The sequence below is a fragment of the Bufo gargarizans genome, chromosome 9 (assembly GCF_014858855.1).
Source record: "Bufo gargarizans isolate SCDJY-AF-19 chromosome 9, ASM1485885v1, whole genome shotgun sequence".
In the NCBI taxonomy this organism is placed as follows: domain Eukaryota; kingdom Metazoa; phylum Chordata; class Amphibia; order Anura; family Bufonidae; genus Bufo; species Bufo gargarizans.
Window position 1 is genome coordinate 147,222,662 of NC_058088.1, and position 144,179 is coordinate 147,366,840.

A 144,179-nucleotide genomic window follows, 5' to 3' on the forward strand; every position below is an offset into this window, starting at 1 on the left:
GTCAGATTTGTAAATTTTGACCTGGACACTGGGGCATCAATGACCCTTGGTCATGAAAGGGTTAATCTGGTTGTAAAGAGGTTCCTGAAGTCTTCCACCCATCTGCAAGACATCCTGAAAATGGCCAGGGAACTGTGCATACACTTCAGCCACTCTTCCACTAGAAAGCACACCCTTCTTGAGCTGCAAAGGCAGAATGGCGTTCCCCAACATTGCCTCATATGCAACAGTTCCACATTAGCAAGTGGCAGCTCATGTGTGACACCTGTCATTTGCACTCAGGCCCTTTAAGGAGGCCACTTTGTCAGTTGCCAGGACTACTGAATGAACAATGTCATTCCACTGCTTCATGTCCTGGAACAGATGCTGCTAAATCTGGCTGGCCAAGGGACAGGAGACGTGGAGCCTATATCTCACGACCACCTGAGCCCTGCGGTGGCTGAACTGCAGGAGGAGGAGGATGATATTCACGCATAAGCAATGTATACAGAAATGGGTGGTTTTTCTGCACAAGTGACAGGAGAAGAGGAGCAGGAGGAGCTAGAGGGCGATGAGACAACACACAGTGGCAGTATGCGGTGGAGATAGAGGCAGGGAGTCCCTTCAAGTCCCTTGCGCATATGGCCTGATGCATGCTAAGTTTCTTCCGTAGTGACAGCCGAATTGTCACAATTCGGCAAAGGGATGACTATTGGCTCTCCACCATGTTAGACCCTCGCTACCAGTCCAAATTAGGGGCCTGGTTTACACCCACTGAGAGGGAAGATAAACTGAACTACTATTGAGACATCCTATGTAGTCAGTTGGCCGCTGCCTATGTGCGCTATAACCCATCCCGCTATAACCCATAACCCGCTATAACCCATCCCCACAAAGGTCTGACCAGGGGGGCCCTCTGCGCTCACGTTCCACTGCTGGGGGTGGGGGATAGGAGCAGTACCAGCTTTATCAGCAGCCAGTCTAGAGTTTCTGATGAGCACTTTTCTTCACCCATCTACTGAAGAAACCACCCACCAGCAGTAGCAGCAGCAAAACATGGAGCAGAACTTGAACCAGCAAATGGTGGCATACTTGTATTGCACCCTGCCATCCCACATAGAAGATCTCCTGGACTAATGGCAGCCAAACTGGATTTGTGGCTGTAACTGTCAGAGTTTGCCATGGACAAGCCTTTATGCCTGGCCAGTAGCTGGCAAATGAGCGGATGTTTAGTGCGGCGGGGGGCATAGTTACACCAGTGCCTGATGCATTAGACTAGATCATTCAGGGTGCCACACCCAAACTTTGTCAAAAGAGACCCATTTCTTCTGGCCACCTACTTCAGCCACTATTTGGATGCTGCCACCTGCCTTATTCCACACGCCTGCTGCCATCCATCATTTTGTGCTGTTACTGCCACTGCTTTTGCCCCCCACCTCCCCATCATGTGACTGGGCCACTGTGTTGACTCGTCATGCTGTTGCCACCTTCACCACTTTGTGACTGGGACACTGTGTTGACTCCTCATGCTGTTGCCACCTTCCCACTATGTCGCTGCGCCACTGAGTTGACTCCTCATGCTGTTGCCATCTACCCACTTCTTCTGATCATGGAAAAAAGATAAATACAACGGATCCTGTCTTTGGAGCATCCATAAGGCCTGTATCACACCATCCCTATTTTGCAACAGGATTTGCTCATGATTTGGAAGCTAAAAGCAGAAGTGGGTACAAAACACAGAAGACATACTGTACAAACTTTCCAATCCCATGTCATCTCTGTTTTGGATCCACTCCTGTTTTTTTTTTGGGACTTAGCAACACTGATGGATTACTACTGATCAAATGCTGACCATGTGAAGGCGGATGCTCAAAAGACAGGATCCTTTTTTTGGGGGTTGTTCTTATGACGGATCAGAAGAAAGGCGAAATAAACAGTGATGTCAACAGAGCGGGGGCACTACTTGTATCAGCGTGTAACAGTTCTGTAGAAATCTACGTGAAATCAGCTGACGACAGTGTAAAAGGAGTGCGCTCTTTCACTTTACAGTAGAATCTTGGGCTACTGCATGGTTCTTTATACCTGGCGCTAACATTGACCTGTAAGGATGAGTTCATACTTGAGTTATTTGGTCAGTTTTGGCCCCGTAATTGACCAAATAAGTGAAGTGATTCTAAGAGTAACGGCTGTCATCTGTGTGTCATACTGACTCCCACTACTGTTTCACTACCACAGCAGACTATGCAGGTTTCTGCAATGCACAGTGTTCTACAGCAATATACACGCTCTCTGCAGCCAGGAATTAGCTGTTTTTAACGCGGTTCATCACAAATAAATTCGGATTGTATCAAATCTTTTTGGGAAATTCGGTGAACCAACCAAATCAAATTTTGTAGAAATTCGCTCATCTCTAGTGCTGACCAATGAATAAACAGGAGGGGTGGCCAGTATTGAAGCCGTGTCTCCAGGAAGCCAATAGGCCTCCTTGGATATAAAATGGGCGTGCATGGTAACGCGTGTCCCTGTGACAATATGCCAATTAATACAGGGCTCTATTAACCATAGCAAAACGCAGTATTGGGCGCCTCCACACACTAATATAAAGAACAATGTAAAGTATAATTTAAGTAATGTGTGTGTATATATATATATATATATGTATATACAGTACAGACCAAAGGTTTGGACACACCTTCTCATTCAAAGAGTTTTCTTTATTTTCATGACTATGAAAATTGGAGATTCACACTGAAGGCATCAAAACTATGAATTACCACATGTGGAATTATATACATAACAAAAAAGTGTGAAACAACTGAAAATATGTCATATTCTAGGTTCTTCAAAGTAGCCACCTTTTGCTTTGATTACTGCTTTGCACACTCTTGGCATTCTCTTGATGAGCTTCAAGAGGTAGTCACCTGAAATGGTCTTCCAACAGTCTTGAAGGAGTTCCCAGGGATGCTTAGCACTTGTTGGCCCTTTTGCCTTCACTCTGTGGTCCAGCTCACCCCAAACCATCTCGATTGGGTTCAGGACCGGTGACTGTGGAGGCCAGGTCATCTGGCGCAGCACCCTATCACTCTCCATCATGGTCAAATAGCCCTTACACAGCCTGGAGGTGTGTTTGGGGTCATTGTCCTGTTGAAAAATAAATGATGGTCCAACTAAACACAAACCGATGTCGCTGCAAGATGCTGTGGTAGCCATGCTGGTTCAGTATGCCTTCAATTTTGAATAAATCCCCAACAGTGTCACCAGCAAAGCACCCCCACACCATCACACCTCCTCCTCCATGCTTCACGGTGGGAACCAGGCATGTAGAGTCCATCCGTTCACCTTTTCTGCATCGCACAAAGACACGGTGGTTGGAACCAAAGATCTCAAATTTGGACTCATCAGACCAAAGCACAGATTTCCACTGGTCTAATGTCCATTCCCTGTGTTCTTTAGCCCAAACAAGTCTCTTCTGCTTGTTGCCTGTCCTTAGCAGTGGTTTCCTAGAAGATATTCTACCATGAAGTCTCCTCTTAACAGTTGTTCTAGAGATGCGTCTGCTGCTAGAACTCTGTGTGGCATTGACCTGGTCTCTAATCTGAGCTGCTGTTAACCTGCGATTTCTGAGGCTGGTGACTCGGATGAACTTATCCTCCGCAGCAGAGGTGACTCTTGTTCTTCCTTTCCTGGTGTGGTCCGCATGTGAGCCAGTTTCTTTGTAGTTTTTGTGACTGCACTTGGGGACACTTTCAAAGTTTTCCCAATTTTTTGGACTGACTGACCTTCATTTCTTAAAGTAATGATGGCCACTCGTTTTTCTTTACTTTTTTCTTGCCATAATACAAATTCTAATAGTCTATTCAGTAGGACTATCAGCTGTGTATCCACCTGACTTCTCCACAACGCAACTGATGGTCCCAACCCCATTTATAAGGCAAGAAATCCCACATATTAAACCTGACAGGGCACACCTGTAAAGTGAAAACCATTTCAGGTGACTACCTCTTGAAGCTCATCAAGAGAATGCCAAGAGTGTGCAAAGCAGTAATCAAAGTAAAAGGTGGCTACTTTGAAGAACCTAGAATATGACATATTTTCAGTTGTTTCACACTTTTTTGTTATGTATATAATTCCACATGTGTTAATTCATAGTTTTGATGCCTTCAGTGTGAATCTACAATTTTCATAGTCATGAAAATAAAGAAAACTCTTTGAATGAGAAGGTGTGTCCAAACGTTTGGTCTGTACTGTATATATATATATATATATATATATATATATATACACACATTACTGATTATGCTTATATTGAGGACAGTGTATGCCCCAACCAGACACCCCCCCCCCCCCCACACACACACACACACACACACCATGCTTCTGATGCTTAGTGTGCCCCAGGCAAAGTTCATAGGGAGGGGGTGCTGCCATAGCAAACATTGGGACATAGCAAAGAGAATGCACAAAGAGCGCTGCAGTAAAACAATGGCTTTGTGCGGCTGGTATACTTCTCTACTCTGCCAATATAAGACATAATAATCTTGAGCTTGGAGGCAGAGGTCCCAGTGGAGGAGGAGGTGGACGTGGCCAGTGCAGACGGAGGAGGCAGATATGGCGGTGCAGGAGGTAGAGATGGAGGGAAATAGCAAAGAGAACTAACAAACTGCACTGGAGTAATACAATGGCTAGGTGCGTGCAGGGGCGTAACTACCATAGTGGCAGACCATGCGACTGCTATGGGGCCCAGGACAAGAGGGGGCCCGGTCTTAGTTCAGATTATCTCCTCTTCTACTGGAGGTGAAAACTTGGTCAGGACTCTACCCTCTAAAGCAGGCATGCTCAACCTGCGGCCCTCCAGCTGTTGAAAAAAACTACAACTCCCAGCATGCCCAAACAGCCTACAGCTATCAGCCTACAGCAGGGCATTGTGGGAGTTGTAGTTTTACAACAGCTGGAGGGCCGCAAGTTGGGCATGCCTGCTCTAAAGGAACAACTTTTAGTAAATGAGGCAGTGAAAAAATGGCCCAAACGTAATTTAAAAGGGTTTAGACAGAAACCCTTCAGTCCTGTGGGGGGCCTGATTTGATCCTTGCTATGGGGCCCTTACTTCTTTATGTACGCCACTGTGTGCGCCTGGTATACTTCTCTACTCTTCCAATATAAGACATAATAATCTTGAACCAGAATTCGGAGGTCGAAGTGGAGGAGAAGGAGGCAGACGTGGCAGTTCAGGCGGCGGCGGTGGACGTGGGTGTGCAGGCGGACGTGAAGCTGCTCTCTACTCTGGCCAAGGTAGGGACAAGTCCTGTGGGATCCATTCCTGGTTGATTTTAATGAATGTGAACTTGTCCACATTGGCTGTGGACAGGTGGATGCACCTGTCCGTGATCATCCCCCCTGCCGTTCTAGACACACGTTCGGCCAGCACCTCCAAGGAGTAAAGGGCAAGCTCAGGCCATTTGTCCAATTTGGAGACCCAGAAGTTAAGTACGTGTCAGTCAGTACGTGCAACAGTTCCCAAATAAGACCGCTCACAACCTTTTCAATGCCTGCACGGGAAAGAAGCGATCCCCATATGATGCATACGAAATGATCCCAGCAGACGTGCTTGCTCTTCAGAATGTATTTATTAAACTGTTCACAGACTGTGAACCATTTAATAAATACATTCTGAAGAGCAAGCACGTCTGCTGGGATCATTTCGTATGCAGACAGTACGTGCAGACATGTGGACATATACTGTTCCACCATGTTGCTGAAACGCTGTCTCCTGCTAAGACGGTCTGTATCATATGGTCCCTTCTAAGCTGCTGACAGTGCCTCTGCTGCGTTGACAACTTCCTCCTCCTCTGCCGCCTCGGCCTTGTGCTTCCATGGAGCCCCCGCTACCAGGTCGGAAAGCCATTAGTAGAGCCTCTACCAGCGTTCCCTTGTACTCATGCAACTTCAGTTCATGCTTCAGTGTAGGAGGTAAGGACAGCACCTTTTTGTAGCGGGGATCCAGCAGGGTGGCTACCCAGTAATCAGCACTGGTTCGACTGTGGGCAACTCAGCGGTTGTTGCACAGGCACTGCAGAATGTAGTTGCTTATGTGAGTGCCACCCTGCTGCAAACTGGGATCCTCCTCCTCATCTTCCAAAATTGTGCCCTGGCTGGACAGTTGAGTACCTGGCCACTGTTGAAGCATTTTTTCAAGGAGACATAGAAGTGGGATAGTAAGGCTGATGACGGCGTCATCACCGCTGGCCATGTTGGTAGAGTACTCGAAACAGCACGACACAGCACGCAAGTCCTGCATGGAGACCCACTTGTTGGTGGTAAAGTGTTGCTGTTCTGCAGTGACTCACCCGTGCATGCTGCAGCTGAAACTCCACTATCGCCTGATGCTGCTCGCAGTCTCTCCAGCATGTGCAAGGTGGAGTTCCATCTTGTGGGTACGTTGCATAGGAGACGGTGATCGGGAAGGCCGAATTTACGCTGCAGTGCAGACAGGTGAACAGCAGCAGGTTTAGAACGCCAAAAGCGCACACAGACGACCCTCACTTTCTGCAGAAGCTCTGACATATCAGGGTAATTCTTAGGGAACCTTTGCACCACTAAGTTCAGCACATGCGCCAGGCAAGGGATGTAAGTCAAAACAGCTAGCCCCAGAGCTTCTACGAGATTCCGTCCATTGTCGCACACCACCAGGCCTAGCTTGAGGCTCAGCGACACCAACCACTCATTGGTCTGTTCTTCCATGTCTGTCTTTCCCCCGAACATATGAGTTTCAGACCAGCCTGTCATTTCCCCCTGGCTGTGCTGAAGTTGGTGCTGCAGGTGTTGCGCTGACTTGATAGGGAGGCAGTAGAGGAAGTAGCGGAGAAGGAGGCAACAGGAGACACCGAGAGTCAGGACATGCGCCAAACCCCTGTCTGCCTCAGGCCCAGCCGCGACTACATTTACCCAGTGGGCATTAAGCGCACACCTGAATTTTTCCGCCACTTGTTTGTGCAGGGCAGAGATAGCCTGCCTTGAAAAGTAGTAGCGGCTGGGAACCACATACTGTGGTACATATTTTTAAAACTGTCCGTCTCCACCAGACGGAATGGCAGCATTTCAAAGGCCAGCAGTTTTGAAATGCTGGCATTCAGGGCCAGGGCTGGGGGTGGCTAGGGGGGTACTTCCTCTTACTCTCTTGTGTTTGTAGAAATTATGGCAAGAGAGAAAAGGGAGAGGCGCTCATAGGGTAGTAAGCGATGATAAGCAGATAAACCTGATGGATTGAATGTGCTCATCTTTGGGTTAGACACACCAAAGGTTGGGAGGGTGAGGGAGGTCCGTGCTGCCGGTACCCGTTCAGTCCCTTTGGATGGAGTTGCCAAAAACTCCTAGGGAATGTTAGGTGCGAGAAGAGTGATTTGTGTCCGAAAACACACGATAAGGTACCTCTTTGGCGCACAGGGACGACCACAGTATCAAGGTTTTTGGTATAAATACTATTTATTGTTCGGTTGACAACGCGTTTCGGAGTTTATAACTCCTTTTTCAAGTCTGATGTGTGCTGCTGCTGTGTCTGGCGTCTGACGCCAGACACAGCAGCAGCACACATCAGACTTGAAAAAGGAGTTATAAACTCTGAAACGCGTTGTCAACCGAACAATAAATAGTATTTATACCAAAAAACCTTGATACTGTGGTCGTCCCTGTGCGCCTAAGAGGTACCTTATCGTGTGTTTTCGGACACAAATCACTCTTCTCTCTTGTGTTTGTGGGATGGACAGCTGAACACTTCCATGGGACAGTACATGCGGAGTGACGGTGGTCGTTGTGTGCCACATCATCTGTTTGTGTTTGTGGGGTGGTAGGTTCCACTGTCGTTCCAAAGGGGGAGGAAGAGACCAAGACTGCAGCAGAATGAGGAGCAGGAGGAGCCTCTGATCTTTTGTGGTTCTTGAAGTGTCTATTTCACTGCAGCCTGTGCTTTGCGGTAAGATGCCGAATCATGCAGGTGGTGCTCAGGTTGAGAACCTTTATGCCTCGCTTCAGGCTCTGACTGCACAGCATGCAAACCACCCATGTCCTGTCATTAGCACACTGCCTGAAGAACTGCCACCCCAGGGAACTCCTTTGCGCCAGCATTGGTGTGCTATGTCTCTTGGCGCGCTGGGCAGTAGCAGGCGTACTGGCTGAGGGAAGGCCGCTATGCTTTTGCACCCTGATCCCTCTTTTGCTGTACAGCTGGTGCTGCATGCCCCATCACCGAGCGCTGTGTATACAGAGCAGGAAGAGCTATGCGCTTCCTGTTCCGGCCCGGCGGTCATGTGACCACCAGGGCCGAGGAGTGGAGGAGCTGTCGGGTCTTTCACAGACCTCGATCAGCCCTGCATTGAGGCTGTACAGCATTGTATAGTGCTGTACAGCCTCTCTGAGGGGTGTATTTCCCCTTTAACTGGGGCTACTATGTTAGCCCCAGTTACAGGAGAAATCAATAGTGAAAGAAAAAAAAAAAAGTGAAGTTAAATGTCCCCCAGAGGTCTTGTATGACCTTATGGGGGACGAAAAGTGTAAAAAAAAAATGTTTCACATGTAAAAAATAAAATAAAAAATCCCCAAGTTAAGGAGTTACAAAGAAATGTTAAAAATAGAAAAAAAAAAAAAAAAAAAAGGACATATTTGGTATTGCCGTGTCAGTGACGGTCGGCTCTATAAAAAGTTAAAAAAAAAGCCATTTTTGTCACCTTACATCACAAGTGCAACACCAAAATCGCTCAAAAAATAAAAAAAACTATAGCGCTCAGAACATGGACATTTTAAAACATCTTTTTTTTTGTTTCAAAAATGCTATTATTGTGTAAAACTTTAACAAATAAGAAAAAGTATGCATATTAGGTATCGCCACGTCCGTAACGATCTGCTCTATAAAACTGTCACATGACCTAACCTCTCAGATGAACGCTGTAAAAATAAATGAATAAAAACTGTGCTAAAACAACCAATTTTTTTGGTCACCTTGCCCCAAAAAGTGTTATAATGAATGATCAAAAAATCATATGTACCCAAAAATAATACCAATAAAATGGGCACCTTAATCCTTAGTTTCTAAAATGGGATCACTTTTTGGGAGTTTCTACTTGTAGGCATCAGGGGAGCTTCAAATGGAACATGGCATCTAAAAACCAGTTCAGCAAAATCTGCCTTCCAAAAACCATGTGGCGCTCCTTTTCTTCTGCGCCCTGCCGTGTACCCATACAGAAGTTTACGGCCACATATGGGGTGTTTCTGTAAACCGCACAATCAGGGTAATAAATAGAGTTTTGTTTGGCTGTTAACCCTCGATGTGTTAAATAAAAAAATGGGTTAAAATGGAAAATCTGCCAAAAAGTGAAGTTAAAAAATTTGATCTCCATTTTCCTTTAATTCTTGTAGAACACCTAAAGGGTTAACAAAGTTTGTAAAATCAGTTTTAAGTAACTTGAGGGGTGTAGTTTCTACAATGGGGTCATTTATCAGGATAGACACTATCTAAGCCCCGCAAAGTGACTTCAGACCTGAATTGGTCCTTAAAAAGTGGGTTTTGGCAATTTTCTTAAAAATTTTAAGAATTGCTTCAAAAATTCGAAGCCTTCTAACGTCCTAAATAAATAAAATGACATTTCCAAAATGATGCCAATATGAAGTAGACATATGGGGAATGTTAAGTAATAAATATTTATGAGGTATCACTTTCTGTTTTAAAAGCAGAGAAATAGAAATTTAGAAAATTGCGAATTTTTCAAACTTTTTGGCAAATTTGGGACTTGGCGCCAAAATCTGGATTCGGGTTCGGTACACGGACACCCAAATGTCCGGTACGGTTCCGAACATTGCAGTCCGGGTTCGCTCATCCCTAGTTATAAGTGAACAAAGGCTATTCTCCATACAAGCCAATATTAAGTACAATTACTCCAGGGGAGGTGGCTTACCGGGCTGAGGCTTCTGGGTGGGTCTGCAATCTTACGTGCTGTCTCCGGTTCTGGTCCCAAAATCCTGAGTGCTAGGAAAGCAGGAGAAAGCCAACCACAAAGTTGGCACTTCTCTACTGCTGAAAGCCTCAGCATTTCCAGGTCCTTCTCTCTTTCTTATGCTAGTTGTCTAGGGCAGGGATGGGCAAACTGCGGCTCTCCCACTATTGTAAAACTACAACTCCCAGTATGCCCAGTCTGCCTACAGCTATCAGCCTATAGCAGAGCATGATGGGATTTGTAGTTTTACAACATCTTGAGAGCCTCAGGTCGCCCATCCCTGGTCTAGGGGAAGAAAGCACACCAGAAGTGATGTAATGGCTTTGAGAAACCACATTTCTCGAGATCTTGCCTGCATCATCAAACAGACTCCGCCGATTTTCTAGCGTGTGCTGTCCGACCTAGCCCGGGGCAGCCTCCATCGGGGGACTTATGCCTATAGACGGAAAGAACTGCTGACAGCAGCCCTGCGCATTCCCTCTCTGCCACAGCTCTCCTGTATCATCAAAGAAGCCACCCAGAGATTATGGAACTCTCTGCCTAAGGAGACTGTGATGGTGAACAAAAAGAGGGGTCATGGTGTATTTTTGGAGTGTAATAATATTACAGGTTACCATTAATAGAATTCTGTAGAATGGTGGTTAATCCATGGAGTTATTCCGAATGCCTGATTATAGTCAGAAAGAAATTTTGTTCCGCTAAAATTTGGAAAATTGGCTTCTACCTAATGAGGGTTTTTACCTTCCTCTGGATCAACTTTATGGGATAAAAGATTTTTTCTAAGAGACGCTATCTTGGAATACCTCAATGAAAATAAGCTAATACGCCATATCAGCATGGCTTCATGAGGGATCGGTCACGTCAAACTAATTTAATCAGTTTCTACGAGAAGGTAAGTTCTAGACTTGACCAATAAATCAATGGATGTCGTATATCTCGACTTCCCCAAAGCATTTGACACTGTACCACAAAAAAGGTTAGTATGTAAAACTAGAACAGCTACAATTTATGGGGAAATTGTGTGGAGTGTTCTTGCCTCCACCAGTAATCTACAACTGGAGTAAGCGGAGTAACTGGGTTGAGTGGCTTGAATAACTGTTGTGTGGTTGGAGTGGCTGGAGTAACTGTGGAAAGGCTGGACTGGGGAGAGTAACTGTGTGGAGTGTTTGGAGTGAGTAAAGATAGTAAATAGTCATTACACTAACCAATTGATTGATCAAATTAAAAAGTGCACATGGCAAGCTTGATAGAGTGAGAAATGCATTTAATTGCAATGTTGTTGCTCAAAGTGCTTCACAGTTACATTAAAACATACATTTATAAAAACATTAGCAGCATTATCAAGCCTAACAGATGAAGGTATGACCACACGCATTTGGGGGGTCTCAGCATCTTGACGTAGAATGGAGGTGAAGGTATGCTATCTGTTTGATGATAATCAGTGTTCACAACCACTGTTTCCTGGCAACGCTCATGCCCGTTTATGCAGGCTCTAAGCGTGTGACACCACATCACTATGTGCCTCCTGGGCACATTCACTGTCACAAACCTCCATTTCCACTATGCTGCTGTGGGGCTTCAGATCCCGAATGTCACAAACCTCCATTTCCACTATGCTGCTGTGGGGCTTCGGATCCCGAAAGTATGGGTATAAAAGGTCCAGTTTAGTCCAGCGTATCTTTGCAGCTCTTTCCTGTAGATGGCATGATGATATTCACACAGCTGTAATTTCTTTTAGTAAATGTAGCTAGTTGAAATACCTTAAATACTCTCTACTGTATAAGACTTATTTCCAAACTTTTAAAGGGGTTGGCCACCCTAAGTATCAAAAATCCAAAGTGCCCCAGACAATAGCCCAAACGATGAAGTATTTATATTATGCTAAATGTGCTGGCTATATGTTCTAATCTGTTCACCATGACATGTTCCCCTGAGGAGCTTCCTCAGACCGGCTGTGTGGGCGGAGCAGCTGGAAAGTGATAGTAAATATCCCAGTATGCACTGCAGCAAAGGAGCAGTCACATGACATCCCCACGCACCTGTGTTCCCATGGAGACAAAAGCCCCTCAGACTTCTGTACAGACACAGCAATAGAAAGCACGCCCCGTCCCAGCAGTAAAGAGAGGTCACTTCACTGGCGGTTGCCATCTTCAAACTGTTGTAGTTTAAAAATTATAAACCCTACAGCAAAGAGCTTTATATTGGGAGAATCACAAGACCCAGACCTACCTATTTTGATACATAATATGTCTCTAAAGTATTAAAAATGAAGTCACAGTCGCAGTTTAAAAATTGCCCTTCAAATTTGAGGTGGCTAGAGTGGAGTTTCAATAAATGTCAATGGGCGGCGTGAGTTGCAAACAAATGGTCATATTGTGAAAACTATCAGGACTATGGCTTAGCCGTGGACATATTTAGTGGCAGCAGGGATAGCTGAACGTTTTGATATAAGTTGTGTAGGTGGGCTTGAAAATGAGGGAGTGGTGGCAGTTTAGAAATCGGGTCCTGATTTTTCAGCTCCCACTATAGCTTTTGTCAGCTAACACTCTAGTTTCGAACATTCCGCCATTCATTCCTATGGGACCAATTTCGCCATAAAAACTTCGATATTTCGTGAACCATTCGGCAAAAACGTTCCACAAAGTAATAGCACACCAATTGGGAACAATCTACATCTAACAATCTTGATTTAAATCTTTTTATTTCCATTTCGTACAATAAATACTTCCGTAACACAACATTATCCCAACAATACATATGAAAAAGTTATTAACAAATGGTGGTTACTGTTCATCTTTCATTTCTATTCTTTTTCTTTCTTTCACCCCATTCCCGACCACCTCCCGGCACCCACCCTCCCATTACCCCCCGCGTGGAGAGAGAGAAAGAGAAAAAAAAAAAAAAAAACTAGAGTACCCAGTTTTTCCAGACCTGGTCGAGATTTGAAAACTTTTTAATATAATTCTTCATCCCACGTTCTTCTTTAATTAACTTGTCTATTGTTTTCCTCCACTGTTCCACCGTCGGTGGATCTACCTTTATCCATTTTCTAAGTATCAGGATTCTAGCCTGGAATAATACTTTATTTAAGACCAATCGTATATTTTTATTTAATTTCAAGTGTTCAGTTGCCCCTAAAATACAAATTACTGGGTCATTTGGTACTCGGACCTTCAGTAACAAAAACACAGTTTCCATAATTTCTGTCCAGTATCTATGAAGCTTGGGACACCTCCAAAAACAGTGTATCAAATCAGCTCTCTCTTCCCGACATTTTAAACATTTATCTGTTGGTCTCACCCCCATTCTTTTTAACATCCATGGAGACCGATGCAGTCTGTGTATTATAAAAAATTGTGAGATCTTATGCGAACCCCTATCCGAAATTGTCGCGTAATTTCTAAGGGCATCGCTCCATTTTTCCTCTGTAAAGGATACTAAGTCTTTCTGCCATTTCTTCGCGGCAAGCATTGTAATTGTTTTTCTTTTTTCCTCCATCAAGATCTTATATCTTCTTGCAGTTATTCCAGCTCCTTCCCCTGCTGCAATAAACTTATCTAACGTATCTGATGTTTCCCTTCGGTATCTATCCCCCTGTACCGCTATCCGCAATGCATTCCTAAGCTGGAAATATTTATACAAGTCCCTATGGGGGATCCCAAATTCCAACACCATTATATTAAAGTCCTTCAGCTTATCTCCCACAAAAATCAGTTCTAGGTATTTCACTCCTTTTTTTCCCCAATCTATATAATCCCTTATTGTTTCCAATTCCTTTAAATTAAGATTTTTCCATATCGGTGTATATTTCAAAAACCCTTTAATCTCCAATAGTCTCTTAATTTCCCCCCATACATATTCTAAGTGGTTGAATATCCTATTACTAGTATTTTTTTTCCCAAAAAAACCTGACTCCAACACCTCTAAGTGATTAAATTTTTCTTTCCAACCCCATCTATTTATTTCTTGTCTACCCACCTCACTATCTAAGCTATCCTTTATATTCCCGTATTGTGTTATTAAATAGTAGAAAAATAGATTAGGAAGCGCTAATCCTCCTTCTTTCACTGGGAGCTGAAGGACTTCCTTCTTTATCCGAGGGACCGCACCCTTCCACATAAAATCCCCCATTAATCTATCAAATAGTTTAAAAATATTCTGTGATATTCTTACTGGGGCATTTTGCAATACATAAAGTATCTTTGGGAGGAAGACCATTTTTATTAAATTTACCCTGCCCTGCATTGACAGTGGTAATCTTTTCCATATGTGTATTTTAGTTCTTAATTCTTTTATTAGAGGGAGAAAATTTAATTTTTCATATTCTTCTATGTTCCCGGAGATTTGTATACCGAGATATTTGAAATTTTCGTGTCTTTTTAAAACCTGCACCCGTGTGTCTCTCTGTAATTGCCCCTCTCCTAATAATAACATGTGTGATTTACCCCAATTAATATTTAAACCGGAGTAGAACCCAAACTTATCTATTATCTCTACTATTTTATTGAACTGTTCCCCAGTGTTTTGCAAAAAAAGTAAAATATCATCTGCATACATCAACAATTTTTCTTCTCCACCCACATATGTAAAACTTTTAATCTCCCTGTCATTTCTTATTATATTTGCCAGGGGTTCAATTGCAATTGCAAATAGCAATGGGGAGAGAGGGCATCCCTGCCTTGTACCACGTGATAGGACAAACGAAGGGGATAGGCTCCCATCCACAACCACTCTAGCCCTGGGGTTACGATAAATTAGCTGAATCCAGCCTATAAATCCTTCCCCTATGCCAAATCTCCTTAATACTGCCCATAGATACTCCCATTCGATGCAATCAAACGCCTTTTGAGCATCCAATGAGAGTATCGCTTTTTCCCCTGCATCTGATCTATTAGCTTCAATATTAAGGAATAGTCTTCTTATATTGGAGTATATTGTTCTTCCCGGTATAAAACCTGTTTGATCTTTATTTATTATTTCTTTAATAACCTTAGAGAGCCTGTCTGCTAGAACTTTTGCCAAAATTTTTGCATCTGTATTCAAGAGGGATATAGGCCTATATGAGCCAGGGTCTGTTTGTTCCTTCCCCTTTTTTAGAATTAATGTAATAATTGCTTCCTTCATAGAGCTCGGTAGATCACTTAATTTTCGGGCCTCATCCAATGTTATTTTTAATTCTGGAACTAATACCTGTGCAAAGGTTTTATATATTTCAAAGGGCAATCCATCTCCACCTGGTGCTTTCTCGGATTTAACCTTGCCCAGAACTGAATTTATATCTGCCACAGTTATTTCTTTTTCCAGAAATTCTTTTTGAACCTCAGAAATCCTATTAAAAGCAATCTTATCTAAATAGGAATATAACTCTTGTTTTGAGTATTGTACCCTGGACTTATATAACTCTTGGAAGTAGTCCCCAAACACTTTTTTTTATATCTTCAGGTACCGTGAGTAATTTTCCCATTTTATCTTTAATCACTCCAATCCATGATTTCCCTTTTTGGTTTCTGACTATATTTGCTAATATTTTTCCGACCTTTTCACCCTCCGAGGCCAACTTAATCCCCTGAAGGAGCAATTCTTTCCTACTTTTTTCTAATTGATATAGCCTCAACTTTTCTTGTTCTTCCTCCCAAACTCTCTTATTAAGTACAGTAGGGTGTCTCATACATACCATTCCAGCCTCTTGTAATTTTTTTTCCAATGCCTTCCCATTCTCTCTAGTATTTTTTTTCCAATAGTTTACTTTTTTAAACAATAATCCCCTCAAAAAAGCCTTAAAGGTGTCCCAAACCACAAGTCTACCGGCAGAACCATTATTTTCCATAAAAAAGAATTTCAACTCTTCTATTATACTCTCTTTATCTGAGATTAATAATAACCAATGGGGATTGAACTTAAACAACGGCAAAATATTATTTTTATTCAGATCCAGCTCCATTACCATTGCACTATGGTCCGATAAAGCCATGGGTATATACTTTATCCTAATCCTATTTTGAGATATTACATTTTTATTTCCCAGAATCATATCTATTCTCGACCAGGTTTGGTGTGTTTTTGAGTAGCAAGAATAATTAATTTCATCCGGGTTCTGCACCCGCCAGACATCTACCCAATTAAATTCGTACACTAGTTTGCGTAACTCTACATTTTGTGCTCCTCCCCTTCCACTAGACATCCTATCCTTGAGTGGATCCATAACCGCATTATAATCTCCGACCGCAATCAGCATACATTCCTGTTTATTCAACATAAATCTATACAGTTGGTACAAAACATCTGACTTATAAGGTGGTGGAATATATATATTTGCAAGTACAGTTTTTTTCCCCTCTACATAGCAATATAAAAAGAGGTACCTGCCGTGATCATCAGCCTCACATGCCAGGGCCTCAAACTTAATTTTATTATGTATCAAAATCGAGACCCCTCTAGAGTAGGTAGTATATACCGAATGATATCCCGCCACCATCCATCTCCTCTCCAACCACCTGACTGATTCTTTGTCTAAATGTGTCTCCTGGAGGCAGATGACGGCTGGCAGGAACCTCTTGATCCACTCAAGGATAGCAAACCTTTTAACCCTCTCGCGGAGCCCTCTCACATTCAATGAAAGAACCCTAACCATCTATCCAGATAGACAGAGAAAAAATAAAAAATAAAAATTAAATATTGCTTCTCTCCACGCCCCACCCCCCCAACCCCTCCATAATAGTCCCCCCTTCTGCTGGTCGGCAGTCCGGGTGACTCATATCTTAGCATATTAGCGCCTATCGCCTCCTCCCCCCCAACCTCAGAGACCCTCCCCGTCTGCCCACTCGCTAACTTCCTCCGGAGTCTGAAAAAAAAATAAACTTGCCATTGTGTTCCACCCTTAATTTTGCTGGAAAAAAAAGGCTATACTTTTTACCTGCTTCCCTTAATCTTTTTTTTACCGATATAAACTCTCTTCTTTGTGCATTAGTACTGAATGAGTAATCTGGAAAAAATTTAATCTTTACCCCCTGTATGTGATATCTTTCCGAGGTTCTAGCGTCGGCTAATATTCCATCTCGGTCCTTAGATAGTAGACATTTCACTAATATCGGTCTGGGAAAATCTCCTGGTACCCTATTTTTTGTGGGGATCCTATGTGCTCTTTCGATGGAGAACAGGGGAGAGAGGGTACCTTCTCTACTGTTTTCCCTTAACCATCCCTCCATAAAATCGGTACAGTTATCTCCCTCCGCTCGCTCTGGAATCCCCACACATCTTATATTTGACCTTCTTGATCTATCCTCCTGGTCTACCAGTTTTTGTTCCATCTTAGCGTTTGTCTGTTTTAAAGCAATCACTTCCTTCTCTAATTTCTGAACAGATTTCTCAAGGGGGGGGATCTTTTTTTCCATCTCCTGCAACCGCTGTCGAACTTTTTCCATCTCCGCTCGTATAACCATAACATCTGTCTGTACTGCCCCAAGCTGGGTTACTAGATTGCCCATTAAATTTTCCATCCGTGAGACAGTACAGAGTATATCCTGCACCATTTTTACATCCGTTTCTGTATATGTCACTGGGGGTCCCCTCTCTGCCTCTCCCCCTTCGACTGACGTCTCGTGCGTTAAGCCCTGCGGTCTCAAGTCTACAATTTTTTCTTTTTCAACACCTATATAGCTCAAAGAGCAGCCACACAAAGAGTAATTCTAATTAAATATTCTTTATTGGATATCCAACACACAAGATGGTATATCAATTAAAAAAACATATAGAAAGCAGTGCATACTGAGAACACAACAGTGTTACAATAATTGTATAAAAACAGAGTAGGCTCCAAACCGCTAAGGGACTAGTATCCCCCCATACACAATAAAGCAGTATCAGCTAGGTGGGGCACATATGGCAATAAAGGCATCCAGAACATATGTAGACACTCCAGACATCTAAAGGAGTGTGAGTCTGAATGCCACCCACATCAAGCGGAGACTGCACAGGGGAAGGGGGGGAGAAAAACACTGTTTAAAGTGCAAATGCAGAGAAAATCCTACTGACCCTGGTCTGGAACCGCCGCCCGTTTCGCAGAATGCTTCCTCTTGGGGCCTACTAGACTACTCCATACTGATCTCCTATATACTCCAGGCATCCATAACCATCCAATCAACCCACACTCACTCAGCTGTCCATACTTAGACAGATCAGTAACTTCTAGTCATGGGGGACGTATCCAGCCAATGGTCAGTCGTGTTTAGTCTCGTCATCGGTCACCTGATCATACGGTATCAGCGCCGCCCATTCCTCTCTCCATGTCACATTCCGGCACCATTCAATCCTAAGTCCCGAACACTCCTCCATCCAGAGTCTCACTTCACCTTCATATCACTCCCACAGGTTACAGATGAGCGATCGTAGGTGGCCTTCAGGTGATCCAGTGCCGTCACGCGATCCGCGTCATGTCTCAGCTGCAGGGCCGGTGGCGCCAGAGAGTGACGTCACCCCCTGTGTACACACCATGCCTCTGCATCAGCCTTGTTTCCTGGCAACTGAGTCATGAGGAGGGTCACATGATCGGACCAGTTGTATCCCACAGCTTTAAGTATTATTATTTCCGGACACAGCCCAGGGTCAGTTGTATATTATCAGCGCAAGTGCAAACATTTAAATATAGTGAAGATGATGCTAGTAAAGCTAGCTTATCATTAAGCATATATATATGATGTATCAAAAATTCAATATTTACATATACATAAGATTGGAGTAAACGTCTCCAAATAATCAAAGTGACATGTGCATATACGAATAATTATTATCCTAACAATGTGAAAAAGCTGTAAATGAGATAGTATAAACAGCTACATAATGGCATTACTGCCATACCCCATGAATTAGGCAAAAAACACTCAAAATGAAGTGCTACAGTGTAAATTACATTTTCTTTGATGCCATGTAGTGTAAGTTGCATCCTCATAATACCACATAATATAAAATACACCATATTGGTGAATAAAGCTAGTGAGTGTACTTTTTTGGAGGTCAGGTGTTTGTCTACCATCATCGGATATAAACATGGAAGTATCCAAGCACCCGAGCCATTAGATTGAGAACTGGGATCCAATTGATGCTATACCGACCCCCACCTCCCATAACACCCCTGAGACGAGGTGTGTTCCGATACCATCAATAATCAAAGTGCCTGTGCATGTGTTCAAATGAAAAGTGAAAGACAGAAGCAAGAAGAGGTGTTAGAGAAAGTGCCAGTGCGCGTGCTATAAAAGAGATTTACATTGATGGTATCCAGAACCCAACTCGTCTATTCATATATCATCACCATAGGTGTGTGAGATCCAACACAGCATATGCCCCATTCGATCGATTCTCTGACTCCATATAGAGAGAAAAAACATAATGTGTGTCCTCAAGGACTTCCATGGATGGGAGAGTCTAGGCCACCTTAATCTTCTCCACAGCATTTTTCTTCATTTCTCTCTATTTTCCTATTTTCCTTTTCTTCCTTTTTTATATATCACTTCGCTTTTTCTCCTTTTTTCCTCTTTTTTCTCTCTTTTTTTCTTCTTTCTCTCATATTACTTATTTAATGCTGTAGGTATCTCTCAACCACATCCATTGACCAAGGAACCCAATGTATGTTGTCTAGATCTTCAAACCATACTGAGACAGGCCAGAATCAACAGGAAAAACAAGGAGAAGTATATAAGAGATCAGTAATATATTAAAAACAATGATACAAATACAGAACCACCGTGTGGCTGCAAGAACAACAAGCAGCCAAACATTGGTATCAGGAGACAAGGACATAACCAAATCACTGCTAAAAAGAAACAAAAATATACATAATTACCTCAAGTAACTAGCAATGATTAAAATGAACCAATCCTACCTGGTGGTTCTGTGATGATCCAGACTTCGGAATATCAATAGGAGGGAAGATAATCTAGAGAAACGGAGTATAGCTGTTATAATCATTCAATCCCACAGGGGCCATGGTTTTTAACGTATATATCCAACGTGTCTCTCGCTGGGCCAGTAGTTTCTTCCAGTTCCCACCTCTTTGGGAGATCATAACATGATCGATCCCTCGAAAGCGTAAAACTGATCCATCGCACCCGTGTTCAGCTTTAAAATGTCTTGGTATGGTTGTTAACAGTTGTATATCAGTTACCTCCTGTGCTGCTTCAATCGCTAGCACATGTTCACGAATCCGTTTTTTAAACTGACGCGAGGTCATCCCCACATAAATTTTTTCGCAAGGGCATATGGCCCAGTATATTACCCCCACCGTTGTACAATCAATGGGGTGAGTAATTTTATACTCTTTCCTATGCGACATGTCCCAAAAGATATCGCTTCTGTCCATATTTGTGCATGCGACACATTTTCCACAGGGTTTATTTCCCCATCGTGGACCTTTTGAACCGAAGGGGTTGGGGGGGCGTATTACATAGTGACTCTTTACCAAAAGATCCCTTAGATTTTTGCCCCTTCTAAAGGTAATACTCGGATGTTGCTTCAATTGATCCTTCAGACCGGGGTCGAGTTTTAGGATCTCCCAGTGTCTATCAAGTATCTGGGTGATCTCTTTGTTCCTACTGTTAAATGTTGTTATAAATCTGATCTCCTCTGTGTTTCCCCCTGGTCTCTTACCTTGCAACAGGCTTGAACGTTTCGATGAGCTTGCTCGTCTATATGCTCTTTCAATTGATCTCTCAGTATAGTTACGTGCCTGGAATCTATGGCGTAGGTCTGTTGCTTGGTTTTCAAATAGATGGTCTGAGGAACATATCCGTCTGGCCCTCAGAAACTGCCCCACAGGGATATTTTCAATCAATCTTTTTGGATGTGCTGAGTCAGCCGATAATATACTGTTAACCGAAGTGGGTTTTCTATATAGATCTGTCACTATTTTACCATTCTCACCTATGTGGATTTTGATGTCCAGGAACTCCACCTCCATTTGACTTGTGGTAGAGGTTAGTCGGATGTTTAGGTCATTTCTATTCAATTCATTCATGAATCTATCGAATTCCTCATTAGTGCCCTGCCATATGATCAGCAGATCGTCAATATATCTGCCCCAATATTGCACCTTCTGTGCCAGTAATGTTACTTCAGTTTGGAGGATTTCCCTTTCCCACAGCCCCAGGAACAAATTAGCGTAAGAGGGCGCACAAGACGCCCCCATCGCTGTCCCCTGGAGCTGTAGGAAATGGAGACCTCCAAACATGAAGAAATTGTGTGTTAGCACGAATTCTAATAGGGCCATAATGAACTTACGTTTTTTGGTAGGCATATTTGAGTTCTGTAGAAAAAAGTTTGTTGCCCTCAGACCATCTTCATGTTTTATGGAAGTATATAACGACTCCACATCGCAGGTGGCCAGGAGCATATCTGGATCCAAGTGCAGGTCTTCGATCTTCCGGAGTACGTCAGTGGTGTCCTTCAAAAACGAGGATCACTCTTCAACATAGGGATGTAGATGATGTTCAATGTATTTGCATACTACGTCATTTATGCTGTTGATCCCGGAGACGATTGGTCTCCCAGGCGGCTGTTGCAAATTTTTATGTACCTTCGGTAAAAAATACATGGTTGGAGTTACCGGATGTTCTGTTAATAGAAAGGACATCTGTTGTCTTGTAATGACACCCTCAGTCACTCCCTCTTCCAGGATGACATTCAACTCATCCCGGAATTTCAGGGTTGGGTTGAATGTCAGCCTCTTATAGCATCTATGGTCATTCAGTTGGCGCCAAGCTTCTTTTTCGTATGCATTACGGGGCCAGATTACTATATTACCTCCCTTGTCCGCCCCTTTTATGATCACATCATTCCAGGCTTTCAATTCTCTTATTGCTTTCTTTTCACCCCCAGTACAGTTATCATACTCCCCCTCTGCGGAGATTTTTTCTAGGTCTCTGCAGACCAATTGGACGAAAAGCTCAACATTAGGAAATAAGGAAATCGGTGGAAATTTTCCCGACTTCGGTTTTAACCGTTTCGGAAACTCACCCATTTGGTCAGCAGTCTCCTGTTCGTCGAGTAACTCCACAAGGGTGGATAGGGCCTCCTGCTCTGCTCGTGATGGAAAGTTTGGGTCCTCTCTCTGTTTAAATAACTTCTTTAAAACCAATTTGCGTGCAAATAGTTGCACGTCTTTCACTGTAGAGAAGAGATCCATATTACTAGATGGTGAAAAAGACAATCCTTTTTTCAAGATATTAATCTGATCTTGTGTCAGCACATGTGTAGATAAATTAATTACCTGCTGGGTGTTTCGGGTCGGATCCATGCGTCTCTTTCCCCCTAGATTTTGAGGTTCCTCATTTTTCCGTTTCGTGAAGCGTTGCGGGTATCTCCTGAAACCCTGAGGTCCCGTAGATTCGTCCTCACTTCTCGATGTCATCGAAGATAGAGAGGTCACTCTGGAGCGGCTCCTTATTTCAGTGTTCTTCCACCGATACACTCTGTTGTTTTCAAAGTCCGTGCGGTCCCTCTGTAGTTTCTTAGATTTTGTCATCTTAATCTGATTTTCCCACGTCAGGAAAGAGGTGTCTATTTCCTTCTTATATGCTTCCCATTCAGTTATTGGCATATTCTGAGTCAGTTGTATCTCAGTATCGTCAATTTCTTTTTCTATTGAGGTGAGTGTTTTATTATTTAGCTCAATTATCAATTGCATCAGGGTACCTGAGCAGGTGTTGCAGGCCGCCTCCCATCTTGAGCAAAACTCACTTTCTTCCCTTCCAAAAGACGGGAATATTTGAACCCTGAGGCCCCTGGGGATTAAAGACTTAGCTATATATTGCTCCAGGGTGGCCTTATTCCACCATGTTCTCAATCTTTTGTGCTGCAGATTTTTGAAACACACTTTTAGTTCCCTCATATTTCTTAGTCCTGGATCATCACCACCGCTCGTGCTCCCAGCAAACACTGCTTCTACTTGGGTTTTCCAAGTTTGATCACGTGATCTAAAATCCATTATCCGATCTTCTGTAATACAACAGGCAAAAATCATGAAACGCCAAAAACAACTCTATCATAAATATCTCGCATGGAGTTATTCGTATCAACACCTATATAGCTCAAAGAGCAGCCACACAAAGAGTAATTCTAATTAAATATTCTTTATTGGATATCCAACACACAAGATGGTATATCAATTAAAAAAAACATATAGAAAGCAGTGCATACTGAGAACACAACAGTGTTACAATAATTGTATAAAAACAGAGTAGGCTCCAAACCGCTAAGGGACTAGTATCCCCCCATACACAATAAAGCAGTATCAGCTAGGTGGGGCACATATGGCAATAAAGGCATCCAGAACATATGTAGACACTCCAGACATCTAAAGGAGTGTGAGTCTGAATGCCACCCACATCAAGCGGAGACTGCACAGGGGAAGGGGGGGAGAAAAACACTGTTTAAAGTGCAAATGCAGAGAAAATCCTACTGACCCTGGTCTGGAACCGCCGCCCGACGATCGTTTCGCAGAATGCTTCCTCTTGGGGCCTACTAGACTACTCCATACTGATCTCCTATATACTCCAGGCATCCATAACCATCCAATCAACCCACACTCACTCAGCTGTCCATACTTAGACAGATCAGTAACTTCTAGTCATGGGGGACGTATCCAGCCAATGGTCAGTCGTGTTTAGTCTCGTCATCGGTCACCTGATCATACGGTATCAGCGCCGCCCATTCCTCTCTCCATGTCACATTCCGGCACCATTCAATCCTAAGTCCCGAACACTCCTCCATCCAGAGTCTCACTTCACCTTCATATCACTCCCACAGGTTACAGATGAGCGATCGTAGGTGGCCTTCAGGTGATCCAGTGCCGTCACGCGATCCGCGTCATGTCTCAGCTGCAGGGCCGGTGGCGCCAGAGAGTGACGTCACCCCCTGTGTACACACCATGCCTCTGCATCAGCCTTGTTTCCTGGCAACTGAGTCATGAGGAGGGTCACATGATCGGACCAGTTGTATCCCACAGCTTTAAGTATTATTATTTCCGGACACAGCCCAGGGTCAGTTGTATATTATCAGCGCAAGTGCAAACATTTAAATATGGTGAAGATGATGCTAGTAAAGCTAGCTTATCATTAAGCATATATATATATGATGTATCAAAAATTCAATATTTACATATACATAAGATTGGAGTAAACGTCTCCAAATAATCAAAGTGACATGTGCATATACGAATAATTATTATCCTAACAATGTGAAAAAGCTGTAAATGAGATAGTATAAACAGCTACATAATGGCATTACTGCCATACCCCATGAATTAGGCAAAAAACACTCAAAATGAAGTGCTACAGTGTAAATTACATTTTCTTTGATGCCATGTAGTGTAAGTTGCATCCTCATAATACCACATAATATAAAATACACCATATTGGTGAATAAAGCTAGTGAGTGTACTTTTTTGGAGGTCAGGTGTTTGTCTACCATCATCGGATATAAACATGGAAGTATCCAAGCACCCGAGCCATTAGATTGAGAACTGGGATCCAATTGATGCTATACCGACCCCCACCTCCCATAACACCCCTGAGACCAGGTGTGTTCCGATACCATCAATAATCAAAGTGCCTGTGCATGTGTTCAAATGAAAAGTGAAAGACAGAAGCAAGAAGAGGTGTTAGAGAAAGTGCCAGTGCGCGTGCTATAAAAGAGATTTACATTGATGGTATCCAGAACCCAACTCGTCTATTCATATATCATCACCATAGGTGTGTGAGATCCAACACAGCATATGCCCCATTCGATCGATTCTCTGACTCCATATAGAGAGAAAAAACATAATGTGTGTCCTCAAGGACTTCCAAGGATGGGAGAGTCTAGACCACCTTAATCTTCTCCACGGCATTTTTCTTCATTTCTCTCTATTTTCCTATTTTCCTTTTCTTCCTTTTTTATATATCATTTCGCTTTTTCTCCTTTTTTCCTCTTTCTCTCTTTTTTTCTTCTTTCTCTCATTTTCTTTTTGTGGGGATCTTAGCCCCGGTGAATTCGGGACCAGATATTTGTTTAGGCCCGATTGTTTAGACCCACTTTCCAAACCTGCAGCTGATCTCCTAGCGGTGTTTCCCGCGGGGGCACGCGGTTCCTCCCTTTTCTTGGACGGCATTTCAGTTCTCACCAGTATTTTTTTATTTTTATTTTTTTTTCCTTTTTTTTTTTTCCTTCCCTCCTCCCTTCCTTTTCCCACCCTTTTCCCTCTCCCTCCCTCTCTCGATACCAACACGGTTTATGAGCCCGAAGGAACAACTACAAATATAACCCCCCCTTCTAAATTAATCACAATCAAAATATAAACAATAAATCTTTTTCAAACAATAATAAAGGAGATCGATTCAATATCCGTCCAATACAGGAAAAATCATTTCAGAAGGAGAAAACATTAGTAATATTAGTACTGTTAATTAAAGCTTTGACCGGGAGAGGTGGATTTCTTGCAAAGTTATAACACACGCATTAGGATCCGGCGTATCGGAAGGTGCAAAAAGTTAGTTAGTTCGTTAAATCCGGAAAGGACAATGTCATTAATTATACAACCAGGGTGGGAGCGGGGTCATATATCCTTTTCTTTTATATATATATATATATTTTTTTTTTTCCCCCTTTTCCTTTCCCTTTTTTTTTCCTTTTCCTCCCTTCAGTCGACAATATCTTCAAACCGCATATCCATCCGTGCAACCATAATCACCGTGGGAAACCGGCCCTCTATCAGCTGCCATCACCGGGGATATCGTCCCCACTACTTGTATACCTTCACAGTAGAGGCAGACCTAAGGGCAAAGGCTGAGTATAGGTTGCGGTGGGAGGCAGTACAAACTGTACCCCCCAAGTTAGTCACTCCTGGCGGTCATATATTAAAGTTAAGAGGACCTGTCATTCAACGATATCGTCGGACAGTGCAGTCCAGGTTAACCAGGTCCGCCTCTCCCACAAAGGCAACTGGGGCAGCAGGAATCCACTTCAAAAAAACTGTAGCGTCCTGTGAAGCCCTTTATGCACCCTTCATTTCTCCAACATCCCAGCTCCTCCACAACAACTCACAAGACAGCCGACACAACAACTTACCACCCGATATCCCCTTGCCTTGCAGAGTGAAACGGAGGTCAGTATATAAACTCAGGCATTAAGGTGAGGGCAACCTCGGCATTGCGGCGTCTCGGACTTTCAGCCCGTCAGCTGTTCAGCTGTTCGGCAGTTCCACAATCCAGCGAGCAGGGGCGGAACGGTAGCAGCGGAAGCAAGGGAGAGCAGGGAAAGCAGGGCAGGCTCAGCATAACGGTGTCTCCGACTCTCGGCCCATCAGCTGTTCGGTAGTGCGGGCTGCAGGCGGCCAGCGAGCGGCGGCGGGGCAGAGGCAGGGGAGGAGGAGGAGGCGGAGCCCTAGCGTCCTACGTCAGACGCTCTCTCATGCTGACGCCACATCTAACAATCTAACAATCAACCAGATTGATCTGCACTTTAAGGAACATGCCCAGGAGGTAGCAGGTGAGAGAAAGCCGTATCATCTGGTGTTCTCTTCCAGCAGTCTTCAGTACCCTAGCCTTCTACGTCTGCTGCGCCAGAACCCATTCAGGTTAACCAAGTCTCACTGACTGAACAAGAACATGATCACCGTCTTACAAGGGGACTTTGCTTTTACTGGGGCGGTGCTGTACATGTTATCCGTTCCTGTCCACTGAAGCCGAGAAACTCCAGAGCCTAGGGTCTGTTGGAGAGGCGACCCTGGGTGAAGACAATTCCTCTCACCTTCTGACTCTGCTGGTAACTCTGTTGTTAAGAGATGTTCGATTCAAAGAGACAATGCTTTGGGATTCCTACAAGGCCTAGTGGATCGTCATCAGAGTCCTGTTCGACGCCTGCATTGTCCTCTGATGGTATTCTCAGTCAATGGAAGGGCTCTATCTGAGTCCATACAGTACATCACTGAACCTGTAAAATTACAGGTGGGAGCACTTCATATTGTTCTTTGTATTGTTCGTTCCTCAAGTCTGTCTCATCCTCTCCTCCTGGGACTTCTGTGGCTTCGTGTTCATGAACCTGTTCTGGATTGGAGGTCTGGAGAGGTGTTTCGTTGGGGACAGTCCTGTCTTGGGAGTTTTTTTTTTTTCTGTTCAGCCAGCTCAGTCACCTCAGGTACCACTCAATCTCCAGAGTCTGTTAGCAGCCTATCATGCTTATGCGAATGTGTCTGACAAGAAAGAGGCTGAGACACTACCTCCTCACAGGCCGTATGACTGCCTCGAGTTTCTTGCCCCCTCGTGGACACATCTATCCCCTGTCACCAGAAGGGACTCGGTCCATGTCTGAGTATATCAAGGAGAAACTCGACAGATGAGTTATCTGCATATCTTCCTTTTTAGCGGGTGTAGGTTTCTTCTTTGTGAAGAAGAAAGAAAGATGGCTTCCTATGTCCATGAATCAATTACAGGGGTTTCAACAAGATAACAGTACACTCTTACCCTTATTCCTGAATCCTTATTCCTGAATCCTGCGCAACCACAGGTTGCGCAGGATCCGCTTCAAGGGCAGCAGAGTGGGGCTGGCGCTGTCGGATTACGTGGTGAGGCATACACCAGCAGTGCAGCCCATCCTGGACCTAGTACCAATACTGCCGTAGAACATGGTGAAGTGGCAAGCACCAGAAGGGCGGTTGAAGCTGGTACGGTGGCACGTGCAGTAGTTCCCCCGTCGAAGCCACTGCACAGACAGGCCCGTAGAGCCCCTAGTGTCCCTGAGGTGCTGGCAAACCCTGATTGGCAGCCCCCATCTTCAGCTGCACCAGTAGTTCCCCCTTTCACCGCCCAGTTTGGAGTTCAGGTTGAGACAGCTCAGATCGGATCAGCAGTTTTTTTTGGACTAGTTGCAGATAAATACCCCACAAGTGACCCCATTTTAGAAAGAAGGCACCCCAAGGTATTCTGTGAGGGGTATGGTGAGTTAATGTAAAATTTTATTTTTGTCACAAGTTAGTGGAATATGAAACTTTGCAAGAAAAAATAAATAAAATACATTTCCGCTAACTTGTGACAAAAAATAAAAACTTCCATGAACTCACTATGCCCATCAGCGAATACCTTAGGGTTTCTACTTTCCGAAATGGGGTCATTAGTGGGGTTTTTCTACTGTCTGGGCATTGTAGAACCTCAGGAAACATGACAGGTGTTCAGAAAGTCAAAGTGCGTAAATTTATTTCTTTGCACCATAGTTTGAAAACGCTATAACTTTTACCCAAACCAATAAATATACACTTATTGCATTTTTTTTAATCAAAGACATGTAGAACAATAAATTTTGAGAAACATTTATATAGAAATGTAGTTTTATTTGAAAAATTTTACAACAGAAAGTGAAAAATGTAATTTTTTTTCAAAAATTTCGGTCAATTTCGATCAATATCAAAAAAAGTAAAAATGTCAGCAGCAATGAGCTACCACCAAATGAAAGCTCTATTAGTGAGAAGAAAAGAAGGTAAAGTTCATTTGGGTGGTAAGTTGTATGACCGAGCAATAAGTAGTGTAGTGCAGAATTGTAAAAAGTGGTCCGGTCATTAAGGGGGTTTAAGCTAGGGGGGGGGGCTGAGGTGGTTAATCTGTAAATTCTCAATCTTCATCACATCATTCACAAATCTTCAATATTAATCCTGGTGCGGATACTGTACTGCTTCCTTCTGCGACTAAAACCCTACCCTGCACAGGGTAATCGAAGCCGAAACTGCTTACAAAAAAGGCTTAATTATAATTTTTTTTGACTTTTTTTTGTAAAAAAGGCCATTGCTACTTGACTTTCATGGAAGATCAGGCACACTGTCATTGGCACATATAGTTGTGATGGTGGAAGTAGTTGATAATACGCACCAAACATATTGCTATACCTGAAAAAGGGTATTTTTTTAGAATTATCTTTTTAACAAACTATTGCTTGTTCCGATACCATTGTGTGTGTGTGTGTCTGCCACTTAAGAGGGATCATTTTTGGACTTTTTTTTCCCATTTTAAAAAAGGTATAAAAATCAAGCAGTGCAGTGTGCTTTTAAAACACAATATCTGTTTGTTATATATTGCTCTGATTTTGACATTACAAATGCTGTATCATACAAAGCCAGAAGACCTTAAGCCACACGCATATGAGTATTAGGTGAGTAAAATCCACACCTAAGGCTACTTTCACACTCGCGTTTTGGCTTTCCCTTTGGGAGATCCGTTCAGGGCTCCCACAAGCGGTCCAAAACGGATCAGTTTGCATTCTAATGCATTCTCAATGGAAAAGGATCTGCTCAGAATGCATCAGTTCAGTCTCCATTCCGCTTTGGAGACGGACACCAAAACACTGCTTGCAGCGTTATGGTGTCTCTCTGATGAAACTGAGCCAAACGGATCCGTCCCCATTGACCATTTAGCTCAGTTTCATCAGACGGACACCAAAACGCTGCAAGCAGTGTTTTGGTGTCCGTCTCCAAAGCGGAATGGAGACGCAACAGATGCATTCTGAGCAGATCCTTTTCCATTGAGAATGCATTAGAATGTAAACTGATCCGTTTTGGACTGCTTCTGGGAGCCCTGAACACAACTGACAATTGACTTTCAATGGTGTTCAAGAAGGATCCGTCTTGCCTGTTAAAGATAATACAAACGGATCCGTTCTGAACAGATGCAGACGGTTGTATTATCTGAACGGGTCTGTCCATGACGGATCCGCACAAAGCGCGAGTGTGAAAGTAGCCTAATACAGTACTAGCTAAGTAGATGAGATCTACATGGTGCTGAAATGCTTTGCACGGAAATTGATCATGCGGTGTGAATTTTGAAATCTGCAGCATGTCACTTTTTTATGCAGATTTCACCATTTGCAATGGAAAGAGTAAGATCTGGGGCAAATCAGTGTCAAAATCCACAAATAATACATGTGGATCTTGGTGTGGATTTTTTAAATCAAATTTCTTATTAATTTGAACAAGAAAAAGGAGCAGAGTTCTATCAGTTGTAATAGGCCATTTGTAGATTGACATACACTTCATGCAGGGAGCCAAGAGACACTGGTAAAAGTCATAATAAAGGGAACTGCATGGGACAGGAAAGAACAAAGGGAAATAAAAACATTTTCGTATAAGAAAACAATTTAAGGAAATGCTGACTAATGAAAATAACGTGCGAGTAAATATTGATGGGGAGGGGAAACCCTTGCAACGTCTCAAAAGCATCAGCTTCTAATAATGAGGATTTCATGTGGAAATCCCCACGGAATATCCACACAAACTACACTACCATCTGCATGTACCCTTAGGTACTTTATGTTGTGCCATTTCTCTATTCCTCCCAGACATTTATGAAAAAATGGCCAACTCTTACCATTTTGTGACGTGTCCTCGCACAGTCTGCCACCGACAGCACTGACTGGATATTGTCAGACTGTGCAGGACACACCCAACTTGGTAACACCCAGTTGGACCTTTATTGCAGACTACTGGCAATTCTTTTGTAAACGTCTAGAAGAGGGATCTGCAAACCTTCGGCACTCCAACTGCGGTGAATCTACAACTCCCGGCATGCACACTTGCTGGGCTGTACTGGTTACTCCCATAGAAGTGAAAGGAGGATTCTGGGAGTTGTAGTTTCAGAACAGCTAGCGTTCCGGAGGTTGCTGTTCCTGATCTAGAAGGAATAACAGAGGAATGGCACAAAATAGAGTTATATGAAAAGATGCTCCTAAATGGTATGTAAATAATGCAGGGGAAATGTAAAGTGCTCCTTAAACAAACCGTCCATTTCAAGAAAAAAATAAAATCACCTTAATCGCAGAATAAACTAAACATTTACTAGGTGACTTTTTATTCTCCATCTTTTCAGCTGATCTGCCAATTCCTAGGCTCCTTTTCTACCAACCAAGATGGCGGAAATCCTTCTCAAGCTAGCCGATACACGCTGTGCATTTGGAAGCCCAAGTCACTTCCTGTTGCCCTCAGATTGGTCACCACTGCTTATGTTAGCGGTGATGGCCAATCTAAGAGCAGGGCTCGATAATCAGCAAATGTTTTTACTTGTGAACAGTCTGCACCAGATAGTCCGAGATGCCGTGAAGCCATTATGAATGATAGAAAATGAGCTTGGGAACTGACCAGTCTGCAGCTGATAAGATAAAAAGGAGGCCCCCATGTTCTGTTCCTTTCCCCAGATAATGTTAATTTATTTTCATTCAACTCAAGGGTCACTTTACGTACCAAGCATGTTTTCTATTGTTGCATTCAGACAGTCATAACTTATTTTTTTCTTTTCTTTGTTGATGTAGCTGCATGAGTTTTTTTTTTTTTGTAGGACAAGTTGCATTTTTAATGCCATACAAGTTTCATGAAGGCAATTGAAAAAAAAGACAGTAATTCTGCTATTATTTTTTGTGTTCAGCGTGATTTGTTGCCTTTCTTCGAAGTGTCAGTACATCTACAATGTTAATTAAATATGTACAGGTTTATGCTGCCATGTTCTGTGGGCAATAGCTTTTTTTAGTGTAACGTTCATTCGTATCATTTTGGGATACTGTATTGTAAGGGTATTTTTACGTACTGATTGGTTCTGTCCCTTTAATTTTGTCTCATAATACTTTTAGTATTTTGTGTAAAGGATATTCTTTGTAATGTAGTACCCATCTCCCTTGTGCTACTAACACTACATTCCTGAGTGATCTCAGGGACAAGCGTGATGCACACCGGAGGAGGGGCTGAAGGGAATAATTGTGGTCAGCATAGACAATTAGTGCGGACTTCACTTGGAACTTCATCCTAAGTACAATGTATATATTGATTTGCCCTATCTCTTATACACCCTCGGGTGTCGGTCATGTGTTACAACGTGGTAGACAGTCATGTGATGTTGCATGTGTTGTCGGACATAGCATGGGCGACTGGTGTCCTACCCCATATTGCATATGGAGGCTACTGAGGATTATTTACTTTTTGTTATTCTATATGTGATTTGTCTGTTTTATCTTATATGTAATCACACTTAGTAAATATATTTATTCACTTAGCCTGTGTAAGCTTATTCATTCTCAAATCTTTCGAATTCACGTTACAGATACATATGACCTTTTGATTTCTTTTTAGTCAGCTTTTGGGAGGTACAAAAACATAAATTCTACATTTTAATTTTTTCTTGGTGTTCATGGTTAAATAATGCACTAACTTAATAGTTTAGGTCATTACTGATGTGGAAGAATCGGTAGTAGGGTCCTCACACACGAATTTGGCTCTGGTTATTTTATTTATTTTTTAAACAGAAAAAAAAAATGTCAGAATAAGCGCAAGTGATTTTTTTTCGTTAATTTTTGCACATGTGCATCTTACCACTAGCATTTTTTTATATGGTGTTTTTCCCCTATAGAGAAGATAATGTGAAAATGCCTGAAAAACTGGAATAAGCTGCAGCATGCTGTTTATTGAAAAGAAGCCAGAAAGACAAATGATGCCACCTAAATAACAAAGATGACAGGAGCAAAAAATGCTCGTTCCCATAGACCTTGAGTCAACAGCTGGAGCTGCTGTTTTTACAGCAAAAAATGTTGCAAAGCACAGAAGACCAGTATAAAAACGGTGTGAAAGCACCCTTATCACCAATCTCAACCACTGCAGCTGGAACCTGGGTGTCCGTTACAGCCAGGCTCCTGCACACATCACAACATTCGGCAGCACGTATAACCCATAGATGGTGTATATGCATGTAATTGTGCATTAGGACATTAAAGTCAGTGGAGATGGCTATTTTGAAAATCAGTCACACAGTTGTGCTTCTTGTCTGTAAGTTGAAAAGCAGTAGAAGGCAGAGGCTTCTGATAAAAAAAAAATGATTTAGGTAGTCCTTTCTGTGGGGTATTTTTTAGGAAAACACTTGTTTGTATCTTCTCACAAAATAAACTCATCCCTAAAACCATGATATTTTAAAGGAGTTGTCCAGTCTTTTCCTCAGGATAGGCCATCACTAGCTGATCGGCGGGGGTCTGACACCCTGCCAGTCAGCTGTAGCCCCATTGACAGATATCAGCACTGGAACTAAACAGCACTGTCAACGCTGTAGTGGAAAATGTGGGCAATGATTTTAATGGGAGCAGAGCTGCGAGACGAGCGCTGTCCACTGCTACGTTGACAGTGCTGATTTCTGTGGACAGAGCTACACCCAAACAGCTGAGAGCAGGCCATACCTTATATAAAGCTAGACAACCCCCTTTAGCAATTTAAATATTTAAGTGAAAAGGAACATGCAGTATTTCAAAAACCAGTTGATTGCACTATTCATTGTGATCAAATTAAGCAATTTTAATATTTTAGCGCTCAGTAACCTACAGTATTCCCAAAACCAGTTGATTGCACCAGTCATTGTGAGCCAAGCTGCAGTGCTTATTCCACCCTCAACAATACCGTGCCAGAGGGGTTCACTGATAGTTGCAAGCAGAATGTTTCATTGAAGCTCCCGTACTCATACCGCGTGGGAAGCAACTGTGTCAAATAACACTTTTTACAAGCTAATCCTTTCCAGAGCATGCTACGTAACAGAAGAAACTGTTGAGCACCACCTATCTCGTAGCGATTTGTCACCGAAACTGCAAGACATCCTCCAGCAAGGGGCTTTTCCCACAATTCAAAGCCATCTACCTGAAATAACAAATTGATATTATGTTTCATTATTACAAAAATGACATTTGTACTAAATACCAAAAACAATGTATTAACCCTTGAGGACATGTCGATTTTCACATTTCCATTCTTCACTCCCTGCCTTCCAGGAGCCATATCTTTATTTTTCTGTTCATAGACATATGAGGGCTTGTTTTGGCGGTCAATTTGTTATTTCTAATGGCACTATTTACTGTTGCATACTACGTAGGGGGAAGCTGGATAAAAATGCCAAAATATGGTGAAATTGGGGAAGAAAAACAATGCAATTCCAGTTTTATGGGTTTTATTATTACAACGATCACTTTGCAGTAAAACTGACCTGTGCCTTTCATTTTCTGGGTTAGTACAATTACAGCAAAACCACCTTTGTAAAGTTTTTCTTGTGTTTCAATACTATGTTTGAAAAATGTTTGAAAAAAAAAAAAAAAAACACTGCAAAAAAATTCATCAACGTATTCTTAACCCCTTAAGGACACAGGGCATACAGGTACGCCCTTGTGCCCTGGTACTTAAGGACACAGGGCGTACATGTACGCCCTGTGCATTTTCGATCACTGCCGTGCGGCTGGCAGTGATCGGAACCCGGTGCCTGCTCAAATCATTGAGCAGGCACCTAGGCTAAATGCGCGGGGGGGTCCCGTGACCCCCCCATGTCGGCGATCGCGGCAAACCGCAGGTCAATTCAGACCTGCGGTTTGCTGCGATATCTGCAGTTTATGATCCCCGCGGTCCCTGACCGCGGGGATCAGAAACTTTAGGATTCAAAACTTTGTCCAGTATTCCTCCCCCTGCACCCCTGAGTTATTTGGGCACGGTGGGAGGTGCAGGGGGAGGGTTGCGGGCGGTGCGGGAGGCGGGCGGTGCGGTAGGCGGGATCGCGATCCCCCGCCCGCCTCCCATTGCGTAATCGTTGGCGTCTAGTGGGTATACCAGGGTGCCAGCACATTGCTGGCACCCTGGTATAAACGGCTGACATCGGTGATGCGATGTCAGCCGTTTAACCCTTTCCATACAGCGGTCCGTACGGACCGCTGTATGGAAAAGGTTAACAGTAAGAGGGAGCTCCCTCCCTCTCCCATCGGGGGGCTGCTGTGCCTTTGCAGTCCCCCGAATGGAGAGGGAGAGAGCTCCCAGGCAGCCCCCCCAAGCCCCGTCCTTACCCTTCCCCGTCTGCGCAGTTCTGACCATAACTGAGCAGACGGGGAAGGTTCCCATGACAACAGGACGCCTTCTCAGGCGTCCTGCTGTCCATGGTTCTGAACAGATCTGTGCTGAAAGGCATAGATCTGTTCAGACAAAGTGTAAAATACAGTATAGTACTATATATTGTACTGTACTGTATTATGTAGACATCAGACCCACTGGATCTTCAAGAACCAAGTGGGTCTGGGTAAAAAAAAAAGTGAAAAAAGTGAAAAATAAAGTAAAAATCAAAAAACACATTTATCACTGATTAAAAATGAAAGAAATAAAATTCCCTACACATGTTTGGTATCGCCGCGTCCGTAACGACCTGATCTATAAAACGGTAATGTTACTTTACCCGAACGGTGAACGCCATAAAAATAAAAAATTAAAAACTATGATGAAATTGGAATTTTGCCCACCTTACTTCCCAAAAAAGGTAATAAAAGTGATCAAAAAAGTCGCATCTATGCCAAAATTGTAACAATCAAACCATTATCTCATCCCGCAAAAATCATACCCTACCCAAGATAATCGCCCAAAAACTGAAAAAGTTATGGCTCTTACACTATGGAAACACTAAAACATGATTTCTTTTGTTTCAAAAATGAAATCATTGTGTAAAACTTACATAAATAAAAAAAAGTATACATATTAGGTATCGCCGCGTCCGTATTCACCGGCTCTATAAAAATATCACATGACCTAACCCCTCAGATGACCACCGTAAAAAAATAAAAATAAAAACGGTGTAAAAAAAGCCATTTTTTGTCATCTTCCGTCACAAAAAGTGTAATAGCAAGCAATCAAAAAGTCATGTGCACCCCAAAATAGTGCCAATCAAACCGTCATCTCATCCCACAAAAAATGAGACCCTACTTAACCCCTTAAGGACCGGGCCATTTTTTGCAAATCTGACCAGTGTCACTTTAAGTGCTCATAACTTTAAAACGCTTTGTTTTACCCAGGCCGTTCTGAGATTGTTTTTTCGTCACATATTGTACTTCATGACACTGCTAAAATTGGGTCAAAAAAGTTATTTTTTTTGCATAAAAAAATACATTTTTTACCAAAAATTTAGAAAAATTAGCAAATTTCAAAGTTTCAGTTTCTCTACTTCTGTAATACATAGTAATACCCCCAAAAATTGTGATGACTTTACATTCCCCATATGTCTACTTCATGTTTGTAGCATTTTGGGAATGATATTTTATTTTTTGGGGATGTTACAAGGCTTAGAAGTTTAGAAGCAAATTTTGAAATTTTTGAGAAATCTTCAAAATCCCACTTTTTATGGACCAGTTCAGGTTTGAAGTCATATTGTGAGGCTTAGATAATAGAAACCTCCCAAAAATGACCCCATTCTAGAAACTACACCCCTCAAGGTATTCAAAACTGTTTTTTCAAACTTTATTAACCCTTTAGGTCTTCCACAAGAGTTAATGGCAGATAGAGAAACAATTTTGAAATTTCTATTTTTTGGAAAATTTTCCAATATAATCAATTTTTTCCAGGAGTAAAACAAGGGTTAACTGCCAAACAACACTCAAAATGGGTTGCCCTGATTCTGTAGTTTGCAGAAACACCCCATATGTGGTCGTAAACTACTGTTTGGCCGAACGGTAGCACATAGAAGGAGGGGAACACCATATGGGTTTTGGAAGGCAGATTTTGCAGGACTGGTTTTGTTTATACCATGTCCCATTTGAAGCCCTCTGTTGCACCCCAAGAATAGAAATTTCAGAAAAGTGACTCCATCTAAGAAAGTACACCCCTCAAGGTATTCAAAACTGGGTTTACAAACTTTGTTAACCCTTTAGGTGTTCCACAAGAGTTAATGGCAGATGGAGAAACAATTTTGAAATTTCTATTTTTTGGAAGATTTTCCAATATAATCAATTTTTTCCAGGAGTAAAACAAGGGTTAACTGCCAAACACCACTCAAAATGGGTTGCCCTGATTCTGTAGTTTGCAGAAACACCCCATATGTGGTCGTAAACTACTGTTTGGCCGAACGGTAGCACATAGAAGGAGGGGAACACCATATGGGTTTTGGAAGGCAGATTTTGCAGGACTGGTTTTGTTTATACCATGTCCCATTTGAAGCCCCCTGTTGCACCCCTAGAATAGAAATTTCAGAAAAGTGACTCCATCTAAGAAAGTACACCCCTCAAGGTATTCAAAACTGGGTTTACAAACTTTGTTAACCCTTTAGGTGTTCCACAAGAGTTAATGGCAGATGGAGAAACAATTTAGAAATTTCTATTTTTGGGAAAATTTTACAATATAATCAATTTTTTCCAGGAGTAAAACAAGGGTTAACTGCCAAACAACACTCAAAATGGGTTGCCCTGATTCTGTAGTTTGCAGAAACACCCCATATGTGGTGGTAAACTACTGTTTGGCCGAACGGTAGCACATAGAAGGAGGGGAACACCATATGGGTTTTGGAAGGCAGATTTTGCAGGACTGGTTTTGTTTATACCATGTCCCATTTGAAGCCCCCTGTTGCACCCCTAGAATAGAAATTTCAGAAAAGTGACTCCATCTAAGAAAGTACACCCCTCAAGGTATTCAAAACTGGGTTTACAAACTTTGTTAACCCTTTAGGTGTTCCACAAGAGTTAATGGCAGATGGAGAAACAATTTTGAAATTTCTATTTTTTGGAAAATTTTCCAATATAATCAATTTTTTCCAGGAGTAAAAGAAGGGTTAACTGCCAAACAACACTCAAAATGGGTTGCCCTGATTCTGTAGTTTGCAGAAACACCCCATATGTGGTGGTAAACTACTATTTGGCTAAACGGCAGGACATAGAAGAAGGGGAACGCCATATGGTTTTTGGAAGGCAGATTTTGCTGGACTGGTTTATTTACACCATGTACCCTTTCAAGCCCCCTGATGCACCCCTAGAGTAGAAACTCCATAAAAGTGACCCCATCTAGGAAACTACGGGATAAGGTGGTTGTTGTTTTGGGACTATTTTAGGGGTAAATATGATTTTTGGTTGCTCTATATTACTCTTTTTTGAGGCAATGTAACAAAAAAATTAAATTCTAAAATTGTTTCTACATTCGCTATTTAGTTTTGTGGAACACCTAAAGGGTTAACATAGTTTGTAAAGTAACTTTTGAATACCTTGAGGGGTGTAGTTTCTTAGATGGGGTCACTTTTTTGGAGTTTCTAGTCTAGGCTACATCAGGGGGGGCTTCTAATGGGACATGGTGTCAAAAAAAAAACTGTCCATCAAAATCTGCCTTCCAGAAACCGTATGGCGTTCCCTTCGTTCTATGCCCTGCCGTGCGGCTATATAGCCATTTACGACCACATATGGGGTGTTTCTGCAAACTACAGAATCAGGGCCATAAATATTGAGTTTTGTTTGGCTGTTAACCCTTGCTTTATTACCGGCAAAATGGATTTAAATTGAAATTTTGCCCAAAAATAGGTGTTTTGGCACAGTTTTTATTTTATATTTTTAACACCGTTCATCCGAGGCGTTTGGTCAAAAGTTATTTTTATAGCGACGACTTTTACGCACGCGACGATGCCCAATATGTATGGCTCTCAGACTTTGGACACACTAAGCAGGCATCCTAAAACTGCGGCCCTCCAGATGTTGTAAAACTACAATTCCCACTATGCCCTGATGATGGCTGTAGGTTGTCTGGGCATGCTGGGAGTTATAGTTTTACAACATCTGGAGGGCCGCAGTTTGAGGATGCCTGCACTAAAACTAATATTTTTTGGGGAAAGAAAAATAGTTTTCGTGTCTCCAAAGTCTGAGAGCCATAGTGTTTTATGTTCTCTAGTGAACTGTTGGGGATTATAAAAATTTAGTACTCCATGGAAGTGTGATACTCCCTGAAGCAATTGATAATGCAGAGGCCCGGATGATCGGGGCACGTGTCACACTGAGTTGTGGTGTCCTTCCGTATCCCCCTCTTGTGACACACTCTGCACTTTTTTTGGGTTCGTCCCTTCTTTCCAGTATGGGGGACCACACCTGGAAAGTGTTGGCCAGGGACGATCCGGGCGCCTCCAGTTCCCGAGGTACTCCGGCCTGCTCTTTCCCGGTCCGAAAAGATCAGGTCCTTGAGGACTGCCTCATAGAATTGGAGGAATGTCCCTGTGCTGCCAGCGCTTCGGGATAGTACAAAAGAGTTGTACATGGCAACCTGCACCAAGTAGACCGCAACTTTTTTGTACCATGCCCGGGTTTTGCGCATGGCGTTATATGGCGTGAGGACTTGATCCGAGAGATCAACTCCTCCCATATACCGATTGTAGTCGACGATACAATCGGGCTTGAGGACCGTTGCCGCGGTACCTCGCACAGGGACTGGGGTGGTGCCGTTACCGTGGATTGTGGACAGCATAAGGACATCCCTCTTGTCCTTATACCTGACCAGCAACAGGTTTCCACTGGTAAGTGCACGGGTCTCACCCCTGGGGATAGGTACCTGGAGGGGGTAGGCAGGGAGGCCGCGCTGATTTTTCCGCACGGTCCCACAAGCGAACGTGGATCTGGCGGCAAGGGACCTGAACAAGGGAATGCTGGTATAAAAGTTATCCACGTACAAGTGGTAACCACTATCCAGCAGTGGGTACATAAGGTCCCACACGAGTTTCCCGCTAACACCCAGAGTGGGGGGACATTCTGGGGGTTGAATACGGGAATCTCGCCCCTCGTACACACGAAATTTGTAAGTGTACCCTGAGGTACTCTCACAAATTTTGTATAGCTTCACGCCATACCTCGCCCGCTTTGTGGGAATATATTGGCGGAAACTGAGTCTCCCCTTGAACGCAATGAGCGACTCATCAACCGCGACCTCCCTTCCAGGTACGTAGGCCTGCTGAAATGTGGCCCCAAAGTGATCGATGACCGGCCGTATCTTATACAGCCGGTCATAGGCAGGATCACCTCGGGGTGGACATGCTGCATTATCGGAATAATGCAGACATTTCCGGATGGCCTCAAACCGGTGACGTGTCATGACCATACTGTACAGTGGGGTCTGGTACAAGACTGTCCCCACTCCAGTATTGTCTGACACTGGGTTTTTGGACTAGACCCATATGCAGCACGAGGCCCCAAAATGTCCTCATTTCGGCTGCACTGACCGGCGTCCAGCCACCGGGTCTAGCCAAAACTGAGCCTGGGTTTTGAGCGACGAACTGTTGGGCGTACAGATTCGTCTGCTCCACCATCAAATTCACCAGTGGGTTACTGAAAAAAAAACTAAAATAGTCTATTTCAGTAAACCCCACTGTGGGAATCTGGATTCCAGGATTGCCAGCGAAATCCGGAATCTCAGGCTCAAAGTCCACTGGGGGACACCAGCTAAGTTCATCGGCAGGGGTCTCCGGTGGACTTATTTGGTGGGCCGGGAAACCAGTACGAACCCCAGGGCGGCTCGTACTAGGGTGGGCCACAGGATCCCTAGCATGTGGGGCCCCTGGCTCCGCCTGGCGGCGTCTCCGCCGCCTTGGTGGCTCATCGTCATCCGATGATGATGAGGAGGATGCGGATGATAAGAGGAACGTGGGGTCATCCTCATCCTCACTGGGGCTCTCAGAGTCGGAGGCAATCTGGGCATATGCCTCCTCGGCCGAGAACACCCGGCGGGCCATGGGTGTGTGTGCGTGTAGGTGTGCGTGTGTGTAAAACTTTATTATATGTGCGTGTGTGTGTGGGCAACGGGTGTTCGCGTACTAAAAAAGGCAAAAAAAAAAAGGGCAAGTGTTAGGAAAAAAAAAAGTTAAAACTTGCTGATCAGCGGTACAACGCTGATCAGCGGTCGGTGGGGTGTGGGGCGGGCGATGCGCTAACAGTGGACGGACGCTAAAAAGTGCCGGCCAGTCAGCGCACGCAGAAAAAAAAAGTGAGGAGGGGGGCTGGTGGGGGGTGGGGGGGCTGGTGGGGGGTGGGTGGGGTGGGGGGGGTCTGGTGTGGGGTGGGGGGGCTGGTGGGGGGGGGCAAGTGGCAGGGGGGGGGTCTGGGTTAGGGTTAGATGGATAGATGGAAGTTTGGATAAGTTTTTTTTTTTTTCTTTTTTTCCTAACTTACTTTTCCCTTCTTTCCCTGCCTAACGGTGCCTCTCCCTCACTGACCCTAACCTACCTGGGTGGCGATGGGTGCAGGAGGGTGATGGATGCCGATTAGGGGGACACAGGAGCTGGTGCTGGACGATGCTGCCGGGTGCTCGTGCAGAACAGGAAGAGGAGGGGAGAGAGGAGCGCAGGAAGTTTGAATCTCGCGCCTCTCTCCCCTGCACCAATCAGCACCCTGGACAGCAGTGTTCAGCACCAGGGCCAGCACCGCCTCCTCAAATCCTCGGACTGCGATTGGTGGTGTATAATTACGCCACCGATCGCAGTCTTTTTCCGGTTCATCGGGTCACAGGACACCCGAATGGACCGGAAACGCAGAAAACCGCAGGTCTGAATTGACATGCGGTTTTCTGCGATCGCCGATACGGGGGGGTCAAATGACCCCCCCCTGCGTTGTTACGGGATGCCGGCTGAATGATTTCAGCCGAAATCCCGTTCCGATTAACCCCCGCGGCGCCGGAGTTACGGTTTTAAGTCAGGACGTACCGGTACGTCCTCGGTCCTTAAGGACTCGGGAAATAGGGCGTACCGGTACGTCCTCGGTCCTTAAGGGGTTAAGATAATCGCCCAAAAATTTAAAAAACTATGGCTCTTAGACTATGGAGACACTAAAACTTTTTTTTGTTTTAAAAATGAAATTATTGTGTAAAACGTACATAAATAAAAAAAATTGTATACATATTGGGTATCACCGCGTCCGTGACAACCTGCTCTATAAAATTACCACATGATCTAACCTGTCAGATGAATGGTGTAAATAACAAAAAAAAAAAAAACGGTGCCAAAAAAGCTATTTCTTGTTACCTTGCCGCACAAAGTGTAATATAGAGCAACCAAAAATCATATGTACCCTAAACTTGTACCAACAAAACTGCCACCCTATCCCGTAGTTTCTAAAATGGGGTCACTTTTTGGAGTTTCTACTCTAGGGGTGCATCAGGGGGGCTTCAAATGGGACATGGTGTCAAAAAAACCAGTCCAGCAAAACCTGCCTTCCAAAAACCATATGGCATTCCTTTCCTTCTGCGCCCTGCCGTGTGCCCGTACAGCAGTTTACGACCACATATGGGGTGTTTCTGTAAACTACAGAATCAGGGCCATAAATAATGAGTTTTGTTTGGCTGTTAACCCTTGCTTTGTAACTGGAAAAAACAATATTAAAATGGAAAATCTGCCAAAAAAGTGAAATTTTGAAATTGTATCTCTATTTTCTATTAAATCTTGTGCAACACCTAAAGGGTTAACAAAGTTTGTAAAATCAGTTTTGAATACCTTGAGGGGTGTAGTTTCTTAGATGGGGTCACTTTTATGGAGTTTCTACTCTAGGGGTGCATCAGGGGGGCTTCAAATGGGACATGGTGTCAAAAAAACCAGTCCAGCAAAATCTGCCTTCCAAAAACCGTATGGCATTCCTTTCCTTCTGCGCCCTGCCGTGTGCCCGTACAGCAGTTTACGACCACATATGGGGTGTTTCTGTAAACTACAGAATCAGGGCCATAAATAATGAGTTTTGTTTGGCTGTTAACCCTTGCTTTGTAACTGGAAAAACAATATTAAAATGGAAAATCTGCCAAAAAAGTGAAATTTTGAAATTGTATCTCTATTTTCTATTAAATCTTGTGCAACACCTAAAGGGTTAACAAAGTTTGTAAAATCAGTTTTGAATACCTTGAGGGGTGTAGTTTCTTAGATGGGGTCACTTTTATGGAGTTTCTACTCTAGGGGTGCATCAGGGGGCTTCAAATGGGACATGGTGTCAAAGAAACTGTCCAGCAAAACATGCCTTCCAAAAACCAAACGGCGCACCTTTCACTCTACGCCCCGCTGTGTGGCCGTACAGTAGTTTACGGCCACATATGGCGTGTTTCTGTAAACGGCAGAGTCAGGGCAATAAAGATACAGTCTTGTTTGGCTGTTAACCCTTGCTTTGTTAGTGGAAAAAATGGGTTAAAATGGAAAATTAGGCAATAAAATGAAATTCTCAAATTTCATCCCCATTTGCCAATAACTCTTGTGCAACACCTAAAGGGTTAACAAAGTTTGTAAAATCAGTTTTGAATACCTTGAGGGGTGTAGTTTATAGAATGGGGTCATTTTTGGGTGGTTTCTATTATGTAAGCCTCGCAAAGTGACTTCAGACCTGAACTCGTCCCTAAAAATTGGGTTTTTGTAAATTTCTGAAAAATTTCAAGATTTGCTTCTAAACTTCTAAGCCTTGTAACATCCCCAAAAAATAAAATATCATTCCCAAAATAATTCAAACATGAAGTAGACATATGGGGAATGTTAAGTCATCACAATTTTTGGGGGTATTACTATGTATTACAGAAGTAGAGAAACTGAAACTTTGAAATTTGCAAATTTTTCCCAATTTTTGGTAAATTTGACTTTTTTTATGCAAAAAAAAATATTTTTTTAACTTTATTTTACCAGTGTCATGAAGTACAATATGTGACGAAAAAACAATCTCAGAATGGCCTGGATAAGTCAAAGCGTTTTAAAGTTATCAGCACTTAAAGTGACACTGGTCAGATTTTCAAAAAATGGCCTGGTCCTAAGGTGTAAAAAGGCTGTGTCCCTAAGGGGTTAATATTCCCATAAATTTTTTATTTTTATGGAGCTATATGAGGGGACATCCTCTGCGTCTGGAGGAAAGAAGGTTTGTACACAAACATAGAAGAGAATTCTTTACGGTAAGAGCAGTGAGACTATGGAACTCTCTGCCTGAGGAGGTGGTGATGGCGAGTACAATATAAGCGTACAAGAGGGGCCTGGATGTATTTCTGGAGTGTAATAATATTACAGGCTATAGCTACTAGAGAATCAAAATCCAGCCTTTATGGATATAAATCTATATAGTGGGTTAAAGGTAAGGAATATTCTGGTCCAGCTACAACATAACCCTTACAAAAAGATAAACTTTAATATTACTCATACAACAAACAATTTGTCCAATGGTGTCCATACGCATAACCGTCCACCAAGATACTAATTAGAATTGGGGAAAAAGATTTACCCCCTGATGATCCTACACCGTGGGGAAAACGCGTTGGGGTTGATCACAGAATTTCCTGTGTTATCAATAGTTATCTTTTTAGGTGTCTTATTGTTTTTTGTAGTCGGTTGCACCGTGTACCTCTTGGTATTTCATACCATCACGGCTGTATACATTGTGCATTTTGTTGCATTTGATCCTTTCTGTCCGTGCTTATACCAGTCCACCAGTAGATCAATGATCATCAGCCCATACACAATAGGGCTAACTAGGAGCTGCCAGTTAGGTTCGAGGACGGGGGGGTCTCCACCATTAGGAGTCGCCCCTGGGCAGAGGGCCTAGTTCTAGGAAATGTAATTAGGGTCATCTTTTTCCCCAATTCTAATTAGTATCTTGGTGGACGGTTATGCGTATGGACACCATTGGACAAATTGTTTGTTGTATGAGTAATATTAAAGTTTATCTTTTTGTAAGGGTTATGTTGTAGCTGGACCAGAATATAGCTACTAGAGAGGGGTCGTTGATCCAGGGAGTTATTCTAATTGGAGTCGGGAAATATATTTTTTCCCCTTAAGTGGGGAAAATTGGCTTCTACCTCACAGTTTTCTTTTTTGCCTTCCTCTGGATCAACTTGCAGGATAACAGGCTGAACTGTATGGGCAGATGTCTTTTTTTCAGCCATATAAACTATGTTACTAGGGAACTTGAACAAGTGATCATCATATCATTGAAGTCTATAAGAAATTTGCTGTGTTCTTATTGAGCTCTGACAAAGTCAGGGTCTCCATTGGAACATAGTTGTGGAAGCCTCTGATCCTTTAGGACGACCAAGAATGGGAATGAAGAGCTCCCTCGATCGCCACAAGGAGGAGCTGTTCCAGCCCCCCTAGTGGCGATGTTGTCGGCCCCATGGACATAACTTCACATGAAATAAGATTAAAAAAAGCTGAATGGACATGGTCATATTATCACAGCCCAGAGCAGCGGATAGGAGCAATAAAGTTGAAAGTAAAACATTAGAAAACTATAGGTGCTTTCATAAATTATTATTTTAAAGGATGTTGATGCAAATCGTAAGACTCCTTCAAAGGCTGCGAATACCACAAAGGCAAAATTGTTCTTATGATTGCATTTGATAACACAAAACACTACCAGCTAAATAGCTCAATGTGTACCTAACCTTTTGAAGAACTTTATTTAACCCCTTGAGAACCTTGCTATTTTTGACATTAAGGACTATGCCGTTTTTATTTATTATTATTATTTGACCTGTGTCGCTTTATGTGGTAATAAATCTGGAATGCTTTTACTTATCCAAACCATTCTAAGGGTCCATTCAGACGTCCGTAGTGCATTGAGGATCCGCAAATTGTGGATCCGCAATACATCCGGCCGGCACCCCCATAGAACTCCCTATTCTTGTCCACAATTGCAAACAAGAATAGCACATGTTCTATTTTTTTCCGGAGCCGTGGACCGGAAGATCGGGTGCTCGCTCCGGAAATGCGGATGCAGAGAACACATCCCCATAGAGAATAAATGGGTCCGCATCCGTTCCACAATTTGCGGACGTGTGAATGGAGCCCAAGTATTCTTGCGATAAATTGTACTTCGTGAAAGTGGAAAATTTGATTTGATCACCTTTATTTATAAAAAAAATCCAAAACTTACAGAAAATTTGGAAAAACTTGCAGTTTTCAAAATTTGAATTTCTCTTTTTAAAGGGGTTATCCAAAACTATAATCTGCCCCCCATATACTGGACCCCTCACACGGAATACACTTACCCTGCTTCCTACGCCGCTCCTGGTCCCCGCACCGCCGCTTCTCCCCGTGCGTGCCGGCAGCCATTGGCAGGCGGGGAGAGCCTCCCTAGCCTCTTTTTATTGTAAGGGGGCTTTTTAAATTAAAACACAGTCATTTTTTTATTGTTAAAAACACTTATTTCACTCTTACTTTTGTCCCACTACGGGACTTCTGCATTTCCCTGTTTCAATGCAGTACAAAACATCTGTATTGTACTGCATTGGTCATCAGTGTATTACACAATGTAATACACTGATAGTTTGCCTATGAGACTCATCCTGGAGGCTGGGCCTCATAGGCTTCCATAGCTGCCGGGCCCCAAGGCCTTCAAAAGGCCTTTGGAGCAAAAAAGGGAGCGCAAACCTCCCATATGCACAGTCCGTGCTAACCATGGCATATGAGGGGTTAATTTACCGGCATCTGTGTTATCCTCGATGCTGGTGGATGCAGCAGGGGTCCGGCTGGTATGCTCGGGTACCAGCATTCTCATCATGGGTCCTTAAGGTGTTAAAAACTATTCTACATGCAATAAAATTAATTTTTGTAATATACTTTCATTTTTTCACATTCTATTTAGAAAGTAGACAATGGAATTTCAGGTGTCTAATGCTTTAGAATCACTACACCTGTACACCAGTGACATGTCAGCGTTCTACAGATTCCACTGTGATGCCACAGTGATCAATGTACAGACAGGAGGACATATCGAAGCTGCTGCTGTGCCAACTGCGCTCTACTAAAGCCTGGCTTAACACATGCGGTGTACCGAGCCTATACTGATGTGCTATACCAGGCGTTAGCTTAGTTGACACCGGCAGATGCAGCAAAGTGCTATGCCAAGCTCCTGCCTGCGTAAGCGCCACTTGCTAAAAGCTCTCCATAGTACAACAGTGCAGAAGACATGTACACCACTGTCAGTGGTGTACAAGTGTAGGGATTCCAAAGTGCTAGAAAGACCTGGAAAAAAAAAAAAAAAAAAAAGTGCAAAAGGTTATGTGCACATTATTAAAATAAATATTTCAATAGAAACATATTGTTCAATAGCTGATAATACTGCACAATCTGCCTTTTATTACCATAAGCACTCTGTACCCCTGGACACCAAGGGGGTCTTGGTTGATGGCAATGACTTCTTGGTTCTGCAAAAGTTCTTTGGATCTTGGATTGATATCTCGCAAATCATTAGACATTAGCAATGGAGCAGCCATGATGGACCATAGAGCCATTTGTGTGACTTCTTGATCCCAGCTCAAGCCAAAGTTACCAATAACAAGCTGGTAAATAAAAAAACAGGAGTCACAAGAAAGAAAGACCACAATAGCAACACAAATAACACAAACATAAGCCAGGTTGTGTTGATAAGATTTACATTAAGGTATAAGCAATATGAAGGGGCACACTCAAAAGGGAACCACAATGGTAGCAGAAAAATATGGACTTTATTAGTCTAAAAACATACCCCTAAAAAATACATATAAAAACATACAAGTAGGCACACTTATACCTATACAATTCTATGCAAATATGGTAGAACTGTAATAGGAGGGAAATAACTGTTGGTGTATTAATTTCCCATTGACATATATAGCGGCGTGCCGGCAATGTCCCGAAAGGTGCTATTGATAAACGTCGTACTAGTGTGGCCGCAACCACAATGCCCGATGTATATGTTGCACTAGATTCAGTGGCGTGCAGGAAACACAACTGGTGCCGAATATTATAGAAAGTCTAAGTATTGTGGCGAACACACTTCGCTTCACAGTGAAACAAATGTTTATATGACATACTTTCTTCATATTTCTTATAATGCTCATATATGAGCCCGGTGTTACCCCTCTTCACTGCTCTCCACAGCGTTGTATCCAGGCGGCCGTGCACTCACAGCGTCCCACGTGATGTGCTGGCCGTACGTGGCGTCCCACGTGATATGGTTGTCCAGGGAACCGGATAGACGCTTTGATGACGTCACTGTTTGGCGACTGCTCTTCCAGCTCTTGGATTCAAGCAGAGTTTCTTGCTTTATTGGTTATTTCCTTTGGTTCCAGGCTTACTTCTTCTTTGTTTGTAATAGTCCCACGCTCACTCTGTAATGCCAGACGCGTTTCAGGGTCTAACACCCCTTCCTCAGTGGCCAACTGAGTGAGCGGATCCTCACTCCTTATAAATGGGATGTCATTACCCACAATCCCACATTGTTTTGTGCACTTAATAATCTCTGGATTGGATTTCAATCATCATGTATGTATCTCTATGAGCTAAAACAATAAATAACCCCATGTACTTAAGTATACACAATATTGACACTAACAAATTATTAAAAATGGTTAAAAATCAAAATAGGAGAAAACTGCAAGGTCCAGCAACATTTTTCAGAGAAAACCCCTCAAAAATGCATAAAAAACGCATCAGTGTGAATTAGGTCATATATGCTTTTTTAGCCTACATGTGTGCAATTTACCCTCAAGAGTTGAGACCTACCACTAATCTTCTATTCTTACGTTGTTTGACTTAAGAGGCTCTATTATTCTTCCTCAGAAGAGGAGGTGAAATCTAATATTCTATTGCAGCCTAGGGGAGCCGTCCGTCAGGGAGGGGAGATCATGGTGTCGATAGTCGGCCAGACCGCGATGTCCCATCCCCGCTGGACAACACCCCCTCACAGGAACCCAAAGACTTCCATCTCGGCGTTCAGGTCTCTAGGGATGATTGTGTCGTATTCAAAGATTCTACGGTGATTACTGCCTCAACATATGTGCGATATGGTTTCCCCCTCTCCACACTTTTTTTACACTCTCAATGGCTGTGAATTTCAGACCAGTTGGATCACAATTGTGCTTGATTTTAAAATGTTTAGACAATGAATGGGTCTCTAGACCCTTCCTAATATTTGCCACATGTTCCGCTACTCTCTTTTTAAGCGTTCTTTTTGTCCTGCCTATATATTGTTTTCTGCAGTCACACTGTAGCAGGTATATCACATCTGTAGAGTCGCAGGTCACTGAAGGAATTCACTGAAGACACTACTTTTGTGGGGGGGTTTTCGGTATATTTGTAATTCTACAGTTGGCACATCTGCCACATTTAAAAAATCCATTTACTGCCAACCAATTGTCTTTTTTCTGGCTCTCCTTTCTCGCTTTGACAGTCGGGGCTATTTTCCCAGCTAAATTGTTGGCCCGTGTATATGTAATCTTGAGGGCTTAACTCAGCAAAGGACCTATCACTTTATCATTCAATAGGAGTCCCCAATGCTTCCGAATACTTTTTTCCATCATCTTATATTGGGAATTAAAGGGAAGGATAATCCTCAATGTTTCATCTCGTGGTTGAGGATGACTAGCCAAAAAGAAGTCTCCTCTTTCCATTCCCCTTACCTTCTCCAATGATTTATCAATGACCTGGGCTGGGTAATCTCTTTCCAATAATTGTTGTTTCAAACCAGTGGCTTCCTCATCAAACTTGCCGTCATCCGTACAATTTCGCCTTAGTCTACGGAACTGGCTCGTTGGGACATTGAGCAGCCACCGTGGAAGATGGCAACTGGCAAACCTGATGAAGCTATTTTTGGCCACTGGCTTGAAAAACGTACTGCAGTACAATTGGTTCCCCTTCACCTGTATCTCCAGATCCAGAAACTCAACCCTTTCTTTACTAACATTTGGGCTAAAAATCAAGTTCCTATCATTGATATTGATACTGTTCAAAAAAAAGGTCTAGGGATTCAGTGGTATCTTGAATAAAATATCGTCTATGTAGCGCCGCCATAGGACCAGATGCGCCCCCAGCCTCGGTTGTATAACTTCCTTTTCCCATTGGGCCAGAAACAAATTGGACGTAGCTGGGGGCGAATCTGGTACCCATGGCGGTGCCAGTGCGCTGTACATAGAACTCCCGCTCAAATGAGAAATAATTGTGGGCCAATACATATTCAACTCCCCCCAATAGGAATTGTAGTTGTTCAATAGATAATCTGACATCTTCCGACATTTGTTCATACAGTGCTTGTATACCTTGGGTATGATCGATCACTGTATATAGGGATCCAACATCCAGCGTCCCCAAGATCCATCCGTCTACCCATTCAATGGTTTCTAATGTTTTAATAATATCAGTAGTGTCACGAATGTATGATGGCACTCTTGACATAAGGTTGAAGCCACTGATCAATGTATTTGGATAAATTACATGAGATAGATTCAATCCCAGACACTATTGGGCGACCTGGGGGTTTTTGTAAATTTTTATGGATCTTGGGGATGCAGTAAAACATCGGGATCCTCTTCTCAGTGTCCAAAATAAATCCAGCCTCTTGGTTGGATAAAAAGCCCACTTTTAGTCCCATCTCACAGTAATTGTTTAGGATCTTATAATATTCCTCTGTGGGGTCTCCTTTTAGTTTTTGATAGGTCTCCTGTGACCCTAATTGTCTATAGCACTCTCTCAAGTAATCTGCTGTATTCTGTACTACTACCGCCCCACCCTTATCAGCCGGCCTAATTATAATGTCATTCGCCTCTTGCAGCGATTTAATTGCCCTAATTTTCCCTTTATTTAGGTTTGTGTTTATTCTCCGGCTCTTAATTCTTCTCAAGTCTCGCTCCACATTATTTTTGAATGTGGCCATTTCTTTGCTGATCTTCTGTCTAGGGAATTTTTTCGATCTGGCCTTTAGATCAGTATGTTGATATTTGCTGATATTCCCTTCCATGTCCATTTCTCTATTGATGGGGTTTTTTAGAAAATATTTTTCAAGACACCGCTGTCTTATGAACTTTTCCACCCCAATATATGTGGCGAACTTGTCCAGGGAATTTGTGGGGGCAAATTTTAGACCCTTGTTCAGTAACCAGTTGTGTTTCCTGCACGCCACTGAATCTAGTGCAACATATACATCGAGCATTGTGGTTGCGGCCACACTAGTACGACGTTTATCAATAGCACCTATTGGGACATTGCCGGCATGCCGCTATATAGGTCAATGGGAAATTAATACGCCAACAGTTATTTCCCTCCTATTACAGTCCTACCATATTTGCATAAAATGGTATAGGTATAAGTGTGCCTACTTGTATGTTTTTATATGTATTTTTTAGGGGTATGTTTTTAGACTAATAAAGTCCATATTTTTCTGCTACCATTGTGGTTCCCTTTTGAGTGTGCCCCTTCATATTGCTTATACCTCATTTTGTTCTTTAAGGTCCTGAGGGTGGGACCTGAGGGTGAGCACCTTATCCATACGGTGAGGGGGTGAGCCGCTGTATCCTTGCAAGATTTACATTAAGTAATGATATAAACTTGGAGATAATTACATTCTTTCAGGTTTTTTTTGCAGAGACCATTCTTGCAAAAGTGACCACATGAAGTACACCATAAATTAGCTGTCACTTTGTAAGTATTTTCTCAACAACTGATCGTAAAATGTAGTTTTTTAGAAGTCAATTCAAATTTTGAGAAAAGGATTTGGAGAGATACAAAGAAGACTGAATTATTTAAAGGTCTTCTGTCACCCCACTAAGCCATTTTTTTTGCTTACTTATAATCCCTACACTGCGATTTATGCCTACATAATCTAATTAATCATTTTGGTCCTGTAGATTTTGTTTAAAATTTGCTTTTAAAATATGCAAATTACCTTGCTACCAGCAAGTAGGGCGGCTACTTGCTGGTAGCAGCCGCATCCTCTGATCCTAAAGACGCGGAGGGGGCGTCTTTAGGATCGGAGGATGCGGCTGCTACCAGCAAGTAGCCGCCCTACTTGCTGGTAGCAAGGTAATTTGCATATTTTAAAAGCAAATTTTAAACAAAATCTACAGGACCAAAATGATTAATTAGATTATGTAGGCATAAATCGCAGTGCAGGGATTATAAGCAAAAAAAAGGCTTAGTGTGGCGACAGAAGCCCTTTAAATAATTCAGTCTTCTTTGTATCTCTCCAAATCCTTTTCTCAAAATTTGAATTGACTTCTAAAAAACTACATTTTACGATCAGTTGTTGAGAAAATACTTACAAAGTGACAGCTAATTTATGGTGTACTTCATGTGGTCACTTTTGCAAGAATGGTCTCTGCAAAAAAAAAACTGAAAGAATGTAATTATCTCCAAGTTTATATCATTACTTAATGTAAATCTTGCAAGGATACAGCGGCTCACCCCCTCACCGTATGGATAAGGTGCTCACCCTCAGGTCCCACCCTCAGGACCTTAAAGAACAAAATGATAGCAAGGTAATTTGCATATTTTAAAAGCATGTTTTAAACAAAATCTACTGGACCAAAATGATGAATTAGATCATGTAGCCATAAATCGCAGTATAGGGATTATAAGTAAGCAAAAAAAAAGGTTTAGTGGGGTGACAGAAGCCCTTTAAAAGCTGGAAGTGTGACAATCTACGAACCATGTCTGGGTCATTCCATCCTCCGGGCCCAGCTGCAGGGACCAGCTGATCTTGTAAAGCTGCTGTGAAATCTATCAACGTCTTTACACTTGCCCAAGAATCTTGAATATCATTAAAATTTCTCCACGAGTTACAGTACTCAGCCACTTCAGTATAATTGACCTAAAGGGAGTAAATCTATTAGAAGACATAAACAAGGATATCTGTTGATAATGTGGAGCATAGAACGGAGTAATGCCACCAGCTCCCTCATAAAAATGTCATAGCGCAATGCCTTCAACAAACTGAACCAAACTGCTCCAGTATAACTCAGACATGTTTGAGATAGAAGACGGCAGCACACTTAAAGGGATCCGGAAAATAATATTGATGACAGGATATCACATTGGCGGGGATCCCAGACTCATCACCAGTACTGATCAACTGTTTCAGGAAACTACGATCCTCACTGGAGCTCTGGTGAGCGCAGCAGCCTCCCAAAGCTTCCAGCACAGTGCTGCACATCATGCTTTGTACTGCAGCTCGGCCCCATTGACTTGACGGTGACATCACATGGTCTAGGAAGAGGCTGTGCGCCTGGCCTCTAACAGCTGATGGACGGGGGTCCCAGGTGTCAGACCCCTGCTTATCTGACACTGATGACCTATCCTGGAGCATAGGTCATCAATATTAAATCCTGTATAAACCCTTTAAAAGGGAGGTTTTCCTACTACCTGGAACTACTAGAATTCTTGAGATGCTGAAGGAAATGATCAAATTCCTACTGATGTCCTTAGGAGTAGCTTATTTCAATATTATTGCACAGTTCAAAGCAAACTATATAAAGTCTTATGCAGTGTACTCCCTCTAGTGGTGGCTGCAGGTATGCAGAATTGTATCATGTGTGGCTATGTTAAATAAAAGAATTGGAGTATCGGTGTAAACCAAGGTTACCAGTTGTTCCACGTTAGGCCCCAGAACACTTGGAACACCCCTTTAGGAACCCTGCATAATTGTATGACCGCTATTTCTGGTCTCATAGGACAGAAGCCAGCTGTGAAATATCACTGCACTGACAACATGGACCCATACTGCACTTGCCTTCACTATTTTGCCTTGTTGCACCACTGGCATTATCTCCGACAACTGTACACATGGGATTTAGCGCAGATTCACTTTCATTCCAGATGTGAAATCATAACATGAATAATTTTAAGCAACTTTAAAAGGAAATCTGTCTTTGCTTTAGGAGCACTATTTATTCCTTACCTTCGATAAATGACGAGCATACAATGGCCACTCACAAGAATACACTATATTTCTACCTGTCTGGTTCAATGCTATGGACATACGGCGGTATCCTGCAAGAGTGCACAAAAAACGCATAAGATGGTGTAGCAGAAAGTTTAGGTGAGAAATTTAAAAAAAAATATACATTATAGTTGGGTGGAGGGATCCATTATTTATATTAATTATTAACCTCTTCAAGACAGTGCCAGTTTTCACCTTCCTGACCAGACCCATTTTTGGTAATTTGACTTGTAGCAATTTTGGAATGCTTTTACGTATACAATCGATTCTAAGACTATTTTGTCGTGACACGTCTTACTTTATGCTAGTGGTAAATTTGAGTCGATATGTTTTACCTTTATTTAAAAATAAATCCAAAATTTACAGAAAATATTTGGAAAACTTTCAATTTTCTAAATTTGAATTACTCTCCTTTTAAGGGTATGACCACATGGAGCGGTGGTGATGAGTCATGGCTGGACGGCAACTTCAATACTGTGCAGCCATTAACAATGAAGACTGCAGAATTCATCAGTTAACTGAAAGTGAGCTGCGGGCTAATTGGCTGCACGGTTCTTGACTGCAGCTGGTCACAACCCAACCGGATCACGTCCCGAAGTCAAATTTCCTTGCGCTTCGTGGTAATGAATCATATTTTTCCTAAAATGGCTAATGCACATGTTAGAAAGAGGAAGTAAGAAGCCCAGGAACGAGGGATTACCCATAATGCCATGCAGACAGCCAATCAATCAGCAGATAGCCAGCCCCTGTGATGTCACAGGTTTATAAGAAGTCTCCTCCTGCCCGGTCTCCGCCCCTTTCCAGTGAACTTGGAAAGGGAGGGATATTACAGACACTAGGGACAGCGATAAGGAAAGACTTTATTAACAGAAAATTTCTACTGAGCAGTTCAGGGACAGCTTATTGATAGTGTAGGGATATAATAGGGAGGCATTATCCACACTATAGGGGGGAGTATAGGGGGGCCAATAGAAGAGTTTAAAGCTTGACTAATAGGAGCTATTCTATTACACCTGGCTGCACTTATAAAAAAAATGTTCTAATACTACAGATTTTAGGTTGTTTGCATTCTCTGATGCATAAGTAATTCCAGGAATCCTTGTTTCTGTTATAGGGGTGAAACTGCGGTCTGATACTTCAGAATTTGTGGCGTTCACAGTGTTTTATATATAATTAAATCCGTTAATCCTTGATTGTCTGATTAGGGTAAAATTGCAGCCTGATACTACAGATTTTAGGGTGCTTACGTTATCTTATATACGGTATAAGCACATTCATTCATCCTTGTTTGGGGGGGGGGGGGGGATTGCACCCTGACACTACAGCCATTTCACCCTTACAGATACTGTTACAGTACAGTATGTCCGACAGACAGGTAACAGGCCCTTCTAAGGGAATGGGCAATGGCCAAAATGTTTCTAGAGCTGGCAGAAATAGCAGCAGCAGAAGGGGAAGGGGGGGTAGCAGCAGTCACAGCGACAGGACAGAGCTGCCAGTGTCATTCAGTGGTCGTGTTTTGACCAGCAACCAAGCTCAGCTGTCCTTGAATAGTTGACTAGGACGTCAACTTCATCTCAAGTGATATCAGACATGCCCAGCCAGGAGTCGATGGGTTCTTCTGACGCCACATTTAGTTGCCATGGCCCTGGAACCAGCTCTGTGCCCCCACCTGTCCTGAACCTGCCTCTTTCATTTTCTGTTCTTTCTGCTTAAGAAGTAATTGTATGCCATCGACAAAACTCCACTTTTAAGCGAGGACGAGCTTCTAGAGGACAGTCAGCAGTTACTGCCCAGCCAAGATGTGGAGGAGAGATCCGCTGCTTCCTCCGGTAGGCGGGCAAGTAGCGACTACGAGAGTTGTGTGGGAGCTGGTGTTGCACGTGGGCCTGAGACTGGTGAGGGTGACATCAGTGACGTGCAGACAGTAGTGGATGATTATGTAGCCGATCACATGTGGGAGCCGGGCGAAGAGGGGGCTTCATCATCATCATCATGGGAAGAGGGTGGCAGCTTGTGCGTGAGGCAGCAGGGTGCTAGTGTGGCCACGAGTCAGCAGTGTGAGGTTTGGAGCCAAACGTGCCCGGGGGTAGACCATCTACTACGCAGGAGCCTACCTATCCGGAAACAACTAGCGGTGCACGGGTTCAGGGAGGCAGCAGCAGGCAGTCATCACAGAGTGGTGGGGGGAAAAATGCCATACTCTGGGCTGGAGGAATTTTTCATCAAGCCACCGGAAAACGTCACCATGGCCAATTGTAGAATATGTGGTCAGAAGGTGAAGTGTGGCCAGGGTGCCAATGGTGGCATCACGGCCCTGCATCAACACACGCAGCGTCACATAAGGAGGCCTGGGAAAACCGTGGAGCTAATGTAGTGGCACAGTCTGACGCAGCAACCGCTGCATCACCCAGTGGCCCGCACCGCTTTTACTGCAGTCAAGGCTCCACCACCTCAGCAGAAGAAAGCTGTGTTTCCTTCCCATCATCTACTGGTCCTGATGCTCCTCCTCCTACTGCTCGTCACTAATTTCATCAGCAATCAATCATCGAGGCGATTGCAAAAAGACAACAGTATGTGTGCACTCATCCAACAGTGCAGAAGCTGAACGTGCTCCTGGCCAAGTTGCTGGTACTACAGTCCCTCCCTTTCCATGTGGTGTACTGTACACCTTTCAGAGAACTGATTGCTTGTGCCGAAACAAGGTGGAGTCCCAAGCCATTATTACTTCTCCAAAAAGGCTGTACCAGCCCTGCACACGTTTGTTGAACAGAAGGTTAGCCAGTCCTTGAGCCTGTCAGTGTCTGCTAAAGTTCACAGCAGCATCAATGTGTGGAGTCCTGCCTCAATATCCTCCTGTGCCTCCTCATCCTCTACCTTGTCCTCAGCCTCCAACGCAGGCACAATTTGGAGTGCTACTCTAGCATACCACTTAAGCAGAGCACGGCAGTGTCAAGCTGTTCTGGTTTGCCTGAGCAAACAAAGTCACAGCAGGGAGGAACTGCTCCGTGTCCTTCAAGAGGAAATCGAATCCTGGCTCCCTCCTCGCTAATTTAAAATGCATCAAGGAGGTGTGACCCATGCGACCTGCATACGCACGCCTTTAATTTGGTTGTAAAGCAGTTCCTGAAGTCTTCCACCCAATGGCTAGACATCCTGAAAATGGCTAGGAAACTGTGCATGCACTTCAGCTACTAACACCGCAAAGCACGCCCTCCTTGAGCTGCAAAGGCAGAATAACGTTCCCAAACATCACTTGATATGCAACGTTTCCACCCTTTACACGTTGGACCGACTATATGAACTATATGAGGAAGGCCGTAAACTATTTCTTGATGATGGAGGCGGACAGGAGCACTCCCTTGTGTAACTTCGACGTTAGCCAATAGCCGCTCATGTTTGACAACTGCTGTTTGCTTAGGCCCTTTGAGGAGGACACTATTTTTCAGTCGCCAGGACTATGGGATGAACAACGTTATTCCAATCCTTCAAGTCCTGGAACAGATGCTAATAAATCTGGCTGGCCAGTGGACAGGAGACGTGAGGACATTCACACACAAGCATACAGCATACATGTAATGCATACAGAAATGGGTGGCTTTTCTGCACAAGTGACAGGAAAGAAGCAGGAGGAGATAGAGGGCGATGAGGCAGACGACCTTGACAATCCCTTGCGCAAATGGACAGATGCATGCTGAGTTGGTTGGTTATTGACACCCATATTATCACTATTCGGCAGAGGCATGACTAGTGGCTCTCCACCATGTTAGACCCTCACTACCACTCCAAAACAGGGGCTTTTTTTGCACCCGCTGAGAGGGAGGATAAACTCAACTACTATTGAGAAATCCTATGTAGTCAGTTGGTCCACTGTCAATGTGGACCATTGCCCATCCTCACGAAGGTTTGACCGTGGGGGCCCTCTGAGCTCACATTCCACAGCCATGGCTGCTGGAGGGATGTGGGGGAAGCAGCAGCACCCACTCTATCAGCAGGAACTTAAGTCTGGAGTCTCTAATGATTTGCACATTTCTTCACCCACCTACTAAAGAAACCACCTACCAGCAAGACATGGAGCAGAACCTGAACCAGCAGATGGTGGCATACTTGGACTGCACCCTGCCATCCCACATCAAAGATCTCCTGGACTACTGGGCAGCCAAACTTTAATTGTGGCCGCATCTGGCCGAGTTTGCCCTGGACAAGCTTTCCTGCCCGGCCAGTAGTGTGGCATCAGAGCGGGTGTATAGTGTGGCGGGGGGCATAGTTACCCCAAGGAGAACTCTCCTTTCCACCCAAAAAGTGGAGAGACTGACCTTTGTGAAGATGAATCACATCTGATTTGGAAGCCAAAAGCAGGAGTGGGTACAAAACACAGAAGACATGCAAACATTCCAATCACATGTCATCTCTGTTTTGGATCCCATTATGTTTTTATTTGACCTTAACAATACTGATAGATTACTGACCAAATGCTGACCATGTGAAAGCAGATGCTGAAAAGACAGGATCTGTTTTTGGGGGTTGTTCTTATGACAGATCAGAAGAAGGGCAAAATAAACAGTGACATCAACACAAACTTACTGCTGACACCCTCTCCACTCTGTCAGGGGGACACTACTTGTATCAGCGTGTAACAGAACAGATTCTGTAGAAATCTATGTGTAAAAGGAGTGCACTCACTCACTCTATAGTACAATCTTGGGGCACTGCACGGTTCTTTTTACCCAACGCCAACAATGACCTGTAAGGATAAATTCACATTTGAGCTATTTGGTCAGTTTTAGCTCCGTAACTAACTAAATAAGTGAAGTGTGAACTGATTCTAAGGGCTGTTTCACACAAGTGGATGCCGTGCGTGTCATCCGCTGCGTGAAAGAGTACCAAGCTACGCACTGGACAGCAGAGACACGGAGCATTAACATGATTGATAATGCTCTTTGCCGCTCTGTGACCTTTTTATTACAAAATCATGGTGACAACTTTGCCTCACTGTGATTTTGAAGTAAAAAGATCACAGAGAGGCACGGAGCATTATCAATCATGTTAATGCTCCGTGTTGTCTCTGCTGTCCAGAGAGCGGCTTGGCACTCTTTCACACAGCGGATGACACGCACGGCATCTGCTTGTGTGAAAATGCCATATGAGTGACGGCTGTCAACTGCCTGAAGTGTCATTTTATTTATTTTTGAAAATTAGAGGGATGAGAATTTTAGCCTCGTGCATAGCTCAGTATGGAGATTGTCTGCTGAAGCTCTCCAGACCTGCCACGGCAACCAAATCGGACCCCCACGATTTCACTGCGGGGGCTCCGATCGGAAGGCAGGGGGAGCTGCATCCTTCTGCCTTCACTCACAGGTGCTGTGATCAGTGTTGACCGCTGCACCTCAGGCGCAAAATGACAGGGGCAGCATGTCCCCGTCAGTGCAGGCGAGTGGCAGCTGTATGATACAGCCGTCACCCGCCGTGTATGGAGCAGGCCCACTGCAGAGGCCTGCTCCATACATCCCCTCACATATTATGACGTATAGTTACGACATAATGCGTGAAGGGGTCAATATATGTAAATGAGCCTCTAGGAGCAATGAAGGAGTTGCTGTTACACTTAGAGACTCTGCTCTATCTGCACTTTGATTGACAGGGCCTGGCCTAGGTAATCAAAATGGAGAGGTTGCAGAGAAAGCAGAGCCTTTAGGAGTAATGTTAACACCCCCATTGCTCCTAAAGGTTCAATTCCATATATTAAACTTCATATTACTCAGAAATGTGGGTACCTATGAACATGGGCCCAACACAGATGCCTTCAGCTGCCAAGCGCACATAGGTGCTGACAGATGCCCTTTAAATTGTTAGACAGGTTCTAATGAAAGGGAAAGACCTACTTTTAGCTTTTTCAGCTCAGATTTTGATGGATTGGTTTACGAGCGCCATGTTGCTTTTGAAAAGCCTCTGAGGTACCAGTACAGCCATTCTCTGGGAACAACGGGACGCATTTATTAAGACCGATGTTTTAGACACCGATCTTAACTCCCTAAGCTGGCGGTGGATCCGGTGTTATGGGTTGAATACTAATGAGCGCTTCCATTATGGAAGCGCTCATTAGTACCGGAAAGCGGTGTGCGCATCAGGTCACAGTACAGCCAACGGCAGGAAGAGCAGGAGGAAAGCTAGGAGGTGAGGAGCGGCAGCGTCCAGAGCAGGAGAGGTAAGTGTTTTTTTTTAATTGCTGCGAGGCTGAGCTCTCATTAATATTGGGGGGTCTAATTGGGGCTGTGAGGTCTGATAAAAAAAAAAGGGGGTCTGATCAGTGGTCCGATTTGATGTCTAATGAAAAAAAAAAAATCTTATTATCCTCCTCTAAAACCCAGGTGCATCTTATGGGCCGTTCATCTTATACGGTATGTCTTTTTTTTTTTTTTTTTTTCAATGGTAAATAGCATTTTTTTCTTTTTATAAATATTTAATAGGTTATTATTAGAATTTTAAAAATACAAAAATGTTAAAACATACAGTCATTCCATCATAACATAACCAGCAATATCCAAATAGCAAAGAATATGCTACAATAATACATATCCATCTCAAATATCAGAAGATAAATGAAAATATCACTAGTAGTGAGCAAAATAGAACAGAACCCTTCATTCACTCCCACTTCTACAGGACTGAAAAATAAAAGATATAAAAAAAACTTACATTTGAAACTTTAAAAAAATATATAAATACATTTCTTCTTTTTTCTCCCTCTTACAGTGCATTATAATACATAGTGTATTGTAATGCATTGAGGTTGTCAGTATTACACTGACAGTTGCCTATGCAATCCAGCCTGGGGCTGACTTAGCAGCAATCAGCACCCTACAATCACATAATGGGGAGCCAATGGGGTGGGAGAGAGCCCCCTCCCTTTGTAAACCTCTTAGATGCAGTCGGCATCTAATGGGTTAATCTGCCCGCATCGGCGCTTTCAGCAATGCCGACAGAAACAGCCGGTGGCCCGGTTGTCTGTAACAGTCAGGACCATGTTGTTAATAAAGCGGGCACAGCTTTTGAACCTGCCTGAGCAGTGCACCGTACATGGACAGTGCTGGGCAGCAGTCCCTTCCCTCTGCAGCTTTTTTACCATCTGTCCATGGAGAATTCACTAATCATGTTGGAGCAAATGTACTAATCCTGAAATGCAGACAATGTAAACTGTGACCGGCAGTCTAAAGATGGTGCAACTTGGGTGAAAAATGTCATATTAGGTCATCTCCCTTACTCACTAACATTTGGCTGGATGCAGAGGATATTTCTAAAACTAGAAGCCTAAAATGCCCCATGGTTTGGTGCATTTTACCACAAGGTCTAGGATTCTGCAACGGAGCCTCTGACAGATATGTGAACTTAAGTGTCCCTTTTTTCAGACCCTCCAGTGTGGTTGGACCCAAAGAGGCGAGCGTACTTAACTGATCCCTGCTGCTGGGTTCGGGCTCGATTGCTCCTCTTCCTGAGCCACTACTCCAGGCTGTACCAGCCTCAACTTCCTATTTCACGGGGGGGGGGGGGGGGGGGGGGTCATGTGACCAATGACTGCCAATGGTGGACACTGCTGCTGCCAGTCATTGGCTGTGGAGGTCACATGACCCACATCAAGGATGCTGTTGTAGGTACACATGGAACCAATGATGCATGAAGAGGAGCCGAGGAGCCAGAAACCAGTGGCAGGGATCAGGTATGTAAGCTCCCCTATGTGGGTACAGCCACATTAGGAATTCTGAAAGAAACCCCAAATGAAGTCTGTTTCTTACATAGCAATGGACACTAAAATATCACAATATTTACACATTTCTTGGCTCTTACCATCTTCAAGTTGCTCCAGAGTTTCATAGTAACAACCGTCAAATTTGAGCAGATCTACTCCCCAGTCAGCAAAGGTTTGTGCATCCAACTCATAAAATCCCTGGCTTCCTGGATATCCAGCACATGTTTTTTTACCCACGTCCTGGTATATTCCAAGCAGTAATCCGTGAGCATGAACCTGGGTGAATGATTACAATGAAGTTTACCTCTTGCAGTATAATTTCAAGTTATACATTCATCTATATTTTCTGAGTTATTGTTTAAAGGGAATCTGTCACCAGTGTGTCCACATATTCAAAAAAAATAAACTATGAACCAAAACATTTAGAGGGGGACTACTGCTTGCAGTAGCTTCCTCCCAAAAGCTGCATCAGCACATAGAGGTTTTAAAAAAGTATGCCGGAAGACCAGATGGCTGCTCTGCAAATCGGAGATACAGAAGCATTCGCTCCCTCTCTTTCTGCCCAGGTTGTGGCAACTGCTCTTGTGGAATGTCCTCCGGGACTGAAGACCTACGGTAGTAAAAGATGGGCCATAGAGATAGCCAACTTAACCAACCTAGCAATGGAGGCTTTTAAAAAATCTTTACATGGATCTTGAAATTGGATCAGAAGATTTTCATCTATTCTTCACTTGTCTGTAGAATCTGGATAGGTTATTAAACACCTTTTAACATCTAAACAATGGAAACTCTGCTCATAGGGTTACTAGGATTTGGACAAAAAGAAGGCAAGATTATGTCCCGATTTCTGTGGATATCAAACTACCTTCAGAGAAAAAAAATATATAAAAAAATGAATGATAATGATCCGGTCCTCTAAAATCTTGGTGTATGGGACAAAGGGTAATTCGCCTGGCAGATGTAATGGCCAGCAAAAAGGACATTTTTAAGGTGAGAATCTTTATTGGGATTTGATTGATGGGTTGAAATGGAGAACGGGTCAGTGCAAAAATTACTTAATTTAAGTCTCAAAAGGGAGTCAGAAGGAAGTAACCTGGCAGCGGTTGACAAAGCACACTTTGAAATATTTATTGGATGTTACCGTTTTCTTACTGGCCAATAAGGTAGTAATTACTTTGTCTGATAACCCTCTCCTAGACCAAATCAACCTCTCAGGCGATCCTCCCACAGTGGTAACACCCAAGGGGGTTCGATCACTAGATTCTGCAACATCGTGAACCAAGATCTTTTATGCCACCTCGGGGCAATTGGAATTATTGAAGCTTTCTCCTGTATTACTTTTTTCAAGACTCTGGGAATGAGAAAAAAAAGGTGGGAAGTCATAACCCAAATCCTGGTTCCACCTCTGAGCTAATGCATCTATCCCCACTGGATCGTCTCCTCTGCTGAGAGGAAATAATCTGTCCACCTTCTTGTTCTCCCTAGTTGAAAAAAGGTCTATAGTTGGCTGACCCCATTTGTGGACAATCTGTTGAAAAATTAAATCATTTAAACACCATTCTCCCTGCTTTAACTCTTTCCTGCTCAGGATGTCAGTAAGGAACTGGTCTTTCCCTCTGAGGTGAACTGCTCTGAGAATCAAACAGTTTTTTCCCCCCCATTATCTGAAAAATCTCTTTGGCTAGGTGTAAAACTCTCTACTCTGGTGTCTCCCTGATGATTTATGTAAGGGACTGCTGTCATATTGTCAGATGGATCTGAAGGAAGCTTTTGAATGACCTGCTTTATTGCTTTTAGCTCTTTGTAGTTTGAAGTCGCTTTCTTATCTGAATGTCCCATCCACCTCACCAAAAATTGCTTCCTGAATTGGCTACCCAACCCCAGGGACTTGCATCTGTTGTAAAATAAATCTGATGCTGAGAAGACCACAGGAATCCCACAGATAGATTGTTTGGGTCTGTCCACCATAAGAGAGACATCATTGCTGTGGAAAACAGATGAAAGTTGAAATCTAAGATTCAAGGGGGCCGTTCAAATTTTTTAGGATATCTGACTGCAGAGGTCTTAAAGAGGACCTTTCATGCGATTTTATTATGGGAGATAGATACCTGTACTTGCGGGGTACCCTGATGCTGCCACCCTGCTTGATTATATTTTTTTTATATTCCTCCTATGCCCTGCCGGATTTCTCCCACTGAGTATGCCAATACTGAGCATCGGAGCAATGAGGAGCAGAGTCTTTCTCCGTGAGCGTCTCCTTCTCCCCTGGCTGCATCACTGTCCAAGCGCAACACAGAGCATCACAGCCAGAAAAAACCTCCCTGGCTGTGACACTCTGCGCTGCGATAGGACAGCGCTACAGCCAGGAGAGAAGGAGACGCCCACAGAGAAAGACTCAGTCTCCTCCTCATTGCTCCAATGCTCAGTATTAGCATACTGAGTGGGAGAAATCCGGTGGGGCACAGGAGGCATATTTAAAAAAATTAAAATCAAGCAGGGTGGCAGCATCAGCAGGGGGTACCGCGCAAGTACAGGTATATATCTCCCTTAATAAAAATCCCATGAAAGGTCCTCTTTAAACGTATCAAGCATATGAAGCTGCCAGGATTGTCAAAGTCATGAGTCTCAGAATTGACATGGCTTCTCTGAAGGAACAAAAATAAGTCCAAAAGAAAAACAGACCCAACGGATCAGAGGGTCTATTTTTTTCCTGGGAAAGGAAACATCTTTGTTTTAGAGAATCTAGTTTTATCCACAAAAACACAACTATCTGAAAGACGACTAAGCTTGATTTATTCCAATTTATCCTTCACCCTAACCTCTCCAGAATAATACATAGTTGATCCGTTTTCTGCTTCAAGGTCTGTACTGACTGGAAAACAATTATAAAGTCACCCAAGTAAGGCACCAGGGTGATCCCCTTCAATCTTACAAAGGCAGCTACTTCCGTGTTCAGCTTGGTAAAAACCCATAGTGCTTGAGCTATAACAAAAAGGAGGGCTCTGTACTGAGGATGAAGCAGGGAACCCTGAACCCAAACTGCCATCTTTAGATGTTTTTGGGAGGGGTAATTTATCAGAACATGGTAGTACGCATCGTCTAAATCCAGACTTTCTGTCCAACAATTCTGGAAGAGGAGGCGGAGGGTACATGTGATAGTCTCCATACAAATTTTTAGTATTTTAGACTTTTATTTAATTTTGTTAGGTTTAAAATAACTGAAAGAACCATTGGGCTTTTTTTTTTTCCAAATACAACGGGCAGTAAAAATCTTTCCCCCTTTCTTCTTTGGGGAACAGGCATACTACTCCTTTTTGCAGGAGCGAAAAAACTACCTTTTCTAAGACTAAAGCCTTTCCCTCTCTGTCTAATAATGAAAAAATCTGTTGGCAGGGAAGAAAGCTATTTGAAAACCCAGCCTTATGACTTCTAAAAATCCATTTGTTTTGGGCGATATTTTCCCAGGCTGGAACAAAAAAAATGCATAGTCTTACCCCTACTTGACACCTGTGTCATTGCTGTTTATCTTTTGACTTGGGCTCCTGTGTGGACTTAAAAAGAACACCTCCTTTCCTCTTCAATCTATTCTTCCTTTCTAATTGCCCGAATTTTTGTCTGTCCTGAAAACCTTTTGATCATCAAAAACCACCCAGTTTTTGGGGAAATGGAAACCCCTTCTTTCTGTCAGAGGCCTTCTCCAGAATATCTAGAGAAGACCCAAACAGCCTAATGCCACTCACAGGACAAAGCACATAGTCTGGCTTTAGAACCATGATCCTACTTCGAGGATCTTAACAAAACCGCACGTCTAGCTGCAGATCTTGCAGAGAACCTCACAGCATCTGAAGCAGCATCCACAAGAGAATCTGCAGCTTTTACAAAAGGTGAGAAGGGAGGCCAGAAGCTCTTCCCTAGGGGTCTTATCTTTTATATGAACTTGTAACTGTCCTAACCAAAGCTTTAAGGACCTAGATACCCATAAAGCAGCAATATTTAGTCTTAAACTAGTTAATGCTGATTCCCAAGCTTTAAAGGTAGGTATCAGCCCTTTTATCTAATGGGTCACTAAGACACCCTAAATCATCACAGGGAACGGACAATCTTTTGGCAATTTTTGCCACCGTAGGAACTGTGTCCCAGACTGACGATACCTGTACATCAAAAGGGATACTTCCTTTTCACTGTATTTGGAACAAAAAACATTGTCAGGTTTTTCACTTCTATTTTAATTAAAGCAACCATATTATTATGAACTGGAAAAACTAGACCTTCAAAAATGTAATCCATAATGGATTTCTGCTCTAAATGCATAGTTGACATAACAGCTTTTAATAATGGCTCTGTATCTTCAGTGGGAAACAAGGCTTTCCTGCCTCGTCCTCTGAGGAAGAATCACTGCTAGAGCAATCATTAGCAGCGAAATCCCAATTATCCTTATTCGAAGCATCCTAGTCTGACTCCATACAGTGTCTACACATCCCTACTGACTGAGGAAGTAACTGTTATAAAGGTTTAAAGGGTCCATTCACATGTCCGCAACTTGGGTCCGGATCCGTTCCGCAATTTTGCAGAACAGGTGCGGACCCATTCATCTTCAATGGGCCGGAACGGATGCGGACAGCACACTATGTGCTGTCCACATCCGCATTTCCGTTCCCGAAAAAGTTGAGGACAAGAAAATACATTTTCTATCATAGTGCCGCCAATGTGCGGTCTGCAAAACACTTACGGACGTCTGAATGAACCCCAAGGGAAGCTCTAAGTTCAGACCTCACCAGACCATTAATATTTTTAGACAGATTAAGATTCCTCTAACACTAACTTGTCAGTACACAGCTGACAAATAGAGCATTCTCTATGCTTAGACTTCCCGGTTGCTTTCTTAGGGATTTTTTTAACCTAAAATATAAAACAAACAAACAAACAAAAGATAATATGGTACAGTATTATCTCACTCTCTTACAGCTGCACCCTGCTCCTCAGGCCAAGTACCAGACTTGCTGGTTTCAAGGGCTCAGTAGGGTTGGCGCACCCTAGACCACTTGGCCTTCCTCAATCTGATCCAGAGTGAACCAACACCGGAAATGGAGTCAGGACCCTGGAAGTGACATCAATGACTGCGCATGCCCAGATGCTCCAGAGAGACACCATGGCCATTTTGGAGAATCGTCAACTGTTGGCTCAAACCAGAGCCGTCTGGCATGGCCACAGAGGCTCCCACTAAGCTGGGGAACTTGGAAAGCAGATGGAGGAACAACAGACTTGGCGAGCAGCTTCCACAAGAGTCTTATACTGCCTTAGGTCACCTTGCGGTACTGTAGCCTGGACCTTCCCCAGCCATATGTGTGAAGTTCTTCAGGAACCATAGGCTCCCCCAGGACCTCCTATCCAAAGGACAGGAAACCTGAACTGAGGTGTGAACTTTTTATATCCTCAGGTTTCCTGTCCTGGATGGGAGGTCCTTCTCACATGGGTGCTGTCACGTGTTTCTGATGCACACTGCTTCCTTACTAAGGTTTAATGTGTTAGAGGACAGAACAAATGGTTATTGCCAAGTCACGTGACATATGTCATGATGACTTTATATTTCCATATAATTTTCAGGTCGATATACACCACTATTAAAATGAAAAATACATATAAAAATATATGGCGCACCTGTTCACTATCAAATATTAGGTTATTCATAATGATACATTATTTTTCTTTTGAGATTAAAATCAATCGGATGCCTTGTGTTTAAACTAAAGATCCAATATGTCTCCCTATTTAAAAAGGTGGGCTTCATATCTCCATGATAGGGCCTCTTGATTTTTTTTCTATTGCAAACACTGAAAATGTTTTGGTGCTGCCTGAGTAACGCGAGATAAAGTGTTTGGCTGCATTTTCAGATGTTATAGCAACTTAAATTTTTGTATCGTTAAGATGTTCTAGTATACACATTTTCAACTTCCTAGTCCTCGGTGTGCAGCCAACATACATTAAATAACACGGCACACTCTGTATGGCAAATGTCATGGTCACCATTACAGTTATAAAAATTCTTGATCTTTGGAGGGCAGCATAAACCCTATGACAGATTTCCTTTAAATGCGTGTTGTTTTTTCATGCTCAAGTAATAAAAAATGCTTATTCTTCTCCAGAAAGCTTGTGCTCTGTATAGAGCGCCTTGGAACTAGAGGGGGCTGGGGAACAAGCAGAGGGTTATCCAGTTCTACAAAGCTCTAGACTGTATGGACCAGTGATGGCCTTCAGTTTTATGCTATATAGCTAATCACATGAATGCACAATGTAACTTACATAGTCGGCCAATTTCTTGATTCCTCCAGGAAATCTTGTGGGATCTGCTTGCAATCTATTGTTTTTATCCCGCTGTGTAGCCAACCAGCAGTCATCAATGCACAGGTATTTGTATCCAGCTTTTACCCATCCATTTGATACCATCACATCTGCCATCTGCATGAATAGCTGTTCACTGGAAAGCATACAGTTATTAGAACCACCCAATAAAGAGATGATGGGAGTTAGTTTTATAAATCACAGACCGACTGTACAGTACCACTTACATAGCGCTGTAATGTTAAAACCAGCTCTGACAGTGGACTTATTCTTACAGGAGTTCTATATCATTTCAATGTTTGCAGGTATAAAATAAATACACAGAACCCTTCAGAGTTTTCTATATTTCTGCATAAATTTAATGTAAAACTACGTTAGATTTTCACTTGGTCATGATAACCAAACTATTGAGCACAAAATATTAGACCTGGTCATTTATTTATTGTTGAGGAAAATGATCCAATATTATGTCTGAGCATCACAAAATTATGTGAACCTTTAGAAGAAGAGTTGTTGATGCTCATCATGCTGCAAAAGGTTACAAAACCATCTCTAAGTCCATATTTACACAGTCATTGTTCGGTCAGTGATTGTGAGCCAACACAGAACAGGTGCCGATCTTTCCCCATATACCTCATCTCTGTGGAAACTCCACTCCTGCTTTTGGCTCACAATCACTGATGAAAATCCCTGACCAAAATACTAAGGCCTAAAGAATATGGACTCCACCAATTCACATTCAGACGTTGTAGGGACACACCCCAACTGGTTAAAAATCCTCTGTAACCTTTAGGGTCCATTCATACGGCCGCAATTCTGTTCCGCATTTTGTGGAACGGAATTGCGGACCCATTCATTTCTGTGGGGCCGCACAATGTGCTGCCCGGATCCGGAAATGCGGACCCGCACTTCCGGGTCCGCAATTCCGATCCCGAAAAAAATAGAACATGTCCTATTCTTGTCCGCAATTGCGGACAAGATTAGGCATTTTCTATTAAGTGTCAGCAATGTGCGGTCCGCAAAATGCGGAATGCACGTTGCCAGAATCCGTGTTTTGCGGATCCGCAAAACACACGGATGTGTGAATGGACCCTTACTGCAGACTACTAGTATTTCATCCATAACTTCCAGTAGAAATAATAGAGGAGTGGTACCAGAGGTTGCAATAACGCCTGTACAAGCGTCATTGACGCCTGTTCAGGCCATTTTACTCCCTGGAAAAAGTCTAAGGCGTACCAATACGCCTTAGACTTTTTCCCTTACATTCAGCACTGTGAATGGCACAGGCAGCGCAGCGATGCTGACTGTGCGTGCAGTAACCAATAGCAAAGATCCTTAAAGCTCGGAGCTTTGCTATTGGTTAGTTTGAGCAGGTGCCGAAGCATAACAGACCGCTGCAGCAGGGGAAGCTGGCGGGAGATAAAAGGAGGAGGGGCCGGCTCCCGAGGATGGCTGTACCAACGAGAGCAGGGCGTGCTGCTCAAGGAACACAGCATACATGTCCGAGACATCAAAAAGACTATGACTATGTAGTGCAGTGTGTGTAATGTATGTGGTGCAGTTTGTGATGTATGTAGTGCAGTGTGTGATCATCACACCCTGCACTCCATACAGCTCATACTGACGTATGTGGTGCAGTGTGTGTGATGTATGTGGTGAATGCAGACAGGCTATTATAGCCAACTGATATTGTACAGGGAGGATCCAGTATATCGGACTGTACTTTATCCCTTAGCTATAATTGCCTGCTGTTATTTAGAATAGTAATGGTTCCCCCACATAAATACCCACCTCTTAGACCACGTTCACACCCCCACTATATATTTCTGTTGTTCTGCTCCGTTAGATGAGCAGAACAATGAATATAATGGAAGTGCTGGATCGGGCATGTAAGGCTGGGTTTTTGTCATAAGTTCAACATACACAAAAACCGTATATGTTAACAGATGCCTCAGACAGATGCCATAATTTCACATCTGTCACCATAGAGTTCCATTGTAAAAATAAAAAAGTTTTTTTTTTTTTTTTTTTTTTTTTTTGCAGGACTCTGCAGGAGGGGAAAGCCGGAATTAGACTTACCGGTAATTCATTTTCCACGAATCCACCATGACGGCCCAGAGAGATTGACCCCTGACCTCTGTAGGGGCAGGAACAGAGATAGGTTTAAAAGGACCCCTCCCACCACCATTCACCAGTGAGTTCCAGATTATAGTGCTACAATCACCAGTTTACAAGTGAGACAACTCAAAGTGTTGTGTTTTTTTTTTTTTTTTTTGGTATTACCTCATACCAAGGTTTTTTTTTTTTTTTTTATTAGGGCGGGATATCATGCCGTCATGGTGGATTCGTGGAAAATGAATTACCGGTAAGTCTAATTCCGGCTTTCCACTTCACCACCATGACGGCCCAGAGAGACATAACAGATTATATATGAACTAGGGTGGGGCAACGGCCTGAAGGACCTTGCGACCAAATGCGAGGTCGGAGGACCTGGATAAGTCGAGCCTATAATGTTTAATGAAGGTATTAACATTAGACCAGGTAGCAGCCTGGCATATTTGATTTAAGGAAGCTCCTGCCCTTTCAGCGAAGGAGGCAGATACCGCTCTTGTGGAGTGAGCCCGAATGACCTCTGGACAACTGATGCCCTCGATCTTGTAGCAGTCTGTAATAGTCTGTCTTACCCAACGGGCAATGGTAGATCTGGAAGCTGTCTTCCCTTTATTCTTACCACCGAAGAGCACTAATAAGTTGTCCACCTTCCTCAGGTCCTTAGTGACCTCTAGGTATTTTAGTACTGCTTGTCTGACGTCTAGCGTATGGAAACGTTCCTCACCAGAATTTTTAGGATCTACACAGAAGGAGGGCAGAATGATCTCCTGGTTCCTATGGAAGTCTGTTACTACCTTTGGCAAAAATGTAGGGTCTAGCCTCAAGGTGATACGGTCCTCCTGTACCCTGAGATATGGTTGTCTTATTGACAATGCCTGGATCTCACTCAGTCTTTTTGCTGATGTTATGGCTATAAGAAAAGCCACCTTATGAGAAAGATTCTTCAGGGAACTTGCGTCCATCGGTTCATAGGGTGGACCTGTGAGTCCTCTAAGGACGATGTTTAAGTCCCAGGTAGGCATCCTCGATCTGAGGGACGGTCTTAGTCTGGCTGCAGACCTTAGGAATCTTTGGATCCATCTATGGCTGGCCAATTCGGAATCGAAGTAGGCGCTAAGTGCTGAGACCTGGACTCTCAGGGTAGAAGGACTTAACCCTAACTCTAGTCCCTTCTGAAGGAAATCCAGAATCCTCTGTATATTTGGTCTGGTTTGATCTGGGGCTTCGTCGCCCGACCAGGTGCAGAATCTTTTCCAGATCTTGAAATAAATGGAGTTAGTCACCTTCTTTCTGCTGGCCTTTAAGGTAGATATAACACCTTCAGAGAGACCTCTCTGCCTTAGGAGGTTGGACTCAGGATCCAGGCCGAGAGGCTGAAGATTTCCGGATGGGGATGGAGAACCGGCCCTTGGATCAGGATATCCTTTCTCCTTGGGAGAATAAATGCTTCCTGTGGAGAGAGTTTGGTTAGGATCGAGAACCAGCTCCTCTTGGGCCAGTACGGGGTGACCAGGATTACTCTGGCTCTGTCCCTGATGATCTTCTGGAGAACCCTTGGGATTAATGGGAACGGAGGGAAGGCATATGCAAGGACCCAGTCCCAGTGCAGGGAGAAGGCGTCGATCGCTAGGGGCCCGTCCCTTGGGTTTAGGGAGCAAAAGGTTGATACCTTTGCGTTTGTCCTTGTGGCGAATAGGTCTATTACTGGAAGACCCCATCTCTGGACAATCAAACTGAAGATCTCGGCGTTTAAGGCCCATTCTCCCTGGTCTATGGTAGTCCTGCTGAGGAAGTCTGCTGCACAGTTTAGGCTTCCTTTTAAATGAACTGCCGATATTGATTTTACGTTTTTTTCCCCCCAGAGGAAGATTTTCCTGGATAGACATTCCAGCTTCTGAGATCGTGTGCCCCCCTGATGCTTGAGGTAGGACACGGTCGTTATATTGTCTGAATAGACCTTTATATGTTGGTTTTGTAGTTTTGGAGCAGCTGTTCGTATTGTCTCCCAAACTGCCCTGAGCTCCCTGTAGTTGGAGGACTGGGCTGCAATCCTTGGAGGCCAGTCTCCCTGGTACAGATCTGAGTAAATTTTTGCGCCCCATCCTTTTAGGCTGGCATCGGTCTGAATATGCACTGCTGGGGTCTTGAACCAGACCATGCCCTTTTCTAAATTTCTTGTGTGAAGCCACCACCGGACTGAAGACTTTACGTGGCCCGGGATCAGGATCTTTTTGTCCAACGAGGTCAGATTTTTGTCCCATTTCCTTAAAAGCCAGGACTGAAGGGCTCTGTAATGGGCTTGGCACCATGGGACTGCTACAATGCAGGCTGTCATCTGACCTAAAAGGCTCATCGTTTCTCTGAACGAGAAGGAGCGACGTCTCAGGAAGGCTCTGATTGATGACTGTAGGTTCTGAATTCTTTCTGCCGGAAGGAATGTTGTTTGTTTCTCTGAATCCAGCAAAACCCCTAGGAATTTTACCCTGGTATTCGGAACTAGGGAGGACTTCTTTAGGTTTATCACCCAACCTAAATATGTCAGAAGGGAGCAGAAGATTTCTCGATCTGCTATAGACTGACCTACCGTGTTTGAAATAAGTAGAAAGTCGTCTAGATAAGGGACCACCGTCACCCCCTGAGGTCTCAGGGAGGCGACCATCTCTACCACCAGTTTCGTGAAAATCCTTGGGGCTGAGGCCAGCCCGAAGGGGAGAGCCACGAACTGGAAGTGGTGAACAGACCCCTCGTGATCCCTTACTGCAAAGCGCAGGAACCTCTGAGACTGGGAGTGAATGGGAACATGATAATATGCGTCCTTCAGGTCGATTGTACAGAGGGACGCATCCTTTTGGATTAAGGGGATGGTAGAATTTAAAGATTCCATCTTGAACCTTTTGTAGATCACGAATTTGTTTAGCCTCTTTAGATTTATGATCATGCGGAAGGCGCCCCCCGGCTTTTTTACCAAGAATAGGCTGGAGTAGAACCCCCGCCCCCGTTGAAGTTCGGGAACTGGAATTACTACTCCTAGGTCCAGAAGATTTTGGACCTCCTTCCAGATCTGGCTGTACTGAAAAGGAGAAGGGTGGTGAGAAATCAGAAATACGTTCGGAGGGGGGGAAGATAGTTCTATTTTGTATCCAAACTTGACCAGATTTTGCACCCAGAGGCTCGGAGAAGTCTGTTGCCACTGGGCAAAATGCAGGGATAGTCTTCCCCCTATCCTGGCGTCACAGTTTCTCACCGCCCTTGTTTTGGGGATTAAGCAAGAACCCTCTACCTCTCCCCCCTTTGGGGTAACTCCAACGTCCGGTTTTTCCTTTACCACGAAAGGAACTGCTTTGGGTATTTTGACCACGAAAGGAAGGTTTCTTTTTAGGGATCCTATCCTCAGGGAAACCCCTCTTTTTATCCGTAGCCTTTTCAAGGATCGTGTCCAGTACAGGGCCGAACACGTATTCGCCCGAGAAGGCTATGGAACACAATTTCATCTTGGAAGGGATGTCTCCCGACCAAGATTTCATCCAAAGCGCCCTCCGGGCTGCGTTGGACAGGGCTGCATCCTTTGCCGAAAATCTAATTGTCTCTGCAGAGGCGTCCGCAAGAAAACCTGTAGCAGATTTTAGCAAGGGAATGGAATCTAATATCTGTTCCCTAGGCGTTTTGCTGCTTAGATGATCCTCTAATTCATTCAGCCATAGGTACATAGACCTAGCGACTGAAGTAGCGGCTATGTTCGTCTTAACACTAAACATAGCCGCCTCCCAGGACCTTTTTAATAAGCTGTCGGCCTTTCTTTCCATCGTGTCCTTTAGCTGACAGGAATCCTCAAATGGAAGTGAGGTTCTCTTGTTGACCTTGGCCACCTGTACATCGATTCTAGGGACTTCGTCAAAAATCTTTGAGTCTGAAGGGTCAAATGCAAGGCGATTTCTAAATTCTTTGGATATACCCAGCTTCTTTTCAGGATGGGCCCATTCATCCATCACCATCTCCTTAATATTTTCGTTTATAGGGAATACTCTGGAGCGTTTGACCCTCAATCCCCCAAACATTTCCTGCTGAACTGTATGGGGTTGCTGAACATCTTCTACCCCCATGGTATCCCTGACCGCCTTTAGAAGGTCGCTCATCTCACTGGGAGTGAAGAAAAATTTTCTGGAGTCCTCAACGATCTCGCCCTCAGATAGGTGATCGTCCTCCTCTTTTTTAGAGGATGATGCATCCTCCTCTAAATCCTCGGAGTCAGAGGGGATGTCTGCCCCCCTGGGTCTTTTCGGCGGGCGGATCTCCCTGGTATCCTCACGGAGGGAGGCCAAAGAAGATTTAACCTCCTCCTGGATCATGGATCTGAACTCCTGCATGATTGAGGGCTGTTCATCTCTCACTATCTTAGTGATGCAATCCTTGCACAGTTTTTTTGTGTAATCCTCAGGAAGCCTGACGGTACACTGGATGCATCTGGCGGTCTTCTTAACTTTTTTTAAAGTAAGTTTGGCCTAGCGAGAGAGAGAGAAGCAGCCCATTTAATTTATGTCAATCTGGTATAGGAGCAAAATTAAATGCAGTATACCAGTAGACACCACCAGGGGGAGGAGACAGTGGTTTCTCTCTAAGGCACAACCTCCCCCTGTAGCCAACTAATAAGCCGCCGTGCCCAGGTGGGCTACTCACGCTAGGGCGCTCTGGAGCGGTCTGCTCCCTCTGCTGTGTCTCCTTCTCCTGGTCCGACATCTCTGGTAGGAGAGCGATGCAGATAGCGCAGCGGAGCTGTTAGCGTCCTTTTTATGAAAAAACCATCTACTTCCGGGTTCCGGCCTGCGGCCCGGAAGTGACGTCAGACGCGCGCGACGGCCGCGAGCGTCTTTCCGGTCGGCTACCTCCGAGAGGTAGGCGACCCGCGGCATTCTCAGGGCAGGCTTCCCTCACAAGGGAGCGTGACCCCGGCGTCCCCTGTCAGCTTGAGAACGAGTCCGCCGGAGAGCAGGGGACGCATCCCTGGGTGAAAAGGAGCCACAAGGGAGGCAAGAGCACCACCGATGCGGTCACCCAGGTACAGGAAAATAATAAACGAGGTCCACTTCACCTCCCTGGAAGCCAGAGAGGACTTTACTCTGTCCTGGCCACTATAGGGGCAGGAACACACTGGTGAATGGTGGTGGGAGGGGTCCTTTTAAACCTATCTCTGTTCCTGCCCCTACAGAGGTCAGGGGTCAATCTCTCTGGGCCGTCATGGTGGTGAAGTGGAAAGTTTAGTGAACTATGTTTTTCCATCTTATAAAGTCCAGCAAAAAAAATGCATAGGCTAGCATATACTTTTTGGGAATTCTAAAAAATGCCACAGTATGGCGGCGTCTGTTAACATATATAAGTTTTTTGTCTGTATATTAAATGTATGACAAAAACTTGAGGTGAACCCAGCCTAGCTTACAGGGAAGAGGCTGAACAGACCCCGCCGACTATGATGGAGTCCGTTCAGTTTCCGTTTGGGATCTGTCTTTTTACCAGACAAAAAAGTGCTGCATATAAGGCCTCTTTCACACTACAGTATTTTGCGTTCCGTATACGGTCCGTATACGGAACCATTCATTTCAATGGTTCCGCAAAAAAACGGAATGTGTTCCGTATGCATTCCGTTTCCGTATTTCCGTTTTTCCGTTCCGTTGAAAAGATAGAACATGTCCTATATTTGGCCGCAAATCACAGTCCGTGGCTCCATTCAAGTCAATGGGTCCGCAAAAAAAACGGAACACATACGGAAATGCATCCGTATCCGTTCCGTTTTTTGCGGAAGCATCTATTGAAAATGTTATGCCCAGCCCAATTTTTAATATGAAATTACTGTATACTGTATTTGCCATACGGAAAAACGGAACGGAACAACGGAACGGAAACGGAACCACAACGGAAGCAAAAAACGGAACAACGGATCCGCGAAAAACGGAACGCAAAACACTGAATTCAACATACTGTAGTGTGAAAGAGGCCTAAGGCTTTTTTCTCTGGTCTTTTTGACAGAATCTGCAACAGAGGTTCCAAACGCAGATGTGAGCAAGTGTAGGCCTATATATTATGTATTTGAATTATTGCAAATTTCATACTCCTCTTCGGGTAAAAAATGTAGTGCGACCTCTGAATGAACAACATAAAGCTATCAGAATAGATGTTCCAGAATTGTCCTATGCCGCATAGTTGTATCCTTTTATAGTTCCTAATGTAATTCTCTTATTTTCTACATCTTCCTTTCTTTTTCTCCTTTTCCCCTTTTACCTTCTTTCTTTCCTTACCATCCCCTTCTTTCCCCATATCTACATTTTTGTACCTCATAGACTCACACATTATTCACAGCCCCATACTTCACTACAGGCTCTATTCCTAGTATTCCAATCATCCCTGATATCCCTTTGTTTCCCTATGGCTCTAAACACATACAATCATTCCATGCGTTCCACTGGTGGAACGCATACCGCTTCCGCCCATGGGCACTGGCCAAACCATAACATGCCTTTCCCAAATAAAACAAGGTGGAACGCATGTACTTCCGGTTTATTGCACTTCCGGTCAGTGTGGATTTGATTTAAATCAAACTGATTTAAATCACTAGTCAGTAAGGCTTGATTTAAATCATAGTTTTCTACATAAAGACAAATTTTTGCTGGTCTAACTTATAATAGGCAAGTAGATGAAGATTTTTAGAACAACAACTTTTCATATTAGTTTGATTAGGTCGATTCTGTATTCATAGGTTTGTAGAAGTTAGGATTAAGGTCTTTTTCTCAACTCTGTTCATGTTATAACATTTTTGCTGTGAAGAGGCGGCATGTGATCTCTGCTGAGTCAAATTCAGTTTTGAGAACTGCAAAAGTAAACCAAGCATCTGTGATAATATCTTGTAGGCAGAGAAACTGCCCAATAAGCTTACAAAAACCTCTGGAAGAGCATGACATTGTGAATGGATTAATGGAATTTATTTACCCAAAAAATTAAAACATATACAGCCTTATTCTACATAATTAAAAAAACAAATCTTTATTTCATAATGGAATAACCTTTGGATAGTAATATATTTTCCTCAAAAAGCATTTTATATTTAAAAAAAAAAATCAGATTTTTTTTAAATCATTGATTTTTATCCACCCTGCTTCCGGTCCTCCGGTCTCCTACAGAGCAGCGCCCAGTGAAACACTGGATTTGTAGTCATATCTAATTTTACATTTCATAAAGCCCACAATAATAGCGCTTAGCCAGCGACCTCCCTAAACATCTACCACCACCAGTCCTGTCCAAATATAGTTAACAGGACACTCCCCTTTGGGGGAGGGAACTCTCCATTATAAACCTAGTAACATCCTGGACATGGCAGACGCCTTACCTACTTTACTCAAGTGTGGTTCACACACAGCGACTCCATCTGCGTCTGCCCTCCTGGTAACTGCTCTTCCTTTTTTGCCTTCAATTCTGCGGCATAGGCAAGTTCAAAGGGTCTGTTGTAAGTAGTCGTGGTTTTGCATGTGCCGGTATTTGAGTTCACCTATTCATTATATCAACTTATGCCTTTAGTCTTAACTATAACCAGATATGGCCCGTTTTTTTGTCCCGTCGTACCTAGGAGGGAAGCACACCCTACTAAGTTCCAGTTGAGTCTGCTAAAATTTGCTCTTCGACAGATGACATTACTTCTTATATAGACTGTTCCAGTTGATGACTTCACTTGCCGCTCACACATTTCTGCGATGTGATATCATAATTGCAAACCAAACAAGCTGTAGTTTTATATATTTTATTGAGAACGGGGTTGGAACCCTACTTACAGCTCCCTACAAGAGTGCGACAGATTTATTTGAGACCTAATGTGCTACAATTGTTATTACCGGTACATGGGGAATGCTATTACAACAAGCATGTCAGGAGTGGTGAAAGGTCCTCTTTAAGTAGAGCACTTTATATGGCACATGATCACATCAGTAGTAATAATAAGTTTTATATTTCATTTACGCTCTAGATTATAATTTTTACTGATATTCAACACTGGTATTTCATATATCGAAAGCACTTTTTAATAGATTTAACACTAGTTAATTGAGGTTTAATTGCAAATGAAGGTTCTTTTGGTACTAAACTGTCTTTAGTATAGAGAGATTTTAGATCTCCCTCATTAACCCGTAGGATACTAGCGCTGTAGCTGTACGACGCTGGAAACCGGGTTTAAAATACCAGCGCCGTAGAGCTACGGCGCTGTGTTCACCTGGTCCCTGAGTAAAATCGCTCGGTGACCGGGTGATGATGGCTGCTCAGGACGGCAGGCAGTCATCTTCCCTAGGGGTACAAGGAGGTTTTTCCACCCCCTGCAACATGGATCACTGCGATTGGCCGGTCTGCAGAAATTGGCTCCAGCCAATGGCAGTGCTACTCCAGAAAGTAGAAGGCACTCAGACCCAAAGCACACCCGCACGGGGAGGGCACAATTTTCTGATGCTGAGCAACTTGTTATTGATAAGGATGCTGGAAATATTGACTCAGTATATGAATCTAATGAACTTTCTCTCTGATGTCACTGTGGCCGAGATTAAAGAGTAAATATATGCCTGCCAAGAACTCCCATCCGGTTGAGGCACACACTTGGTGAATAAGGATATACAAGCTTTGATGGACTCTATAAAAGGAAGGGGGAATTACATATAGCACACAATGTAACATCACAAGACAGACAAGCAATACGATCCCTCATGGAAGATAGAAGTTTAAATTGTAAAACCAGCCGATAAGGTGGGAATCGAGTCTTATGGATAAAATGATGTTGCAGAGGTAATGCGCCAACTGTCAGATGCAGACACTTATGTTGCCTTAAATGGGGATCCTATGTTTAAAGTCAGAGATAATATATATTCTGTGGTTAAGCGCTATGCATCTTCGACAGTGATAGATAAAAAAAAATGAGTTTTTAATTAACCACTCACCAGTAACGCCGGTATTTTATGTACTGCCAAAAAAGTGCATAAAACATTAATCAATCCACTGGGTCGCCCGATAGTGGCGTCGGTGGATTCGATTTTATCCCTGCTTGCAATTGTTCTGGAAAAAGTCCTGGTTAAAAATACTAGGTCTTTTCTTCTGGACACCTCACAATTTTTGGATGTCATTAAAGAGATAGGAAATGTCCCGGGGGATAGCTGGCTTGCCGCAATGGATGTGGTCAGCCTCTACCCCTCCATCGATCATGGTGGGGGTGTGGAGGTTGTATCACAGTGGTTACTGTACAGTACAAATATTGACATACAGAGAGAATTTTTTCTGGTTCTATTTAGAGTTGTTGCGATACCAAATTTTTTATTATATTTCAATACCATAAAAAGTATTGCGATACTCTATACCACGCGAAAAAATAAACAAAAAAATCCATGTGCATTCGCATTTAAAAAAATTGCGAATCGCGCAGTTTTAATTTATTTTTTTCTGTTCACCGCATATTTATATTTTTAATAGTTTGGACTTTTCTGACGTGGCGATATGTGATAAAATATATAAACAATAAATAAAACATGTGAAATTGGGAAAGGGGGTAATTTATACTTAATATTTTGGTGGGGTTTTTTTAACTTTTTTTTTTATTTTTACACTATTAACTAATTTCCCCCTTAGGGGCTAGAACCTGGGATCTTTCATCCCTTGTCCAATTCACCCTGATAGATCTCCGTTAGGGTGAATAGGACCTCGCACTCTCCCTGCTGCTCTGTGTACACAGCAGCAGGGAGCCGACTATGGCAGCCAGGGCTTCAGTAGCGTCCTGGCTGCCATGGTAACTGATCGGAGCCCCAGGATTACACTGGGGGCTCCAATCAGAAGCTCCCACTGCCACCAATGAGGGGGAGGGGAGAGGACCCTGTGGCCACTGCCACCAATGATTTTAATTTAATACTGGAGGGTTGAGAGGGGCCGGCGCACTGTGCCACTAATGATTTTAATGAGGGGGAGCACTGCACCACCAATGATAATTAACCCTTAATACAGGAGGCGGGTACTGGCAGCAAATCAGCTGCAGTTAACCCCTCAGGTGCCACACCTGAGGGGTTAACTGCCACTGATCGCAGCTCCCTGTCAGAGACAGGGTGTCGGCAATGTGATTCTGCTAATGTGTTAAAGACGAACTTATATGGTCCAGACTTTAAGTAGCAGGCTACACAGAGCTGTGCCCAGGGATCTCCCTGCACTTACTATTATTCCTGGGCGACGCTCCATTCGCTCGCTGTGCCCCAAATATGGTCTCCTGTGCCATATGCGAATCAGCTTCTCTAGTGGTCATGCCTTCTCCACTGTAGCGCTGTCCAATCGCAGCGCAAGGAGAAGGAACGCCAACTAGAGAAGCTGATGTCTCCTCCCCATTGCTCCAATAGTAATTGGCATATGGAGCAGGAGACCGTAATGGGGCACAGCGGGCGAACGGAGTGGCGCCCAGGAATAATAGTTAGTGCTGGGACATCTCTGGGTGTCGCTCTTGCTAGCCTAATACTTAAAGTCTGGACCCAGGAAAAGTTGTATCATTGGTGGCGCAGTGCGCCCACCCCTTCTTCCGCCCCTCTCTCCTTATTGGTGGCAGCAGCAGCACAGGGGGGGGGAGGGAGAGACTGCTTCCTTCTCCCCTGTGCTGCAAAGCAAACATGAGCGCGCTCACAGCAGCGTGCTCATGTTCTGTGATACTAGACTGTGCAGCAGTGCAGTATAATAAAAAATAAAAAAAAATAAACAAAATGGAAATTATCGATTGGGTATCGAAATTTCGATACCCGCAACAACCCTAGTTCTATTTGAGAACTATTTCATGTTTGGAGATAAAAATGATCACAGAAAAAAATGCACCAAACGGATATGCCACTGACTATACTGGCTAGTCATAAATGCAGATATTAAAAGCTGAGACTTTTGCCAATATATTCCTGTCAGGAAAATATCGGAGCCCAACATGCACCACGTCACGGTCACTGAGCATGGCAAGGGGTCCTACCACTAAGCTACCTATGGTGTGAACAAGGTCTTAAGGTGATGTAATCCAGCTCACAGCCAAGCTTCCACACAACCGCCTAGCAGGACAACTAGTGCAATGTGAACAAAGCCAGACTGTAAGCCACACCCATATCAGACCATGTGATGGAGGCTACCAGGTGCAAAGGAGAGTGTTTGAATGCCAGGTAAAGGCACATACACTACATATAAAACAAGACACAAACACAGAAATATGGTGGCAGATCTGGGGGAGCTGCTCAACCCCTAACACTGTAGCGTGTTTTTCATTGGGGGAGCAGCCCCACCGCATGTGGACCGCAGCAAACGACTATCCCCAGCAAAAAAATGCATACGGTGGAGGATGTCGGCGCGGTCCACATGCACCACAAAGGCATCCTACACAAAACGGAGCATTGTGCGGATGAAAATATAATCCTATAAATCACAGAAAAAAATGCACCAAACGGATATGCCACTGACTATACTGGCTAGTCATAAATGCAGATATTAAAAGCTGAGACTTTTGCCAATATATTCTTGTCAGGAAAATATCGGAGCCCATCATGCACCACGTCACGGTCTCTCGGCATGGCAAGGGGTCCTACCACTAAGCTACCTATGGTGTGAACAAGGTCTGAAGGTGATGTAATCCAGCTCACAGCCAAGCTTCCACACAACTGCATAGCAGGACAACTAATGCAATGTGAACAAAGCAAGACTGCACCCATATCAGACCATGTGATGGAGGTTACCAGGTGCAAAGGAGAGTGTTTGAATGCCAGGTAAAGGCACATACACTACATATAAAACAAGACACAATGCATGATGGGCTCCGATATTTTCCTGACAGGAATATATTGGCAAAAGTCTCAGCTTTTAATAAATATCTGCATTTATGACTAGCCAGTATAGTCAGTGGCATATCAGTTTGGTGCATTTTTTCTGTGATTTATGATTATATTTTCATCCGCACAATGCTCCGTTTTGTGTAGGATGCCCTTGTGGTGCATGTGGACCGCGCCGACATCCTCCACCGTATGCATTTTTTTGCTGGGGATAGTCGTTTGCTGCGGTCCACATGCGGTGGGGCTGCTCCCCCAATGAAAAACACGCTACAGTGTTAGGGGTTGAGCAGCTCCCCCAGATTTGCCACTATATTTCTGTGTTTGAGATAAAAATGATCTCCAGCAACACAGGACCGCGATGGGCTCGAATGTGGCCCCACCCTATGCAAATGTGTTCATGACGTCATTCGAGGAGAAATATATATACACCGATTCAGACTTTCAAATCGTCTTGGTATGGAAAAGATTTATCGATGACGAATTTTGCATATGGACGGGGCCATTTGAGTCACTTTTGGCTTATTTGACAGCTTAAATGAAAAGATGATTGATCTAAAATTTACGATCACATATGACCAAATAAAGGTGAGCTTCTTAGACACTTTGCTGATTAAAGATCTAGAGGGTAATTTGCAGACTGATTTGTATAGGAAAAATTCAGACAGAAACAGTGTGCTGCATTTCTCCAGTGCGCATCCTCCTACACTGAAAAAAGCTATTCCAAAATCTCAAATACAAGGAGTTAAAAAGGATCGTGTCTGACCCTCTGATACAAGAACAGAGGGTACAGGAGATGGTGCAGAGATTTGAATGTAAGGGTTATCCATCCCATATATTAAGAAAAGCCACTGATTCTGTACAATTACCTTAAAAAAAAATATAAAATATTGGGACTCTCGTATTACATTTGTGCATAAATTCCACCCTTTCAGCAGTAAATTTGACCATATAATACATAAACAGTGGTCACTCCTGGGTAGGGCGTATCCCCAGGCCCCAGGGTTCCGAAATATGCCCCCGATTTGTAATAAACGTGGTCCTACCTATCGTGACGAGCTGGTTCATGCGGACATTGGCACTATGAAAGCCTCTTGGACACCAAAAACTATTATTTTACCACCCATACACTGGGAAAGCTTTTAGGATTAAAAGGTTTTTTTTACCTGTGATTCATCCAAAAGTTGTGTATTTGATCAAGTGCCCCTGTGGGTTACTATATATTGGAGAGACTATGCAATCTGCAAAAGATCGCATCAGCAAACACAAATCGGATATTCGAACAGGTAACCTATTACCATTGCCCTCACATTTTAGTAAATCCCATCATTCAATCTCTCAACCGAGGTTTCAGGTATTGGAGCAAGTGAAGCGACATAGGAGAGGTGGGGATATTAAATCTCAATTACTGCGGAGGGGAATATTGGATACATACCCTTAATACATTAAAATCTAAGGGACTCAATAGAGCAGGGGTGGCCAACCTTACAGACACAATGAGCCCAAAAAAAAAAAAAAAAAAAAAAATATGACTGCCAGGAGCCAGAAGCTATACATTTACACACGAGTCACCATATTTTTCGCCCTACAAAATGCACCTAGGTTTTAACAAAGAAAAATAAGACAACATTTTTTCATCTGATCTGAGGTCTTATAAAAATATTTTTCATTAGCAGAGAAAAAAAGAAAAATATATATTTATCATCAGACCTCAGATCAGACTCCTAAATCAGATCCCCAATCCTCACCTGACCTAAAATAATAAAATAAGACCCCCAATGCTTGGATCAGACAACACAAATCAGACTCCCAGTGTCAGACCCTCAGTGCTCAGATCTCCCTTCACAGATCTGACCCCCCATGCTCAGACCTAACCAACCCATGCTCAAACAAGACCCCCCCCCCCCCCCTCCATATAATTAACACTGGGCTCCTGCACCTGCTACTCTGCAGGTCTGACACGCTCTCCACTGTGAACTGATGAGCACAACGTCAGGTCATAGACAGTGTCTCCACGTGCCCGGTCAGGAAAAGAGATCCGAGTATGGGGAGGAGAGTGAGCCGCCTGACTGCTTTCTGGCTCCACAGCTAGAGCCGCACTTGAAGAAGCAAAGAGCCACAGGTTGGCCACCCCTGCAATAGAGAGTATGAGATTATGCGTATGTAGGTTGCGATAAATATAGATTTTCACTATTTTCCACTCTTGTGATTTGAACTGCTATATAAGAATGTAGATTTACTTTATTTATTCATGCTGACGAAGGCTGGACGGGCCAAAACGCGTCCATGTAGTATGTACCGTTTGATATGAAATAAAGAATTGAAGACTACTACAAGCACTCGCTGGGATCTACTTCATTGTGCTACTGCTGCACAGGAAAGGGCAGATCCTCCCTGTATGCAGCCATTCTAGCTGGTGACTACATGCAGAGTGGACCTGTGACACTCTGTGCTGTATCTGACCTGCTGGGACTTGTGGTTCCACACCACTGCACTTTTTTTGCAATTCTACCTGCTGAAAGAAGAAGAAAGAAAATAAGAACATCTGGAACCGCTGCAGTGATTTTTTTTCTCATTTGCATCAGTTCCAGATCCATAAACCACCCTTCGTCCCTGTCCCGTCCCTGTCCCTTCCCACCCCCCATTTGGTCGGTGCGTGTTTTTTTTATTTTATTCCTTTTTAAAAAATTTCTAGCTCTGCACAACTATTTCTGCGTGTGAGCTGTGACTGCCAACTAGAGTTGTTGCGGGTATCGAAATTTCGATACCCAATCAATACTTTTGTCCCAGTATCGATACGATACCAGGATTACCATTTTTTCGATACTGGCCTGTGCTTCTGTGCAGTCTAGTATCTCTGAACATGAGCGCGCTGCTGTTGGCTCGCTCATGTTCCCACAGCAGCACAGGGGAGAAGGAAGCAGTGTCTCCCTCCCCCTGTGCCGCTGCCACCAATGAGGAGAGAGGGGCGGAGGGCGCACTGCGCCACCAATGATAGGACGACCTGTTTTCTATGGGTTCGGACTTAGTTAACCACTTCAGCCCCACTAGCTGAAACCCCCTTCATGACCAGAGCACTTTTTACACTTCGGCACTACACTCCTTTCACTGTTTATCGCTCGGTCATGCAACTTACCACCCAAATGAATTTTACCTCCTTTTCTTCTCACTAATGGAGCTTTCATTTGGTGGTATTTTATTGCTGCTGACATTTTTACTTTTTTTGTTATTAATCGAAATGTAACGATTTTTTTGCAAAAAAATGACATTTTTCACTTTCAGCTGTAAAATTTTGCAAAAAAAACGACATCCATATATAAATTTTTCGCTAAATTTATAGTTCTACATGTCTTTGATAAAAAAAAAATGTTTGGGCAAAAAAAAAAAATGGTTTGGGTAAAAGTTATAGCGTTTACAAACTATGGTACAAAAATGTGAATTTCCGCTTTTTGAAGCAGCTCTGACTTTCTGAGCACCTGTCATGTTTCCTGAGGTTCTACAATGCCCAAACAGTAGAAAAACCCCACAAATGACCCCATTTCGGAAAGTAGACACCCTAAGGTATTCGCTGATGGGCATAGTGAGTTCATAGAACTTTTTATTTTTTGTCACAAGTTAGCGGAAAATGATGATGATTTTTTATTTTTATTTTTTTCTTACAAAGTCTCATATTCCACTAACTTGCGACAAAAAATAAAAAATTGTAGGAACTCGCCATGCCCCTCACGGAATACCTTGGGGTGTCTTCTTTCCAAAATGGGGTCACTTGTGGCGTAGTTATACTGCCCTGGCAATTTAGGGGCCCAAATGTGTGAGAAGAACTTTGCAATCGAAATGTGTAAAAAATGACCGGTGAAATCCGAAAGGTGCACTTTGGAATATGTGCCCCTTTGCCCACCTTGGCTGCAAAAAAGTGTCACACATCTGGTATCGCCGTACTCAGGAGAAGTTGGGGAATGTGTTTTGGGGTGTCATTTTACATATACCCATGCTGGGTGAGAGAAATATCTTGGCAAAAGACAACTTTTCCAATTTTTTTATACAAAGTTGGCATTTGACCAAGATATTTTTCTCACCCAGCATGGGTATATGTAAAATGACACCCCAAAACACATTCTCCTGAGTACGGCGATACCACATGTGTGACACTTTTTTGCAGCCAAGGTGGGCAAAGGGGCACACATTCCAAAGTGCACCTTTCGGATTTCGCAGGCCATTTTTTACACATTTTGATTGCAAGGTACTTCTTACACATTTGGGCCCCTAAATTGCCAGGGCAGTATAACTACGCCACAAGTGACCCCATTTTGGAAAGAAGACACCCCAAGGTATTCCGTTAGGGGCATGGCGAGTTCCTAGAATTTTTTATTTTTTGTCGCAAGTTAGTGGAATATGAGACTTTGTAAGGAAAAAAGAAAAAAAAAAGAAAAATCATAATTTTCCGCTAACTTGTGACAAAAAATAAAAAATTCTAGGAACTCGCCGTGCCCCTCACGGAATACCTTGGGGTGTCTTCTTTCCAAAATGGGGTCACTTGTGGCGTAGTTATACTGCCCTGGCAATTTAGGGGCCCAAATGTGTAAGAAGTACCTTGCAATCAAAATGTGTAAAAAATGGCCTGCGAAATCCGAAAGGTGCACTTTGGAATGTGTGCCCCTTTGCCCACCTTGGCTGCAAAAAAGTGTCACACATGTGGTATCGCCGTACTCAGGAGAATGTGTTTTGGGGTGTCATTTTACATATACCCATGCTGGGTGAGAGAAATATCTTGGCAAAAGATAACTTTTCCCATTTTTTTATACAAAGTTGGCATTTGACCAAGATATTTTTCTCACCCAGCATGGGTATATGTAAAATGACACCCCAAAACACATTCCCCAACTTCTCCTGAGTACGGCGATACCAGATGTGTGACACTTTTTTGCAGCTTAGATGCGCAAAGCGGCCCAAATTCCTTTTAGGAGGGCATTTTTAGACATTTGGATCCCAGACTTCTTCTCACGCTTTCGGGCCCCTAAAAAGCCAGGGCAGTATAAATACCCCACATGTGACCCCACTTTGGAAAGAAGACACCCCAAGGTATTCAATGAGGGGCATGGCGAGTTCCTATAATTTTTTATTTTTTTTTTGCATAAGTTAGCGGATATTGATTATTTTTTTTTTTTTTCTCACAAAGTCTCACTTTCCGCTAACTTAGGACAAAAATTTCAATCTTTCATGGACTCAATATGCCCCTCACGGAATACCTTGGGGTGTCTTCTTTCCGAAATGGGGTCACATGTGGGGTATTTATACTGCCCTGGCTTTTTAGGGGCCCTAAAGCGTGAGAAGAAGTCTGGAATATAAATGTCTAAAAATGTTTACGCATTTGGATTCCGTGAGGGGTATGGTGCGTCCATGTGAGATTTTATTTTTTGACACAAGTTAGTAGAATATGAGACTTTGTAAGAAAAAACAAACAAAAAATTTCCGCTAACTTGTGCCAAAAAAAATGTCTGAATGGAGCCTTACAGGGGGGGTGATCAATGACAGGGGGGTGATCACCCATATAGACTCCCTGATCACCCCCCTGTCATTGATCACCCCCCTGGTAAGGCTCCATTTAGACTTCCGTATAATTTTTACGGATCCATGGATCGGATCCGCAAAACACATGCGGACGTCTGAATGGAGCCTTACAGTGGGGTTATCAATGACAGGGGGTGATCAGGGTGATCACCCCCCTGTCACTGATCACCCCCCCTGTAAGGCTCCATTCAGACGTCCGCATGATTTTTACGGATCCATGGATACATGGATCGGATCCACAAAACACATGCGGACGTCTGAATGGAGCCTTACAGGGGGGGTTATCAATGACAGGGGGTGATCAGGGTGATCACCCCCCTGTCACTGATCACCCCCCCTGTAAGGCTCCATTCAGACGTCCGCATGATTTTTACGGATCCATGGATACATGGATCGGATCCACAAAACACATGCGGACGTCTGAATGGAGCCTTACAGGGGGGTGATCAATGACAGGGGGGTGATCAGGGAGTGTATATGGGTGATCACCCGCCTGTCATTGATCACCCCCTGTAAGGCTCCATTCAGACGTCCGCATGTGTTTTGCGGATCCGATCCATGTATCCATGGATCCGTAAAAATCATGCGGACGTCTGAATGGAGCCTTACAGGGGGGTGATCAATGACAGGGGGGTGATCAATGACAGGGGGGTGATCAGGGAGTGTATATGGGTGATCACCCGCCTGTCATTGATCACCCCCCTGTAAGGCTCCATTCAGACGTCCGTATGCGTTTTGCGGATCCGATCCATGTATCCGTGGATCCGTAAAAATCATGCGGACGTCTGAACGGAGCCTGACAGGGGGGTGATCAATGACAGGGGGGTGATCAATGACAGGGGGGTGATCAGGGAGTTTATATGGGGTGATCATGGGTTTATAACGGGTTAATAAGTGACGGGGGGGGGTGTAGTGTAGTGTGGTGTTTGGTGCGACTGTACTGAGCTACCTGAGTCCTCTGGTGGTCGATCCTAACAAAAGGGACCACCAGAGGACCAGGTAGGAGGTATATTAGACGCTGTTAACAAAACAGCGTCTAATATACCTGTTAGGGGTTAAAAAATTCGGATCTCCAGCCTGCCAGCGAGCGATCGCCGCTGGCAGGCTGGAGATCCACTTCGCTTACCTTCCGTTCCTGTGAGCGCGCGCGCCTGTGTGCGCGCGTTCACAGGAAATCCCGGCCCTCGCGAGATGACGCGTATATGCGTCGTCGTGCGCAGGGCTGCCGCCTCCGGACCGCACATCTGCGTTAGGCGGTCCGGAGGCGGTTAAGTTACCAGGCTACATAGAGAGGCACCCAGGGATTTCCCTGCACCTACTATTATTCCTGGGCGCTGCTCCGTTCGCCCGCTGTGCCCCCGTTACAGTCTCCTGCTCCGTATGCTAGATACTACTATCGGAGAGATGGGGAGGAGACATCAGCTTCTCTCCCGGGCGTTCCTTCTGTGCCCCCTCCCCCCCAGTATTAAAATAATTGGTTATAGTGGCCACAGGGTCCACCCCTCCCCTCATTAGTGGCAGTGGCAGTTCTGATCGTGGGGCTCCGTACAGTTACCATGGCAGCCAGGACGCTACTGAAGCCCTGGCTGCCATAGTCTGCTCCCTGCTGCTGTGTGAACAGAGCACAGAGCAGCAGGGAGAGTGTAAAGTCCTATTCACCCTGATAGAGCTCCATCAGGGTGAATAGGACAAGGGATGAAAAAAATCCCAGGTTCTAGCCCTGAAGGGGGGGGAAATAGTTATTAAAATATATAAATAAACATATCACCACGTCCGAAAAGTCCAAACGATTAAAATAGAAAAAAATAAAATAAATCTATGCCGGAACACAAAAAAATAAAATATAAAAACTGTGCAATTCGCCATTTTTTAAAATGCGGAATGCACGTGGCTTTTTTGGTTTAATTTTTTTCGCGTGGTATCGAGTATCGCAATACTTTTTTTGGGTATCGCAACAACTCTACTGCCAAGTGGTGTTCAGTACATCTGCACATTTTTATGGGTTTTTTTCTTTTACATTTTTTTCTGTAAAAAGAGACCTGCAGTGATATATATATATATATATATATATATATATATATAAAAAATCCAAATAAATATAACGCAGCACTCCTTGGATAAAAAAAAAGTTAAAAATGTGATCTTTTTTCAACACATGTTGATACATGCAACGTTTCAGCTCTCTCACAGAGCAATTATTAAGCCACTTGTGTTGGATTGTGTTTGGACCCCAGGACCAAGGGGATAACGCTGGCACCTGAACTGCTTGAAGCTAGGAGTGCTGCCCTGTGATTTTCTGAATATATCATCTCTAGCTCTATCTATCCATATATCTATTATACATACACAGGTCCATAAATATTGGGACATTGACACAATTCTAACATTTTTGGCTCTATACACCACCACCAAGGATTTGAAATGAAACGAAACTAGATTTGCTTTAACTGCAGACTGTCAGCTTTAATTTGAGGGTATTTACATCCAAATCAGGTGAACGGTGTCAGAATTACTACAGTTTGCATATGTGCCTCCCACTTGTTAAGGGACCAAAAGTAATGGGACCGAATAAAAATCATAAATCAAACTTTCACTTTTTAATACTTGGTTGCAAATCCTTTGCAGCCAATTACAGCCTGAAGTCTGGAACACATAGACATCACCAGACGCTGGGTTTCATCTCTGGTGATGCTCTGCCAGGCCTCTGCCAGGGTTGATCTTTCAGATAAAAGTTCTGAAGCCCTACAGTGCCACACGAAAAACAAAAGCGTGGTACAAAAAGCTGGCCGTACACATTGTACAGATGGCACTGCACAATGCGTTTGTGCTATTTAGATTTAGAGGCCATCCAAGAACATTGCTACAATTTTAAGAGGTGGTGATAAAGGCCCTAATTTTTTCTAACCAAGCAATCGAGGACCCCAGTACTTCTGCAAGTTACCCTGCCCGAGCTGTACCAGGGCAACATTTCCCTGGTGAAGTCCCCCAAACAGCGAGAAAGGGAAGGACCCAAAAAAAGATGCAGGGTGTGTTCCAAAAGGGGGATAAGAAAATACACCATTTACTATTGGTAAACCTGCCCTGAAAACCCTGGCCTGTGCATCAAGGATTGTTTCAGAATCTATCACTCATCCATGGAATAATTTCATCCTTGATGTAACCTGTAGGTTTAACACCTTATAACTGATTTAGTACACAGAGCTTACATAGCCACTATTCACCAACCCCTACATATTAATTTCTGTGAAACACTTGTTTGGTCAAAAGGTGCCCTTTCTACCACTTAAAATATTCGTACGGGGGTGCTCTTTCCAAATGGGGTCACTTCTTGGAGTTTTTAATTTCTGGGGACCTCAGGAATTTTTTAACATGCGACACGGCACCTAAAATCCATGTCTGTTTATTCAAGCCTGCAAAATCCATATTTTGCACTTTGCTTCTAGAGCCCTGCTATGCGCCCATACGGCATGCTAGAGGCACATGTGGGGTGTTGCCATATTCAGGGGGAAATGGGCAAGAAAATGTGGGGTGCATTTTGTCCCGTTACCTCTTGTGAAAGTGAAAAATATGGGTGTAAAGCATTTTTTTCTGGGTGGGGGGGGGGGGGGGGAAGTAATTTTTCATTGTCACAGCCAAGTATTTCCAAATTCAGTGAAACGCCTAATGGGTCAAAGTACTCACTACACATCTTTGAATACTCCTTGAGGGGTGTAGTTTCCAAAATGGGGTCACTTTTTGGGGGGTTCCACTGTAGGGGTATCTCAAGGTGTCTTCATATGCGACAGTTCCAAAATGCCAATGCTGCAGAATCTGTCCGCCAAAAGCTCTCTGCAACTTCCCTTTTGAGCACATGTGGGGTGTTGCCGTATTCAGGGAGAAATGGGTAACAAAATGTGGGGTGCATTTTGTCCTGCTACCTCTTGTGAAAGTGAAAAATGTTGGTGTAAAGCAACTTTTTCTGGAAAAAAAAAATTGTAGTTTTTCATTTTCACAGCCAAGTATTTCCTAATTCTGTGAAAGGCTTGATGGGTCAAAGTGCTCACTAAAAACCTTGAAATACTCCTTGAGGGGTGTCGATTCTGGAATGGGGTAACCTTTTGGGGTTTTACACTGTAGCGGTACCTCAGGGTGTCTTCAAATACAAAATGGCGCCTAAAAACCATTCTAGCAAAATCTGCCTTGAAAATCCATATGGGGCTGCTTCCCTTATGACCACTGACTGGCACATGACCGTAGAGCAGTTTACCGCCACATATGGGATATTTCTGTAAACTGTTTAATCTATAGAAGGTAGAAGCTGAAGACCACGTTGCTGCTCTGCAAATGTATTGTATAGAAACCTCTGCTTTTCTGCCCAGGAAGTTGCTACCGCGCTTGTGGAATGGGCCGACCAGCCAGACGGGACAGGTTCCTGCATAGAAAGATATGCCAAAGAAATAGCCTGCTTGATCCAACGGGCTAAAGTACTTTTACTAGCTGGTTTTCCCTTATTCTGGCATGAAAATAAGACAAACAATGAAGAGGACTTCCTCCAACTTTTTGTAGCCTCTAGGTATCGTGGGATACATTCTCTAACATCCAAAGAATGGAAATCTGCCTCTTCCTCATCCCTCGGATTCTCATAGAAGGAAGGAAGAATCACTTCCTGACTTCTATGGAATTCCTATACTACTTTGGGTAAAAATGCTGGGTCTGGCCTAAGACGGACACAATCATCTTGGAAAATCGTATATGGACGGCTAATGGAAAGAGCCTGAAGCTCACCAATTCTCCTGGCTGATGTAATAGCTACGGAAAAAATACATTTCAAGGTCAGGAACTTAATTGGCAGAGAGTCTACAGGACTAAAGGGAGGTTTAACCAAGGCCCTTAACACCAGATTAAGATCCCAAGGAGGAGCTTTGAAATTCCTGGCAGGGAGACTCCTAGATATTGATTTAGAAAACCTTATAATCTAAGGATGACATGCCAACCTGTAATCAAATAAAACACTGAGAGCAGCCACCTGGACCTTGATAGTACTTAGTGCTAGGCCTTTCTCTACACCTTTCTGAAGAAAATCCAAAGATTGTACTTAACTGAAGAGGGTAGGATGTGCAAGGAGGGACTCCTAGAAACTTAAAAAAGGTAATCCAAGTTCTAGCATAGATATTAGTAGTCACCGGCTTCCTACTTAACAGCATGGTAGCAACCACCGATTCAGAAAGACCTCTATCTAGTAAAAGGTGCCGTTCAAAAGCCACGCTGTCAAATGGAGCCTTTTCTCACGGGGGTGGACAATAGGACCCTGAAAAAGAAGATCTGGGATCTCCAGAAGGACCCAAGGATCTGCTACTGACATCACTCTCAGCCAATAGAACCACGCTCGACTTGGCCAGAAGGGAGCAATCATGAGGATTCTGGCTTTGTCTTCCCTGACCTTCTTGAGAACCCTCTGTATCAACTGATGTGGAGGGAAGGCATATAATAGACCCTGACTCCAAGGCTAAACCAGAGCGTCTATCGCATCTGGACGATCCCTGGGAGACAGGGAGTCTTTTTACCTTCCTGTTCTCCCTGGTGGCAAAAAGATCTTTTTGAGGCATCCTCCATAACTTGACAATTTTGCTGAAACCAAAGGGTTCAGAGACCATTCCATCTGATCCAGGGATCGATGGCTTAGAAAATCGGCCTACCAATTGTCCACACCTCTTAGCTGAAGGGGACAAAGTTACCCCCTCCACTAGGGAAAAAAAATCTGAACCGCCAGGGACTGCAGGGACACGGACCGGGTACCACGCTGATGATTCAGATATACTACGATCGAGGCATTGTCGGATAAAATTCTCATGTGTCGACCCCTGATCAGAGGGAGTAACTCCTGAAGGGCCAGAAAAACTGCCATAAGCTCTTTTAGATTTGAAGAACTGTCCAACATCTGGCAGTCCCACAATCATTGAAGCAAGGTCTCTCCCACATGAGCCCCCCACCCTACTGGCGTCCGTGGTAACTATAGGGGATCTTCGATCCTCCATGGGACTCCCTGCCCCAGGTTCTCTAGTGACAGCCACCACTTCAGTGTCTGACAAGTCTGGGCTGATATCACTATACTGCTTTCCAGGTCCTCCATTCTTCCTGACCAGTTCCCCAAGATTTCCTCTTGGAGGGCTCTGTAATGGATCTGAGCCCATTGAACTGCAGGTATACAGGCGGTCAGAGTTCTCAGTACTGACATCCCCTTCCTTATGGACACACACGGATTGTTTATCAGGGTGTGAACCACTGACTTTATTTTCCGAGGTTAGGAAGGATCTCTGAGACACTGAATCCAGTAAGATTCCCAGGAACTGTTGTTTCTTTTCTGGAATCAGTCTCGATTTTTCTCTGTTCTCAGGATCCAGCCCAGGGTTGTCCCAATAGCCTGCTTTCCCAATAGCCTCGACCGATTCTAATAATTTATCTCTAGGGGTCTTATCCCGGATCTGCGTCTCCAGTTGTTTTATCACAATAGCTGTGCCCTAGCCGTAGAGGTGGAAGCTATATTAGGTTTAAAGGATGCACCTTTGGATTCCCATGTTCTCCTTAAAAAGGTGTCAGCCTTTCTGTCCATCGGATCCTTAAGATCAACAAAGGGTAGGCATGACCTTCGAGACACTTTAGCTATGGGCACATCAATTTTGGGGGCCCTATCCCATAGGGAACATTCACCCTCTTCAAACTAATATTTTCTTTTGATTACTGATGGGATAAAGCTTCTTTTATCCGGATGTTTCCAGTCTCTATTCATCATGGCCCCTACATTATTGTGGGTAAAAAAGGCTCTTTTCTTAGTCTGCAGGCCCCCAAACATGATATCCTGAATCGAGCAAACCTCTTTTGCATTTTCCAGATTTATAGTTGGGATGGCTGATCCTGTTCAGGTACAGAGAGGGGAGGGTTGAAGGGAGGGTAGAGAGGGCTTCCGCACCCAATATTTCAGCCGTCCGTCTCCTCTCCACGGTGTGTGGAGCGGGGTCATCCGGCGCACACCTTCTCCAGCTAGCCTGCAATGTTAAAAGGGAGAAACTACTCCCCACCTAAAATAACAAACACCTGTAGGCTGTCCTCCTAGGACAGGAAACCACTGAGGAGGAGGGGCGTCTGTGAGGATTTATACCTGTGGGTTTCCTGTCCTGGGAGGTGGATCCCTCTCTCCTGGTGCTGTCATAGGATGAAGGGATAAACCCCTTTACACCAGGCACAGTACCTTGTAGGGCGAGCTCAGCTTAACATGATACCTTCATTTAGGGACCCGTTGCTTCATTCTGGAGAGTAAGTACTTCCAATCCATATGCAAATGAGCACACCACCATATGGGCGACCAAAGCCACTCTGTGCAGCCTTCTTCACCCACCCGTTTCCCTCTCCTTCAGGCGAGATAACTAAGAAACCACCAATGTCCCGTCAATCAAGGTCTGTAAGGTACAACTAGGGATGAGCAAACTTGTATTTCCAGTTCTGCGTGCACGATTCGGGTTATATAAGAAATCTACTATGGATTCTGCTTCCACAGACCATAACTTATCACAGAATTCTTAGATAACCCAAAACCGAACCTTGCATGCCAAACTTGAAACACAAGTTCGCTCATCCCTAGGTACAACACGGCACTGGTTGCAGACGGCTGCCCTTTACCTAACTAATGAAGGCCGCGCTGTGTAGCCTCGCAGCCATTAACAATGCACAGCAGCCATACAGTGCAGTCTTCATTAGTAGGTAAAAGGGAGCTGTGGCCCAATAGGTGGTACACTAAGTCCCCTGTGGGGGCCCTTTATGTTAGGTATAGGTCATGTGACCGTGCTGAAGGAGGGACACCATTATGACCACTTTGCACTGGGCGCCACCATCACTCTATCCATACTACCAGGAGCAGAGCCGCCGCCATGCCCTCACCTGATGCAGCCCGTAGGGTTCTTCACACAGTTGGTCTCGCACAGAAACCTCTCCCAGTGTAACCAGCCCATAGGGGGGGTGCGCGCCAGGCCATTGTCCAGGCCGCGGACCCCCTGCAGACACAGCACGACGCCGGCACTCAGCGCCCACCACACACACCGCATGGCCACTGCCGCTCAGCCAATCAGCGCTCCTCTTCCGGGACAAGCCCCTCCCCGGGGGCCGTGCTCTCAGCAGGTGTGTGACGCTTCCTGGCCGCAGAATCCAGGCTGCACCAGGTACGGCAATGCCTCTGGGGCTTCAGCACACCCCGTATAGGCGGCCGCCTCCTTTCATTTCTATGGGAGTTCCCCGAAACAGCTCTTTCAGAAGTCCCATAGAAATGAATGGAAAGCGTCCTGCGCAACGTGACCACCGCTCCATCCTCATCCTCATCCATGTGGCCAGTCTCTGAAAAACACACGGAGGGCAGCCATGCGGCACACTTTGGGGGCTCTGTTAGGTGCAGGACCCTCACCTACCGGACATTGGTGGCAGATCCTAGTGATGTCACCAATGTCTTAGATGGGCCAAACACTTTAAGGGGGTTATTAATGTCAAACAACCTGCCGCCATCTTCATTAAATAGCCCATGAAATTCCATGCGTATGGCATCACCACGCCGGCCAACGGCATCACGGGTTCAATCAAGATGGCGGCGGCGGGCTCTTCGCCATCAGATGGATGAGGTATTTTGTATAGAATTAAATATTAAAGTCAGATGCCGCGATCGCCGTTCCCTGTCATTACACCTGCTATTTACGAAGAAGTAATTCATCACAAAGCAAATTTTTGGCAAAGCAGCCAAATGGAATTTCAGAGGACTTCACTGAACACTAGGGGTTATAGTCACATTTACTCCAATTAGAGTTCCTGGACAGTGGTTATATTAAATGTGACCATAACCCCCTTATCCCTGAGAATGCAGCCAGTACTGCCGCAGGGTAAAGTGTCACTGCCATTCTGTTTTTATTTGTGTAATGTATAGGGGCAGTGACACTGACCATTTTTATAATATACTTTAGTTACTGAAATTGTACAGCCTCTGTGGCTGATCGCTATGCTGAGACCCATACACAGTGCTTACATTGTGAAGCCTGTACACTCAAAAGACGTCCTGGCGCATGCGCAGTAGTGTGCATGCGCTCGGGACCTGGGAAGACTGGCAAGAGGAGTTGGTGTCAGTGATGAGGAAGACACAAAGATGCTGCAGGAGCAGTCACATGACCGTGAAGAAGATCCTGCAAACCACTGCACTGCAGAGGGTAGGTGTACCTGTAATTTTCTTCCCTGCACAGGTAATAATAATGGCCTAAATTTAATGTAGTGGCTGGAGAACCCCTTTAAGGATGAGGAGGTTAAAGTCATATTTAATATAAACACTTAGGCCAATTAGAGTTCCTGGACGTGTTTATATTAATTGTGACTATAAACATCCTCGTTAAAGGGGCTGTAAGAGAATTGTGAGGGGGGGCAAAATCTGACCAGTGTCACTTTAAGTGCTGATAACCTTTAAAACGCTTTGACTTATCCAGGCCATTCTGAGACAGTTTTTTCGTCACATATTGTACTTTATGACACTGGTAAAATGAAGTAAAAAAAAACAGGCCATTCTGAGATTGTTTTTTCGTCACATATTGTACTTCATGACACTGGTAAAATGAAGTAAAAAAAAAAACATTTTTATTTTTTTTAAAAATACCAAATTTACCCCAAAAATAAAAAAAATTGCAAATTTCTAAGTTTCAATTTCTCTACTTCTATAATACAAATACCTCCAAAAATAGTTATTACTTTGCATTCCCCGTATGTATACTTCATGTTTGGATCATTTTGAGAATGATACTTTATTTTTTGGGGGATGTTACAAGGCTTAGAAGTTTAGAAGCAAATCTTGAAATATTTCAGAAATTTTCAAAAACCCAATTTTTAGGGACCAGTTCAGGTCTGAAGTCACTTTGCGAGGCTTACATTATAGAAAGCACCCAAAAATGACCCCATTCTATAAACGACACCCCTCAAGGTATTCAAAACTGATTTTACAAACATCATTAACCCTTTAGGTGTTCCACAAGAATTAATGGAAAATAGAGATACAATTTCAGAATTTCACTTTTTTGGCAGATTTTCCATTTTAATAATTTTTTTCCAGTTACAAAGCAAGGGTTAACAGCCAAACCAAACTCAATATTTATGGCCCTGATTCTGTAGTTTACAGAAACACCCCATATGTCTTCGTAAACTGCTGTACGGGCACACGGCAGGGCGCAGAAGCAAAGAAATGCCATACGTTTTTTTGAAGGCAGGTTTTGCTGGACTGTTTTTTTTTACACCATGTCCCATTTAAAGCCCCCTGAAGCACCCCTAGAGTAGAAACTCCATAAAAGTGAACCCATCTAAGAAACTACACCCCTCAAGGTATTCAAAACTGATTTTACAAACGTTGTTAACCCTTTAGGTGTTCCACAAGCGTTATTGGCAAATGGAGATGAAATTTCAGAATTTACATTTTTTGTCCAATTTTCCATTTTAATCCATTTTTCCCAGTAACAAAGCAAGGGTTAACAGCCAAATAAAACTCAATATTTATGGCCCTGATTCTGTAGTTTACAGAAACACCCCATATGTCTTCGTAAACAGCTGTACGGGCACACGGCAGGGCGCAGAAGGAAAGGAATGCCATACGGTTTTTGGAAGGCAGATTTTGCTGGACTGTTTTTTTTTTACACCATGTCCCATTTGAAGCCCCCTGATGCACCCCTAGAGTAGAAACTCCAAAAAAGTGATTTTTGGTTGCTCTATATTACACTTTTTGTGAGGCAAGATAAAAAGAAAAAGCTGTTTTGGCACCGTTTTTATTTTTTGTTATTTACAACATTCATCTGACAGGTTAGATCATGTGGTAATTTTATAGAGCAGGTTGTCACGGATGCGGCGATACCTAATATGTATACTTTTTTTTTTTTTATGTAAGTTTTACACAATGAATTCATTTTTGAAGAAAAAAAATCATGTTTTAGTGTTTCTATAGTCTGAGAGCCATAATTTTTTCAGTTTTTGGGCGATTAGCTTGGGTAGAGTATGATTTTTGCGGGATGAGATGACGGTTTTATTGGCACTATTTTGGGGTGCATGTGACTTTTTGATCGCTTGCTATTACACTTTTTGTGATGTACGGTGACCAAAAATTGTTTTTTTAGCACAGTTTTTATTTAAAAAATTTTACGATGTTAATCTGAGGTGTTAGGTCATGTGATATGTTTATAGAGCCGGTCGATACGGACGCGGCAATACCTAATATGTATACTTTTTATTTATTTATGTAAGTTTTACACAATAATATAATAAAAAAAAAAAAATCATGTTTTAGTGTGTCCATATTCTGAGAGCCATAGTTTTTTCAGTTTTTGGGCGATTATCTTAGGTAGGGTCTAATTTTTTGCGGGATGAGATGACAGTTTGATTGGCACTATTTTGGGGTGCATATGACTTTTTGATCGCTTTCTATTACACTATTTGTGATGTAAGAGCCAGTCGATACGAACGTGGCGATACCAAATATGTGTTTTACACAATGACAGCTTTTTTCAAACAAAAAAAATGATGTTTTAGTGTCTCCATATTCTGAGCCATAGTTTTTTTTATTTTTTGGGCGATTGTCTCAGGTAGGGGCTCATTTTTTGCGGGATGAAAAAATTATTATTTTTTCAATCAAGATAATTTTTATTGAAAGAGTAAAACACAGTGTACAACATATGCACATACAGTATAATTCAACATACAATGGCATGTATAATAAAATAAATTTGTGCCCTTTTTTTAAATATAAATACAATGTTGTTGTATCAGCTTATTATTTCCAAGGAGAACACATTAATCACAATGTATCCAGGGCGTACACACATCATAATAAAACCCGATCATTAAACCAAACTCCCCTCTCCCCCCTCCCAACACCCTCAAGCATTTCAAACCTGTGAGACGACCGAGCCCTACAAAAGCAGTATCTCTTCGGTGTTGTAACACTGTCCATTGCGAAACACTAGTGCGCAGCCATGATGCCCAGCGTTCCCACTATACCAAGCCAACCTACCGCAGTCGCAGTCCCCCAGTCGCATAAATTTGGTCTCTTATGCATTCCGCAGCGAGGGTCCCTGACACAAGACCCGGAGCACTTAACCATCCCTGCCAAATAGACAGAAACTTATTGGGACACTTCCTTTTCAAGTATATTCCCCTTTCATACCTTAGGATGGTGTTCATTCTATTAAGGTATTCCCGAGAGGTGGCTGGGTCATGATTGGTCCAGTGTTTAGCTATTACTATTCGGGCCTGGAACAGCATTCTCTGCATACATATAGATAAGTTAGTATCCCCCTCATCAACTTCTAGCAGTCCCAGAAGACAAAACTTAGGGTCTCCACGAACATCTACTTGGGTAACTTCTCTGATAATCCTGGCAATATCCGTCCAGTATGTACCTAACTTAGAACAATCCCAGAACATATGTACCAAAGAGGCGTTCTCAGCCCCGCAACGAGGGCAACAGGAGTTAGGATGAAGACCAATTTTATAGAGGAAGGCATGGGTCCTATAGACCCTATGTAATAAATACAGCTGAGACTTCATTAAGAGTCAGACTGGGTATTAAGGCTAAGGTATCATTCCATTGCTCTTGGGAGATAGCACACAGATCTCTTTCCCATTTGTCTTTAACCGGAAGGGATCCGCCAGGAGTAACCCCCCATGCAGGTGGCGATATAGTAATGAAATCACCCCTTTTGTGCTCCCAGGGCTCAGTAATTGTTGCATTAAGAGTGGGGTAGATGAAACTAATCCACAGGAAATTGCGCCTGATACGCATATCTCAGCTGTAAATACTTGTAAAATGCTGTGTTTGGGAGATTAAAGTCTTCCTTCAAACAGGCAAAGGTCTTCAAGATGCCTCCGTCCTGTATGTGCTGCAGGCAGCGAACCCTCCAATCAGAACATTTTGGGCAGGTGTGGATTTTGCCACAAGGGGGTACACCCATGAAATCCTGTGAGACCAAGTACAGCCTTAAATTTTGACCAGACTTTGTGAATTAGAGATAGCGTGGGAGTGTCTCCAACTCCCTGTATCTTTCCAATTTCCGCCATATGAAAGGGGACATCATGTCCCGATAAGAAAGATATTATCCTTGCCGACAGTCCAGCGCCCATAACCTGTCCCTCAGCCTTCCCCAGCTATAAAATAGTGCCATGGGCTCGGAACAGCTAGTCCTCCCTCATCCTTGCCTTTCTGGAGAGTTTCTAATCTGATCCTAGGCATCTTTTTTTCCAAATAAGGAAGCGAAAGAGACCCTGAATTTTGTAAAACACTCTCTGGGTAATCCAAACAGGGGAGTTGTGGAGAACATACAGCAATTGAGGCATTGGGATCATTTTAATAAAATTGCAGCGTCCCACTACAGACATAGGAAGCTTAGACCAGGTCAACACCTTTTCCGCAAATTTACCGATCAGGGGGTCTATATTGACCTTAACGTAATCTGTAACCCTTGGCGTGATCGTCACCTCTAGATATTTAAAGCTGTCCACTATCTGCAGCGGGATCCTATCCAACTGAGGGGGGAGAGGATCAAGTGGCAGAATTACCGGTTTGCTCCAATTAATACGCAGACCCGACCACTTGCCGAATGCCGTAACATGACTCATCACCGGTTGGAGGGAACACTCTAAGTCTCCTACATAAAGGAGCATGTCGTTGGCGTATAATGATAACCGCTCCTTATGGGAGCCCAGCGGAATCCCTGACCATGCCGAAGACGCGCGCAATGCACATGCCAATGGCTCAATAGCCACAGCGAACAAGAGCGGGGATAATAGGCACCCTTGTCTAGTTCCACGATGCAGAGAAAACTGTGTACTGAGTGCCCCGTTAATCCGTAATCTGGCCACCGGTGAACGGTAAAGGAGTTGTACCCAGGACGTAAATCCTGGCCCAAACCCCATAGCTCTCATAGTTTCCCAAAGATAATCCCACTCGACGCTGTCAAATGCCTTGGCAGCGTCGAGGGACATTACTGCCCTACCCCCCTTCGCACCAGCTGGCCTTTGAAGATTAAGAAAAAGTCTTCTCAAATTAATAGATGTACTTTTATCCGGCATAAATCAGGTCTGGTCTTCGTGAATTATAGTGGAAATAACTTTATTTAAATGATTGGCTAACACTTTTACAAGTACTTTAACATCTACCGGAATGAGAGATATAGGGCGATAAGATTCAGGCAATGTCAAGTCCTTACCTGGTTTAGGGAGGACCACTATAACAGCCTCCCTCATGGATGCCGGCAGAAGGCCGGACTGCAGGGCATCATTAAATGTTACTAACAGGTGCGGAAGGAGATCCTCATGGTATCTTTTCTAAAATTCGCCCGGCAATCCGTCTAGACCCGGGGATTTTTCATTGGGATAAGAACCAAGGCCCACCCTAAGTTCCTCCAACTGTATTGGTTTGTCCAAGTGCGAGAGGGATTCCAACGATAATTTACGTAATGGTAAATTGGCAAGGTATGTCCTAATTTACCCGGGCCCCACAGTGAGTTTTGACGTGTATAATTCCTTATTAAAGCTCTGAAAAGTAGAAAAAATTTCAGGATCCTCTGATTAGAGAGCCCCACTCGCAGTTCTAATGACCGATATCCTAGACGACCCAGACTGCGCGCGGACCACCCTAGCCAGTAAGCTCCCGACACTTTTCCCCGCTTCAAAATATTTCTGCTGTAAAAAGAACCTGTTATTATCTGCAATTTGAACCAAATAATCCCGTAATCTTTTCTGCGCCTCTGTCCAGCCCAACTCCCGCTGTGGATACGGATCTTGTATGTACGCCATCTCAGAGCTCCTGACCTCCGTCTGCAAGGCTTCCGTAAGCCCCCTAGTAGCAGCTTTATTTCGGCTAATATTTTGTATATAAAGACCGTGTAGTGTCCTAGACTACACCGGACGACACCGAACTGTCATTGGCAAGAAAGAACTCCCCAATTTTTTCTGCCAGGGGATTTGCACCATCCAGCAAACCAATCCAAAAAGGATTAGGTTTCCAAATGGGCAGGCCCCTATATGTGTTAGACGTGTCAAAAGTCAGCTCCATTCTAATAGCAGAATGGTCCGACAGACTACGTGGGAGATATTCTATCAATTGATATGTAGGGTGCCATTTCCAACGAACCGACCATTAGATCAGTCCTGGAAAGAGAGCCGTGTATCGCAGAGAAGCAGGAGTATTTGCGATTATCCGGGTATCGGATTCTCCATAGGTCATGGATATCCAACTCCCGCAGCAACTTCGCCAGCGAAGTCTCCCGCATCTTCCCCGGAACAGGGCCCCTATTAAATTTATCAAGGGAGGGATCCAAGTATTTGTTTAAATCACCCCCTATGAGCACTGGGACTGGGGGACCTTTGGCGATAATGGACATGACCTGTTTATTCACTGTACATGAGTACGGAGGCGGCACATATAACGCGACTAGGAAGAGAGGCTTCCTATATATAGAACAGTGCAAACAGACAAATCTACCTTCCGGGTCGATAGTAGAAGTATAGCATTCAAAAGGAACATTCCCATGTTTAAGGATACTAACACCCCTAGCGTGAGAGGAGTAAGTGGAATGATATGAGTGTGAAAGCCAAGGTTTATGCAATAATCTCTGAGAATCTTTAGTCAAATGAGTTTCCATTAAAGTCAGCAACCTTGACATAAGCACCGCCATTAACTAGACAGTGGTAAAATAGAAAACAAGGGATTGCGAGTCCCAATCCCGGCACATCATAAGTTTCTAACAGACCGGACGATGTAGAAGCAATGTCCAGTAGAACAAAACAGGGTATTCAACATACAGTACAGACCAAAAGTTTGGACACACCTTCTCATTTAAAGAGTTTTCTTTATTTTCATGACTATGCAAATTGTAGATTCACACTGAAGGCATCAAAACTATGAATTAACACATGTGAAATTATATGCTTATCAAAAAAGTGGGAAACAACAGAAAATATGTCATATTCTAGGTTCTTCAAAGTAGCCACCTTTTGCTTTGATTACTGCTTTGCACACTCTTGGCATTCTCTTGATGAGCTTCAAGAGGTAGTCACCTGAAATGGTTTTCACTTCACAGGTGTGCCCTGTCAGGTTTAATAAGTGGGATTTCTTGCCTTATAAATGGGGTTGGGACCATCAGTTGCGTTGTGGAGAAGTCAGGTGGATACACAGCTAATAGTCCTACTGAATAGACTGTTAGAATTTGTATTATGGCAAGAAAAAAGCAGCTAAGTAAAGAAAAACGAGTGGCCATCATTACTTTAAGAAATGAAGGTCAGTCAGTCCGAAAAATTGGGAAAACTTTGAAAGTGTCCCCAAGTGCAGTCACAAAAACCATCAAGCGCTACAAAGAAACTGGCTCACATGCGGACCGCCCCAGGAAAGGAAGACCAAGAGTCACCTCTGCTGCGGAGGAGAAGTTCATCCGAGTCACCGACCCCATAAGTTCATCGCAGGTTAACAGCAGCTCAGATTAGAGACCAGGTCAATGCCACACAGAGTTCTAGCAGCAGACACATCTCTAGAACAACTGTTAAGAGGAGACTGTGTGAATCAGGCCTTCATGGTAGAATATCTGCTAGGAAACCACTGCTAAGGACAGGCAACAAGCAGAAGAGACTTGTTTAGGCTAAAGAACACAAGGAATGGACATTAGACCAGTGGTAATCTGTGCTTTGGTCTGATGAGTCCAAATTTGTGATCTTTGGTTCCAACCACCGTGTCTTTGTGCGACGCAGAAAAGGTGAACGGATGGACTCTACATGCCTGGTTCCCACCGGGAAGCATTGAGGAGGAGGTGTGATGGCGTGGGGGTGCTTTGCTGCAGGGGGCGTTGCGTGGGGGGGGGGCTAGGGGGCCGTTGCCCCGGGCACAAAATTGCTGGGGGCGCCAGGCGGCAAACACTTTAATGAGGGCCTTAAGCCTATGAGGCAATAGAGCCAGCATAGTGTCAAGAATGTAGTTGATCCTGGGACGTATGATGTCAGGGGAAGGGGCGGAGTCTAGTCATCCAGGGGCGGGGCCTAATGATGTGTGGGAGATTATATAGAGCAAGAGCAGAGTCTGCAGGTAAGTATGTGGAGGAGAATAGTGACTGTTATTTTTACTTGGGGGGCTTTTTGCAGGGGTTGAAGGGAGAAGGAATCATCTTTGTATTGGAGACTTTATGTTAGAGGGGTCTGAAGAGAGGGTAGTGGGGATGATATTATTTACATGGGACTATATGCTGGAGAGGCTGAAGGCAGGGGGGGTGATATTATTTTATATGGGACTGTATGCTGGAGGGGCTAAGGCAGGGAAGTGATGTGTTTTACATGGGACTGTATGCTGGAGGAGCTGAAGGCAGGGGGAGTGATGTATTTTACATTGTACTGTATGCTGGAGGGGGTGAAGGCATGGGGAGTGATGTATTTTACAAAGGACTGTATGCTGGAGGGGCTGAAGGCAGGACGAGTGATGCATTTTACATGGGACTGTGCAAGAAGGGCTGAAGGCAGGGGTGTGATGTATCTTACATGGGACTGTATGCTGGAGGGGCTGAAGGCAGACGGCAAAGAGAGGGAGTGTGATATTATTTACATAGGACTTTATGTTGGAGGGGCTGAAGGCGGGTAGTGATGTATTTAACATGAGACTGTATGCTGGAGGGGCTGAAGGCAGGAGAGTGATGTGTCTTACATGGGACTGTATGCTGGAGGGGCTGAAGGCAGGGGGAAGTTTGTATCTTACATAGGACTGTATGCTGAAGGGGGGGCATAATTATTACTATAATACTACAGAGGGGGCCATTATAATATTAATACAGAGGAGGAAATAATAATAATATAGAGGGGCCAGTATATATTATAATTATACAGAGGGCATTATAGTTATGGGCACTACGGGGGAGGGGAGGTCTGTTATCTGAGGATGATAGTAAAGTGAGGAATCTAAAAAAAATTCTGTGAAACTTTACAGAGACGAGACGCGGCTGAAAGAAGGTATCATGACGATCCTATCTCCGAATGAAGATGCTGAGAAAAGTCTACATCACAGGAGAGGTCACTGGATGTAACAGGTATGGTGCGGTATTCTACTGTATATTTCATAGCAATGTATGTTATGTCCATCCAAATATCTGTTTGGGGGGTGGAGGGTGGATATAGAATTTGGGCCACAATGCCGAAGCCTGGCCCCAGACTTCAGGTCACACTGTGTGTGTCCTGAATTCTGTGTCCTCACACCAATCTACTACATTATCTGTACTCAGAGAGTTATCCCTGTATTATCTGTGGTGTTACATAAGACTGCAGATGACATCTACTGCATTATTTGTAATAAAAAAAAGGGGCGTGGTCACAGGTTGGGGGCGCAATACTTGACTTGCCCCGGGTGCTGGCAACCTACGCTACGCCACTGCTTTGCTGGCGACACTGTTGGGGATTTATTCAAAATTGAAGGCATACTGAACCAGCATGGCTACCACAGCATCTTGCAGCGGCATGCTATTCCATCCGGTTTGCGTTTAGTTGGACCATCATTTATTTTTCAACAGGACAATGACCCCAAACACACCCCCAGGCTGTGTAAGGGCTATTTGACCATGAAGGAGAGTGATGGGGTGCTGCGCCAGATGAGCTGGCCTCCACAGTCACCGGACCTGAACCCAATCGAGATGGTTTGGGGTGAGCTGGACCGCAGAGTGAAGGCAAAAGGGCCAACAAGTGCTAAGCATCTCTGGGAACTCCTTCAAGACTGTTGAAAGGCCATTTCAGGTGACTACCTCTTGAAGCTCATCAAGAGAATGCCAAGAGTGTGCAAAGAATCTACAATTTTCATAGTCATGAAAATAAAGAAAACTCTTTAAATGAGAAGGTGTGTCCAAATTTTTGGTCTGTACTGTATATTAGTGGACCCAACCTGTTATGAATGAGCTGCCACCTAGAAAATAGAGAACCGTTGGTGCACCAACCGTAAGCAGTCGTAAAACCGGCATCACCAACAAAGTACAGCTCGAAAGTCATACTCATCGTTCAGTTGTCCTGAACTGTGATCTCCCTGTGCAGTGGAGCATAAGCAGAATAAAGGACATCGTTGGTCACTCACAGTCCCCAGCCACGGAGCTGCAGAAGTCCTGCTGATCCAACCAGCTGGCCGCGTCCTCCGATGTGTCAAGAAGTGCATTTTTCCTCCAAGACAACGCGTAGCTTTGCTGGGTATAACATGGAGTATTGTACGTTCTTTGACCGCAGACGTCTCTTGATATCCAGAAATCTCGCTCTCTTCCGCTGGACCGCCGCAGAGAAATCTAGGAAAATGGATACTTTGCTGCCATCAATGGACAAATCAGGAAGATCCCTGGCCCTGCGCAGAATCATGTCTCGGTGCCAGGCGGGAGCTCTAAGATATGCGGTCGCTCACAACGCCGACCAGGCCACGCCCCCATTTAGCACAGTTTTTATTTTTAATGTTTTACGGTGTTCATCTGAGGGGTTAGGTCATGTGATATGTTTATAGAGCCGGTCGATACGGACACGGCGATACCTAATATGTATACTTTTTTTTCCCCCCTATTTTTTACCAATTTAACTTTATTTGGGGAAAATTACGTTTTTGTTTATTTTTACTTGAAACTTTAAATTTTTTGGGGGGGAAACGTTATTTTTTCAACTTATTTTTTTTACCTAATTTTTTGTCCCACTTTGGGACTTGAACTTTTGGGGGTATATTCCTTTACAATGCATTCCAATACTTCTGTATTGGAATGCATTGGCTGTATGAGTAATACTGTGTGTATTACTCATACAGCTTCCGGGGCCTGCGAGATCCAGGGGGCTGGGTCTCACAGGCTCTTCACCAGAAGACAGCGCAGATGCCTCAGAAAGGCATTGTGCTGCCTTCCATGCCATCGGGGTCCCCCCACAGCCCCATGGGGACCCGATGGCACTGCTGCCGCTGCCTGCGCTGTAAAAAGCCGCAAACCGCAGGTCTGAATTGACCTGCGGTTTGCGGCGATTGCAGGGACCCCCCTGCGTATTTAGCCGAGGTGCCTGCTCAATGATTTGAGCAGGCACCTTGTTCCGGGCGGCGGTGATCAGAACAACACATGACGTACAGGTACGTCATGTGTCCGTAAGGGGTTAAATATGCACCCATGTACTGCAGGGCCTGCTGCAATCCATGGGTGAATTATTAAGGATGAGGGGTTTGTAGTCACATTTAATATAAACACTTAGCCCAGTTAGAGTTCTTTTGACTATGACCCTCTCATCCTTAAAGGGGTTGGTTGATTTCTGACTACTGATGACCACTGTGCCTCTAAGATTAGGTGAGGTGAGGCGATCACCTTAGGCAGCACAGCCCTAGTGACAAGTGGGGGGAGGCAGGGCAAGGAGAGATGAGCGCTTCCACAATGAAAGCACTCATCTCTATACAGGGAGTGCAGAATTATTAGGCAAGTTGTATTTTTGAGGATTCATTTTATTATTGAACAACAACCATGTTCTCAATGAACCCAAAAAACTCATTAATATCAAAGCTGAATATTTTTGGAAGTCGTTTTTAGTTTGGTTTTAGTTTTAGCTATTTTAGGGGGATATCTGTGTGTGCAGGTGACTATTACTGTACATAATTATTAGGCAACTTAACAAAAAACAAATATATACCCATTTCAATTATTTATTTTTACTAGTGAAACCAATATAACATCTCAACATTCACAAATATACATTTCTGACATTCAAAAACAAAACAAAAACAAATCAGTGACCAATATAGCCACCTTTCTTTGCAAGGACACTCAAAAGCCTGCCATCCATGGATTCTGTCAGTGTTTTGATCTGTTCACCATCAACATTGCGTGCAGAAGCAACCACAGCCTCCCAGACACTGTTCAGAGAGGTGTACTGTTTTCCCTCCTTGTAAATCTCACATTTGATGATGGACCACAGGTTCTCAATGGGGTTCAGATCAGGTGAACAAGGAGGCCATGTCATTAGATTTTCTTCTTTTATACCCTTTCTTGCCAGCCACGTTGTGGAGTACTTGGACGCGTGTGATGGAGCATTGTCCTGCATGAAAATCATGTTTTTCTTACCTTGCAGACTTCTTCCTGTACCACTGCTTGAAGAAGGTGTCTTCCAGAAACTGGCAGTAGGACTGGGAGTTGAGCTTGACTCCATCCTCAACCCAAAAAGGCCCCACAAGCTCATCTTTGATGATACCAGCCCAAACCAGTACTCCACCTCCACCTCCACCTTGCTGGCGTCTGAGTCGGACTGGAGCTCTCTGCCCTTTACCAATCCAGCCATCTGGCCCATCAAGACTCACTCTCATTTCATCAGTCCATAAAACCTTAGAAAAATCAGTCTTGAGATATTTCTTGGCCCAGTCTTGACGTTTCAGCTTGTGTGTCTTGTTCAGTGGTGGTCGTCTTTCAGCCTTTCTTACCTTGGCCATGTCTCTGAGTATTGCACACCTTGTGCTTTTGGGCACTCCAGTGATGTTGCAGCTCTGAAATATGGCCAAACTGGTGGCAAGTGGCATCTTGGCAGCTGCACGCTTGACTTTTCTCAATTCATGGGCAGTTATTTTGCGCCTTGGTTTTTCCACACGCTTCTTGCGACCCTGTTGACTATTTTGAATGAAACGCTTGATTGTTCGATGATCACGCTTCAGAAGCTTTGCAATTTTAAGAGTGCTGCATCCCTCTGCAAGATATCTCACTATTTTTGACTTTTCTGAGCCTGTCAAGTCCTTCTTTTGACTCATTTTGCCAAAGGAAAGGAAGTTGCCTAATAATTATGCACACCTGATATAGGGTGTTGATGTCATTAGACCACACCCCTTCTCATTACAGAGATGCACATCACCTAATATGCTTAATTGGTAGTAGGCTTTCCAGCCTATACAGCTTGGAGTAAGACAACATGCATAAAGAGGATGATGTGGTCAAAATACTCATTTGCCTAATAATTCTGCACGTAGTGTATTCATCTGTATCGCTGTCAGGACAGCAATACAAATGAATGTGCTGCGGGGCAGGGGAGAGGCGTCTACCTACCCCGTTCCTCTGATAGGCTGCAGATCTAGTACCTGTAGCCTATCAGAGGCTGCTGCAGGCGGCGCAATGACGTCATCGCGCTGCCTGAGCCGTACAGCACGGGACAGAGGCCAGCATCGCTGCCAGCCTCATGGAGGTAAGTATATGTGTTAATTTTTTTTATATGGCACACAATTCAGTAGTGGAGCACTATGTGGACATCTAGGGGTATTTACTGGCACATTATTGGGGGGCACGAAAAGTGGTATTTTCAATGGGGGGTACTATGGGAGCATCTATGGGCACTTCTTACTGGCACATTGGGGTGCACTATGAGGGCACAAAAGTGTTATTTTATATGGTGGCCACTATGGGGAAGAGGGGAGAAGAACACTATGGGTGCATCTAGGGGTACTTCTTATTGGCACATTTTGGGGGGGGGGCATCTACTGAGGGCATAAAGAACGTGTATTTTATATGGGGGCATCTACTTAGGGCACAAAAAAGGGGTATTTTATATGGGGGGCTCTGTACAGGGGCATTTTATACTGGGACACATTATGGGGGGTACTATGAGAAAGTGGCACTAAGAAGGGGTATTTTATACTGGGAAATTATGGGGGACACTGAGGGCATCTACTGGGGCACTATATAGGGGCATTTTATACTGGCACATTATAAGGCACTATGGGGAAGGGGAGACAGGAGATATATGGGGTCATTGACTTGGGGGCATTATTTAGGGGTAATTTATACTTTATAGGGGGCACTATGGGAACATTAGTTCAACTGGGGGTATTTTTTGCACTGGCACACATTATAAGGGGCATTTTTTGTACTGGTGTTCATTTTAAGGGGGCATTTTTCTACTGTCACATTATAAGGAAAACTATTACTACTGGAGGGGGCATTTTGGTGGCTTTTATTACTACTAGGGGACTGTGGGGAACATAATTACCAGTATGGGCACTATGGGAGCATTATTACTTCTGGGGCACAGTGGGGACATGTTGGGGGCCCTGTAGGAGCACTATTACTACCAAGCGTGCTCCAGCAGAGAATTATTACTATTGGTGGTACTTTTGGGAGCACTATTACTGTGGAGGCTCCCTTGCATAGTATCAGCTTAGCAGTTATTTTTGGGTGACATTATGTTTACATTATTGGTGTCAGGGGCACTATTTGCTGGGCGCAGTTATTGTAGGACACTGCGTGCCAATAATTATTGAAGGGGGCACTATCTGTATGGTACCAGTATTATCTGGGGGTTTATCTATTTCTGAGGTATAGTATTGGGGAGCACAGCGGCACAGTATTGGGGGTGACGCCTGGCACCACTGCTGATCAGATATCTATGACCTATCCTAACAATAGGTCAACAATATTAACGGCTAAATAACCCCTTTAATGCTGCCCATGCACTCCCCCCACTTCCCCCAGCAGGCGGTGGCCTGAACTGGATGGAGTGGAAAAAAGTGTAATAGTGGGGAAAAAAATTGTCCTTGCTGCGCTTTGTCTTAGGCAAAGACACTCGCCCTCCTGTGCCTAGTGTCTAGTGAAGAGTACTACCTTGGTGCTCTGCTGGTCAAACATCTCTTGAAAAGCATGTAATCCTTGCCAAACATACTAGTCTTCCTTCACACTCAACTTTGTGGTTGTGTGCTTTGTAGTGCTAAAAAAAGCCATACATGCCACTTGCGTATTTTTGCATACAGCATTTTAGATTTTTTCAGTAGCTTTATTTAAAAAAAATCACACTTTTAGGGTCCATTCACACATCCGCAATTTCGTTCCGTATTTTGCGGAACCGAATTGCGGACCCATTCATTTCTATGGGATCCGCACTTCCGGGTCCCCAATTCCGATCCCGAAAAAAATAGAACATGTCCTATTCTTGTCCGCAATTGCGGACAAGAAAAGGCATTTTCTATGAGCATGCTGGCGATGTGCGGTCCGCAAAATTCGGAACGCACATTGCCGACGTCCGTGTTTTGCGGATCCACGGATCCGTGGATCTGCAAAACACACACGGACCTGTGAATGGACCCTAAGATAACATTTTAAATTACTAAAATGCAAGTCTGTAAACAGTCATACATGCCTCATCATAAATTAGGGTAATCCTCCGAACAAAAACGGGCGTGAAAATGCTGGTCTTTGTAAATGTGCCCCAGTATGTTGAAGTAATGCCATTTCATTCTTACTATCTTCTCTATAGAGAAAAAATGCCATCCACATATTTGTTTAAAAAAATGCCACTACAAAACACATGCAGTATGGAAAATCAGCAATCTGTTTTTATAACATTTTTGGCAGTAAAAATGTGAGATGGGGAAACAGCTCTCCTTGTCTGGACACTGTGTAGATTAAATTAAATGTTCTGGACTGACATTCTGCTGTTTGGCCACAAGATGCTGCTGTTTCCTAAACACGGCTACAGACTGCACATATATCTCCATATTCATGAGAGGTGGGGTTTACACAGAGTCTCGAGAGAAGAGAAGGAGAGAGCAGCCATCTTAGAGGGAGGTGAAATTAAGGAACTGTGTGAGCAGAGAATCAGTGGTCATCAGTAGTCAGAATCTGAATCTAGGTGTGAGAGCCGCCCTCAGTGACCAGAGCTGCAGCTTAATCGTGTCCAAGACCTTGATTCTGTCCAGAGGAAGGAGGATTGCTGCCAGGAACGCTGATGAGAGCAGAGGAACAAAGCAACATACACTGAGGTACCGCATGCTTGTTGGAGAGACATTTGTTCTGTTCAGAGTCACAAGCGGATGCAAAGCAGACTCGGGTCAGTAAGATCGTGTACGCACCTCATCACAGTGTTGGTGCCTAGAGACTGAGACCAAGCCTGTAGTTAGTTAGGGATTCTGTTTGTGTCACGCCACAAGTGTTACTACTGTTCATTTCAAGGACTCCATAACTTAAAGTGATATTTCACATTGGAGAGCTAATAAACTTCACACAAACTCAAGCCAGGCTGGTGTTTTTCTGGCTCAGGAGGAATACTCAGGCACATGCTACAGGACCAGTTATTGGAGGGGGAATACTGTAGATCTGTGTAAGATTGTAAGTTGTTGTGCTGCACCACAGGATAGCCCATAACACACACCCATGCAGTGGTTCTTCTTTTTAGGGTAATAACAGGTAAGGTGTGGCAGTTTAGTTGTGCCCGCCAGTATGTAAATTACTGCAATTTTCTCCTTCATCCATCAGAGGGCGCCATGCAGCACAAGGGTCTCAGCCTTTGGGTTGGGTGTATGTAAATTTATTGTATGTTCCCAGCATTTGTGGTTGTGTTTATTGCCACATTTAAGTAAAATTCTGTTTTGGCAAAAGCTGGTGTTGGGGTTGCTTTCCTTTGAGACTTCACTGTATCCTGGGGAGCCCACCCCCCAGTACATGGCTTACAAAAATGCCAAAGTATATTTGCATGTAAATGAGCCCTTGGGCTCTTCAGTTGTAGCTTTTAGTGCCGATTTCCACAGTTTTGCAATTTTAGAGGCATTTTTGGCACCTGCGTTTTTTGTGCATTTTTGCATTAAAACACCAGCTCTAGATGTTAGCTGAAGCTACATGGGAAATATGACATGCAAGATAAATCAGCATTTTTTTTCTCATGACATTTTGTTTGTCAGTTTTTTTCTTTTAATTTTTGACTTATTTTCAAAATGCAGTATTCTGTAGCTCAGAAAATAATAGCAAAAAATGTAGGTGCCTTAAGCAAAATACACATGAGCATTTTTGGGAGTTTTACTGGTAAAAATACCCAAATTATGATAGCATTTTCCTTTGTTGCAAACTGAAAACCTATTTCTTATAACCAATCCATTGAAAAATATCTGTGCCAGATGAAGATTAAGGTTGGGGAAATATGGTGACATTGGCCATGACACCTGTCGTTCGACCAATGATCAGTATGTAAAAAAATAAATAAAAAAATACTACCCTGCTCAATTCTTTTTTGAGATTCTGATGTTGTGGAAGCTTGCAAGTCATGCTGTGACTACATTCATTTCTACGGCTGCACTGCTACACAGTGATCCTGTCATGGATGCGGTGTGGGTGGGAAACTCCATACGAGCACAGGGACAGGAACTAGGCCTGGAAACTAGGGAAAAGGAGAAGGTCACCTCCTAGGACAACCCTAATCCAAGTCCTGACTAACTATCAGTATGAACTGACCTCGATGGTAGGAAAGTTCATTCACGGGAACCTAGAGCTCTAACACACCCTGTAGGGCCCTGGTATAGTGATAGGACTTGAGACAACCTATTCCTCCACCAGAAGGATGAACAGGAGTCTCCCTCAGGCCTAGATACAAAAGACAGGGAAATATAACAAACAAAATACAAATAGGGACGACAACATACCTTCACGAGGAGCAAAGGCAGCACCAGGAGCTCAACCGAGATCCAACAACCAGCAGGCCAGAGTCCAGAAACTGAAGCTATAAACTGCACCCCCAGAAGGGGTAAGCAGTAATAAATAGGGGAATTTAAATGACCAAACAAACAACACCTGGAAGAGATGTGGTCATTGCCAAAACAACACAGACAAAAATGACACACAAGTGTGGCGAACCCAACCTCGCCACTGGGTTTTGGAGAGGCCAGTTTACCAGCCTCTTGCCTCAGGATTACGGCCCTTTTAGATACTTTTACTAACTTTTAAACCCCTTAACCTATTCAAGTGAATTTTGGATAGGTTTGTTCCCAAGTTATACTGGTTAAACTGATATAAGTTATATGTATGTACAATGTAAACTCACAAAGTTGTAACAATTTATAAGAAGTGTAACTTTTCAGCGTAGGAGATAGTTGAGCAGATACAGAAATTTACTCCATTATCTCCTAGACAGAGGGGAGGAATATGCTGGGTGTGTTTCTATTGTCCCATTGTGCCAATGTGTGTTTAAATGGTGATTTCTGTCCTGTTGTCTCCACATGTGTATTGGCGATTTCCCTTTGTCCTGAGAGATAATTGAATTGCTCCTCGGGTGTCTCCAGGGAAGAGAGGAGGAAACCATGATGCATTGTGGGGATGTGTTGTGTCTGTGTATCCTGAATTGCTGCATATCTGTCCTGTGTCACAGTCTCCCTTCTGGTCCCCTAGGGGCGTGTCCACCAGATGGGGACCTGCATAAATATGGGCGAGTAGCCCTCAATAAAGTGTGCCTGTTTTATCCTTCATCATGTTGAGGCTGGTGTTTGGATAACTGATAAACACTGCGGGATTGCTATACGCTGAAGATTTGCTATACTCCCCTGGCATAACTACTAGCTCTTGTAAGAGCTGTTCCTGCTCTCGGGATTTAGGAGAGGTTCACCCACTGGAGCCTTGTCGTAGGTCCAGGGTGGGTAGGAGACGGTGAGACCTCAACCAAGCTTCGGCGGTTTGTGGGGTCTGCAGTGCGTACAGTGTCAAGTGGAGTGCTTGGAGTCCTCGGAAAGCACTAGGAGCATCTATCGACGGAGGTACCCAGTCGGGGTGCCTGGAGATACGTTACATTTGGTGGCAAGCAGTGGGATGGTGTCCTAGTGTGAGGAGAAGCAGCTCAGAGACACCGTTCGTGGAGTATATTGAGGGCAACGCTAGTATCCGTACAGCGCCCCTGGCTACAGCAGGATGGAATCGGCTAGTCTTCGGACAGCGTTCTATGACGAGGAGGAGGAGGCAGCCGCAGACTACAGGGATGCAGACAGAAAGTAAGTCTGGTATGATGCCCTGGAAAATGCCCAGCGGCGGCGAGGTGAGAGTCTCCCCAGTTATGAGCAGCGGCTACAGAAGCGTGTGGCGATGCGGATGGGTCTCTTGGGAGAGCAGCCCCTGGATGACTGGGTAACAGAGCTCCAGAACCTGGTATGTAAGGAGCTTTGGCTAGAGGACACTTACCAGGCCCTAAGGTGGCATGTCGTTCAACATTCCCCCTGGATGGCTGAGCACGACAGACCCGAGGGTGAGGATTATGATGGACCTGGGTTACTATGGGATGCCTTGGAGGAGGACATTGATCTTGGCAGCACGGAGGAGTCTAGGTTTTGGGACATCTACGACTACCGGATGGGCATGCATGCTTATGCTGACGGAAGGGAGGTGAGCAAAGACATGACCCACCTGGTAACAAGGGAGTGGGAGCTGGAGCAGACCTACCAACACCCGCTCAGCTCTGTTCATCCCCAACCTACTCGACAAGCAGAGCCAGATCTGCCCTCCTACAACTGGGAAGACTTGCCGGCGATACCCCCTGCTTCCCTACCAACTCCCAAAGTAGGGAACTTCATCGACTGGTTCTGGGAAGACCTCCCGACGGCAGGTAGAGGTGGGACCGAAGTCTTTCCACCGGCGTACATGGATGCTGGGTAGCCTGCCCAGATCCCCAACTACAGCCAGCGTTACCCGGAGTCCAGACAGTCGGTCTGACTCCCCATCGGCAGCTTAACTTACAGGGAGAGATGACAACCGGTCTCTCTCCCCAGCGGCAGACAGGATCACATGGAGAGGAGATTGTCAGTCCCCGTCCCTGCAGCAACCAGCATTACTAGGAGTGAAGATGGTCGCACCCACTACCCAGCACCAGGCAGCGTTACAGAGAGTTGAGACAGTCGGTCTGACTCCCCTGCAGCAGGGTGTTGTAAAGAGAGAAGAGACAACCGGTCTCTATCCCCAACCACAGGGGGACAGCACCCCTAACTTCGATGGTGCAGATGGGACCGCGGTCTCTGCACCAGGCCTACCGGGATGCTGGACGGCCGGTTCAGATCCCCCACCAACCCTGCAGGAATGCCAGGAGGAGGAGGTAAGCGATTCCTCCTCTCCACAGCCGATCTGCAACAAGGTCCTGGGGATAGGATTCCCTGACAACATCCCAGCAGAAGAGCTGGCATCTGGGCAGAGCACAGTCGGCCTCTGCCCTCCCCTATCCTCTTCTCCAGAGGCTGACTTTCCACAGGCTACCCCAGCGGAAGCACTGGCATCTGGGCAGAGCGCAGTTGGCCTCTGCCCTCCCCTCTTCTTCAGAGACAGACTTAACACAGGCTACCCCAGCGGAAGAGCTGGCATCTGGGCAGAGCGCAGTCGGCCTCTGCCCACAGCTGGAGAACCACAAGGAAGCAAGGAGTAGCAGATGCCCACTCAACAGCTGGGGACATACAGAACAGAGCCAGGCCCCAAGATTCAACAGGTCCAGTATTGGGTTGTGGTTGGACTGCCAGACTAACTCAGGTATCTGGTTAGTCTTCCCTGGGAGGGGGAGATGTGTGGCGAAACTAACCTCGCCACTGGGTTTTGGAGAGGCCTGTTTACCAGCCTCTTGCCTCAGGATTATGGCCCTTTAAGATACTTTTACTAACTTTTAAACCCCTTAACCTATTCAAGTGAATTTTGGATAGGTTTGTCCCCAAGTTATACTGGTTAAACTGATATAAGTTATATGTATGTACAATGTAAACTCACAAAGTTGTAACAATTTATAAGAAGTGTAACTTTTCAGCGTAGGAGATAGTTGAGCAGATACTGAAATTTACTCCATTATCTCCTAGACCAGCGGTTCTCAACCTAGGGGTCGATCGTCCCTTTCCGGGGGGTCGCCTGAGGCTTCCTATTAGGGCTGCACGATTGTAGCATTACATTACCCTACTTCGTGAGATTTCCCTACCTCCTGACTTCCCGTCGCACTGTTAATGACGTGAGGAGGCGTTCCTGAGTTTTGACGATCTGCGCATGCGCAAACCGACAGTTTATGGAAAATCTCAGCGGAGTTCAGCTTCACACTGGGACACTGCGCATGCGCCGGCCGGAGTTAGCCGCGCTTGCGCACTGAGCCGTAATATTTCCCTACTAAGGCTCTCCTGCGCAGATCGTCAAAACTCAGGAACGCCTCCTCACGTCAGCAGTGCGACAGGAAGTCAGGAGGTAGGGAAATCTCACGAGGTAGGGTAGTATAACGCTACAAATAGGAGAGAGATTGTTTCACACAGGAGTAACATACTTTACACGCAAAGACAGTTATGTGCGCAGTTTAGGACACATGAGGGGACACATAGGGCCATGAGGGGGTCCAGCATAAGATGCTATATGTCTTATGCTGGCCCCCCTCATGTCCCTATGTGTCATAGCACACATCCCCTATAACAGCGTAATCCACAGATCCACCCCATAACAGTGCCATCCACAGGTCCCCCATAAGTGTCCTCACAGATCCCCCATAACACTGTCCTCCACAGATCACCCATAACAGCGTCCTCCACAGATCCCCCATAACAGCATCCTCCACAGATCCCCCATAACAGCGTCCTCCACAGATCCCCCATAACAGCGTCCTCCACAGATCCCCCATAACAGCGTCCTCCACAGATCCCCCATAACAGCGTCCTCCACAGATCCCCCATAACAGCGTCCTCCACAGATCCCCCATAACAGCGTCCTCCACAGATCCCCCATAACAGCGTCCTCCACAGATCCCCCATAACAGCGTCCTCCACAGATCCCCCATAACAGCGTCCTCCACAGATCCCCCATAACAGCGTCCTCCACAGATCCCCCATATAACAGCGTCCTCCACAGATCCCCCACAACACAGCGCCCTCCACAGATCCCCCACAACACAGCGCCCTCCACAGATCCCCCACAACACAGCGCCCTCCACAGATCCCCCACAACACAGCGCCATCCACAGATCCCCCACAACACAGCGCCAATTACAGAACTACCTAACACCTAGTAATAGACTGGCATACATCCTGCATATCAGATATTTACATTACAATTCATAACAGTAGCAAAATTAGTTATGACGTAGCAAGGAAAAAAATTTAATGGTTGAGGGTCACCACAACATAAGGAACTGTACTAAGGGGTCACGGCTTTAGAAAGGTTGAGAACCACTGTCCTAGACAGAGGGGAGTAATATGCTGGGTGTGTTTCTATTGTCCCATTGTGCCATTGTCCCATTGTGTGTTTAAATGGTGATTTCTGTCCTGTTGTCTCCACATGTGTATTGGCGATTTCCCTTTGTCCTGATAATTGAATTGCTCCTCGGGTGTCTCCAGGGCAGAGAGAAGAAAACCATGATGCATTGTGGGGATGTTTTGTGTCTGTGTATCCTGAATTGCTGCATATCTGTCCTGTGTCACAGTCTCCCTTCTGGTCCCCTAGGGGCGTGTCCACCAGATGGGGACCTGCATAAATATGGGCAAGTAGCCCTCAATAAAGTGTGCCTGTTTTACCCTTCATTATGTTGAGGCTGGTGTTTGGATAACTGATGAACACTGCAGGATTGCTATACGCTGAAGATTTGCTATACTCCCCTGGCATAGCTACTAGCTCTTGTAAGAGCTGTTCCTGCTCTTGGGATTTAGGAGAGGTTCACCCACTGGAGCCTGGAGCCTGGAGCCTTGTCGTAGGTCCAGGGTGGGTAGGAGACAGTGAGACCTCAACCAAGCTTCGGCGGTTCGTGGGGTCTGCAGTGCGTACGGTGTCAAGTGGAGTGCTTGGAGTCCTCGGAAAGCACTAGGAGCATCTATCGACGGAGGTACCCGGTCGGGGTGCCAGGAGATACGTTACAACAAGGAACAAGTCAGATTAACCCACGTGTTGCCAATCTCTGTTATCTCCTGGTACCTGTCATGGGAGTTTCCGTGACAGATGCTTGGTTGCAAGACAGGTGTCATCACTAAAGTCACCATGTACGGGTGCATCTCAATTATATCATCGAAAAGTTCATTTGTTTGAGTAATTCAGTTCAAAAGGTGAAACTTATATTATAAAGATTCATTACAAACAGAGTGATCTATTTCAAAGATGTATTTGTTTTAATGTCGATCCTTATGGCTTACAGCTAATGAAAATCCAAAAGTTAGTATCTCAGAAAATGATGATTACACTTACCAGTAATCAGATTTTTCAGACCCCACGACAGCACCACAGAGAGAGGATCCGTCTCCAGTGACAGGAAACTTGCAGAATAAAAAGGTGGAGGCTTTCCCCCACCTTAGTGGTTTACAGAGAGCAAGAGTGACTCCAATCCAGGTTAGTTTATCCAATATAATCATACCAAACATATATATATATATATATATATACAGGGAGTGCAGAATTATTAGGCAAGTTGTATTTTTGAGGATTCATTTTATTATTGAACAACAACCATGTTCTCAATGAACCCAAAAAACTCATTAATATCAAAGCTGAATATTTTTGGAAGTAGTTTTTAGTTTGTTTTTAGTTTTAGCTATTTTAGGGGGATATCTGTGTGTGCAGGTGACTATTACTGTGCATCATTATTAGGCAACTTAACAAAAAACAAATATATACCCATTTCAATTATTTATTTTTACCAGTGAAACCAATATAACATCTCAACATTCACAAATATACATTTCTGACATTCAAAAACAAAACAAAAAAAAATCAGTGACCAATATAGCCACCTTTCTTTGCAAGGACACTCAAAAGCCTGCCATCCATGGATTCTGTCAGTGTTTTGATCTGTTCACCATCAACATTGCGTGCAGCAGCAATCATAGCCTCCCAGACACTGTTCAGAGAGGTGTACTGTTTTCCCTCCTTGTAAATCTCACATTTGATGATGGACCACAGGTTCTCAATGGGGTTCAGATCAGGTGAACAAGGAGGCCATGTCATTAGATTTTCTTCTTTTATACCCTTTCTTGCCAGCCACGCTGTGGAGTACTTGGACGCGTGTGATGGAGCATTGTCCTGCATGAAAATCATGTTTTTCTTGAAGGATGCAGACTTCTTCCTGTACCACTGCTTGAAGAAGGTGTCTTCCAGAAACTGGCAGTAGGACTGGGAGTGGAGCTTGACTCCATCCTCAACCCGAAAAAGCCCCACAAGCTCATCTTTGATGATACCAGCCCAAACCAGTACTCCACCTCCACCTTGCTGGCGTCTGAGTCGGACTGGAGCTCTCTGCCCTTTACCAATCCAGCCATCTGGCCCATCAAGACTCACTCTCATTTCATCAGTCCATAAAACCTTAGAAAAATCAGTCTTAAGATATTTCTTGGCCCAGTCTTGACGTTTCAGCTTGTGTGTCTTGTTCAGTGGTGGTCATCTTTCAGCCTTTCTTACCTTGGCCATGTCTCTGAGTATTGCACACCTTGTGCTTTTGGGCACTCCAGTGATGTTGCAGCTCTGAAATATGGCCAAACTGGTGGCAAGTGGCATCTTGGCAGCTGCACGCTTGACTTTTCTCAGTTCATGGGCAGTTATTTCGCGCCTTGGTATTTCCACACGCTTCTTGCGTCCCTGTTGACTATTTTGGATGAAACGCTTGATTGTTCGATGATCACGCTTCAGAAGCTTTGCAATTTTAAGAGTGCTGTATCCCTCTGCAAGATATCTCACTATTTTTGACTTTTCTGAGCCTGTCAAGTCCTTCTTTTGACCCATTTTGCCAAAGGAAAGGAAGTTGCCTAATAATTATGCACACCTGATATAGGGTGTTGATGTCATTAGACCACACCCCTTCTCATTACAGAGATGCACATCACCTAATATGCTTAATTGGTAGTAGGCTTTCCAGCCTATACAGCTTGGAGTAAGACAACATGCATAAAGAGGATGATGTGGTCAAAATACTCATTTGCCTAATAATTCTGCACGTAGTGTATATAGCAAAGATAAAAAGATTTGGGTAGCACCGCTGTATATCAAGTGTAGACGGAGTGCCAGCGGCTGAGAAGGCGATCCCCCATCAGATAATAAGCAGGAAAAAATTCCACGGCACCTCCAAGGCGTAAAATAAATTCAGGCTTTATTCACCAGACACGTAACGTTTCGATCCACTCCCTGGGATCTTTCTCAAGCAGTGACATATATATATATATATATATATATATAGTAGCAGGAAAGTCCAGAATGCACTCCAAAATAAAAGTGAAAAAAAGTGATTTATTCACCCATAACAGGCACAACTCGCGACGTTTCGGCTCGCAGAGCCTTTCTCAAGCATTGAAACAGTGAAAGTGAGGGTATTATAAAAGACATATCATCATTGTGTAACCAATCCGGTAGGGCTTCCAATTAACATCAAATTACATACATCTGTTATAGACATTTAAAGTGCACGTGCGTCAAAATGACATGTGTCATCTGAAAAATAAGAATCTTTTACAAAGATATATAATGCCAGTGAAGACCATAATAAAACAGTGATATGAGGTAGGGTGCGGATCACAGAAACAAATGCCAGAAGGAGAAATAGCGTCCACATATACCGTGATGCCGATCTAGCGTCTCCATCTCTTCAATGCGCAGGTCCAATGAAGCGTCATCTTGAGAGTCAAGTTACTGACGCATGCGTTTTAGAACATTTTAATGCACCTGATGTCGGATGCGGATCCATGAACTGTGCCCGCTGGAGATAGTGGACATCATAATGCACGTCCCGTGTCTCTTCTATATGCACTAATCCAGAATTATATGCTTTAGTACTGCATGTAGCCTCTCCACTGCTGTTTGACTGTGACGCTGTCCCTCACTCTGGGGATGATCTCCCCGCAGTTGTTTTTTGTCAGGGGCCTGGCCGTTGATATTGACAGGGATCATGGAAGTGCTTCCTGTCGATACCTTCGTCCCTTTTGGTCCGGCGTCCCGCTCGGCAGGGTGGGATTTCCGTTCTTCCACTGACATCAAAATAGGTAGGAGATCCCTACTACAACTATATAAAATATCGATGACAATAGGTACAGCTCACAGTAGCAATATATAGGGCTATTTGCCCTTAATTAAGATGGTGATCCTTTTGGATGATGCTACAGAACGCATGCGTCAGTAACTTGACTCTCAAGATGACGCTTCATTGGACCTGCGCATTGAAGAGATGGAGACGCTAGATCGGCATCACGGTATATGTGGACGCTATTTCTCCTTCTGGCATTTGTTTCTGTGATCCGCACCCTACCTCATATCACTGTTTTATTATGGTCTTCACTGGCATTATATATCTTTGTAAAAGATTCTTATTTTTCAGATGACACATGTCATTTTGACGCACGTGCACTTTAAATGTCTATAACAGATGTATGTAATTTGATGTTAATTGGAAGCCCTACCGGATTGGTTACACAATGATGATATGTCTTTTATAATACCCTCACTTTCACAGTTTCAATGCTTGAGAAAGGCTCTGCGAGCCGAAACGTCGCGAGTTGTGCCTGTTATGGGTGAATAAATCACTTTTTTTCACTTTTATTTTGGAGTGCATTCTGGACTTTCCTGCTACTATAACAATTGAGGTATTGCCGCTACCTTATACCGGATAGTGCACCCACACCCAGGTTGATGCTCCCGCTGGATTTCTCTGGTTCTCTATATATATATATATATATATATATATAGTTGCAAGAAAAAGTATGTGAACCCTTTGGAATGATATGGATTCCTGCACAAATTGGTCATAAAATGTGATCTGATCTTCATCTAAGTCGCAACAATAGACAATTACAGTCTGCTTAAACTAATAACACACAAAGAATTAAATGTTACCATGTTTATTTTATTTTTAACACACCATGTAAACATTTACAGTGCAGGTGGAAAAAGTATGTGAACCCCTAGACTAATCTCCAAGAGATAATTGGAGTGAGGTGTCAGCCAAGTGGAGTCCAATCAATGAGATAAGATTGGAGGTGTTGGTTACAGCTGCCCTGCCCTATAAAAAACACATACCAGTTCTGGGTTTGCTTTTCACAAGAAGCATTGCCTGATGTGAATGATGCCTCGCACAAAAGAGCTCTCAGAAGACCTACGATTAAGAATTGTTGACTTGCATAAAGTTGGAAAGGGTTATAAAAGTATCTCCAAAAGCCTTGCTGTTTATCAGTCCACGGTAAGACAAATTGGCTATTATGGAGACAGTTCAGCACTGCTGCTACTCTCCCTAGGAGTGGCCGTCCTGTAAAGATTACTGCAAGAGCACAGCGCAGACTGCTCAATGAGGTGAAGAAGAATCCTACAATCTTACAAAAGTCTCTGGCATATGCTAACCTCCCTGTTAGCGAATCTACGATACGTAAAACATTAAATAAGAATGGTTTTCATGGGAGGCTTCCACAGAGGAAGTCATTGCTGCACGTTTATAGTTTGCACAAGAGCACCTGGATGTTCCACAGCAGTACTGGCAAAATATTCTGTGGACAGATGAAACCAAAGTTGAGTTGTTTGGAAGAAACACACAACAATAGATTTGAGTGGACACCTGGATGTTCGGGTTCGGCGGGTTCAGCCGAACTTCGGAAACCCGAACTTGACCCCGAACCCTATGGGGATCCGAATTTTTGAGCACTAAAATGGCTGTAAAAATGTCATGGAAAGGGCAAATGGTGACAAAAGTGGTTAAGAGCATGGCAAGTGCTCTGCAAACAAATGTAGATAGGGAAATGACTTAAATACGTAAAAATAATAATCTTGATCTAGGAGGACCAGGTCCATATGGAGAAGGAGGTTGAGGAGGCGGTGGATGTGGCGGTGTAGGTGGAAGTGGCGGTGAAGGAGGAGGAGGTAGCCTACACTGCTTTTTGGTTTTAAATTGATTTTTTCCACCATGTGCAAGAAAGACAGATCCCTGCTGGCCTGATGTCTGTGGATGCCGAGAAGGCGTTTGACAGGGTTCACTGGCGATTCCTGTTAGCTTCCTTGCAACATCTTGGATTGGGACACAGATTCATAGAATATGTATCAGCCTTATATACTAACCCTACCGCCAGAGTTAGGGTTAATGGGGTCCTAGCACCACTTTTTGAGATCCATAATGGAACCCGTCAGGGTTGCCCGTTGTCCCGTCTCCTATATGTACTACAAATGGAACACCTTGCCCAGGCTATCCGCCTCAATCCCGACATTCCAGGTATCTCCATCAGGAATAAACAGCAGAAACTGGCGCTGTACGCTGACGACTTGCTCCTATACAAGTCGTCCCCCCATATCTCAATTCCATCTTTACTCCGAGAGTTTGACAGATTTGGACACTTAAGCAATTTTAAGGTGAATCTCTCAAAGACGGAGCTACTAAACATCTCTTTGACTGATGTTGATCTAAATTCCCTCAGAAATAACTTTTCTTTTAAATGCAAAGAGCAAAGTTTGGTGTACTTGGGCGTCCAAATTCCTACGCAGCTACACTTGCTTTTCCCACTCAATTACTTACCTCTGCAGAGGAGAACGCTGGAGGACATGCAGAAATACTCCCTTAAAAAGCTCTCTTGGTTTGGCCGCATGTCCGCCTTCAAGATGGACATCCTTCCGAGGTTTCTTTACCTCTTTCAAACTGTCCCGATATACGTGCCACGGTCGTACTTCCAAGAGCTTCAGAAAGGGCTGAACAAGTTCATATGGCAAGCTAGTAAACCCAGACTACGGAGACAAGTCCTGACTAAACAGAAATCCTTGGGCGGTTTTGGCCTCCCAGACATGTTAATCTATCATAGCGCTTCGGTGCTAACCAGAATTCGGGACTGGCTTCATAAGGGTGCTCAGAAGTTGTGGGTAAGTTTGGAGCAGTCTTTGTCTCCCCTACCTCTTCAAGCGCTGCCCTGGCTTGAATTGGATAAACGGCCAGCCTCTGAAGAATGGCCATACCTGGTAAGGCATGCTCTATCTATTTGGGATAAGTGGATCTCCATGTCACAAGTGTCAGCTAGGCCAGGTCCCATGACCCCATTGCATGGCAATCCGGCATTTTCACCGGGCCTTCGACCCGCCGCTTTTCTCATTAAAACCGCACGGGATGGTATCCTGAGGGTTAAGGATTTAGTCACCTCGGGGCTTTTATCCTCCATCGAGAGCCTCAGACAGAACGTAGCTTTCTCACAAGTTTCATGGTTGGGGTACGCTCAAGTCAGGTCTTTAATGGGTCACACGTTCCCTGGCGGAGCGATAGGTCAGTTGACAGACTTTGACAAACTTTACCTGGCCTCCACTGATGGTCGCGGTACAATATCATCCATGTATCAGGTTTTGCTACAAATTCAGAATGGAGACAGAGCCCCCTTCTTCGCAAAATGGGAAAGGGACCTGCAAATTACCTTCTCAGCGGATGAAGTGGAGAAGATTTGTACACTCTCCCATGGGTTGTCCATGGCATCTCAAATTAAAGAAAATAATTATAAAATCGTCTCTAGGTGGTACTATTGTCCTACTACTCTACACCAGATGTTCCCGTCGGTTCCCGATCATTGCTGGCGGTGTGAACGAGAGCAAGGTTCTATGTTGCATATCTGGTGGGACTGCCAGCTGATAAAGCCTTTCTGGGAGAAGGTTTTGGATATTTATACCAGCTATTCGAACCAGTCAATATCTAATACTCCTCAGGTTACACTGTTGTCTCTCATTCCGGGCTCTATCTCACAAGTTAAGAAAGGGGCACTACGTCTCTTCTTAGCAGCGGCGCGCATGGTGATTCCAAGGCACTGGAAACCTCTGCCCCCCCTACATTGTCTGAGTGGGCCAAGGAATTGAAACATATTCTTAGGATGGAAGAGTTGATAGCCGACAGTCAGGAAAGAAGCGGGATTTACCAGAACAGATACAACTCTCTAACTCTCTTTCTAGACTCTCAGAGATTTGGAGATCTGGTGTGTTCCTGAATTTTTCCTCAGCAGGGTTCTTGACAGATGTACCCTCTCCTTAGTATCCCTCCCCTCTTCCTATTCCTCTTTCCTTTTGTGTCTTTTATGTTTAATGTGATGTAGGATCCTCCGTTCAGGATTACTCACTCAGTGTGCTCACTTAGGCATTCGAGGGTTCATAATAAAGCTTACTCGCCTCCATAATGATAGCCCTCCTTGATTGGGGTTCCCTGTTATGACTGGGATGTTCGAGTCCCACTAAAGGTTAATATGTCTGTGATATTTCAGCTGTTTTTCGAGGGTCCTGCGTGTCCCTGTGTCCCTGTGTTGGACTATGTCTACTTATATCAATGTCTGCGATGTAATGAGTCATTTGCTTATGAAAATCAAAAAAATGAATAAAATAAGATTACACATAAATTTATTTTCATTTTTTTAAATTAGGGTACACCCCAAAACATTGGGAAATATAACCCTCCAGTCGTGCTAAACACACGTTCAGACAATACACCGGCTGCAGGGCTGGCCAGCACCTCCAAGGCGTAAAGGGCAAGCTCAGGCCATGTGCCCAATTTGGAGACCCAGAAGTTGCAAGGGCTGACCCCTGTCAGTTAGTTCGTGTAGGCATGTGCATACTTACTGCCCCACCATGTCGCATGTCCCCGTGATGTTCACGATCCAATTTCATATCTGCTCTATCAACTATCAAATTACAGAAGCCCAAATGTGGGCCAAAAGAGTCAAGCGGAAATGTGGGAAAAGCTATTGAGGCACAAATGTTGGCCAAAACAATATAGCGGAAATGTGGGACAAAGTATTAAAGCTTAAATGTGGTACAACTTGCTTAAGTTTAAGCATTGAATCAAAGGAGGTGGCGCGCATCAATTAAATAAATATTTCAGACATTTTATTCCCTGTCACCTATGCAGAGCAGGGGTTTATTCACGTCTAAAATTGTATAATGTCAACCCAAGAATGTAACAGAAAAATTACAGAAATTAATTAACCTGTCTACTTGGTAGAGCAGAGGTCTATTACAGAAAACAAATGTTTATTGTCACCCGAAAAAGTAAAATTTAAATTATTGAAATTTATTAAGCTGTCAACTAGGTAGAGGAGGGGTATATTTGACCCTAAAATGTAACTGACAAATGTTATTTTATTACCGGTCTAATAGGTATAGCAGTGGTACATCACACCAAAAAAGTGCTAAATTTCACTATAAAATGTAACTGCCAATTTTAATTTTTTTTACCGGTCTACTGGGTATAGCAGTGGTACTTCACAGCAAATTAGGCTAGGTCTACACGACGACATTTGTTGCGCGACATTTTGTTGCACTAATGTCGCGCGACAATTTTTATAATGGCAGTCTATGGTGTCGCACTGCAACATGCAACATGCTGCGACGCGACAGTCGCAGAAAATCCATTCGAGATGGATTTTTCTGCGACTGTCGCGTCGCAGTCGCAGCATGTCGCATGTTGCAGTGCGACACCATAGATTGCAATTATAAAAATTGTCGCGTGACATTAGTGCAACAAAATGTTGCGCACTATTTGTCGCGCGAATTTTTGTCGCGCAACAAATGTCGTCGTGTAGACCTAGCCTAAATGCTAAATTTCAGCAGAAAATGTAACTGCCAATTTTTTTTTTGTTAACCGGCCTACTAGGTATAGCAGACCCAAAATTTAGTGAATTTTACCATAAAATGTAAGAGACACTTTTTTTTATTGTTTAACCAGTCTACTAGGAATAGCAGTGGTACTTCACACCCCAAAACTGTTGAATTTCAACTGAAAATGTAACTGACAAATATATTTTTTTTGTTAACCGGCCTACTAGGTATAGCAGTATTACTATACACCCAAAAATTGGTGAATTTCACCCGAAAATGTTAATGACAATTTTATTTTTTAACCGTCATACTAGGTATAGCAGTGGTACCATACATCCAAAAATTGGTAAATTTCACCAGAAAATGTTAATGAGAATTTATTTTTATTCTTTTTAACCGTCATACTAGGTATAGCAGTGGTACTATACACCCAAAAATTGGTGAATTTCACCAGAAAATGTTAATGACAATTAATTTTTATATTTTTTAACCGGTTTACTAGGTAGAGCAGTGGTACATCACACCCAAAAATTAGTGAATTTCACCATAAAATGTAAGAGACCAATTTTTTTATTGTTTAACCTGTCTACTAGGTATAGCAGTGGTACTTTACACCCCAAAACTGTTGAATTTCAACCGAAAATGTAACTGACAAATATTTTTTTTTTTTGTTAACTGGCCTACTAGGTATAGAAGTGGTACTATACACCCAAAAATTGGTGAATTTCACCAGAAAATGGTAATGACAATTTATTTAAATTTTTTAACTGGCCTACTAGGTATAGGAGTATTACTATACACCCAAAAATAGGTTAATTTCACCAGAAAATGTTAATGACAATTATAATAATTTTTTTAACCGTCATACTAGGTATAGCAGTGGTACTATACACCCCAAGATTGGTGAATTTCACCAGAAAATGTTAATGACAATTTATTTTATTTTTTTAACCGGGCTACTAGGTATAGCAGTGGTACTATACACCCAAAAATTGGTGAATTTCACCAGAAAATGTTAATGACAATTATAATAATTTTTTTTAACCGTCATACTAGGTATAGCAGTGGTACTATACACCCCAAGATTGGTGAATTTCGCCAGAAAATGTTAATGACAATTTATTTATTTTTTTAAACGGGCTACTAGGTATAGCAGTGGTACTATACACCCAAAAATTGGTGAATTTCACCAGAAAATGGTAATGACAATTTATTTAAATTTTTTAACTGGCCTACTAGGTATAGCAGTATTACTATACACCCAAAAATAGGTTAATTTCACCAGAAAATGTTAATGACAATTATAATAATTTTTTTTAACCGTCATACTAGGTATAGCAGTGGTACTATACACCCCAAGATTGGTGAATTTCGCCAGAAAATGTTAATGACAATTTATTTTATTTTTTTAAACGGGCTACTAGGTATAGCAGTGGTACTATACACCCAAAAATTGGTGAATTTCACCAGAAAATGTAAAGTAGTGAAATTATATAAAATAAAACACGTACAAAAAAAATATGGATTTATGAGGTGGAGTTCCATATGGAGTAGGAGTTTGAGGAGGCGGTGGACGTAGTGGAGTAGGTGGAAGCGGCGGTGGAGGAGGACTAGATAGCCAACACAGGTTTTTGGTTTTGATTTAATTTTGTAAAATGAAGGTACACTCCAAAAGAGTATGAAATATCCAAAATACAAACATGAGCAATTGCACTGCAGTATAACAATGGCTGCTTAGTGCCGGTATACATGTCTATTCTGCACAAGGTACGGACAAGTCCTGTGGGATCCATGCCTGGTTCATTTTAATGAACAAGAGCTTGTCCACATTGGCTGTGGACAGGCGGCTGCGCTTGTCTGTGATGACGCCCCCTGCCATGCTAAACACACGTTCAGATAATACACTGGCTGCAGGGCAGGCCAGCACCTCCAAGTTGTAAAGGGAAAGCTCAGGCCATGTGCCCAATTCAGAGACCCAGAAGTTGAAGGAGGCAGACCCACCATTCAGTACGTGTAGGCGTGTGCACACATACTGCTCCACCATGTTGGTGAAAATGCTGCCTCCTGCTAAGACGTTCCATATCAGCTGGTGGTGCTGGTTGTTGTGGCGTGCTGACAAAGCTTTTCCACATGTAGGCCATGCTAACCCTGCCTTCTGAGGTGCTGGCCGTGCCCCAGCTGCGTTGGCGACCTCTTCCTCGTCCTCTGCCTTCGCCTTGTGCTTCCACTGTGCCCCCCGCTGTCAGGTGGGAATGCCACCAGCAGCGCATCTACCAGCGTGCGCTTGTACTCGCGCATCTTACGATCACGCTCCAGTGAGGGAATTAAGGACGGTACGTTGTCCTTGTAACGGGGATCCAGCAGCGTGGCCACCCAGTAATCAGCACAAGTTAGAATGTGGGCAACTCGGCGGTCATTGCAGAGACACTGCAGCATGTAATTACATATGTGTGCCAGGCTGCCCAGAGGCAACGAAAAGCTGTCCTCTGTGGGAGGTGTATCATCTGTGTCCTCTGTATCCCCCCCATCCACGCACCAGTGATGGCCATGAGCTGGTCTGGGTGCCACCCTGCTCTGAACATGGTTCCTCCTCTTCCATCTCCTCATCTTAATCCTCCACCTCCTCATCCTCCAGAACTGTGCCCTGGCTGGACAATTGTGTACCTTGGGTTTGTGGGTGCAGGAACCCACCCTCGGAGCCACTTGGTAATGACTGGCCAGAAACCCTACGAAATTACCCCTCCTCCTCCTGTGCCACATCCTCTTCCATCATCGCCAGGAGCGTTTTTTCAAGGAGGCGTAGAAGTGGGATAGTAACGCTGAGAACGACGTTATCGGCACTGGCCATGTTTGTGGAGTACTCGAAACAGCGCAACAAGGAACACAGGTCTCGCATGGAGGCCCAGTCATTGGTGGTGAAGTGGTGCTGTTCCGCCGAGCGACTCACCCGTGCTTGCTGCAGCTGAAACTCCACTATCGCCTGCTGCTGCTCGCACAGTCTGGCCAGAATGTGCAAGGTGGAGATCCACCTTGTGGGCACGTCGCATATGAGGCGGTAAGCGGGAAAGCCGAAGTTATGCTGCAGCGCTGACAGGCGAGAAGCAGCAGGGTGAGAACACCTAAAGCGCGCACAGACGACCCGCACTTGCAGCAGCTCTGACATGTCGGGAATCTCTGCACCACCAAATTCAGCACATGCGCCAGGCAAGGGATGTGCGTCAAACAGGTTAGTCCCAGAGCTGCTACGAGATTTCGCCCATTATCGCACACCACCAGGCCGGGCTTGAGGCTGACTGGCACAAACCACTCATCGGTCTGTTGTTCAAGGCCCGTCCTCAGTTCCTGCGGGGTGTGTGGTTTGTCCCCCAAACAGATACGTTTTAAAACTGCCTGCTGTCGTTTACCCTTGGCTGTGCTGAAGTTAGTGGTGAAGGTGTTACGCTGACCGGATGAGGAGCTGGTAGAGGACGAGGAAGCAGAGTAGGAGGAGGAAGCAACAGGAGGCAAACTATAGCGCCCTGCAATCCTCAGTGGTGGAAGGACATGCGCCAAACTGCTATCCGCCTCAGGCCCAGCCGCCACTGCATTTACCCAGTGTGCTGTTATGGAGATATAATGGCCCTGACCGTGCTTACTGGTCCATGTATCCGTAGTCAGGTGCACCTTGCCACAGATGGCGTTGCGCAGTGCACACCTGATTTTGTCCCCTACTTGGTTGTGCAGGGAAGGGATGGCTCGCCTTGAAAAGTAGTGGCGGCTGGGCACGACGTACTGTGGGACAGCCACCGCCATAAGGCCTTTAAAACTATCCCTCTCCGCCAGACGGAATGACAGCATTTCAAATGTCAGTAATTTAGAAATGCTGGCATTCAGGGCTAGGCATCGCGGATGGGTAGGGGGGTAACTTCCTCTTCCCCTACAGAGTTTGGGATATGGAGAGCTGAACGCTTGCGTGGGACATTGTGGAGATGCTTGGTGACCCAGGTGTGGGTGTTGCTGGCAGATCGTCTGTTTGCGGGGTGGCAGGTGGCACTGTCACTCCAGAGGTGGATGAAGAGGCCGCAACTGCAGCAGGAGGAGCCAGAGACCGTCCTTGGTTTTTGCGGTGTCTACTCCACTGCAGCTCGTGCTTTGCACTTAAATGACTGGTCATGCAGGTTGTGCTCAGGTTCAGAACGCTTATGCCTCGCTTCAGGCTCTGATTGCAGAGCGTGCAAACCACTTGTGTCTTGTCGTCAGCACATTGTCTGGAGAACTACCACGCCAGGGAACTCCTTGGAGCTCGGGTTCGCTCAACCCTAAACACTATGCGTGGAGAAAAAGAGGCACAGCACACCAACATCAAAACCTCATTCCAACTGTGAAGTATGGTGGTGGGGGCATCATAGTTTGGGGCTGCTTTGCTGCATCAGGACCTGGACGGATTGCTATCATCAAAGGAAAGGCCTGGACGGATTGCTATCATCAAAGGAAAAATGAATTCCCATATTTGTCAAGACATTTTGCAGGAGAACTTAAAGAGGACCTTTCACCAGAATTAAACTTCTAAAGTAACTATACAGGCATGTAGAGCGGCGCCCAGGGACCCCCCTGCACTTACTGTTATACCTGGGCGCCGCTCCGTTCTCCCGTAATTGCCTCCGGTATCTTTACAGTTAAGCTCCACCCAGGGGAACCTGCCGGCGCCTCCTTCTCCCATGCTGCAGCGCTGCCCAATCACAGCACTCAGCTCTCTCTCAGGCTGATTGTCGATCAGATCACATTTTATGACCAATTTGTGCAGAAATCCATATCATTCCAAAGGGTTCACATACTTTTTCTTGCAACTATATATATATATATATATATATATATATTTTTTTTTTTTATATTTTTTTTTGCTACACCCGGTGCAAAAACCAAGAAAAAACCCAGGGCGGGAATAAGGAAGGATGCTGTCATAGGGTCTGGAAAATCCGATTACCGGTAAGTGTAATCATCATTTTTCCCTTCCCCCACGACAGCACCACAGAGAGAGATTACAAAGAACACCCCTTCCTTATGGAGGGGCCACCACTTGCAGAACCTTAGTACCGAACAGAAGGTCAGAGGTGGAATTTAGTTGAAGCCGATAGTGCCAGTAGAAAGTAAAAGGAGAGGACAACATGGCCGCCCTACAAATTTGCTCGATAGAGACATTCGATCTTTCCGCCCAAGAGGTGGAGATTGTCCGAGTAGAATGTGCTTTTAGAGAGAGAGGAGGAGAACTTCCAGAAGAGGTATAAGCCAGGGAAATAACTGCAATAATCTATCTGGCTAGATAACTCTTTGATGCCACTTTACCCCTATTTACGCCTGAAAAAAGTTTCTTTTCCTGATCTTTGGGATCATCAAAAAAAATCGGGAGCACTATCTCCTGAAGCTTGTTAGATCTTGATGGAACTTTAGGCAAAAAGGCAGGATCTAGCCTAAGAACTAATCTAACATCCATAATTGACATGAAAGGGGGGTTAATAGAGATAGCCGGAATCTCGTTGACCCTTCTTGCAGAGGTTAAAGCTACCAACAGGACTAACTTGAAGGTTAGGAGTTTTACTAAACAGGAAGACAAAGGTTCAAAAGTGGGTTTAGTCAGAGCATTCTAGATTCAAATCCCACAGAGTAATACTTGGTGCCTTAACTGGAAGAATTATATCTACTGCCTTAAAGAACCTAATCACTCAGGGATCACCGGCAAAATTTTTACCCAAAAAAGCAGACAGTGCCGAAACCTGCACTTTAAGAGTGCTCTTAGCTAACCCCAAGGTCAACCCTTTTTAAGGGATTCCAAGACCTGAAACACTGACGTCTCCGCTGGTAAGGAACCTGACCTGATGCCTGAGAAATCTAGGAACTATTTCAAAATTCTGCCATAAATAGACACAGTCACAGCTTTCCTACTTTTATAGCAAGGTGGATACTAGGGCCTCTGATAACCCCTGTTTAATCAAAAGTGCCCTTTCAAACTCCAGTCTGTTAAGTGTAATCTCCTGGCACTTGGATGGCAAACTGGGCCCTGTGTCAGAAGGTCAGGGGTCTCTGGAAGGATCCAGGGGTCTGTTACAGACATGGACCTCAGAAGGGAGAACCAAGCTCTCTTTGGCCAGAAGGGGGCTATTACAATTTCTCTTGCACCCTCATCTCTGATCTATTTGAGAACCAGAGGAATAAGTTGGAAAGGAGGAAAGGCATACCGCAAGGGGAAACTCCAAGTTTGAAGGAGAGCATCCACTCCATCTGGGAATTCCCTCGGATTTAGAGAGCAGAATCTCTCCACCTTCCTGTTCAATCTAGTGGCAAAAAGATTGATGGAGGGAATTCCCCAAAGCCTGACTATCTCTGCAAAGACTAATGCGTTTAGTGACCACTCTCCCTGTCTCAATTCATGGCGACTTAGGAAGTCTGCCTGGAAGTTCTCCTTGCTCCTTATGTAGAGAGCAGAGATGTGACTGACCTTTCCTTCCTGGCTCTGAAACAGAAGTGTTGTTTCTCTCATGAGGGAGACAGATTTTGTCCCTCCCTGATGATTTATGTAGACCACTGTAGACTGGTTGTCTGATATAATCCTTATATGTGTTTAATGAAAGAAGGGTATCGCTGGCTCCAAGGCTACTCTTACTGCTAGCAATTCCTTTCTGTTTGAGGAGAATGTTTCTTGTCTTGGTGACCATTTTCCCTGAATGACTTGGTTAAAAAAAATGAGCCCCCAAATCAAAGGGACTGGCATCCGTAGTTAATACTACTGGATCGGGATGATTCCAAGATTTAGATTCGACCCGTCTTCCCACCAGGTCAGATCTCTTTTTAGATCAGTATCTTTGTCTCCAAGTTCCCACTCTTCTTTAACGCTAATAAGATCTCCTTCTGTAAAGTCCGAGCATGGAACTGAGCTCAGTGATACTGACATTGCTTTTCGAATAGTTAGATTCTGCGAGGACTGTAGAGTCTCCAGTTTCGTCTAGACCCGAGAAATGTTCTCTTCTGTCATGAAAACGCTCTGGACAACCGTATCCAAGAGGAGACCCAGAAACACATTACGAGCCTTTGGAACAATTTTTATTTTTTCCTATTTATTATCCATCCTAATACTTCTAAAACTTCCATCACCCTCTGTACTGCCATTACACAGCTCTGCTGAGAGTTTGCTATAATCAGAACGTCGTCTAGGTAAGGCAGGAATAAAATGTCTTCTTTCTTTTTAAATGAGGCTACTTCTGCAATCACCTTCATGAATATTCTGGGAGCCATTGATAGGCCGAACGGAAGTGCCTGAAACTGGAGGTGACAAATACATCCCCTGATGTTTACTGTGACCCTGAGAAACTGCTAATGTAAGGCGTGAATGGGGATGTGATAATACGCATCTTTTAGGTCTAAGATTGCCATTAAACAGTTGGGGAATAGAAAACCGTTGATTTTATCATCTCCATCTTGAACTTCCTTAAAATAAAGTTTTGTTTAGCTGCTTTAAGTTTATAATCGTGCGGAATGAATTGTCTGGTTCCTAAAATCTCATTGTGAGAGGTACATACCGTATGGTAATAAAAGGTTAAGGAACAAAAAGAAACCAATGTGGATAAATAGAACTGTAAAGAAAGCAAAAAATGACAAAAAGAAAGCATATAAATCACTGAAACAGGAGCGTAGCACGAAAGCACTGAAAAACTATAAGGGAAAAAAATAGAACATGTAAAAAACAGTAAATGCGGCCAAACTAGAGACCGAGAAATTAATTGCCAAAGAGAGTAAAACTAACCCTAAAATGTTCTTCAATTATATAAATGTTAGTATAAATCTTAAGGTGTCGGCCCTTTAAAAAGTAATGGGGGGGGGGAGAGAGTCGCAGAGAGCGACAAAGAGAAAGCAAAGCTGTTAAATATTTTTTTTCTCCAATGTATTCACTGAGGAAAATAAACTGTCAGATGACATGCAGAATGTAAAAATAAATTCCCCACTAAAAGTGTCCTGTCTGACCCAGGAAGAAGTACAACAGCGACTTAAAAAGATTAAAATAGACAAATCGCCAGGACCGGATGACATACACCCCCGTATCCTAAGGGAATTAAGTAATGTCATAGCCAGACCCTTATTTCTGATATTTGCGGACTCTATACTGACAGGGAATGTCCCACAGGAGTGGCGCATGGTAAATGGGGTGCCAATATTCAAAAAGGGTCTAAAAACAGAGCCTGGAAACTATAGGCCGGTAAGTTTAACATCTGTTGTGGGTAAACTGTTTGAAGGTTTTCTAAGAGATGCTATCTTAGAGCATCTCAACGGAAATAAGCAAATAACGCCATATCAGCATGGCTTCGTGAGGGATCGGTCATGCCAAACTAATTTAATCAGTTTCTATGAGGAGGTAAGTTCTAGACTTGACAGCAGCGAATCAATGGATGTCGTATATCTGGACTTCTCCAAAGCATTTGACACTGTACCACATAAAAGGTTTAGTATATAAAATGAGAATGCTCGGACTGGGAGAAAACGTCTGTATGTGGGTAAGTAACTGGCTCAATGATAGAAAACAGAGGGTGGTTATTAACGGTCCACACTCAGATTGGGTCACTGTCACTAGTGGGCTACATCAGAGGTCAGTATTGGGCCCTATTCTCTTCAATTTATTTATTAGTGATCTTGTAGAAGGCTTGCATAGTAAAGTATCAATTTGCGCAGAAGACACTAAACTGTGTAAAGTAATTAACACTGAAGAGGACAGTATACTACTTCAGAGGGATCTGGATAGATTGGAGGCTTGGGCAGATAAGTGGCAGATGAGGTTTAACACTGACAAATGTAAGATTATGCACATGGGAAGGAATAATGCAAGTCAACCGTACATACTAAATGGTAAAACACTCGGTAACACTGACATGGAAAAGGATCTAGGAATTTTAATAAACAGCAAACTAAGCTGCAAAAACCAGTGGCAGGCAGCTGTTGCCAAGGCCAATAAGATAATGGGTTGCATCAAAAGGGGCATAGATGCCTGTGATAAGAACATAGTCCTACCACTTTACAAATCACTAGTCAGACCACACATGGAGTACTGTGTACAGTTCTTGGCTCCTGTAAACAAGGCAGACATAGCAGAGCTGGAGAGGGTCCAGAAGAGGGCCACTAAAGTAATAACTGGAATGGGGCAACTATAGTACCCTGAAAGGTTATCAAAATTAGGGTTATTCACTTTAGAAAAAAGACGACTGAGGGGAGATCTAATTACTATGTATAAATATATCAGGGGTCAGTACAGAGATCTATCCCATCATCTATTTATCCCTAGGACTGTGACTGTGACGAGGGGACATCCTCTGCGTCTGGAGGAAAGAAGGTTTGTACACAAACATAGAAGAGAATTCTTTACGGTAAGAGCAGTGAGACTATGGAACTCTCTGCCTGAGGAGGTGGTGATGGTGAGTACAATAAAGGAATTCAAGAGGGGCCTGGATGTATTTCTGGAGCGTAATAATATTACAGGCTATAGCTACTAGAGATGGGTCGTTGATCCAGGGAGTTATTCTGATTGCCTGATTAGAGTCGGGAACAAATTTTTTATTCCCCTAAAGTGGGCAAAATTGGCTTCTACCTCACAGGTTTTTTTTTGCTGCCTTCCTCTGGATCAACTTGCAGGACGACAGGCCGAACTGGATGGACAAAAGTATTTTTTCGCCCTTATGTACTATGTTACTATGTTTACTAGAAAAAGAGGAGAGTAGAACCCCTTCCTTTGTTCCGCTATTGGGACTGGGGTTAGTACCTGCTTTCTTAATAGCTCTAAGACCTCCATCTCCATAGCCGACAACCCCTAAGCTTTTGTTACTACAACTCTGAGATTTTGCAAGAAACTTCTGCAGTAAGCCTTCTCCTAAGATTTTTTGGACCCAACTCTCTGCAATCTTTTCCTATGCGGAAAGGAAGAGATTTAGCCTTCCCCCTACAGTGCACCTGGCATCATTGTTGAGACTTTTTTTAGGCTGAGAGAAGAAACTTCCAAACAAGAAGCCCCTACTTCAAACCCCCCTGGATCTAGAACCCTAGTTCTTGTCGCTACTTCGACCTCTTCCTCGGAATCCAGATGAAAGAAAAGGACGTCTGGATCTGGAAAAAGAGGCAGATGGAAATCCTGTCGAAAACCCTGCAAATTTATTCTTCCTATCTACCGCTTTTTCCAAAAGGGAGTCTAAATCAGGACCAAACAAAAATTCTCCCTGACAAGGGATGCTGCATAATCTCTGTTTTGAGGACAATGCCCTCCTTTCAAATTTTTTAACCAGAGTGCTCTATGAGCGGAATTGGAAAGGGAGGATGCCTGCACCAATAGCTTGAATCAACCGACGCATCTGCTATAAAAGCCACCGATTTCTGTATAGTAGGGAAGGAGGCTAGAATTTGTTCTTTAGGACATCTTTCCCTAATTTCACATTCTAACCATATAATCATGGACCTGGCCTAACAGTGATTGTAATGCAAGGCCTAAATGCGGAAGCAGCGCCTCCCATGTACCCTTAAGATGGGAATCCACTTTTTTGTCTAATGGGTCTATTAGACATCCCATGTCCTCAAAAGGCAAGGAGGAATTTTTTTGAAATATTAGAGATAGCTACATCAATTCTTGGTGCTTTATCCCATGAAGAAGAGGGCTCTTCCTCAAAGGGATATTTTCTTTTGAAGCTTTTGGGAGTATAAGCTTTTATATCTGGTTTCTTCCATTCTTTATTAATGAGGGCCAGAATATTTGTATGTAAAGTGAAGTATCTATGTCTCTTTTCCTAAAGACCATCAAAAACGGAATCAACTATAGCCTTACCTATTTTTAACATCTTCTATTTCTAGCATAGAACAAATAGCCTTTAACAATTTGTCAGTGTCTTCTACGGGAAATACATTTCTCCCCTCCATATCATCTTCAGAAGATGAGGATAAAGGTGATTCGTATGTCTCCAGCTCCTGTTCACTATCGGCTGCAGAATCTACTTCCGACAACCAGTCTACTGCTGACTTTTTCTGATGCTTACAAGACTTCAAACTTTTAACCTCCGTCCTAATAAGAGACTTGATATTCTTCAAAAAGCCAGGAGATTCCTCCGCCACTGTCTTGTCAATACACTGCTGGCAAAGCTTCTTAACATATGAAGAGGATAAGGGACACCCACATAATGCACACTCTTTATTCTTTCTTTTAGCCCAAACTTTTTAAGGCCTTGTCAGCGCAAGGCTTTCCCCTTCTGCCGGATCGGGTCTCTTTTCTTCTTCCATAGTACAGTCCTGATCAAAAGTAAGACCACTTGAAAAATGGCAAAAAATCATATTTAGCATGGCTGGATCTTAACAAGGTTCCGAGTAGAGCTTCAACATGCAACAAGAAGAAATGGAAGCGAGACAAAACATTTTTTGAGTATTCAATTTAATGAAAACAACGAATAAACTAAAACAGGCAATTTTTTAGCTGATCAAAAGTTTAGGACCACCACACCTCCAAAAAAAAAAAAAAAAACGAAACCCCCCCAAAACAGAGATCCAACTTCCAAACATGAACTCAGTAATGAGTAGCACTGCCGTTATTGTTTCTCACTTCCAAAATTTGTTTCGGCATGCTTGATGCAAGCGTTTCCATGAGGTGAGTGGGAACATTTCTCCAAGTGGTGAAGACGGCCGCACGAAGGCCATCTACTGTCTGGAACTGTTGTCCATTTTTGTAAACTTCCCTTGCCATCCATCCCCAAAGGTTCTCAATTGGATTTAGATCAGGGGAACACGCAGGATGGGCCAAAAGAGTGATGTTATTCTCCTGGAAGAAGTCCCATGTCCTGCGGGCATTGTGGACTGTAGCGTTGTCCTGTTGAAAAACCCAGTTGTTACCACACAGACGAGGGCCCTCAGTCACGAGGAATGCTCTCTGCAACATCTGGACATAGCCAGCGGCCGTTTGACGCCCCTGCACTTCCTGAAGCTCCATTGTTCCACTGAAGGAAAAAGCACCCCAGACCATTATGGCGCATACAAAACATCTCAGGTGCGATCTGCTCTTTATGCCAGTAATGTTGGAAACCATCAGGACTATCAAGGTTACATTTTTTTCTCATCAGAGAATAAAACTTTCTTCCACCTTTTGAATGTCTGGTGCTCTCTTGCAAAGTCCAAACGAGCAGTTCTTTGGCGTTCAAGAAGACGTTTTTTGTTTTAGAAGCCTTTTTCAGTCTCAGGTGCCGTCTGATGGTTATGGGGCTGCAGTCAGCACCAGTAAGGGCCCTAATTTGGGTCGAGGATCGTCCAGTGTCTTGACGGACAGCCAATTGGATCCTCCGGCTCAGTGCTGATGACATTTTTTTGGGTCTTCCACTTGACTTTTTTGTTCCATAACCCTCAGGATCATTTAAGAAATTGTAAATGACTATCTTACTGCGTCCCACCTCAGCAGCGATGGCGAGCTGTGAGAGACCCTGCTTATTCAGTTCAACAACTCGACCACGTTCAAAAAGGGAGAGTTTTTTTGCCTTTGCCATCACAACGTGTGACTACCTGACAGAAAATGACAATGAATCCACATCTTTGCACAGATTTGGCCTTTTAAAGGAAAGTGGTCCTAAAATTTGGATCAGCTGAAAAATAGCCTGTTTAATTGTTATTTTCAATTAATTGAATGCTCAAAAAATGTTTTGTCTCACTCTCATTTCTTCTTGTTGCATGTTGAAGCTCTACTTGGAACCTTGTTAAGATCCAACAATGTCAAAGACGATTTTTTGCCATTTTTCAAGTGGTCTTAAACTTTTGATCAGGACTGCATCTCCAGATAATCTTTTAATATAAGAGACACAATCAGCAATCTTATCTCATTGTGGAGGGAACAAGATATCATCTGTATCCCTAATATCCGGACCACAGAAGAAAAGACTGGTTAAACATACAATGTAATACCGGAGAAGGCAGGAGTACCAGAATCAAGGAAACCTCAGGCAAGAGTAGAACAGGGTCACTCCAGCCCCCGCTGGTGTCAACGCTCTTTCACTGTTCCTGCCCCCTCTTCCCAGAAGGCCTGCACCTGTGAAACGCAGAATCTGTCTCAAACCGGAAGTGCGCCATGTGGAACGCAAGGCTTACCGGAAATTATGTTCCTTACTGTGTGCCGCCTCCACGTCTGTGCCGCACACTGGAAAAGGCACCGGAAGACATCCCCATGACACCGTGCTGCATGCGATGGAACGCATCCTCCCCCTGGGGCTGCTTCATTTTACTCGAAACGCTGCGTGGCCGTACTCCCCTGGAGGGGCCCACCCACCTGCTGCAAGAACTAGACGGAGACCCCGGACCCCACCGGTCCTAGGGTCCTGCCAGCCTAACCTAAGGGCAATAACCCCCAGCAGGTATTTACCATAGCCCTCCAGATCCTTTTTGGGACTTCCAGACTAGCGGTACCTGAAAGAAAACTGCAGGTCTCCCTCTCCAGGGACAGGAAAGAGGTGGGAGAGAGGCTCCACCTTTTCATTTTGCAGGTTCCCTGTCCCTGGAAGCGGATCCTCTCTCTTTGGTGCTGTCGTGGGGAAGGAAAAAATTACAATATTATGAGACAAATAAAAAAATTAAAGAAATTTAATACAGAAATGTTGGCCTACTGAAAAGTAAGTACAGTATATGCACTGAATACTTGGTTGGGTTCCCTTTGCATGAATTTACTGCATCAAAACAGTGTGGCATGGAGGCAATCAGCCTGTAGCACTGCTGAGGTGTTACGCTGGGTTCAGACCTGAGCGTTCGCGATGGAGCGCTCTGTATGCGCGATTGTACGGGCGTTTGGAATCGCGCATACAGAGACAAGCGAACGCCCATTGTCGCGCGTTCCCGCTAAAGTCTATGTACGGGAACGCGCGACAAGACGCCCCAAAGAAGCTCATGTACTTTTTGGGGCGTCGGGCGTTTTACAGCGCGATCGTACGCGCTGTAAAACGCTCAGGTGAGAACCATTCCCATAGGGAATCATTGGTTCTTGCCTGTTGAGCGTTTTACAGCGCGTAGGAACGCGCTGTAAAACGCTCAGGTCTGAACCCAGCCTTATGGAAGCCCAGGTTGCTTAGATAGCGGCTTTCAGCTCATCTGCATCGTTGGGTCTGGTGTCTTTCATTTTCCTTTTGACAATACCCCATAGATACTGTATGGCATGTAGGTCAGGCAAGTGTGCTGGCCAATCAAGCACAGTAATACCCTGGTTATTAAATCAGGTATTGGTACTTTTGGCAGTGTGGGCAGGTGTCAAGTCCTGCTGGAAAATGAAATCAGCATCTCCATAAAGGGTATCAGCAGAAGTGCTCTAAAATGTCCTGTCAGGGTACTTTCACACTAGCGTTGTTTGAATCCAGCGAGCAATTCCGTCACCGGAACTGCCCGCCGGATCCGGAAAAATGTGCGAAAACGGATTACATTTGAATCCTGATCAGGATTCTGATCACAATGAAAAAATGCATTGGAAAAAAACGGATCCGCCCTTTATGGACTTTAACTTTTTTTACACATTTTTCGGGTTTAACGTGCAAAAGCCGGATCCGGTCTGAAGGAACACACAGCGCCGGATCCGGCATTAATGCAAGTCAATGGGAAAAATGCCGGATCCGGCGTTCAGTCAAAGTGTTCCGGATTTTTGGCCAGAGGTAAAAATACAATATGCTATGGTTTTCTGAAAAGCCTGATCAGTAAAAAGACTGAACTGGATGCATCCTGAACGGATTGCTTTCCATTCAGAATGCATGGGGATAAAACTGATCAGTTCTTTTCTGGATTTGAGCCCCTAGAACGGAACTCAGCGCCGGAAAAGAAAAACGCTAGTTTGAAAGTACCCTTAGATGGCTGTGCTGACTTTGGACTTGATATAACACAGTGGGACCAACACCAGCAGATGACATGGCTCCCCAGACTCTGCGGTTCCTATTTGGATTCACTGCAGATGTCCTCAGTGATACGTAGTTTGTGAATGCCTTTTGGCACCGATTACTTTCAATATTATGGGCGTGTGGTATTATACCACTGAGTCTGCTGAGCTGGACTATTGATTTATATTCATTCCCGTGGTTGGAGGGATCTTTTCCTCACATTCTTGCACTTCTCTAGTATATGTTTTTATTATTTATGTCAGATGGTTATTGTCCTGATGTTGGATTATTAATAAAGTTTTCTGCTTATTATTTTGTGTGCTGTCTAGTGTATTTATAGAACCTCAATATCTATTACCCTCATTCTACAGTTTACAGAACCACCCCATATTTGGTCGTATACCGCTGTATGGGCACAGGGCAGGGCTCAGAAGGCAAGGAGCACCATATGGTTTTTGGAGGGCAGCAGGGGCGTTGCTAGGGTCTCAAAAGATCCAGGGCCCAAGCCCCAATGAATATGGCACAGTTCTCTAAGTCGTCGTCCCCCACACCGCATTTTGCTGTACTTGCTATACAGCAGCACATACAGTGGATATAAAAAGTCTAAACACCCCTGTTAAAATGTCAGGTTTCTGTGCTGTAAAAAAAATGAGGCAAAGATAAATCATTTCAGAACTTTTTCCACATTTAATGTGACCTATAAACTGTACCACTCAATTGAAAAATAAACTGAAATCTTTTAGGTGGAGGGAAGAAAACAAAAAAAAAAAAAATAATGTTGTTGCATAAGTGTGCACACCCTCTCATAAATGGGGGTGTAGCTGCGTTCAGAATTAAGCAATCACATTCAAAATCATGTTAAATAGGAGTCAGCATACACCTGCCATCATTTAAAGTGCCTCTGATTAACCCCAAATAAAGTTCAGCTGCTCTAGTTGGTCTTTCCTGAAATTTTCTTAGTTGCAAAAGCCATGGTCCACAGAGAGCTTCCAAAGCATCAGAGGGATCTCATTGTTAAAAGGTATCAGTCAGGAGAAGGGTACAAAAGAATTTCCAAGGCATTAGATATACCATGGAACACAGTGAAGTAATCGTCAAGTGGAGAAAATATGGCACAACAGTTACATTACCTAGAACTGGACGTCCCTCCAAAAATTTATGAAAAGACGAGAAGAAAACTGGTCTGGGAGGCTACCAAGAAGCCTACAGCAACATTAAAGGAGCTGCAGGAATATCGGGCAAGTACTGGCTGTGTGGTACATGTGACAACAATCTCCTTTATTCTTCATATGTCTGGGCTATGGGGTAGAGTGACAAGATAAAAGCCTTTTCTTACGAAGAAAAACATCCAAGCCAGGCTACATTTTGCAAAAACGCATCTGAAGTCTCCCAAAAGCGTGTGGGAAAAGGTGTTATGGTCTGATGAAACCAAGGTTGAATTTTTTGACCATAATTCCAAAATATACGTTTGGTGCAAAAACAACACTGCACATCACCAAAAGAACACCATACCCACAGTGAAGAATGGTGGTGGCAGCATCATGCTTTGGGGGTGTTTTTCTTCAGCTGGAACTGGGGCCTTAGTTAAGCTAGAGGGAATTATGAACAGTTCCATATACCAGTCAATATTGGCACAAAACCTTCAGGCTTCTGCTAGAAAGCTGAACATGAATCTTTCAGTATGACAACGGCCCAAAGCATACATTCAAATCACTAAAGGAATGGCTTCCTTTAGTCACCAGAAGAAGATTCAAGTTTTGGAATGGCCCAGCCAGAGCCCAGACCTGAATCCGATTGAAAATCTGTGGGGTGATCTGAAGAGGGCGGTGCACAGGAGTTGCCCTTGCAATCTGACAGATTTGGAGTGTTTTTGCAAAGAAGAGTGGGCAAATATTGCCAAGTCAAAATGTGCCATGCTGATAGACTCATAACCAAAAGACTGAGTGCTGTAATAAAATCAAAAGGTGCTTCAACAAAGAATTAGTTTAAGGGTGTGCACCCTTATG

At 44.0% G+C, this 144,179-nt stretch overlaps 1 protein-coding gene across 1 annotated transcript; it reads right to left on the minus strand.

The window, feature by feature from the left end:
* Positions 1–32,359: 32,359 nt before the first annotated feature.
* On the minus strand, positions 32,360–95,147 carry GLA (galactosidase alpha). The gene is made up of 7 exons (XM_044305994.1): positions 94,944–95,147; positions 67,474–67,648; positions 61,272–61,449; positions 53,391–53,482; positions 52,143–52,304; positions 46,825–47,022; positions 32,360–33,621 (listed from the first exon to the last, which is right to left on the minus strand). Exons 1-7 carry the CDS (start codon positions 95,105–95,107, stop codon positions 33,367–33,369), a joined length of 1,224 nt encoding a protein of 407 aa, XP_044161929.1. The 5' UTR covers positions 95,108–95,147; the 3' UTR covers positions 32,360–33,366.
* Between the last annotated feature and the right edge of the window lie 49,032 nt (positions 95,148–144,179).

Excerpts from the sequence above, each read along its gene's own strand:
- GLA (XM_044305994.1), bottom strand. The coding sequence starts at position 95,107 with ATGCGGTGTGTGTGGTGGGCGCTGAGTGCCGGCGTCGTGCTGTGTCTG. Across the intron at positions 52,305-53,390 it reads ATGCTCGTCATTTATCGAAG|GTCAATTATACTGAAGTGGC; the intron begins GTAAGGAATAAA and ends TACTCCCTTTAG. Across the intron at positions 33,622-46,824 it reads AGGGGTACAGAGTGCTTATG|GTAGATGGCTTTGAATTGTG; the intron begins GTAATAAAAGGC and ends TTGTTATTTCAG.